This window comes from Emydura macquarii, unplaced genomic scaffold (genome assembly GCF_026122565.2).
Source record: "Emydura macquarii macquarii isolate MOO-44397 ecotype Brisbane River unplaced genomic scaffold, CSIRO-AGI_Emac_v2 contig_18, whole genome shotgun sequence".
NCBI classification, from domain to species: domain Eukaryota; kingdom Metazoa; phylum Chordata; order Testudines; family Chelidae; genus Emydura; species Emydura macquarii.
In genome coordinates, this window is record NW_027130155.1 from 5,465,000 (window position 1) to 5,609,178 (window position 144,179).

Genomic DNA, 144,179 nt, shown 5'->3' on the forward strand with positions numbered 1-144,179 from the left:
GCCTCCATCAACAGGGCTTTCAATTGGATTTTTCGGTCCTTCTGAGTCCTCAGTTTAAAAGCCCAGCAGATATTAAACTTCTCTTCTCTGTGTGCTTCCCCAAGCACTTAAGGCAGCAGTCGTGGGGGTCGCTGAGCAGGAAGGCCTTCCCGCAGGAGGCACACCACTTGAATCCCGGCAACTGGGGCATAGCCCTGCCACTAAAAGTCCCTGCAGGGACTTGCCTTATCTCTAATTACTCTTAACACTGAACTACTACTTAACTAACTAAAACTAACTTAGAGTAACAAACAAGTCCAAACAAGGGGAATAGTACTTGCTGAGAACAAGGCTAGTTCCAGCAACCATCACGGGAAGAAAGAAGGAACTGAGGGGGCATAGGGCGGCATGTGCACAGGGCTCCAGGGGGAGCCAGCCCTACAGGATCTGCCAAGGGGAAAGAAGTTCTGGGTAACTGTGCACGGAGGCGTGCAAACACCTATAGTGGAATGGACATGAGCAAGCACTCGAAGAAGAACTAATTTTTAGAAACAACCACCAATTATTTTGGGAATTGCCTGTCCAACTCTTTGCAGTTTTGCCCTAATTACGTTATCTCAGCATCACTCCTCGAGAGGCCATGGTCACAACCTGTTAACAGCTTTCTTGGTCTTCTGCGTACTGCTTGCTCTGGCTTTATGGCCATGAACTCTAGTGCATATGCCACTATCCCAACCTCAGTCAGGATTCTGAGACTAATGCAAGTACTGGTATCCAGTGGTCACAGACTGTCAGCTAAGGGAGGGAGTGGCTCTTGATAGGAGCAAACAGAAAACAAAGGACGCACTACAGGCAGAAGCAGTCACCTCACAAGAGCTCTAAGGCTACCTTTTGCCTCAGCACAGCACTCAGAGAACCTGGAATTGGCTTATCATCCACTTACATCTAACTGGGACCATCCCCATCCTTATCTAGTCTGAATTCACTTTGCCAGCACTCTCAGAACTCTTAACTGGGTGTATAGTCCTTTGTGCTGCTTGTTTCTGTATGATATCAGGACAACTTCATGTCTTTTTTTTGTTAAACTGCAGTTTCCTGCAATTCAGATCCTGCAATATGCCCAACAACTCTATCAACCGTGACACTGCGTTCTCTCCCCTCTTCCCTACACGCCTCATATGTACAAAATGTCAAGAAACACAGAGCAGTCAGCAATTTTAAAAAATCATAATACTGTACAAACGTCCCAAGGTTAAGTTAATGTATTTGGGTAATAGTCCTGCCTCTTTGAGAATTCACTGAGATGGGATAGTAACAATTAAGTCTTGTGTTGACTTCTAGTAGCTTTTTCTAGATTTGTTTTCAGTTGTAACCAGAAGAATCCAGTACAACTATTCTGCATGGTCATAGTTACACAAATAATAAAAAGTACTCCAATACTTCACACAGTAAATGAAAACTCTTTAATTTAAATTAATTTCCTTAGTTTACATTTAGGACAATATAAAGGCCCAGCTTTATAATTCTATAGACTGATCAAGGCAAAACTTTGAGCTGGCCAATGCAATTTGAAAAGCAGTTGGTCTTTTACTTTTTTCTGAAATCACAAAAGTGGTAATTACTCTGCATATAGCTTTGTTCATATAATTTAGCATAATGCACTGTTCACTCAATATATTTTGAAAAATATACAAACCTGACATAACCAAATTAGAGATGTTTGACAGACAGTTGTCTATTTAAAACAGTTTAGGAATATATCAGGATTCCTATAATTCCATTTTAAACTACAAAAAGAACATAAATTCATATAAAATTACAACAGATTAGACAAACTTTTTCCAAGAAAAGATATCAACTCAATCTTCTATTGTGTGAAACATGAATATAAAACAAAAATTACAGTTAGTAATGCCTGCATTGTTTAGCTATGAACTGGTTGATTTAACTCTTAAAAAACTATACAGTATTATTGCACTCCATGAACGTGCAGTATCTGGAAACATGCCAGCACTGAAAGATGTCTTGCATTAAGGTTTTTCAGGAGGTACAACATGACTGAAAAGAGAGCATCCAGTCTGCACTAACAGCTTGCTGTCTTCAGTACAGGCCTTCATAGGTTTCAGCCACGCTGCCTTTGGGAAAGTGTCACTTAATGGCTGAAAATACAGTGAGACAAAAACATTGGAACAGTGGCAATTAGGTCAAAACAATAAAAGCAATGGCAAGTTTGTTCTATGATGCATTTGTATACACTGCTGCAAGTCTCAATATCTTCACTCCTAACTATGGAGAAAATCTGTATGACAGGGGTGGCTAAACTGTGGCTCATGAACTGCATGTGGCTCTTTTACAGTTAAAGTGCAGCTCACAGAGTCCCCTATGACTCCCTCCCCATTCTCCACTTACCAGACTTGGGTGGGGAGCTCAGAGCTTCTGCCCTGTGGCAGGGTAGTGGGGTTAGAGGTTTCTGGCCAGCAGGGAGGGAAGTTTGGGGTGGGGGAGGAGGGTAGGAGTAGGTCAGTAAGTTTGGCCGCCCCACTATATGACTTCAAAGCCTAAACAACCAAATATTAGAAATACATGTATAATTCAGATAAGTGACAACTAATGGTGTGAGGGGGACATTACACTTATCATGTTTATGGACAAACACTAAAAAGGGAAAGGAACTACATAGGAAGGTACAGGGGATATAACTAGGAATGTCGGGATTAAGCTGAGGAAAGGAAAATTAAGGTTGAAAATCAGGAAAGCCTTCAGAGGAATCTAATGCAGAATCCGCTCCATAAGATAGTTAAGATCGACCATCAATTGGGACATTTAGCTAAAGTCTAATTAAAGAACGAGAAGAAAAAGTGGACAGTCCGAAACAGTATGGCACAGTAAAACCTGCCTCGAGCCTGGTCTACACTACAGAGTTAGGTCAATGTAAGCATGTAAATGTCTACACCAGACTAGCGCACCTGCAGATATAAATTGCCCGCTATATCGACCTAATAACTCCACCTCTGCATGAGGTGTAGTGCTTAGGTCGATGTAGACAGGGCGAGACAGTGTCTCCTGTAGACACTGTGTTTGTTAAATAGCCTGTTGGCTCACAGCCCGGAGCCCTGCTGCCGCCTCCCAGTGAGGGAATGATCAAGGGTAGGAGAGCCTGCTGCCCCCCAATAATCCCTCACCAAGAGTCAGTCAGGCTTGGGCTCTCCTCCCCATCCCATCCCCATACCTTACCTGGAGGCAGCAGTAGAGATCCCGGCTCTCAGTCCCAGCAGTGGGGCTCACAATGGGTGTACCCCCCTGCCCTGGGACTGATAGCTTGAGCTGTCAGCCCTGTGGGAATCAATTTCACAACAGGGAGACTACCAGCAGTGAAACTGACATACTTGTCAGTTTCAGGGCTGCTATTATTTCACATTTGGTCTTGGGCTCTGGCTGTCAGCCGGGGAGCTCCAGCTGTGAGCCCCAGCTATGAGCCCCTCACAGACTGACAGCAGGAGCCAGAGAGGAAGTGTGAAATAATAGCAGCTGTGACTGACAAGAATGTCATTTTCACTGCTGGTAGGCTCCCTGCTGTGAAATTGAGCCCTGAACTTGGCTCTTAGATGGGGCTGTCATCGTGGGAGTGGTGGGCTCCAACTGTGAGTCCTGCATGGCTGTCAATGCCCCACAATGCCCCACTTCAGTCAGTGTAAGTGCTCCTGGTGAGGACACACACCACTGGCAGGAGGGTAGTATGGATACCAACAGCCGATTTAATTACTGCGGTGGCTATAGGTCAACATAACTTAAGTGGACTGAATGCTGTACTGTAGACAAGCCATTAGAGGCCACCTGTCTCAACAGACTACTTGCAGAAGCAATGAAACACCAAACCACTCTCTGGTGTGCAAGCCTTTGAAGAGAGAGCACCTCTTGCAAGCAACCACTTTTGCTAACTCCGATGAGTGGCTGCTCTTGGCAGCTTTTACTGTATTAACAGATTTAGTATCCCGTTATGTTAAATCCACTCAAAGAAAAAAAATCTATCCTATTCCATAACTAAAGTTTATGATCTACATTACCAGCAATAAGAGAGTAAACATTTTCCAGGATTCTGCAGCACATATCCAATACACAAAACATTATAAGGGGATTAAGATGGGCCTCTGAACAATGTGGAAGGTATCTGGTTTTAAGATTATGATTATTGTGTTGCTTGCCAAAGGATAAGTCGGAATTAAAGTCAGGTGGTTTTGCAGAACCCAAGTCAATATCTTCAGATAAAGAATACACGTGTCAATTCCTTTGAACTTTTATCTCCACCACGGTCTGATCAATAGGCTGGCTGGTAACCCCTGGGGGGATATTCAAGTGGGGAAAATGAAACAGAAAACTTGGAAGGGGTCAAAAATCTCATCCCTGAAACTGTGAGAGGGCGAAGATGAAGTGTCTATAGAGGAGACTGACCTGATTTCCCAGAAAATGGGGTGCCTGAGATGACTGGGGCCTGCTTAAACTTTGAGGGAAATGCTAAGCATTAGGTAAAACAATTGTGTGTAGGCTGTTTGAGAAACAAAGTGAGTGAGGTAATATCTTTTATTAGACCAACTTCTGTTGGTGAAAGAGACAAGTGTTCAAGCTACACAGAGCTCTTCTTCAGGTCTGGGAAACTAACTTAGGCTGTATGTCTATGCTATCACTCATGTCAGTATAACTTATGTCACTCAGGTATGTGAATAAGCCACCTTCCTGAGCAACGTAAGTTACACTGACCTAAGTGCTGGTGTGGACTGCATTGTCGGTGGGAGAGCTTCTCCTGCCAACATAGCTACCGCCACTTGTTGGGGGTAAGAGAGCTAAGGGAGTCAAAAGAAGCTTAAAGCACATAGGTGTCAGAATTGGGTACAAGATCACCTGATAGAGATTAGCAAATTAAGATAGGTCTGCTTATTAGTGGAAACAAAGCACTACTAGTCACTCCCTCAAATACAGGATGAAGCACAATGAGAATAGCAAGAAAGGAGACTTTTCTAGGTGGGGTGGAGGGAGGCAGGGAGAAGTGAAATCAAGACACCAGCACCCAGAATAAATGGAGGATAGACAGCCGGGAAGACAGGTTTTGAAGGAGATGTCTTCTATTGGCATCTGTGGCCTCTTTTTAAAAAAAAAAAAAAAAAAATTGAAGATGAAGTGTGACCTGCCAGTACAAGTAATCCTATTTGGAAGTAAAGTCCTCCTTCCTGTTGTGCATGTCATGTTTCACAGTTTTTGCAGTTTTAGTTATATATTCTGAATTAGTTTCTACTGTTCTATTTGAAATCTCTTATAGGTTAACTGATGAACAAGTCCACTCATTCAGGCCCCTATTAGGTTTCTCCACACAAAATGGTGCAGAGTGGGATTGAGTGGCAAACTCTTTGGAGAGCCTACATGGCACATTGCCTTGGTCTCCTTAAACCTTTACTTATTACAAAGGGCCCTTGAGAGCAGGGGTCACTCAGTGCAGTGGCAAGAAAAGATGGAGTTGGCCTGGGTCAACCAACAAACAGAATGAGTGCTAGGTACTCTCTTAGTAATAGACTGCTGTGAAAATCACTGTCCATTTAAAGGGAAAAAGGTTTTCCTAAGTCTGTATAATATGATTTACTAATTCTTCGTTTTATAGACTTTTTTTGCACAGGGGAATCAACTAAGGGTTTTTTGTTTCAAGCACAGAAAAATCTGTTCATGTTACAAAAATAAGGGAATTGCCCTATTAATGTCATAAGGTAAATTTTCAGCTTGAATCATGAAGTGTTATGTAAATGTTTAAAACATTAAAAGGCTAAGTTAAAACTCACCTGAATAGTTTTTGGATCAGAAACTCCTGAACAGTGGCCTCACTATTCTGCTCTATAAGATCTGTGCCTTGAACAGCCCATTCATCATGCAATCCTCCGCACTGCTAATTAATCAGGTAGCTAGTGATCGTGGCAAAAAAACCCAACACCATCACCCCCTACACACAGACACACACACAAACTTACAAGAAGTTTTCAGTGCTGCTAGATGGGGCTATGATCGATGATGGTGCATTGACTCCATGTGCACATTGAGTTTCATTTCATTATCGAGAATTTGGACAAGCTGCTGCATGGAAGGAAGGTGACCAGACTCCAGCTTAGACCACACTGGAACATCTAACACAAAAAGGAATGAAGCACACAAACACAATCAATTAAGAGTAGCAGGAATACCTGTAGTCATCTAATTAGAGCCAGGAAGTTTGGCCTTACGTTCAGGAAGTTATCTGGAACACGAATTGCTGCAAATCTTTGGATGTATTAAAATGAACTAGAGCACTCTGCATCCCAAATGATTAAGGGGAAGCCTTAGGCTTCTTCCTTAAAAAGATACCATAAGGATTTAGAGTCCCAAAATATCCACACCCCTGCTGCCCTCAGCTGCTAATAGATTCTCCTCCTCCCCACTCCCAAGGACATGGGTGCAGTTTAGATTTTTGGGTCTTTCAACCAGAGGCAAGGCTTAAATCTTGTGGGTCTGATCAGCTTCTGTACACCTGTAATCTGTTTAAAACTGAATGAAAAAGCATACTTGCCAAAACCAGGCTTGGAATGCAGTTTATCCTGTTACACTTGGTACATTTCCTGAATACAGCTGTTTTAGGACACACAATCTTCAGCTCTGATATTGGTGAGTTTTTATTCATTTAATCACTCAACTGTTTCTATGGCACTCATCATATTAGCACCTGGCCACCTTACAGTTAAAAATACAATCTATCTACTATATATGACACCATTAAAGATCACTCCCACATCTGATAATAAGTCAAAAGCCTGACAGAACAAAGATGAAGATCTTTTCCCATGGAGGCTCTTCCACCAGTTCCGATTCAAGAACAGACAGCAACAGTAGTCAATTTTAGCCACTATGATGCATCACTACATACAAGAAGTCAAGTAGAAAGGTTATAGTGCATTCAAAACTTAAACCATCACTTTGAACTGCATTCTGATGCAGTTACGAAGCGGTATAAAAATAACACATAGACTTGGGGCTGTCTACACTTAAAATTTAAATCCATTTATGTTAGGTTGACTTACAGCCACTGCAATAATTACTGTGGTGGTTCATGCCCTTCTTCTGTTGGTGGTGCGTGTCCTCACCAGGAACACTTCCACCAATATAAGAGGGGCAGTATGGGAGGCTGATAGCCCAGGTTCTCAGCTCTGCACGCTGCTCCCCACTGCTCACCAGGAGCCTGACTGTCCCCCACCCCGGGCTCTTAGCCCCTTTAGCCCCTGCTCCCCATCGGGAGCACAGCAGCCACCCAGTGGGGAACCGAGGGCTTCGGGGCAGCACCTGGGTTCCAAGTGCAGGGAGCCGGGCAGGCGCAGCCTGGCTTTGAGCTGGGAGCCTCGGGGCAGCCCCTAGGCAGCAGCCTAGTGCAGGATGCCTGGAAGGGCGGAGAGAGGGCAGCCCAGCCAAGAGTGAGATGCCCGGCTGGCTGGGGGGGCCGGCCCAGCCTGAAGCAGGGAGCCCCAGGGGGGCAGCTGGGCACTAACTGGAGTTCCCATCCACCCAGTTTTCTTGTCAATTTCATGGCTCTAACCTGAAGCTGTGAAAGTGACAAGAATGACAGCCAACAGCTGCTGTAAGTAAACCACTGTGTCTACACAGACACTGCATTGCCCTAACTACACCGACATAAGCTCTATGTCTCTTGCAGAGATGGAGTTATGATGCCAGGGTAGGAGAACGTTTACATCGGTAGGAGCAAGGCTACAGTATGTACACTGACACGACTGGATCCATATTGACCTAAAGCTTTAATGTATACCATGCCTTGGAGTTCCGTGCTTATTACAGTGGCCAGACCCAAAAAGAAACAAGCCACTGAATTGTGCACTGCATTAACCATGTGATGGGTCTGCAACGGTAGCATTAGAATGTCACCTCTTAGTTGGATTAATGCAATAGAAAGGGAGAGAATTGTTTGGATGTCGAAATTAGACAAACTACAGGACTACTGCAGATGAAAATGGGCACTACTAATCCAGTAGTAGTTGCTGAGAATCCAGAAGCAGAAATAGCTCCAGTAGGACCTCAGGTCTGAGACTTATTAGCAAAGAGAAGGGACATGAATCCACAGAAGAGAAAGCAGAAAACTCCCTCCCCATTTCTTTCCTGGCTGAACAGTATCACCTTTGTCTCACTGTACAGTTCTTGCGCAAGGAAGAGCACTCACCACTATCAAAGAGGATTTCAGAAAAATGAGGGCACCGCTAAAGGAAAGCTTAAGTTTTTACTATTGTGTTTTTAAATGTGAAGTTTAAGTCTACACGTATGTGTTAGAAATCTAGTACTTTTGTTCTTTGCATGTAGTTATAAGCAACATTCAGTTCATTTCTGAGTAGTAAGGGAGTTTCCCCTACGTAAGCTTCAAGATGAAAGGTAAGAAAGAACCACCTTATACAACCTACAGACAGTAGTTATCCAATATGTTAAATATTTAAGCTCCACAAATTACACAGATAAACTGCATTATCTGATTTACTCCCTCTTTACTTCACTTAGGAGAGATAGGGGAGGCCTCTGAGAATTCCTGTCTTATATAGCACATTGCATAGTGTACACAAAGCAATTCCTTCAAATAACAAACACTCAGAACTCACCATTCAAAGTTATTTCAAATGCACCTGTTGACATACACTGGTTTTCTATCATATTGCTCAGGAAGAAAACCATCATACAAGCATAGACCTAGAAACAATTAAGAATCAATGTGAATTTCAGAGACACTGAGGTCTTATGAACCATACTACATCTTTTCAAACTAAAAAAAAATGTGAACAGGTACCTTTTCAATTCTTCATTTGCACTTGCTCAAACAAGATTACAGTCATATAGTTTATTGTTTTCCTTGCTTCCTAATCCAAATAATAGTTAGTAAAACATTTTCTAGCTACTCTGGAAGCTCAATATTGAAGTAACATTGAACCAATTGATTCTTAAAGTTTCATTTTCAAGTGTACTATAAAGTAAGATGTAACCATTTCAAGAAAACCATTCACATGTCAACAATACCATTCTGCAGAGCCAGAAGGTAGGAGATGTACAATTTTAACAGTGTTTACTTGAAAAACCAGGGAAAGGATTTACAGAAGTGGTCTCTACGATAATCCGAGTAACCAGAAACAAATATTCCATGCCTAAATATATATCTTTAATAGGTAAAACAGTAGTGATATAAGTTAGTGATTGTACTTTTTTTTTTTTTTTTGGGGGGGGGGGGGGGGGGAAGGGGGCGGCAACCCCAACATGCATTGATCTTTCCACACCATTCTTTTAAACTCTCTTTTGGCATTATACACCAAGGATCAAATGATGCAATCTTCAGCAACATAGCATTAGGAGATTTCATAGCTAGTACATTTATTTATAGTTTTAACTTTTCATTTAAGTATTGAACATTAATATGTTCAGACTGGTAACCAGGAAGGAACCACTGGATTTAGTACATAAGAAATATTCAGAGCACTGAAACACCAAGTAACTTCTTGGTGAAGACATTACCAACGTCAGGCTATCATGCAGGGCAGCTGAATCCACTACTGAATTGCTTGTTTTGTCAACCAAGTACTCTAGTATTTCCACATAATTAAACTGACTTATTTCATACCTACTTCATAGATAGTTCAGTTTTAGTTTTGCTGCACCCATAATAAACTGAATATTTAACGATATGTCAAATTACAACAGCCTTGAAGTAAAACATCTTTTATTGGAGGGACTCTAAAGAGCTGGAGTCAATCAATCAATCACTTCCACGAACAGCCAGAGTTTAAGAAAGAAGTATTATGAAAATAACATTGTCATTTTAGAATTGATTTAGAGGGATATTCATCTCATCAGTAATGAGAGAGTTTCCCTTAACGTATTCGGGGCATCTTCTACAATATAAGAAAGAATATGGTGAAGTTCAAATGCAGACATTTTTAAACTGTGATTCTACTCTGAGTGACTACATAAAAATTACTCCTTACTGACTGGTGAAGACTCCCTTCTTTATCTTTAGGCATTGCTCTATCATATTATCAGTCTGGGAAGCAAAAGCCCAGCAATCAAATCTAGATCTATGACAACAAAACCAAGCACTACTATTAAGAGAAATTAGACTATCCTTCAATTTGTCAAGTAAATTTAGAAACAAATATCTAAAATTTTTATTAGAAAGTATCTTAGAAAAACATCTGCAATGTTCAAATAAGTTGAATATAGATATGGCATCAGTTTCCAAGCACTTCCTTACAAATACTATAAAGTCACATTAAAGTCAGCCCCTACCAATAAAAAGTTACTTTTAAAGAAAAGTAAATTGTGTACCTTATTTTCTTGGCCCCATTGCCAGATACTTGGAGCTTGCATGCCAAAAAAAGCGAAGGGATCCTTGCCGACAATTATTAAGCCAATTAATACTAGTTTGAAGACCGACAGGAAGGATGCTATGTGTCTATCAAAAGAAAAGACATAATAGTCACTAAAGAGATTTTTAGTTAATACTTCACCACTTTATATCTAAAATCACCCCAATTAGAATTACTGTCATAGTGTATAACCAGAAATTTTATAGAAAGTAATGCCACACCCACTTGTAAAATATATGGCTTTTAATATCATCCAGAATTGCAAAATTAAGATGTTTTGCACTTAAAACATACAGACATAGCACACACTCCAGGTGGCATTTTAAATATGTATTATATTTAATAAAGTACAAGGATAAATACAAACTGATATTTGTATTTGACGTTTTGCATAACATCATATATTGGCAAATGTATTTGGTCTTTTACAATAGCTGTTCCATATTTCAGAAGAATGTCTTCAATGACCCATGCTCAAATACTTCCATTTGAACTGTGTTCTCTCAATGAGTACATAAATCCCTATAATTCACCATGAGGGGGTTAAACGCACATCCAGAGAACATAACTTTAAAATTCTGTGTGTAAAGTCACTTAAGTTTTTAAAGTCTTCTGCAATGTTTATTTTGCATCATTACAGCTAGCAACCTTTCTGCAAGAGGAAATTAGACATGTAAGTGGTTCAGTAACCTCTTCAATACCTTTATGTCAACATTCATTTTCTAGCCTGTAAACAACTGAATACAAAAATAAAAATTATTCCCTTTTCATTTGTTTCCTCACCCCTCAACTCCAGGTTTTAAATTATGTTTAAGGAAATTCTCCTGTTTATGATGAAGTCACAAAAAAACCTCATTTTAAAATCAACTTCTCCTTTCCCAGTGTAGCTTTATATGTATATTATACAATGTTATGTAAATATGTACAAACAGATGAGCTATAAAAGTGATACATGATGTGAACTCATGTCCAGAGACATCACCATTATGCAAAGCTGCATTTTTGGCTACAATTAATTTAATCTGTCCTCAAATATCATGGTAGACACAGATATAACTTTTTGGTTTTGTCAAATATTTGTATAAGGCTCATCTGCCAAGGGAAAATATATATCAGTTTCTTTTCTTTAAATCAGATTTAGAGATGAGAGGGGAAACACTTTCCATGGAAACCGAAGGATTTTACAAGAGACTTCTTTTTTTGGGGGGGTATTAAACTAAAGAGAGAGACTATATACAAATTGTACAAACAGCCATTTTAGGTTCATTCTGTTAGTTTATAAGCAGACTAGTAATATACTTACCTATATATAGGTTGTGGAAGGTAGTTTTCCCCTTCAATGCGGATGTCTGGGTACCGCTGGCTAATAACCCGCATGTATTCCTCAAACACCCGCCTGTAGCCTCAGGAAACACTAAGAGGGAAAAAGAGCAATTTATAATTAACAGTGTAACTTTTGGACAAGTGTTTATACTGACAGATTTTGGGACAAATTTGACGTCTCTCTTTTTTTGTTAATATATTTATACAAACCCTCCACAAGTCCCCGTAATAATTTAGAGTGAAATACTATAACAAACAACACACTTATTAGATTGTGCGTGCCTCAGCAAAAAAGGCATTTACACCTTATAAGTGAACTCAGAAATGAGTGTTTTTAAAAGTTCACCTAGAAGCCTTATACTGGATCACCTTCTTCAGACAGTCATACCAATCAAGGTAACTATCATTCAGCTGAGGCTACAGCAAAAATGCTAAGTTGATACTTTGTCCTGCCCTCATTAGTCAATGTAAGTAGGAAAATGGTAAAAAGGTGGTTAAGGAAGACAAAGATTGTTACAGATGTAATAATAAATAGCTAGACAGCTTTTTATTGAAATTTTCATTCAAGATTTTTGGCTGAAGTCTGAAAGTAGAAAACAATCATGAGGTATATACTACCAGCATAAAGAAGAGAGTATCCTTTGCTGAGGTATAAAGAGCAACTTTTTTTGACTGATAGTATTTGGAAAGTCTCAAGAAAGTCTTTTTTTTAGTAAGAAGTGGTCTACAATCATTGTTGTTAAATTTCAAACATTGTTGGTAAATTCACTACACAGCAGACTCTGGTAATACACTCCCAAATAATTTATGAATTTATTGCGTTAGAAACAAACGAACATCCACTTTACCAAGAGAAAATAAAGTGGTTTGTGATTAAACCAAATTGATTATTTTTCAAACTCAGCCACTGATTTTACATGGCATACCTATTTTCAACGTACTGGGATATTATTCTCAAGACAGGCCAAAAGAGTTAAATATTAAGAGATTTCAGGGATTATTAACAACTCTACATTTTTACAACAGCATCACTGAATTCTGATTTCCTTCCAGCCTCCAACATATCATGTAAGCTTCCTACACACAAGAAGTCTGTGAATCAGAGACTGGTTAAATACCTTTAAAGCTGTGTGATACACATTCAAAAGTGCCACACTGGAAAGCAATTTGAAAACTGGCTGAAGCGCATTATGGTGTAATGAAGAGAATGTTTCCAACAACGATGGGAGGACAGAATTTGTAGCAGCATGACCATATGTGGTATGTCCAGCACTTTGAGACAAAATACTAAAACAATAAATCAGTAGTACTTTGCCATTAATTTATATGTTGAATTGCCATACCTTATCCTTAGCTTCTATTTTACATCTTAGAGGCATGCGAAGAATTCAACAGAAAGGACATGTTTTTGTTATTCTCTTGGGCAGTCCAGCCTATATAAACAGCTGAACATTTGAAAAACGGAATTATCTATGCTCAGAAACAGCAGTGAAAATGAAGATAACAGACAGTACAGTGGGAGCTCTGGGGGAAAAAAAATACATTTTTAGCAGTGAACTGCTAAGAAAATACAAAAATTAGATCAACTTCAGTAACATGCAATGAATGCCCCACCACCAAACAGTAAGGGGATTATTTAGCACAAATTATAACATCCTTCCCACACATACACACACCCCAGAGTCTTTTGTTAGTTTTTGTTCACTGAAACACTCCAGAGCATTACGTCTGAGACATCATGGGTGCGAAGAAAGCCCCTTGCTGGAGCATGGAGTCAATCCATGAGGAGTCAGAAATTCCTTTTTAAAATATGCAGTATTATATGTTTACACTAAGTCTTCCCATTTTATACCATTTGGAATAAATAAATGTTACAACATTCTGCAATATATTAAAGAAGATCTTTTCTAATTCTAGCACCAAGGTGGGAGTTGGGGAAGCTTCAATGGTATCTGTGACAGACATTCTGACCTGTCACAGCACAGTTGGAGTAACTGTTAAAATAAAAAAAATTAAAAAAAGTCACAGGACCCAAGTAGGAAAAAAGCATCTATTTATACTTGTGTGTATGAGATGTCCCACTGACTGGCTAGCAAGAGCATTCAATGCATATTATTGAAATAACAATAGTTTTAAATATTTTGAACTGCAATTTGGGCCTTGAGAAATATATACGCTACATCTAATGGTTTTTGCTTCATAAAACTACAGTATAAGTAACTCTTGAAAATAATTTAAAAAGGCAATTAAACTATTTGTTTGACAAACCAAATCTGTCATGATAGGACAATTGTATATGCATGCATATTAGTTTACTCTGAGTTTTTACTTTGAAACAAAATAACTTTCCTATAAAACTGTGATACGCTGTTGCATTTCCAGTAAGCCCAACTGAGCACATTATTTCACAGATGGTCAAAGATAGGTAATTTTAGATATTTCATTCTAAAAGTAATTAGACTGATGTCAGAACAGCTATCCACTAAAAAATATTATGGAAATAAGAATTTAGATAATGAATACAAGTCAAACATGCTAATTTAATCTAAAAGCAATAAACTATGAAGATGCACACCTACATCACAATGTAAAAACTGTTTCAGGCAAAATTTGATTGCACTCCTCATCAATTTAAAAAATATATATGAGAAACAGTAAATAAGAAAATGAAGAATAAGTATATTATTTTGACTAAAGTTTGGTATTCTGTAAAACACCACAAATAGCAATGTGAAATGACTCAGAATTCATTTTTAAGAGACTGGGGTGCACATTCTTGCTCCAATGTGGATTTTTTTCTTCCTGTTGAAATGGCATTGCTTGCTGTCTCATTAGGGAATGCTAATGACATCTGATGTCTACTGCTAAGAATGCTGTTCACAAAGACTGGCAGCCCCTAAGGAAAAATATACCAGAGACACCAGACAAAATAACTAACTCTGCTACATCTAGCTAGGTGTCATGGGTTTTATCTTCTCCTATAAGAGATGATCAATACCACATGAAGGTGAGCTATAGCCTTTCCTAGATATTTTTTGCTGTGATGTAGGATAGCTCTATTTATGAGCCCTAGAATAGCTTTTGTTTGGGTTTGAAGTACTATGGGACAAATCAGTCTGGAATACCATATTTAATATATGTATCTAGTATTTAAATGATACATGAAGTACTATTTCTGTTACTGGACCTTTGCTGACTTGTGGGAAGCCATTTTGTGTACTGATAAAATGTGTATTTCACAATATTGTTCACTACACCAAAATTAGATATTTCAAATCTGGTTTAAAACCAAGTACTTCAAAACTACTACTTCACTTACGTCCTATCAAGACAGTTTCCTTTTCAGCCGTTAGCACTTTCACAAGTACTTAGATATCACAATTTCATTTTAAAATTAAGTCTTGTGATGTGACTTTTTAAAAGAAGTTTGGCTAGAAAACCCAGCTGCTCATCAAACACAACATTTAACTGATGAAGTGTCCCCACTATATACAAAAAAGCCAGAGGATAAAAGTTAGTTTCAAGGGTACAAATCTCATTTTTCAGAAATAGTCAAATTCCTTTTTAAAATCATGGTCTATAAACGTTAGTATTAAATATATGCTATATACTACCATCAATTCACAGCAGAGCTCTTAACATCAGTTGATGGTTTTCATAAAGCCCAAAGGTAGAATATGTCCTTTATGTAGTAACTAAACTTTTATTTATTGAATAATCTGTTCTCAACATCACTCAGATGAAAACTATGCTCACCTTCAGGACCACCACTTATTATGTCCTTTCTCTACCTTCTCCATCCTCACATTTCTCCCCATTCCTTACTTTTGTTTACTCCCTCCTTTCTTTGCTCTGCATTTTCTCTCCTGCATCAACTCCCAATTCCCACCTCCCTGCCAGATAAAATGATCAGCATTTAGACAGTTACTAATATGAAGGGTATTCATTAAGTTTTAGAGCCAACTCCCCAATAAGAATAATTAAGTCAGTAAGTGCACTTATCCCAGGGTAATTGTCTACAGACTCAAGACGACACCACATCTGTCTAAACACTGTTCTCTGAACTCTATTTGAAAGGTTATCTCCACAATCCTGAGGGCTAGTAAATTACTTTTAAAAAAAAAAATTAAAAAGCTCAGATCCTGCAGAATCCAGTTATGCCCTAGGTAAAACAAACAGGAAGTTCAGCTGGATTCTGCCCTTGTAGTGATTGTTTTAATCTTACAGTGCTCTATGAACCTGTTCTAGAGAAATGTGTCTTCTATTAAACTAAAAGTTAGATATTACCCAAATTCAAGTGCATGGGTAATTTCCGAGCTATTGTTCAGTTACTATTGAGGTTTATAGTCAGATATTTTCTCTCTTCAATATTTTATAAAGTTCCAATAATAGCCTTACAAATCTGAAAGTGCTTCTATGTTATTTTAAGATTAAGGTGGCAGGAAAGGGTTTCTGTTTGTTTGGTTTTTTGTTTTTAATTATTTGTTGATCTGTGTCTGGGTCCCAGTTGTGATGCGTTGCTATGCTGATGCAACCACAGTACACAAGAGCAGCTTAAAAATAGTCTTGAAAAGCAAAAACATTTTTATTTTTTTAAAATTAACAATTGCTGAGAAAGGGATTACCAGACTGTTAATCTTTACTATTAAAGAAAAACACATTAAAATATACCAGAGATTCATATAACATGGAAGAACCCATATCTTTTAAAGAAGCAGAGATCATAAAGGAAAACAAAAATGTATTCAACACTGATTCAGCTGTCAGAAGAATTCATCATTAAACATCTAATGTTCCAAAGGGATACTGCTAAGATTTTAAAGTCTAGAGTATTCATTACTTCTCTGTAGTTTTCAGATTTCTTCTAGGTATCATTTACCCAAATCCATCATTTAAACCCTGATTAAACAAATGCAAGTCATTCTGGGTCCCAAACTAAACTAGACTGCATACGTAGACAATCTCAGCTTTATTCATATTATGAACTAAACCAAGTTATTATTTGAGTCTCATTACTAGAAAGAGAATGTGAAGGAAGCAACATGAAGCACTGCACTGAAACACATCTTAAAACGTTACACAAGTCAGCAATTCTCTTTCATCTGTAGACCGCCTGGGCAGAAAGAGAAACGCTGAGCTCATAAACCCCCCTCTCTCCAACCTCTGAACACAGCAGACAGTGTCTGGGGCTGTGCAAAAACGAGCAGAGTTCTGTGGCACTTTAAAGACTAACACATTTAATTTCGTGAGACTCCGCTCACTTGGCCAGATGCAGAGGTAGAATGACAGTCTGACAGCACCCGCCCGGCAAAGCGCCCAGCCTCTCAGAAGCAGGCTGGCCACCCAAGGAGCTTGGCAATGCCTGCCCCACTGACAGCGACTGCCCGGGCAGTCTGCAGCAGCCTACAGGCGCGGTGAGCAGGGCTTCCCCGGACATCAGCCCGCTGGAGCTGCGCTAAACGCCGGGACAGGGGCCCACAGGAGCCTGGGAACACTGGGGGAGGCAGGACAGGGCCCAATCGGCGCCCGCGCTCACCCCTGCGTTGCCAGCAGGTCTCGGGGCCGGCGCAGGCACCCTCGCCCCTGCACAGCGCGGGGCCGGTGAGGAAGCGGCTGAAGGTCCCAGTCCCCAGTCCGTACCGCTGAGCCCCGCGGCGGAACTGGCTCCTCCAAGGCCGCTCGCTGCCCCTGGCGGAGACCGGGCGGGGACCGAGCTGGACCCCGACACTCCCGGCAGCACGTTCCAGCGGCGAGGGCAGGGGGCTGAGACTCTCAGGACCGGCTCTGCCGGGGCCGGGCGGGCGGGAGGGAGGAAGGGAGGACGCTGCCGGCTGCAGCCCGAGCAGGAGGCAAGAGCCGGGCCCCGGCCCCGCACTTACCAGATCTGGAACTTGAGCAGCGGCCCCGTGGCGTAGGCCATGCGCAGCTTCTTAGCCGGCAGGGCCCCCTGATCCGCCGCGGCCCGGCTCAGCCCCGCCGCCAGGAGGAGCAGCAGCACCAGCGCCCGCATCGTCCCTCAGCGACAGCGACAGCGCCGGCAATAATGGAACGCGAGCCTCGCGAGCACCGACTGCTAGCAACTACTCGGCGCCTGCGCCCCCACCGCAAGGTCACGGGAGCAGGATGCCCAGCGCGCGTGCGCGGGACAGGTCACGTGACGTGACAGCCTCGCCTCCCCCACCCCTCCAACAGAAGCGCGCGCGCGCACGAGCGAGCGAGACCCTCTGTCCGCCCGCCGCTGCGCGCGGCGCTGGAGGGGGGAGGGGCTGGCTGTGTGGTTTTGCCCCAGGCATTGCGGCTGCTGGAGGGGCGGGGGGGACTGAGCGTGTCTTGTACGTAACCAGTGACCCGGCAGCACGTTCCCTGACCTTCCGTCCCATCCCCTGCCTGCCACAGGCCGGGCGGGGCGACCCGGGGGATGGTGCCGCAGCAGGGCATAGAGCTCCCTGCTGGCGCCTCAGGGCGCGCTTGGTTATTAGCGCGGTAATGGCTGATGGCTCCATCCACACACACACACCAGAAAGATGGTGCTAGGCCAGGGAGCCCAAGAGCGTAGCGTCACTCTAAACCACGAGACAGCAGGCAACTGCAGCAGCCAGGCCGGGGACGGGGAGTCTGCACCACTCAGCCTGCAGAGCCTGGTCATGGCACACCAGCTGTCTGCCCATCCTCAAGTTGTTTTGTAGGCATCGAAAACTGAGCCTGGGGCCGGCGCTGTGCTAATCTCCAAGTTTTGCCCCACTCAGTGGTGCGAGGGGATAAAACTGCATCCGGCTCCTATGTGATCTTACTTTACCTGTGGGTATCTGCATGATGGAAAATTACACTGAAGAATACTAGTCTAGCTAAACCTGCCAAGCCTTTCTAATGTGGACTTATGACTCTAATGTAGTCGTAATTAGACTATGTGACAGCCGGGCAAGCGCTAGTCTTGCTTTGCACGCCTAGGAAGCAGCATAGTATTAGGTCTTGTCTACACTAGAAAGTTTTGTCGACACAAGTTACAGCGATGATCAAAAAGTGCTGTAATTACATCGCATGTGCCAGTCCACACAGCCCTCATTGTGTCACCAAAGTGTGTCCACGATGCTCTGACATCGACATTGAGAGCAGTGCAGTGTGGGCAGCTATCCCACTGCACAACTTGCCAACTTGTGCTACTAGGAGTTGTGGGAAGGTGGAGAGGATCGCAGTGCATCATAGGTGTGGGCTCAACATTCCATGAGCAGTGGTTTCCACGGGTTTCTGACTGTGTATCGCGGCATTTTTCAACGGCCCCCGTCTCCTGAGTGTACACCATCTCTATGTGAAAGGATGGATCCTGCACTGCTCTCCACTGTGGTTGTCAGTGTTCTTAACACATCGCAGCTAGTCATGCAGTGTACCATGAGCTTCCAGTTGGGCCTGGATCCAATGCGCCTATCCTGCTGCGTGCCATGCAAACAATGCTGGATTACTGTTTGCATTCACAGAGCATCTGCACATGGTGCACCACTGCTTTTGGGTGCATGAAACAAGTATTGAGTGGTGGGGTTGTATTATTATGCAGGTCTGGGATGACAAGCAGTGGCTGCAGAACTTTCAAATGTGCAAAGCCACCTTCATGGAACTGTGTGTGGAGCTCACCCTTGCCCTTTGGCGCAACAACATCAGAATGAGAGCTGCCCTGTCAGTTGAGAAGTGCGTGGTGATCACTGTGTGGAAGCTGACAACTCCAGACTGCTACCGATCGGTCACTAATCAGTTTGGAGTCAAGTCCATTCTTGAGGTGCATTATTGCAAGTGTACAGGGCCATTTATTGCATTCTGCTATGAAGGACTGAGAGTTTTAGAAATGTGTGTGAAATAGTGGATGGCTTTGCAGCTATGGGATTCCCTAACTGTCGTGGGGTGATAGAGGGCACACACATCCCAATTTTGGCCCCAGACTATCTTGTGACAGAGTACATCATTAGAAAGGGTTCTTCTCTATGGTACTGCAGGCACTTATGGATCACTATGGGCATTTCACTGATGTCAACACGGGTTGGTCAGGGAAGGTGCATGATAGGAACACTGGCCTCTGCAGAAAGCTGCAAGCAGGGATTTTCTTTCCAGGCCAAAAGATTCCAGTGGGGGATGTTGAAATGCCCATACTGATGCTGGGGGTCCCAGTATACCCCTTCCTGCCATGCTTCATGAAGCCTTATATAGGCAACCTGGATAGCAACAAGGAGTGCTTCAACAACACGTTGAGCAAGTGCCAAATGACCATTGAATGTGCATTTGGCAAATTAAAAGCTCGTGGGTGATGCCTTTATGGCAGGTTAGACCTAAATGAGGAAAATATTAGTAGTGTGCTCTATAACAGATGTTTAGCTAAGGATGAAAAGTTTCCCCCTGGGTGCAGCACAGAAGCAGATCGCCTTGTGGCTGAAAATAAACAACCAATGCCAGGGCTATTAGAGAGGCACAACGGGGAGCCATTCGAATTAGGGAGGCCTTGAGGAACTATTTTGACAATGAGCACCAATAAGGTGTCTTTGTAAACTGCAAAGTGCCATACTATGATTACTATCCAGCTTGCACTATGTATCAATGTGAGGTGCAGCCACCATGTGCAAGAAACAACTAAAAATTGCTTATTCTTCACAGAAGTTGTCTTTATTAAACAACAATTATTCTCAACACACACGAAAAGAAGGGCTGGAAGGGAGAAAGCAGTGAGGTGCAGTGTGAGTTATGACAGATGGGTGTAAGTCCAGCTATTGTTCTAGAAGCTGTCTGAAGGGATGGAGTGAACGAGGTACCAAGATGGGCCAGCAGTTTGGTAGGAATGTGTGGGTGGAATTTGGGGAGGGCGTGGAAAGCACTTCTGTATGGGCTGCAAGGGGGGGGGGGCGAGCACTCGTGAATTCAGTCTGCAGTGTTATGAATTACTTTAGCAGCTCTGTTTGCTCCTCCTTGGCTTTTATCAGGTGCTCGTAACCTGTTATCACACGCTCCTGGTTTTCCCTTTTCTGCCTATCAATTTTCTGATTTTCAGACACTGTCTCTCCATGCCCTTTTTTCTTTTTTTCCTACCACAGAGGATTGGAGGAGTTCTTGGAACATCACCTTTTTGCTTCTCTGTGGTCATTTTCTTATCAACCGCAAACACTCGGCAGATGTGGAGAGGTCCCTTCAAGGGCTCATCTGTAGAAGAACAATAAACAATGAGTGGAAGCATCAATGTGAGTGCAATAATAGTATTGATGCCTTACTGTAAGATACACTTTTCTCATTGTTGCCTGGAAAGGGCACAGCTCAACGATCAACCAGGGCATGGTGAGTTGTGCCCGTGGGGGGGGGGCGGGGGGGGGGGGGGGGGGGGGGGGGGCATTCAAGCTTGGGAAAAGGTTCTGGGTGGTTGTTTGGGGTATTGATGCAGGTAGACAGGGACATAATTTCACCATTTTCCACAGGTGAGGGCCATGGAAGCTGATATCTCACTCCTGAGAGTAAGCAGGGATGCTAGGGTGCATCTCCTCCTCGTGAGCGGCTTCAAACCAGATCCCTATGCTACTCACTTGTGTGCCACTTTGGTTCCTGCACAAGTGATTGCTGATTGGCGTGGTAAAGTTTTCTACAATGGGGGAAGAAACAAAGCAGCTGTGCTGAGGAATCTCTGGCAGAAGATTGGCAAATACCTCTAGGAAAGTTTCCTAGAGATCTCTCTGGAGGATTCCCATGAAATCTCAGTATGCATTAACACACTTTTCTGCTGCACTGCCTAGCTGAACAGGGGAATGGGAAGCACATGCAAATACAGCTATTCTTGTACATTTCTATCCCTTCAATCAGCTGTATCATGCAACCAAGCAAAGGACAGCTGTACCTCATGTAACTGAGCAGCATCAGCACAAAATATCACTTATCTGAGTTCCCTTCTCCTGCATTCTGCGCGCCAGAACTGTAGAGCTGGGGCTGACTCAAACCCTCTGGAGTTAAGGGGTCCTGGCTCCCCATGTCAGCAAATGACCTGGTCCCCTGCTCCGCACTGTCCTCCAACTTGACCTCCTCGTCCATAACTTTGTCGGGGTTGAGTCCGGTGTCCGCTGCCCGTGGCCCCACAGAGGTATTCACGAGTCTGTTGGTGGTGGAGGTGGGGTTGCCGCCGAAGATGGCTTCCAGCTCCTTATAGAAGTGGCAGTTCTTTGGCTCTGCACCAGAGCAATAATTTGACTCACTAGCCTTTTGGTACCCCTGCCACAGCTCCTTGATTTTCGCATGGTACTGCAGCATGTCCTGTTCATAGCCCTTCTCTGCCATTAAATGAGAAATCTGATCGTAGGTATAATAGTTTCTTCAGCTGGAGCAGAGCATGGACTCACAGCCTCCTCTCCCCAAATGTCAATCAGATCCAGAAGTGCTGGTATGCTCCAAGCAGGAGAGCATTTGGTGCATGGAGCCGCCCTGGTCAGCTGGGAAGATGAGATGTGAGCTCTCCATGCCAACCAAGCAGGAAGTGGAATTTCAAAAATTTCTGGGACTTTAAAGGGGAAAGGGCGGATGGCTGCAGGGCAGTGGAGTTCAAACTTATGGCCAGAGCAGTCAAGATGGGCATTCTGGGACACTTCCTGGAGGCCATTTATCGCAACAAAACCAAGTGTCTACATTGACACCTTTTTGTCGCTAAAAATTTGGTGCAAAAAGCTCTATGCCTCTCATTGAGGTGTTTTATTTTGTTGCAAAATCAAGGGAGTTGGGTCTGGGAAGGGGGGGAATGCAGTGTGTACACCACCACCATTTTGGTGCAAAAAGTTGACTTTGGTCAACAAAAGTCTCTAGTGTAGATCCGGCCTTAGAAGCTGCCTGAATCTGTTTGTTGCACAGGAAAATTCTCCAACAAATTCCATCCCTTTCAGTGGCAGATGTACCTGATTAATGGCATTTTTGTGCCTATGAGGGATCTCAGGTGTTTATATACCCTCACTGTCATAGATCTGTGCTTCACATCAGCTTTTAAACAGAACATAAAGAAAAGCCATACTGGGTCAGACTGATGGTCTGTCTAGCTCAGTATCCTGTCTTTTGACAGTGGCCAATGCCAGATGCTTCAGAAGGAACAAAAAGAACAGGGCAATTTATTGAGTCAGCCATCCCGTCATCCAGTTCCAGCTTCTGGCAGTCAGAGCTCTAGGGACACCCAGGACATGAGACTGCATCCCTGGCCATCTTGGCTAAGCCATTGACAAGACATCCTCCATAAACTTACCTAATTCTTTTTTGAATCCAGTTATACCTTTGGCCTCCACAACATCCCCTAGCAATAAGTTCCATAGATTGACTGTGCATTGTGTGAAGAAGTGCCACGGGCTTTTCTTTGCAGTGTAGATATACCCTAAATCTGCAGGCAAATTCACGAACCAGTGCAGTCCACATAAAACCTAAATTCTCAGGTTCAGTTCCATGTCCCTTTTTTCAGGGCAGCTATATTAAATAAACAGATGATGCAAAAGATTCAAAGTAATACAAGACATTTAAAAGCAGAGACCTTTTCTGCTCTCCACAAGCTGACAAGGGAGAAGGAATCTCTTTCCCCTAGGTAGCCCTTCCTTGATACTACAGGTAGACACATTAGGGCTTTTCCAGTATTGCCAATCCCAAATATTCAAAAATCATGAGTCAGGTACCATAAAAGACATGAGATTTAAAAAAAAAACTAACTGGATTCTTTTTATTTGTCTTCTGGGTTTTGACCTTTTAAGGTGCACTTGAGTCAAATTTTTCAATTTTTCTCTGCTATCATGAGGGCTAAAAACTTCTTTTAAAATAAAAACTGAAAGTCTCACATAATCACTTGTTTCTAGGAATTGAGGCTTTAAGTAAAATATCACAAGACTGGCAGTAAAATAATGAGAGTTAGCAGCACTTCTCACTGAACATTGGGTCTCTCATCTCTGCTATTCCAACAAAAGAGACAGGAAGCCTTGAATTTGAGTTCCTGTAGAGTGGGTCGTATGCTTGCTCCTAGTCACGTGTTCTGTGACTATAGCTCTCGGTTTCAAAGGGCTCAAGGACCATAGCAGCCATGCTAGGAAAGGACTGTATCTGTAACTACACATTTTCCTCAGGACAACAGTGTTAAGCAACCTCACAAAGGACCACTAATCTAAAATCAATAGCCAGCCAGTCATAATGATACTTTTCCCACAAAAAGACAATTGATAGTTCAAGATTGTTAGGTGCAATTCAAAGCCAGACATCACTGAAAACCACGAAGCGCTAAAAACAATGGAAATTATGCTGTTACTTAATTCTGGCAGCAGCCTTAAAAGGGTTAAAAATCACATGCCTAAATTGTTTGTTTATTTTAAACATATTACCATTAGGAGTAGCACTTAAGAATACTGTAACTTAAAGAAAAGAAAAACTATTCTATTTTTCAAGTCCGTTTTCTGAATTTGACAGCACTGGGTGCATGGCCAGTTTTTCTTGTTGCTTGTGTGGGTATTTCACACAAAAACAGGGAAGAGAAAACCTTTTTTAAAAACAGGAAAAAGTTTAACAGAACCACAAAAAATTGGCAAAGGAAGTGTAATAACTGACAGTACTTATAACTCCTTTTTTGAAACTGACTAGCTTGCAAATGGACTGTGTAATACCCAATTAATGAATGTACATACCACCTACTGTTATTTTCCTTATGTTTAGTGTTTGTAATATTATCTCTGGTTTTGAATTGCTCTTAGCCCCCTTAACTATAACTTCAAGATTTTCAAGTGGATTAATATTTGTTTTTGTTAGAGTTGTTTTATGCATTTGAGATGAAGGTGAAGCTGGAAGGTTTGACTTAGTAGAAAAGATTGACAGAGCTAAATATGGGCAGCTTGATTCAGAAATAATTAACGGCCTTTGTGATACATAAACCGTCTTTATATTTTGAAAGGGTGTTAACCACAAAGACAGGAACTATGCAGCACAGTACATGGAGATATAATTTTAAAAAGAGAAATTTAAGTAAACAGGAAATACCACCTGACAGACTTAATAGGATGTGGAATTGTCAAAGAACATGGTAGAAGCCTTATCACTTTGAACATTTATAACCAAATTGGTCAAATCAGGAAATGTACTGTAGAAAACAATCAGACATTGGGAAGAAGATGGAGTGGATGGTCTAAATAGCTCTTTTTAATCTCCAAATGCTATGATTCATTTTGTTTTCAAATTGTTATGTTCGGCACCGCCACCAAAGAGTGAAAGTTTCATATTTGTCTAAACAGTAATATGAATCTTCCACTAGAGGGAAACCATTGTATTTCCATTGATTGTTGCTGCACTGAGGAACTATGAAGTCCTCTCAAACAGCCTTTTTTTCATTTGTGGACCCCTAAAAAAATTTTGAATGGAGGTGCAGACCCTTTTGGAAATCTTGGACATAGTCTGCTGACCACCAGGTGTTTGCAGACCACAGATTGAAAACACTGCTCTAAAATGGGTATTAGATTTTTGCACAGGAATTTCTATTGAACCATAATGGCTCATTTTTAAAGTATTTTGAAAAGCCAAGATCATTTGTTTTCAAGCAAATCAAAAAATCAAACAAGCTGAATTCAGTTTAAAATAAAAGGTTTCTTTTCCTTTTTTGGCAACAGTCTCTTATGTTTTTCCTTTAACAACTGTGGTAACATGTACTGACACTAACATTACAAGGCAATTAGATGTCTAATTGTATGTTCATAAAAACTAAAAACAAATACATTTTTAATCAGATTAATTGAGGGAGACACCAGATAAATGCAAAATTAAATTCTTTGATTTATTCTTCTAACATAAAACTTTAAAAGTCTTTAAATCCTTATTTTCTTCAAAACTGTTGCAGTATAAAACTGTCGATTGTTATTTGTTACAAAACCAAAGAGGCAAAACATTTACACGATATAAATTAATGAAAAATGATTGTGAATCAGAAACAAAACGTAATGAAAGATTACTTTTTCAAGAATGGAAAATGTTATACCATCTACACAACAATAATCAACTAGAAGATTTGTGAGTGTTTCTGTGATAATTTAATAGGACACCATCAATTAAAAAAATTATACTTGTATCTGATTAAACAAAAAATCCTACTATTCAAGTAATATCCATGGCCCTGATCTTCTAGTCTCATCCATTTGAGCAATCTTCTACTTCTATGCAGAGTTCCACTGACTTCACTCAGACTCTACATTGGTTTAAGAGTCACCCACTTGAATTGGCTTGCAGAATTGGGGCTAATATTACTATCAACTGAGAGATTAGAGAATTTTCTTTTTCTCAGTTTACTTTGTGCATTTGATAGCACCTATCATAGAATCAGTTTCAGCAGTTTCCCTGTATAATCGGTTTTCCTTTTTGTTTATGTGGGTCACATACAAAAACCCAGCAAAATGGGAAAGACAGAAAAACATTTTCAAAGAGGAAATGAGATTGTAAAACCACAACCAACTGGTATGGGGAAGACAGAGGCAGGTGTAGTACCTGAAAATACTTTTAACTCGTTTTACCAGAAATTTACCAGATTTCAAGTTGATGGTATTGCTGTAACTTGGAAATGGTTGATATATTTTACAAGTTCTGACTTGGTAACACAAAACCAAAAACTCTTTTACTGTTAAATGCTCTTTATTATTGTCTGCAATCCTATTATTGAATAAGGGTCACATGTATCTTAAGTTTAATAAAGCTATCAAATTGGAAGACACCCAAAAAGCCAAAATGAACAAAAAAAAAAAAAAAAAAAATACTTCTTTTGATTTTTAAGCAATATACTTTTGGAATATAAGTGAATGTGTTTCTGGTTTTGAATGAAAGCAGGGATGGCTGATTGAATATACATTATTTGTTTATGATTTTTGCAGAGATTTCAGAAAATAAAAGTTAACAAATGTAGGTGGGCAGCATATATGTAAACCTGTCCATCTTCAGCCATTTGCAGTTGAAGGGTATTCTTTGTTCTGTTCAGGTTAAAACACACCCCGTTTTGCACTGATTTTGTGTAACAATCCAATTCCTTTCCAGTAAATTTTAGAAGCCCAGTTCCAAATCTTCTAGGTCCTTTAGGAGAGCAGCCTCTTTCTGAATTTTCTCCAACTAGAAAAAAACCAACACTAGATCATACATTTTGCTTATTACACAGGAGGTAAAACAGCAATATTTAATGAAGTAAATAATGTACATCATAGTTAATGTGTAACTAATAGCAAAGAACAAGATTGCAGTAATTTAACAACAGCAAGCATTTTAAAGAATCAAAGTATTGAGAAGCTGATGTAGTACCACATTCTGTTTTAATGTTTAAATTATGCATGCAAATTGCTAGTGTATAAAATACTTTTTTTATTATTATTGCTATTTTGATCAGTACATTACATAATACTCTACACACCTTACAATACAATAATAATTCTTTGCACTTATACAGCTCCTTACTAGTGTGAAAGAGGGTCACTGTCAACTTGAAATCTAGTGAATTTCCAAAAATGAGTTAAAGGTAGGTTTAAGTAGTACACTTACTTAAAGTCCTCTGCCAATTTTTGTGCCTTTACAATCAGTCTATCCTTTCCCCCCCCCCCTTTCTCTTTTTCCTCTCCTTAACACTATGTTAAAGACCCATATAAGCAACAGGGAAAATTGACAAACTACACAAGAGAGATTGTACACAGTCAGTTTCACTAAGTGCTATGAAATGCAAACAAACTCAAAAAACAGAAAAATATTTCCCCTCAATCTGTCTGCTATGGTAATCTTAGCAGAATCGGTTGTTACTTGTGACTATACCACGGAAAGGGTTTCAAATATATGTGATTTTTAAGTCGAAGGTTTCCCTTCAATTTAGCCTCACAATGTTCCTGTGAGATATTATCTTCATTTTAAAGATGAGGAAACAAAGACACAGGTTAAGATACTTGTTCAAGATCAGGAAGTTTGTGGCAGAACTAGAGGTAGAACTCAGTTTGTCCTAAGTATCACTCCTGTGCCTTAACCACAAGACCACTTTCCTCAATATTCTTAAAGCCTTTTATGCTCCCTACTAGTCAACCAGGGAAGAAGGGATATAAAGTCTGTTCAAAAGAAAATCGGCTTGGGTGACACTATGGAGGGCAATGCAGGGAGAAATTCTTAGTATACTTCCCCCACCACCAGCAGATCCTTGTGTCTGCTAAAGGGGGAACTGTGTGAAAAAAAGAGCGTCCGGCCGGCCAACGGAGTTGAGAAGTAGCCATCCAAAATTTGTGTAACATACGATAGTAAAAAGAGGAGTAAGTTAGCGTTCTGTCAAGCATTAATCTAACCAAGTGCTGTGTAACCCACGGGAGTGGCGGTAATGGCACAGACGGCTGCAGAGAAAAAATGGCGACAAGACTACTGTGATGGTGAGGGTCATATTACTACCCAATACTGACTGAAGACATTCCAAGTTTCCCTTGATCCTCTGCGTGCTTGTGGTCACGCTCCCTAATAGTTCCTCACCACAAGTGGCCCTGACTCTTTAGTGGTGAATTTGAGAAGAGAAACTTTACCTCTTTTAAGGTAAGTTCTTCCACTTCATTTGATTTTGACAGGGGAGAGAGACAGGGAGCCATACTCTTACAGGCATTTAACCAGAACTATATTTGAAATGTACTATGGATTAACTGAGTGCACTGAAAAGAAGTATGATCCTAAATAAAATCACATGTAAGTTAGTAATACCTGGTTTTTCTCTAGCTGTTTGCCAGTAGCTGCTTGATCTTTCAACTGCTCAATTGCTTTCAGTTTCTGTGAAAAATAGAAGTATGGGTGAGCTAGAGGGGAACATACATTTTCAGTTTTCTGGGTTTACAATTGATCAACTTAATAGAGATGGAGCTATTTTGATGGGGAGACTTAGCAACAGAAATATACCTACTTTTCATTTATATACCTAAACCAGAATTTCACATAATCAGAAACCCAGATAAACTAACAACCTATCTTATTTTCTTCATGAATAGACCTGAGTAGAGAAACATCCATGAAATACCTGAAAAGTTTAGAAGATTATTTTATGCATTTTAAATTTAAACACCATAAACAATTTAGAAGTTGGATTATTTCTTGTACTGGGGAGTTACATCTAAGAGTCAGAAAGGGAACTCCTCCATTGTAAATATCCCCCTTCTCCATACATCTTTCCTCAGCACGGCTAAGGCTTTAATCAAAGAGACAAATATGGAAAGAGGAAGCTAACACATGGTAACAGAGTTGAAGGGGAGAAAACTGTCTATATTACTAACCAAAGAGAAGATAGCCTGCTGTGCAATGCAGAAATAGGAAAACTTCCCTAGCTCTGGCCAAATGCAACTCTATCCTTGATTTAAATCCTTTCAAACAAAGATCTCCTAGGCCTTCCAGTGCTACACAGGCAGTACACTTGGAGTTTGAAGTTTGAGAAAAAAGACAAACTATCTTGTTTGGTCCTCTCGTGACTCCTCCTCCATGCAGAGTTGATAGGCTCTATAGAGATACACGTCCAGCTTTATGCCTTCTTGGCAGCCCTAAAATATAAATAAGGCCCTACCAATTTCACAGCTGTGACAAATGCGCCACAGACCATGAAATTGGCCTTTCCCCATGAAATCTGATCTCCCCCTTGCTGCTGGGAGCTCGCAGCTGAGGTGCTCCCAGCAGCACAGGAAATCAGACTCACCTCCATGCTGCCTTCAGAGTCCATCTCTGAAGGCAGCACAGAAGTGAGGGTGGCAGGATTGCCACCTAAAACAAATTTGCGACCTCCCAACCCCACTTTGGGTCAGGACTCCTATGGTTACAACACTGTAAATTTCAGATGAAAATATTGGAAATCATGAAACTGACCAATTTTCAAATCTTATGGCTGTGAAATTGATTAGAATGGACTGCGAATTTGGTAGGACCCTAGATATAAACACCACCAACCCTCTCTTCCCCCAACCTTGAGTCAGAACAGCCTTCCCAGATCATAAGGGAGACTACAATTTGCAATGCAAGGTTTGATGCTCACTTAGTTGCTTCACGAAAAACAAATATTGTCCAGCTATACCATCTGCCATTTTGAAGAGAGCTTTGTCCAATATCCAACTGTTTTTGAGAATGGAAGAGAAGCTGGAAAAATGACTACCCTTCTGGACAAGTCTCACTTTGCTTTACATGCTTAAACACAGTACTGATAGGCACATTTTCAGTGGTTACTGTTGTGCTATTTTACACTATGAGAAAGCAGAGGAGAGCAGTTGCCTGAGGTATATGCTCTATGTACACCCTACCTCATTGCTATTAGTCATTTCCACGAATCAAACTAGTCCTTCAGCACTTCCTTCAAGAGAAAACTATTCCTCATTAGAAAAATCTCTCACCTTTTTCAAATTCTTTATTTTTTTGTCTACCTCAGGGTCTCCTGATGTCACAGAAGGCAATGTGCTACATGGAACATTTTGTAATTCTGGAGATGGTGTTGATTCCTGGTTCCCATCAGTTTTGGCCTCCTGTAAGTTAATAAAACAACAGTTCACGTGCTGTTCCTGTAAACCATTTACACAACAGCTCTGTTGTCTTAGAACATGGAAACCCAGAAAAGCTGTTGAATATTTCTCTCTTTCATTAGTGCTCTGTTGTTCTCTATTATCTGTGAACACTTTGCAGTTATATGTTATTTGATACACGGCTCCTACCAAACATGTTAGCTATAATATTAGAGTTCTCATATACTGTGGCTTAATTCTTTCCACACAGAGACCAGGAAACATGCTTAGTATAGTAAAATTGATAGGAATGAAACTATAAATATACATCCACAAATATTTCTTATAAATAATAGCTGGTGGTCCATCCTCCCTATTACCAGATAAACCAGAATGAGGTCTGATTTGCTAAACGAAAAGTATTATACACTTTAGAAGGGTGTTTTAGTAATTGTAGAAGCTGTGGAGGGAACACCAAAAACTGAAATCTTCAGTCTAGCCACAGAACAGATACAATACGGGTAGCAGCAAAAGTACAAGTTTATTTGCTCTGCCCTGCTATAATGCCTCAACCCTGACCTATAGGAACCACACACCTAAAGGGTGAAACTGTAGTTCTGTTTTCAAAACAATTCAGTCCTTTGCCTCTGATCTGAGACTGCAAAGAGTTGTGCAGATTGTTAGGGACTGGAAGGATGACCAGAATTGTGAACATGTGAACAGAATATGTGAACAGCACTGACTCTTCCAATTCATTTCACTTCACACAGGCTAATGAACAACGAACTGATGGTAACAACTGTCAGTCATTATCAACCTGGACCAATTTCAAGTGAATTATTTAAAGGTGCATCACGTGCCATCCAGTCCCCTGAAATTTAGCATACATGGCCAGGAATAGGTATATTGCTTTTAGTGTAATCCAAAGCTTGTTATTGCAGGACTAATCAACACATTTGTAAAAACTACTGTAATGTTATCCCCAAGAGGACTGAAACGAGCAGTACCTGTTTAGCAGCTTTCTTTGCTTCGTGCTTCCTTTGATTTTTAAGTGCCATTTTAGATAATGGCTTATCACTATTTCCTGGTTGCAGTTTCATGTTCTGAGGTGGCTCCTCCTCGTGCTAAGGGATACATAAGATTGACACTTCTGAAATGTACATGCCATACTTCAAAATATCCTACAGAAGAACTAAAACTCTAGAAAAGCTTCTCTACATGTTAGATTAAGTACCATAGTTTAAAAGGTGACCTGCAAAGGACAAAAAATAGGTTTGTGCCCTTTCTGCGTCTTTTGATGGTTGAAGGCAGCCTGAAAAAAGTGTCACTTCTATAAAGATTTTCCTTTGTTTTTTAACATTAGCCTTTCAGGACTAGTCTGTCCTGTGTTTCCTGAAGGCCTCTACAGATGGCTGGAAAAGTACTAGAGCAAGTACTAGGAAGATAAAATATGCACAATTGAGTGGGAAGGTGATTTTTAGTCAGACTGTTTAAAACTCTGCTGTTGACACCTATTTAATTCAAACACCTGATGGATAGTTGGAAGCAAAGCACTTTAACAATTTTACAGTCCTACCCCTCTAGTTAAGGGCTAAGAAAGCTCCCCACCATTTCTCTAGTCCTTCAAGGAAAAACAGGACAGATAGACTTGATTTTCTTTGGTTTTCATTTTATATCTTAAAGAAGCAAGACAGGAAGCTTTTTTTCTTGCTGTTCATCTTAAAAAAACCTCAAAACCAAACCACTAATATACTCCAAGTTATTTTCTTAAAAACTAGTTTTAGCAAGTCAGGCACATTAATGCTCAAATAGATGTAAATAGGTTTTCCACCCACAACTCCGATTTTTCCTCCATGCAAGCTGGCAGAATGTAGTTCCCTCAATTCTGTTACATAATGAATCTTTCTTGCTAACTCTGCCTATGTAGCACTTGTGAAATCAGACCCTAGTAATAACTAATTGTTGATAGACTGTGATGTGCCTATCACTCCTTGGAAGATAGAAGCCTCCCATTCAAAGCCTTATAAAATAAATAAAATTAAAATAAAATATCTAGGCTGTAATTGTTAGTTATAGTTAGTATCTTTGCACACAAATCTACTTCTGAAAATTGAAAAAGAAAATAAAGCAAGGCTAAATAAATAAATAGATCCAAATAAGGGAAATGGTTACGCTGCAGTAGACTTGCCAGTGATATTGCTGGACTACAAATGCCCACGGTGTACAAACAACCACTCAACTACTTCAGTGTTCGCTCAAATCTGCCAAAATCTCTGCGCTATATCTGACCCTAGCACACTGGTTTATGAAAACCAGCTGAACATACCACAACTGGAGTGACAGTTTATCCCACCCACCCAGGCCCTCTTGGTTGTTCAGCAGCAGCAAGCAGCAGCAGCAGCAGCATTTGCAACTGTTTGTGCAACTGGTCCAAGAGACTCCCATTTTTATGTAACCAGCAGGCAGTTTTGTGCAGGGAAGAGGATATGCCCCATAAAATTACAGCATTGCTAGAACATATTCCTGCAAACATGGAGCAGAGAGGCAGTCAGTGAAAGAAGCCTGTTAAAAGGCAAATGTTTACTCCTTTTTTAAAATATAAAAAAATAACCCCAAGATTGGTGTCATCATTCCCCAACCACCTTCCCGAATAAAAAGTATTTTGCAACCAAATTCCAAGTACAGATGAAATGATGGGCCAACATAATTTACTATACAACTGAGATGAAGTTTACTTACCAGCTTGGAACTGGTTATAGGCTTGTTTCTCAGAGCTGGTGGTCTATAAGTTTGGGCAACCTTCAGCTCAGCACTTGGCAGTTCACTTGGAATTGCATGGTAAGTTATTGCTTTTGCTGGAAATGTTCCATCCAAAAATGGCTGCCAGGAAACTTGCCATATTTCTGCATTCGGTGGGACTTCACATGTGTGTAGAACAGAGCCAGTATAATGCCAGATCTTGTACCCATTACCAACTCGTAGCCTTGGAGCACATGTAGCAGTTACAAAATGTTCCCCGTCAGGGCACCAAGCAAAATACGTAGAATCTGATGCCAGTGGTTTGGAAATAAGTTTGTAGTTTTTAACATCCCACACTTCCATCTGTCCTCTGAGATTTCCAAATCCTGCTAGTACTAAAATATGTCCAGGAGGGCTGTAATAGGCAGCATTACGAGGCCCAGTTCCAAAATCAAACAAAGGGTCACATTTCAGATTGAAAACAGTTGCCTTAGCAGGCATAAAACCATACACAGCACAAAATTCTGTGGAATTGGGATTCCATATTACATCATAAATGGGACCATTTTTTGCTGAAGAAAAAAATATAACTCAGATTATGAAATCATATAATTTACATTTGCCTGAATAAAACAAAAAACATGATTACAAAGCTTTCCTAAAGTCCAATCATTCACAATTCCAGAAAAAAGTGACTTTTGGTAATGGTATTGTAGAAATTAATATTGCAAACCATTGTTTTATGCTCAGTTTTATTTAGGGATTGTACCACATAACCTCACTAACTCTGAATTACCTCTCCTTCACTGGTCTGCATCACCACTTCTACAGTAAGAATAGTTTTGTGTGTATAAAATCCCCTTTTTGTCTCAATATTCACATATGACATTTCAGGATCTTCCAAAACTAGAAGCAGTGGCCGACTGGAAACCTATAAAGATCCTTCTTCACAGTTGTACAAAGCTCCTGTTTCTACACCTACATAGTTGAGAAATATTGGATTTTAATCTGTCACTGGAATAGGAACAAGTATTGCTCAACGTGAGTCTCTGACCAGTGACATTCTTTTAATGGAGTAAGTAGGTGTGACATCTTGCTCAGTACACACCAAACTGTGAGCCATTATATTACTCTTCTGCCTTAGCAAGAGGACACATACTTTAAAACACAATATCAGTGAGTATCCATAATTCCTCATATAGTGTTAATACATATATTTCACAATTATATTAATCACCAGTGTCTCACCGGCTTTCCTAAAAGACCTTACTCGATACACTTTTATAATATAGTAATACTGTATACAATCAGCTGATTTAATTGCTTGTTCTTTGGGGTTCAGACCTCCTCTTCTCCCCTACAGGTCTGGTCCCTGACAGTCACAGAGGGGAAGAACAGAAAACGATTTTGTGGCATATTAATTAAAAAATGGGGGCTGTTTGAAGCTACTCAGACATTTGGAACAATAGACTAAGTTCTGGGGAGATGTATTAGTGGCTAGAATGCAAGTGAGGTGCTCATTGATGAATAGAAAATGCAATTCATTATAGAGTTATACAAATTATCACATGGATATCACTGCCACGTGACATATATAGACATCTTTACTTATGTCTTGTACAATATCAACTGCATTTCTAGTGCTCAAAGTAGTGACTCTTTTGACCCAGTATATCTGAAGAGCTTCAACCACTGATTTCTAGAGCATTTTTTTGCGCATGTGCACTAGAAATAGTTATTGCATGTGCAGTAACCAATTTTATAAACAAAGCAAGTCATACTTCATTTTTCCCTCCAAAGGGAATATCCACATTAGGGATTATTAAATACAAAGCTTCGTTTTTAAAAAAGCATTTGAAATAATGGGACTCATTAAGACATCTGAAATCTAAATTTTAGTTGGCAAAGAGGGTGGTAAGAGGAATAGGCACAAGCCCTAACTAATTGTTCCCTGAGGGAGAACCTATGTACCAAGATACAGCCCTGGCCATTATTTTTAGCCTTGTTAGCAACACAGGAAAATGGGGATTTATTATGAAAATGCTACCATAAATGTTGCTCTTGCAGCACAAATGGAGATGGCATCATGATCAACACAAGTACAGAAGAATGCCACATCAAACTCTAGAAGACAAGGTGGGTGAGGTAATATCTTTTATTGGACCAATTTCTGTTGGTGAGAAAGACCAATTTTCAAGCTTACACAGAGCTCTTCTTCAGGTCTGAGGAACTCTGGACTGAATAGACACACTGGATTTTTGGCTTATTACAACCATCTGTAACTCACTAACAATTCCGCACAGCTGCTTTCCATCCTCATTTCTTCACTATGACTAGAAGGGCATTAATGGACCACTTCACCTTGAATGGTTCCTGGAAATACATACTAACCACCTATGCTAAACAATCCGTTCAAATCTTGTAAATTAGCAGTGATGCTTTGAGTTAGTTTCCCAGACCTGAAGAAGAGCTTTGTGTAACTCAAAAAATTGTCTCTCTTACCAACAGAAGTTGGTCCAATAAAAGATATTACCTCACCCACCTTATCTCGCTAATATCCTGGGAACAACACAGCTATAACACTGCATACATCAAAGTATGAAAGGAAAAACCAACTAATTACTAATAACATTGTATACTTCCACATCCCCTTTAATCTGACAATTTCAAAGCACATTATTCACTTTAACTAACTGAGCCTCCCAATACTCCTCACACACAACAGTCTTTAACAGTGTAAAACAAGTCTAACCACAGTTAAGAAAAGAAAGGGAAGAACACTATTATAGAGGAAATTTTAGGTAAACAGATTAACAGTTTTGGTATTGAGCCAGGGCACTGGAATTAAACACCCCTATTTTTACAAAAAAGGGTCAGCGTGGGTGTGACACAGTTTAAAGTCTGATGCAATTTAACAGTTTTTCAAGTGTCAAGGAGTGGAAGTGGAATTTTAAGTGTTTTTATTTTGAATTGTCCATCACTATTATTAAACATAAAGGGGAGAGGTCACAGGAACTCTACTATGTGAGGTGGCAAAATTCACTACCTTAATATCAGTTTAGTGCAGAAACATTTTTGAATGACAAACAGTAGTCCATTGTTTTCACTGAAATTGTAAGATTTTTAGCATACATTAAGAACAATTCCCATTAACAAATCACATAACACTATGTAAATGCCCAAAAACCACTTACGTAGTTGTACAACAGCACTTTCTCCATTTGTTGCAATGTAGTGCAGGGTTTGTTCTCCGTAATATGAAGCTCCTGTTTTATCAACTTCTGTACTAGCTATTACTAGCACAGCAGTAGCTATTAGGGTACAAAATATTAGATTTTTTTTTAAACATGCAAACCCCCTCGTAATCCTGAGACTCATTTTAGTCTCCACTAACAGAAACTACCATACACACAAAATTATCTCTCTCAGTTTGGCCAGTTGTGACATCTATAATTAAGATTATATGGACACCTTCTTCATAGACGCTGTTATCACATGCCCAGAATTTTCTATCATCATCTCCTTTTCAATTAAAAATTTCCTCTCTTTATTTTAACCCCAAAATGATCTTTTCATATAAAGGGGATGGAGCAGGTGTGAGCAAAACCCATTCGCTCACTCTGAACTATTCAAAGGGAGTGTTCTTTTAGTGGTGCAAAGAGAATTTTTATATATGCAGAACACTAATGTAACTATATTAAGCTTTCCACTTGACCAAGACTAACTGTAAACTAGCATCTAGAGCAGTTCACCAATAAAACAAAACAATTTTGTATATTAGCTTTTGTATGTAGATCTCTTTCACTTACACACTCACACACAAGTAGCATATAGGTACACATATAAGTTTATAATATAAAAATTATCGTCTGTTCACCTGTATATGTGATAGTTGGTCGTATATAAAAGTTTTACCAACATGAGTTTGAAAAGACTACCATTATTCATGAGTAGGGAAAGCATAAAGTGAACCATGCAGATCATCTCAAATGTGATGTGTTCTTATGTAATTATACATTGCCATTCCACAAATCCAAATGTCCAAACATAGTGCAGTGTATATATTACACACAAAAGCACATACAATACATATTACATATAAAATTAATTTTCCACACTATTAGGAGGTACTTGTCCTCATTGGACTGGAAGAACAAGTATGTATTAATAATGTTTGTTAGTTATATAAATACAAGTCTGTGCTATTTGTCTGTTGTTCTCTAGCTTTCTACATTTTGGACCACACAAATGAGGAAGTACAGAAAGTAGTGTTTTAATGCCTCTTTATAAAATTTATGGACATTAAAAATAAAAACATGTTCCCATGTAACCCCCCAAAGTCACGAAATGCAAGTTCAGATTCCTGTAATAACTTGAATGTGCTCACATTACACATAGAGTATTTCAGATTACTAGTTATGATATTAAATACATATCTGAATATAATTGGCCAGCTTCTACTCTCAGATATTCACAGATGACTCCAACTGACTTCAATGGGAGTTGTGTGGATATAGGTAGGACAAAATTAGGTCAAAGAGTATGTGCAATGGTGATTACCACACATTTTATGTAGCAAATCAAATGTACAGAGCATTTTACAAAAGCAAATAAGACATGTTCCTTGTCTCAAAAGAAATTACAGTCTGAACAAGACAAGACATGACAGCAATTCAGGTACAGGAAGGATGATAAGGCACGATTTCTGGATGAAATGGCTTTTAGAGGAGGATGTGAAAAAGGAGAAAGTATGCTCTGCGTCAACAAGAATTAAGACATGGTGTGGTGGGATTTTCCTTTGGAGGCTGGTGTTTAGGGAACAGATTTTCTAGTCCTACATAGACATACAGGGCAGCATGAAAGAGTACGCAAAGGTGAATATTAGAGAAGAAATTGTAGGGTTCGGTGAAAAGAAAGGTATGCAAGGAGTAGAGAGAGCAAGATAATTAGAGGAAATAAGAACAGAGATATAGATGGGGACAAGACCATGAAGGGCAATGTGTGCAAGTTATGAGAACTTTAGTGTTTAAAATTGTAACATTAATGTTGTCTTAACACAATTTTTTGTCATTGCATTTGACAAATTTGATGAATACAAAAACAGTAAGCAAAATAACCAAACTTTGAGGTAAAGAAATAAAATATACAATATTAAATTAATAACTGTTGTACCTTTGTTATTCCATAGCATTGTCACCTTGTCAGCTTTAAAGAAACTTTTATTGGCCAGTGCAGACTGAGGGCCACCAAAGTTAGGGTACTGATAGAGCCTTACAAACGAGGGTGCACCCTTGCTTCCAGGAACATAAACAGCAACCTAAATCAACACCATTATATTATATTAAAGACACATTGTTCGTAGCACAAAGGCAGAGAAATACAATGATTTCTAAAGGAATTGAAGAAAATCAAAAAATATAAGTTGTGAATAAAAAACATAGGTACCTTGCTTGGCTGTGGTCCTGGTGATAACACAAAATCATTAACTTTTTGCAAATGAAGCTTATTTGCAATAGTATCTGCAAAATCATAATTATAGTCAGGTTAATGTTAACCCACACTACTTAATATCACCATTTTATAAGCCTACCCCACTGACAATACATAAGGAAGAATGTATTTAACCATAAAATGATCTTTACTTGGCAAAAGGGGCATGGTAATTACCTTTAATTATGTATTCTCTCCGACTAAAAGATTTGGCTAGATTTATTTCTATTTATAAGCACAAGTATGACAAGTATAGGGGTGTGAAATGTCTCCATCAAACTTTGAACCCACCTGAATCAACCTTGGGTTTGAAACATTCTACAAATCTTGGGGAGGAAGTTCACACAGCAAGAAAGCCTTCGAACCCCATATGAACATACTTCTTGTTCCACAATCCAAGCAATGGCAGAGCCCCCCACCTTAACTAGGTTGTCTTCAGAGGGAGCGTGGCCAATATCTGCTCCACTCTGTAGAGGCTCCCCTCCTTGGATCTTTGTGGATGGGAAACAGGTGATTGCTTCCCACAGCAAGCTCTCTGAAAGGCCTGCTGTGTATTGATCTCTATTCCCCACACATAAGAGTTTTCTGGGAAAGTGCATCCTGCACTCAATACCGTCTCTCTCTTAATAATGCAGCAGGAAAACAGACCCATTCCAGCAGTTATCAGAGTGAGTTTAGTGGCAGGAGTGACAAATGACCCCACACCTTAGTAGATACACCTCACATTTCCCTACCAAATGACAGGGGAACTCCTGAGCTACCACACTGGAGATTATGAAGCACTTCTGCCCAAGCTAAGTCTGGAAGCCATTGCCCTGTTCCTGCTACTATAGCCTTTGGGAGGGGTGAGGTGGCACCTAACAGCCCTCAGAACACCTTGACTGATTTGTGGGGTCAGTGAATTGCCAACACCATAAAGCCTCTGTGAGGGTGGGGGAGGAGGAGAAAGGAACACCTAGCACCCTTCTTAAGGATTGGCCAGTGGATGGCCAATAGGGAGCACAGCAGGAGAAGTGGCCATGGTACGGTGGGATTCTCTCTTGGCAGCTGGGGTTTAATTAACATAGATTTTCTGGTCCTCTCAAATAAACTTCAAGGTTCAGTTCATGAACCACCCCATTGTTAAGTAAACCCAAAAGGATTTGCACAGTTTAACAATGATAAATGTTAAATAGAAAGCTTAAAGGGTATCTGTTCTCATAGCAGCCTCATCTCTCCTTCTACAACAGATCAGAACTGGGAGATGGAAGAAGGAAAACACAAGCGCTTACTGTAGGAAATCCCCACCTGATGAGAATACAGATTTTTCAAACTATAACCTCTGAACACCTCTCTTCTGATAAGCATTATGGAAGGTTTCTTCCACTTGGGAAGAATGGTGAAAAGCCTCCTTTTACAACAACATTAATATTACTCTGTAAACCAGTCACCAAATCATAAGGTGGACAGTGCCACTTTCACCCTAAACTGTCCTCCTCCAGTAAGCCTGGAGCCAGAGACATCCCATGTCTCTAGATCTCTAAATTCCACTAGCTTCAGAAGAAACTGTCCCCAAACCCTAAAGCCATGTCTCCCATAAGGCAGCGTGTTACACCATTAGCCCCCCAACAACTTTTGTGTCATCTCAGTTTTTTCTTTGTCCTCTGAATTTCTACTTTCACCCTTCTATTCCCTTTCCCCAGAGTTCCTTTGGTTCTCTTCCATTTTCAACATTCTGTATCTCCAAACTCTCCCAGCTTTCCTCATCATCATCTGCTTCCCTGTGCCTCAGTTGTTCTCTATTTCCAAAATACCTTTGGCTAATGCTGAACTACTCTGGAAAATGTCTGGGCTCCATAGTAATGTTGTTGCCATAAGCATCAACCTTCTCGTGGCTCTTCGGAAACCAAAAGAGATAAGCTCAGCACAACCCACAGAAGAAATCATGGGCCAAATTCTATATAGACACAAATCCTTTGAACTCCACTGGGCATAGATCAATGCAGAATTGGGCCTCTGTATCTAAAATGTGGAACCATCTCACATTACAGAGGGGCAGCTGAGAAGTAGAAAACAAAAAATGTCAAGGTGGTGAAAATATACTAGGACTTCAGAAGACCTTATTTATTCTGGGTACCAAAATAAAAGAGGATTTAAGCAATATTTCAGATAAAGCCAATGACATGAAAAATCAGAAAAATGCAGAAATGGTGAAGATAGACAAAAGAAAAACATATCTAGAATGCAATGAAGCCATCTTAAAAAGGTTTGCATACCAAAGTTGTTGTTTTCAAAGAAGTGCACTTCATTATTTACGATCCTAGCACAAATATTTTCCTCGTCCGCCCAGCAAGGGCACCTAAGATTAAATAAAACAATGACAATATAAAAACTGAAGTAGGCACAATTTACTATCTCAATATTTAAAAAATAAAATTTCAAAACTTAAGTTTAGGCCAAATCTCACAAAGAGATCCAACAATATTACAAGTTTATAAGAGGTTAGTGGCATTATTTATAGAATAAAAATACCGTACAACCAGTTACTAATGGTATTGTTTCCCCCCCAGTTGTACAAAATGGTAGTGATTTACTATGTTGCAAACTGACTACATATGTGCACAAAGATATTAGTATAGATACTAGATACATACTTTCAGTTTGTAGCAGGCAATATTTTGAGAACCAACACACTATTAAAATCATACTTTCAAGATCAGGTTTTGAAAACTAGATTTCTCTGCAGATAATTCATACTTGGAAATATTATTTACCAGTTCTGCATCTTTTTCTGGATGAAAGATTTTAAACATTTTCCAGTTTTCACATCATAAAGTTGTAGGTTGGGCACCCCTGCTGTGCCATCTTTAGCAGCTGTAATAAAAAACACAGGTTTGCAGTGGTGGCCCCAGGAATGAGTTTAGGTCCGCTTCACTCACCATCCTATTCCATCGCAACAAGGGGCTCTCATGGTCTTACAAAGGGCAGGACACACTTATGAACGTGCAGCATCTTGCAAGAGGCACTCAGCACCTTGCAGGATCAAGCCTAATTTGGCAAACTCAAACAGTACAAGGCTTTCACCTACTCCATCTTTGGACTAGCTGGGTATTTTATGCAAGCACATATTTACTTCCTCTTTAAATCTAGGAGTTATGCTCCTCCAGTTTACTGGATTTACCTTGCACTAGTGAAACATCCAGCATTCTTCAATACTGTGATATTCTTGATCAGTTCCTTTTAGTTAATGATCCAAATTTATGTTTTGTTATTTGCTAAGATGTTCAAGTGATTGTGTCACTTCCTTTCCATTTATCATCCAGCCACGAGTTAGATTTGTTGAATGAATTCATTTTTTTATTGTATTAGCAGTCTATGACATTAAAAAGTATTTATTGCAGAAATGACTTTCTGATTCTCCCTCCTAACTTCCAGTCTCTAAACAACAGTAGAACCTCGGAGTTACGAACACCGGAGTTATGAACTGAGCAGTCAACCACACATCTCATTTGGAACCAGAAGCGCACAATCAGGAAGCCGCAGAGAGAGAGAGGGAGAAAAAAAGCAAACACAGTACAGTACTGTGTTAAACATAAACTACTAAAAAAAATGAAGGGAAAGCAGCATTTTTCTTCTGCATAGTAGTGTTACAAAGCTGTATTAAGTTAATGTTCAGTTGAAAATTTCTGAAAGACCAACCATAACGTTTTACTCAGAGTTACAAACATTTCAGCGTTATGAACAACCTCCATTCCCGAGGTGTTCGTAACTCTTGAGGTTCTACTGTATTATTCCATGGCTTCATTCTGTGATTCTTTTAGCTTCCTGGGATGCCCTGAGCAACGTTAACAGCCTCCCTCAACATAGCCACTTAAGAAGTAAGATCCTCTAGCAGGTTTCCCCACAGAAGGTAGCTCATCAATTGTAAAAGAATAAAATGATGTTTTTTTAAGTCCAAAATCGTTACCACAGTAGTAAATGATCTGTCCATTAACACTACTTTACACTTGCATAGCACGTTACCTGTTAACAGTGCAGCTCAAACGTTGACCAGGTTAATCTTCACATCTGAGAGGTAGTGACTCACTACTATTAAAATGTGGTTCTACTCTACAAACTGTATAAAAATAGCCTCTACTGACTAGTCAGATCTGCTCTATGTCAGACTCTCATCAGCTGACTTGAGTAACTAAAGTAATTTTCACTCCTGTTAGGCCTGCAGAGCCAATATAGCTGAGAAAAAATGAAGTGGAGTCTATGCCAGTTCATGCATCAACAGAATTGATAAGTAGGGCTATGTCTACACTGACGGCGTCAGATCGACTTCTCTGGATTGACTGAGCAGTCAGTGAAAACCTGCTCAGTCGATCCAGAAATTGACGTATTAAGACCACCTTCTCAAGTGGCATAGCACTGCGTCAACGGGAACACGGTTCCCATCGACACAGTGCAGTGAAGACAGTGCACAGAACAGAGGCAGAGAAGTCGACGGGAGTTACGCAAGTTTTTTGCGTAGCTTGCATCACTCCGGTCGACTGCCGCCGAATCTCTGAAGTAAGTGTAGACAAGCCCTAGGTTCCAATTAGTTATACCTGTGTAACCACAGTGGCAGAATAGGTGCTTAGGTGACACTTAGGGCATAATTTGAAGACTATTTGGATGCATAAGTGCAATTAAGGGACTAACTTGGTCTACACAACCTTTATGCACATGATCATAAAGAAACCAGGACATAAATGTAACTAAGGGACTATTTTGAATTGCACAACCTTAATGCACAGAAAAGAAAGAAGCCGCTTGACACTCAGAGTTGAGATGAGTTTTCCAGACTAGTTTTGGTGGTTAGTTTTTTGGGTTTTTTTTCTAAGAACATCTGATATGGAAATCATTATGGGACAATAAACATGAACCCTCACAATGCCATTTTTAAAGAGTCAATTTTCTGGGTAGAGTCAGGTTTAAGCAACTTCCCTAAGGCAATACAGGAAGTCAGCAGCAAAGCCAAAACTCTGAAGTTCCTGGTTTTTTCTCCCTACACTATGAGACAAGGACACAGAGATAGAACCACTAACCCTAAGGAAGGTTGTTGGAGTTTTTTTTTAAATACATGTTTTACAAATTAAGTCAAGACCTACGAAATATCTACCACATGGGCAAACAATGGAAGGTAAATGTTCCAAATCCTGAAAGTTTTGTTCCCACATGACCACATCCACCACCTTTGCATTCATAGCCATAACTGTAAACTCTCCATACACTCATTGCACCCTTTCACTCATTATGTATAAGGTTAAGATTATGTCACAGTTAATTTTAATAAAAGTCAGGGACAGATCACAGGCAATAAACAAAAATTCACAAAGCCCGTGTCCTGTTCCTGACTTATATTAAAAATGACAGTGACAAAATGGGGCTGACTGGGATAATAAGAGCCCCAGCCCTGCTAGAGGACAGGTAAGAACTTGCAGCAGTTGACAGCTCCAGGACCCTTGCTGCCCACATGGTTCAGAACATCAGGGAGGACTGGAACTCTGGGTCTGTGGGGCCCCTGCCATCCCCAGGACTTGGAGCTCCCTGCGGCAGATCAGAGCACTGGGTCTGTCCCCCGGCCAAACACAGCAGCAGAGAGCTGTGGGGAGCCCCCTCCGGCTAGGAACCATCACCCATAAGGGCTCAGACCTGTGGGGCTGCAGACAGCGATAGGGATCTCTAGGAACTGCAGGGTCCTCCCATGGCAACAGGGAGCTGCAGGGGTCCCCACTGCCAGGGGCAGCTCAGATCTACGGGGTCCCGCGCTGGCTGGGAGCTCCAGGTTCCCCGCCCCCTGCCGGCAGCAGCAGGGAGCTCCGGATCCCCCCACCATCCTTGACAGCTCCAGCCCCACTGCCCCAGAGCTAAAGCAGTAAATGTCACAGAGGTCTCTTGAAGTCAAGGAATCCGTAACTTCTGTGACATAATCATATCTTTAATTATGTGTAATACAGCTATTGACCTGCCTGTTCACAAGTCTTTTAACCCTAGCCTTACTGTTCCCTCCTTGTGACTCTCCACAGTAGGGACCCACTCTTTAACTTGTTCTGCCACCTAGAACCTCACCCAGCCACTCTTTAAACTCCTATGTTGAAGTCTCAGTTTCTCTTTAGCTTATGATGGACTCTTTCTATAAAGTATCTTATTCTTTGTCACTATATGAATATGAGCTGTTTTGAATTGTATTCTACTATGCTCACATATTCTTCATGTTACTATCAATTAGTAATTTTTTTAAAACATAGGATATGTGCAGTAGATGAGACCATTAGTCCAGGAGCACATATCTGATACTTCAGAAGGCACCTTCCCTCAATTGTGCACTTAACCATGCACCTGTACACAGATAAACTATTTTTTCTACTATGAATCCTTTGACAAATTGTTATGCCAATCAAGGCAAGTGAAGTAATGGCATGTCTTCATGCTGAATTCCGCTGGTGCATAGTTATCTTTTTACAGATGGGAAAATACTCACTTGTGTAGGTCTGCCATGTTGCCAGGACATTATTCTTTGGCGAGAATCCAAGGCAAACTGCCTTTGGGAGATCAAAAGAGTGCAGTAATTCAGTGCTGGCAACATTCACAATATTTACTCTGGAACCAAAAGAGGTCATTTCAACAAAGCTTGATTAGAATGGTTAATCAATAGCCAGTGTCATTTCACATATGTCTGGCTGTTCTAGATGTCTTCCCTGTTTGGCTGCTTAACAAAATGCAGAAGGGCTTTTTCCCTTTTGCTAAATGTTGATTAAAACATATTTTAAGAGGAAATACCCAAGCATACCAACCAAAAAGAAAATTAGTAGGTAAAAATCTCAGGTCAAAAACATGTTATACACTTGGCCTGCAAAAATTTACATTCCAACTAAAAAAAAAAAGTCACAAAAAACCTCTTACCTAGGTTTCTGTAACATTAAAATTGGGTTACAGATGGACAAGAGAAAGGAAGAATAGAGTTAAATCTGTAAGATACTACATTTATATTTTTTGTAAGTCCAAAGAACATGTACCTCAGAGTCAAAAAGAGAGCTGAACTATAACAAGGTGAGATAAAAGCCCTGACATTGTATGTTAATGAAAACTAAAAGTTGGTCTTGACCTGCATCATGTGGAATCCAAAGAACAATATAAAAGTAGAACCACATCCTATCCAACCCACTGCTCGACTCCAGTAGGACCCTCCTCCCCACCGGTTACATTAACTGCCTCTCTCCCAGTGACGGGACCTTTCCAGCTAGCTGAAACAAAGTTCATACCGCAGTGCTGAAAAACCTCAACATTTTGAGAAACAAAATTGAGCAGAGATCAGAAGCAAATGCCACATCAAAATTAATTCTCTTTTAAATAAAACAATGTTTAGCAGTAACAAACATTTTTGTGTTCTTCATTAGCCAGGAAATGAGTAAAAAGAGCATTAAGAATCTGAAAACATGTCCTTATCTCCTCTTTCTGAGGGATGATTCTTCACAGTAGGTCCTGAATCCATGTAGTCTATAAATAAGGAGACCTGATCCTGTAAGACGCTTATTTCCACTGATTCCACTGGAAGCTTAGGGAATTCAGTACGTAACAGCATCTGGCTAACGATGCCAGTTTCTTTTTTTAATTACCTTGTATTGTACTGAAAATTCCACATTTGGTAGATAAATGACAATCAAGTAGTTCCAAACATTCTGAGCACTCAGAATATTTTCAAAATAATAAAATCATATACAATAATTTCCTTCTGTTGTTTTTAAATAATTTAGCCTAGAAATAACACTGCAACCATATTATGCTGAAGGAAGTGAGTATTTTTACTGGTAAATGTGAAGAGAAACAACATCACACCCTAATAAAAATGCATCCAGATTCCATGGTGATGGGTGCCCTATATAAGTATGAAATCAACCATAAATAATTCATCTGCTAATTAAAAAACCAAAATCTACCACTGCAACTGGAGCGCAAAAAGTGCCTTTACAATGTTTTCATTTATAGCTTTTATGCACATTATACAATACAATATATATATATATCCAGATCTCTCAACATCAATTTTAAATTAAATAATTAATAATAAAAGATGCACTGACTTTTCTCCATTGCACCATGCAAAGAGGGTACCATCCTTACTGAAAGCAAAAACTTTGCAGTTTTTCCCGAAGTTTCTAAAAAAACAAAACATACCAAATACACATGAATATTCAAGTCTATCACACAACAAAAGATCTTTTTCATAAAACAAGATGAAAAGCAATAATACAACCAGTTTCCATGCTGCTCATAAAAATTACTGGAGAGTAGTTATGTTATAACGGATAACAAAATCTGTCTGTGTAATTATATTTATATGCTCTGGTGTGGCAATAGTCAATTAACAAATATAAATATTATTGGTTTGCATACAAGTATAAAGCCCTCAAAGACACCAATTTTCTAACCTGACACTATCAGACTAGGTCTGAATAGAGACTGGGAGTGGCCAGCCCACTACAAAAAATAATCTTCCATCTTTTGGCATTCACACCCGCTCATCAATTGTTGTGACTAGCCTCATCCACCCTGATTGAATTAACCTCGTTATCACTTGCCCTCCTCACTGTGATGTAACTCACCTATTCCTGCATGTGTATATATATCTACCAAACTGAAGTTTCCACTTCATGCATCTGATGAAGTGGATTTCTGCCCACAAAAGCTTATGCCCAAATAAATTTGTTAGTCTTTAAGGTGCCACAGGACTCTCGTTGTTTTGCTAAAAACAGACTAACACGGATACCCCTCTGGAACCAATTTTCTAAGTTATTCACTTAGATTAAAATCCATCCATTGTTAGATATTGGCACTCACTTTATTACTTTTTTTCCCCCAAATGAAAACTCTAGATGTATATTAAATATTTAGATAAATTGTTTTATTTTCTGCAAAATATGCAATGTTCAGAACAATAGTACCTTTGCAATGTTGTATTCTCAATAAAACTAGGTGGACCATTCACCATGTAGAATCCTTCAGATCCTCGCACTAGAAAAGAAAAAGTTAAATAAACTATTATTCACTTTAAATTGAAAAAAGGTCTGGAGCTAGCTAACTTATCAATTTTGAGGCTGATGTACCTTTGTTTATGGATCTTAGAGAAGCCAAAAATCAGGCTTATATTGGAAACTCAATAGTGATTACTACTCTATGTCAAATGGTTTTCTTTTGATTATGAAGCAAAGCCTGAAAACAAAATCTCTTTGCTTATTAATGAAAAGATCAAGCATGCCCAAAATCTACTACTGTAGAAGAAACAAAACAAAAATGAACTAGAGACTATTCTTATCTATAGGAGAAGGGAAATTTTCTTACATAAGGCCTGATCCTACAAGGGGACTGAACGCCCTCAACTCCTATCAATCTTCCAAGAAGCACTTAACACTGCATTCATGACTCTCAATTAACAAAAGTAGTACAACAACAAACCTGTACAATGGTACTGGAAATGCTGTCTGAATATTCCATAAGAGAGGATTAACAGTCAAAATACGTGAAAGGCATTTGCTGAATAAAGATGGTGTCAGAAAAAAAGTCAGTCTGACGTGAGACAAAATTTGGCCCACTGTGAAATCTGAGTTTGAAAATTAAATTCTAAATGAAAGCAAATAAATAAATAAATATTGGTAGGAAATGGAATGTGAATTCTCCAATGTGTTTTATGCAACGTTGCCTTGTTTCAGCTATTATAGCCTCTCAGTAAATTAGGACAGACATCTAGATTCACTCCCAAACTATCCATTTGGAAGGATTTTCTAGTGAATTAAAAAAATAATAATAAAAATAAAAAAATCAGATTTGCTCTCTCTTTTTTGTAATCCTAGAACATACAGGCAAACTTTAGTTAAGCTTTTAATGTTTCCATTCAATATGTTTTAGCTGATTTACACTTCAGAGCATTTCTGTGATTGTTTTTGGATTCTGCCATATAACTAGAAACCAGAGTAATGAATACAGCACACTGGATAACCACAGATTTCTCAAATATTTAACAGAATGATTTGCTGAGTCAAGTACTGCTTTCACTGAATCTATGCCCCTTTATTGCTAATGTAAATGGATATTTCCTTTAGAAATACCTAACACCAGTCAAAAAATGTAACTTGACAAGTCCATTGCGAGCTGAATTTGGCCTTTCATTATCAGAATTCTGCAGCACACAACTGACTTTGATCTTCCTCTTCACCACAGCTGCTTTCCATTGCTACTGCAATTTAATATATTGGAAAGCAATTATGTTATACATATCTATGCATATTTTACATGAAAGGAATCACCTAGCTGTTAATTAAATAATGTATCTAAATAAAGCAGGTAAGACTCAAATGATATTTTGCCTTATTAACATCACATGAAGTACTAATTACCTGAAGTAGGATTTCAAGGGATGTAATTTAGAATAGCATTTAGAGCTATAAAGTACTATATAAGCTTTAAAAAATATAAAAAGAGTAATTAAAATAACCAGACAACTTCCAGATACATTCCTTGAAAAGTTCTTTTCATCTGTTTAAACATTAATTATTTATCTTCTGCAAATGGCTTGTCCCTTTTAAGTATAGATTATTTCAGGCAATAGACTGTGTAGCCTAGCCCAGATTACTACAAATTACTACAAAATCAAATCATAGCCAGAGCAATAGTTTATAAAAGGCTTATCACAGCCTTCATAAAAGTACCTAGAACTACACTGCACTTCAAGCCCCACATCGATATGAACTTCCAGTTGAAAATAATAAAAAAGAATACCAATTTTTCTCTTGTGGAGATCAAGAGAGCTAGGAGGAATAATACCACAACTCCTTTTAAAAAAATACTGTCTATTATTTCGACTATAATAATTGAATTTATGCTGAGAAGAAAATAAAAATGTTAGTTGCTTAACTTTTTAGCTCTAAAGATTAAAGAATAATTATTCAAAAAGCAAAGATATTACCTTAGTATAGTCACGAGTTGGCTGCAACACAATGAACAAAAATGACAAGTTTTGTGTTGCTTTTTAGTAGGTATCAAAACAAAATTTATTATAGGTTATTTTAAATAAAAGGCCCAATCCTTTAAGCTCTCCATGCACCACACCTCACTGACTTCAATGGGAGATCCACATGCAGATAGTTTACAAATGGGTCTGAAAAAATCTACATGGTAATCTCTTAAAAATTGGGAATAAAAAATTAGAAAAATTTGTCTATGTCAGGTTCTCTCATCAAATTCTAACATAAAAGCTCAAATCTGACCCTGTTCTAAAGGGAAAGCTGATAGCAATGAATATAAATTAGAAACTAGATATTGTAGAAAATTGATAAGGAAAGCAAAAGGATACAAGGAGAACTCTATGACTAGTAAAATTAAGGACAACAAGGAGGTGTTTTTGAAGTATATTAGGAACAAAAGGAACCCTAATACATAATGTTATTAGTCCTTTACTAGATAGATAATGTAGAATTGTCAGTAATAATGAAGACAAGGCAGCAGTGTTCAATAAATATTTCTAAGTATTTGGGAAAAAGCCAGATAATGTATTAAACTCATATGATGATGAAATACTTTCTGTTTCAACACTAACTAAGGAGGATGTTAAAAACCAGCTACTGAACTTAGACATCTTTAAATCAGCAGATCTGGATCACTTGCACCCAAGAGTTTTCAAAGAGTTGGCCAATGAGCTCTTTGAACTGTTAATGTTAATTTTTAATAAGTCTTGGAACACTTGGGAAGTTCCAAAGGATTGGAAGCTAATGTTGTGCCATAGTTTAAAGAAAGTAAACACTATGTCTTGAGTCATTGTAGGCATATCAGTCTGAATGTAATCCTAGGCAAAATAATGGAACAATTTATAAGGAGCTAAGAGGGAAATCAAACTAATGCCAATCAATATGGGTTTATGGAAAATAAATCTTGTCAAACTAACTCAATATTTCTATGCAATTACAAGTTTGGTTGATAAAGATAATAGTGTTGATGAAATATAATTAGATTTTTGTAAGACATGAGACTTGGTACTGCCATTTTGATTAAGAAACTAAAGCTAACAATATCAACATGGCACGTATTAAATGGATTAAAACTAGCTATCTGATAGATCTCAAAATGTAACTGTAAACAGGAACGCCTAATCAAGTGTGTTGTTTCCACTCGGGGCCTACAGAGATTGTTTCTCAGCCCTATGTCATTTAATATTTTTATTAATAACCTGGAAAAAAACATAGTATCATTACTGGTAAAGTTTGCAGATAACACAAAAATTATGGGACTGATTAAAAAAAAGCAAAGAGGACAACTCACTGAAAAAGAGTAGTCTGGATTGCTTGGTAAACTGGTTGCAAGCAAACAAATAAGTTTTGATGTGACTAAATATAAGGTCACACATCTGGGAACAAAAGTAGCCCATACTTACAGGATGAGGGACTCTATCCTGGGAAGCAGTGACTCTGAAAAAACACTTGAAGGACACAGTGAATAATCAGGTGAATGCGAGCTTGCATTGCAATGCTCTGGCTAAAAGGTCTAATGTGATTTTTGGATGTCTAAGTACAGAAATTCTGAAGAGGAATAAGGAAGTTACATTATCTCTGTATTTGGCACTGATACAGTTGCTACTGAAATACCAAGAATTATACTGGAAAAATTGGAGAGGATTCAGAGAGTGGTCATGAACATGATTAAAGTATTGGAAAACTCGCCTTATAATAAGAGACTCAAGGAGCTCACTCTATTTAGCTTTATCAAAGAGACGTTTAAAGTGTGACTTGATCACAGTCTGTAAGTACCACCACGGGGAACCGAAGTTTGATAATAGATGGCTCTTCAACTTTCCAAAGAAAGGTATGACAAGAGACAGTGGCTGAAAGTTGAAGCTAGTCAAATTCAAACTAGAAATAAGGTGTAAAATTTTAAAGAGTGAGGTTAATTAATTATTGGAACAACTTACCAAAGGTTATGGTGGAGTCTCCATCACTGGAAATTTTAAAATTAAGATTGGATTGTTTTCTATAAAATATGCTTTAATTTAAGGGCAGCTATTGAACCTGAAAGCAGGAATTAATACAGGGAAGTCTTATGGATTGTATTATGCCATCATTGGTGATTTTTAAGAACAGGTTAGGCAAACATCTGTCAGGGATGGTCTAAATAATACTTAGTCCTGCCTTGCGCGCAGGGGACTGGATTAGAAGACTTTTCAAGGTCCCTTCCAGTCCTACGATTCTATGAAGGAGGTCAAACTAGAGGATCAGAATGGCCCCTTCTGGCCTTAAAAATCAATATGGCTGACTTGCAGTGAACATCACTCACAAATATAGCTGTTCCTTGATTGTGACTGGAGGAGTTAAAAAAGTTCCACACATTTTCAACTTTATAAATAAATTTCCTTATTCTATTCTTCAAAAATTCTATTGATGGCATGTCCTTATTTCCTCTATCATGAAGCATTTTTTTAAAAGAGAATATTTACTAAGGTGTTTACATCTTATTAATATTTGATAGTCTCCTTTTTCTAATCACTTTCACACACACAAAAAAAAAAATCTTTAAAAGAAACTGAAGAACAACCCTTAGTATGATATAATGGTTGTGTATATCAACTGGACAACCTGGTATCAATATCTTAACATCTAAATCAGTGATATTCAAAAAGTGATTCACAAGTCCCACCCACATTACCATACACATATACACATTCTCAGACAGCAGCCCAATCAGCACACAGTTGAGGCCCACATGACATCCTCAGGGCCATACTATGTGGATGCAGACCATGTAACACATACTGCATATGCAGCTCACAATGGTAAATAGGTTGATCATTGCTATACATCAATGTATATTATCAACTTCTATAATCACTTGCTCGGCCTTGCTCTCAGGCACCTATCATAGGAGTAGTCCCTGGGACACTGGACATTGTAAAAAAGCACAGGCAGTAGTGAATAGTGCAAAAGACAGAGCTGATAAAGGGGCAGAAAAACCTGAACAGCTGAAATCCCCATTATCCCCCAGCCAGGAAGAAGAAGAGACTTCCTCACTTCCAGAGGTGACGAACAGAAGGAAAAAGGCACTCCCTCCTTTCCAGGTAACTGGAGAGGGGGGAAAGGGTAAACAGAAGATATTGTACTCAATGGAGTCTGAGCATACCACAAAATGCATTAAAGATAGGACTTGCATGAGTCCCTTTCATTTAACAATTTCAGAACCCTTTACAAACAATAAATGTAGCTTCTCTGCATCCCAGTGGTTAGGGAAATATTTCCATTTACAGACAGAAAAATTGAGGAACAGGGAAGTTATGTGGCTTGGCTATGGTCACAAAGGGTCAGTATCAGAGATGGGAATAGAAATTAGATCTCCTGACTCCTACACAGTATACTTAACCACTAGATCATGCTACTTTCCTCTTAAACATGCTCTTTATAACACTGATATTTAACATGGACGGTCCCCTGAGAAACATTCCTGAACTAGCATATTCTGCACATGCTAGTGTTTCCAAATAATTTTAAGGAGTAGCCTCAGGTAGAAAATATTACAGTGGTCCTGTTTTGAAGTAACAAATACATGGATCACTGGGCAGGTCTACATTCAAAAGTAAAGGTCAAAATGTTCTGGCTAAGAATTAATTATGAAAAGCTGTCTTGGCCACTGTAGCTATCTGGTCAATAGGGAGCAGCAGTGAGTCCAACAGAACCCCAAAATTGCAAACCTGATAAACAAGCAATGAGCAAGCTCCTGCAAGTGAAGGAGCAGCTCTTCTTATCATCAATTCCTCCAGCTGACTACTCCATCCCACCACTATGATTTCAGTTTTAGCAGAGATGAACCTCAGCTAACTCATCCAAGTCCTGAATTCAACGAAGCACCAAGTACACTGGGTCAACTCTACCCACCAAGTCTAATGAAATACAGATAGAGAGATGGCTGTCATCCACATACTGGAAGACCACTCACTATACTTTCTCCCTATTTCCCCTAGCAACCTCACGTATATATTGAAAATGAGGGGCAACAGATTGGAATGCTTTGGCACTCCATATATGAAGGCCTTGAGACAGATGATGAATCACCCACCATTACTCTGTATTCTGTGGAAAGGAACGTAGCTATTTCAGGCACTCCTACTAATAATTACAGCCATATCCTCAATCTCTCTCATAGTAAAAACTCCAGATCCAACAAAGTAACATGGGCAAACTTGTGCTGTTCACTTTGGAACCATGCCTCACTGTCTCCACGTCTATGTAACAATGCATGCTGATGTATCACAGCCCCTCCAAAACACAGCTCAAACACGTCACCACATGCTAATGGCATGTCGCACGCTGAACCCCACGGTGCTGCCTTGGCACTCGACAGCTTGGTATCTCATTGGCAGGGCGGCCTGAGCTGCTACAGCATCTGCGGGAACAGGCTGCAACGGAGGGTGTGACTGTTCTGCTCCACGGGGCATAGCAAGGCAAAGCCTCAAGGACACCAAAGGCGAACCAGCCCCAGCGCGGGAAACGTGCAGGGACTGCGGTCAACACGAGGGCATGAAACGCGGGGGAGGAGACACTAGCACCCCAGGAAATGAGAGCTGGGGGAGGGGACGAACCGGGAGGCAGGGGCAGAGCGACAAGGAGACGAGCGGGGATGGGACGGCAATGGGGGGAGGACAGGGCGTAGCAGCCCAGGGTGACCGGGAAGTTCCCCGCAAAGGGAGCGGAGCAGGTCCCGCTCGTGGCACGTAGAAGAGCGCAGCGCTGCTCCTCCGGGCGACGCCCACCCCGTGCCGCTGCCCTTAGCAATTGGCACAGAACCCACCTGCCAGAAGCGGCGTGGAAGGGGCCATCTTTGGGCCGGATGCAAAACTTCTCCTTCCGGGTCAGAGGTCACACCCTCAAAGACGCTAAAAAATACACGTCGCCCGAGCCTCCGGCAGCGGGAAGCGCCTCCTCGGCGACGTGGGCTTCTGGGGTCACGTGCTTCGGGGAAGAGCGACTTCCTGCCCCAGTGGGCCCCTCCCTGCTACCGCTAACCCGGAAGTGCTCGGGTGAGGCGAGCGGGTTGGAGGCTCTGTGAGCTGAGGCGTTTTGTCTTCCGGGTGACTGCTCCCGGTCCACCGCCCCACAGCGTTGCGTGTTTCCGCTGGGCGGGGCGTAAGCTCAGTGCTTACGCTGGCACTAGCGGAGGTACTGCTGGCCCCGGAGAAGCGGGTGGCGTGGAGTGTCCGAGACCCCCACCCCCCCCTACACACACACACAGCCCGGCACAGACTCGGCGGTTGAGTGGCGCGGCCGGGACCGTCGTCTCCCTCACGTCCACAGCTGTAGCGGGGGAGAAGCAGCCCGGCGGCGCAGGGGGAAGATGGTGGCGAAGCAGCGGATCCGGATGGCAAACGAGAAGCACAGCAAGAACATCACCCAGCGGGGCAACGTCGCCAAGACCTCGGTACTGGCCCGCCGGCGGGGGCCGGGATGGGGGAGCCTAGCCGTGCGGCGATCCGCCGGCTCTGAGAGCGCCCCCAGAGCGGGGTAGGGGCACCCTGTCGGTGAGCCGCGCTCTCCGCTGGGATGTGGTGGGCAGAGGGCACCGTCTAGGAAGCTGTGGGGGCGGTACGAGCCCCCAGAGCCCGGGGGGTTGGCTTGGCTGGAGGGGAGCTGGCCCTGATGCTGATGCTCTCCCCGCAGAGAAACGCCCCCGAGGAGAAGGCATCCGTGGGGCCCTGGTTGTTGGCGCTGTTCATCTTTGTGGTTTGTGGTTCAGGTAAGCATTGCCCAGGGGTCGCCTCAGGCTGTGCCGCCTCCATATTCAAGAGGGAGGCTAGGCCTTTCCCTGCCTGTGAGCAGCAGGTCCAGAGTCCTCTTGGAACCAGCCCTCTGGCTGAGCCCAATTCCCCACCGGTCACTGGAGAAAACCCAGCAGGTGACTGACCTTCCTTGGGGCAGGACTGGAGCTTGGTACTCATTAGTGTGCAGGTGAGATGAGTGTCCCCTGTGGTGTCACCCCTCACTAACACGAGTTAAAGAGGAAACTAACTTAAATGACTAATATTGAAAGATGCAAAAAGCCATACATACACTGTTTCTGTGTAGTTACTGTTCTTAACTGACAGTGGCTGTCCAGAAAAGACTTGAATATATACATGGGAAAGCTATAAAATACTTAAAACCACCTGGCATAAGCAACTTAAATGTGTATCTGCTAATTGTATTAATTTGAATGAGTATCTGTACACTGTGATTAGGGATATCTTGTTGTTGTTCCCTGTTTTCTGAGCTTATCCTTAATCTTGCTTAAGTTATAGCATTCAGCCATACAACTTCTGTTATATAACAGACTCTAATAGACCCCTGTATCAAGTTACAAATCACTTAAATCAGGGTTTTTACACGTATCTTTTATTGCTTTAGCCCTATACTTACAGGGTAAAGCAGGGTAACCAATCTTTACTGCCTTCTGTAGTTCCTAGTAATATATCTATGATGACTAACTTCTGTTACAGTAATTTCTCTTTTCACATTGTGCATTAGACAACACTTTTTCTTTGATCAGTATCCTTTGCTGAAAAGATGCATATAAGTATCAGTAGGAGAGTAGAAAACCCCTTAACTTTTAAGCCATCAAAAATAGAAAGGATATACCTTTTTAAAGGGTTCTCCACCAATTTTTTCAAAATTGGTCATTTTAAAAAAAAGTGTGCCTTCATGAATATGTGTATTGATATCTGTGTTGATTCTCCAAATATTAGCTATGATTTGTTTGACTTGTTAGTAAGCATCACTTCAATTCATCTTTTCTTTTGCAGCTATCTTCCAGATTATTCAGAGTATCAGGATGGGCATGTGAAGGAGCTGACCTTAAACAAGTTGTTTTCATCTTCCTGTGAATTACAATGAACTGTCATACCTAATGTTTGATTACCCTGGTCTAAAATCTTAATTCATGATACTGTCCTGCTTCAGAACGACTTTCCATGTTGGCCATATGTCATTCCAGGTTCTTTCACAAGTCATTCCAAGTTTTCTAGTCAATACCACAGTGCCTTGAAAAGCACCACATGTATAAAGCAATAAAATTCTATTGTTGATCTACAATCGTGGACCTACTTATTTAGTGAAGTATAAATTCATGTTTTGTGTAGATATGTTCAGCTGTATGTAGTGTGGATACCTAGGAACTACATCTGTGTTAACACCAGATTTGAGATCTGTTAACTTTCTGTATAAATGGAAGTGGTTTTATTTAAAACTGAGAAATGAGGATTCTTTTTGTGGCTGTACTATGAATTTAACGCACACTCAGTTAAGCTGAGTGGGCTGTACTGCATTATATTATCTAAATCAAACGTGTAGCTGTTGCCTAGTCTTACTCTAGCATGTGGCAATGCATTACCCCTCAAATACTTATAATGGTGAAAGACCTTATTCTATGCCCCTTGCAAGATTATCCTCATAAAACAAGTATGTTAGTGTAAAACAAGTGGGTTTTACTTGATTAGGATGACCAAACATGACAAAACAGCAGCAGCTTCTGGAATGCTTTAGTACTACCACATTTCACAAAGGGTATAGCAGCTATGGTAAGTGCTGTGGTTGGGACTGTCAGCGTTAAACTCTTCTTGGCAGCAATTACTTGGACCACTTTCAATTAATGAAATACTCTGTTTTTTTTATGCATGTACTCATAATCATAAAACACATGCCAACACAACACCTCCAAACAGAAGTAGCATTTTTCAGGTGTGTACTCTGAATTATGTCCAGTGCAGCTGCATCTCATCAAGGGAACCAAGCTACTGGGTCCAAACCTGCCTTTGTGTCTGGCACTTAAATAGTTCCCTGTCAAACACCCCATTTGCATTCAAATAACCCAATCTGATTTGACTTCCTTGTGTATATTTAAAATTAAGACAAAGTGTCCTGTTGATATAACGTATCACACCTAGTTTATTGCAGACGCGAAGCTGCAATATTTATTGCAAAAGCGAAGGCTGTCAAACTACCTGTTGTAATAGCTAGGTCTAACTTAAAGGTGGAGTCAGTCTTCCATTGTGCACTCTTTTGGTAAAATAAAGGTCAATTCTTCCAGCATGTTTTTTTGGTAGAAGAAGGGGACATATTCAAATTTGGTTGCATTAAGAATTAACTAAAGAAAATAAGCTATGCTATTTCTATAAGGATGTGTTGTTAACCAGCTAGTGGCAGATCTTCAGCTGCTCCAAGTCCATTTGAAATCAGTGGACTTAGTTTACACCAGCTGAGAATCTGCCTCATAGTCTAGCCAGACAAGTTATGTTTCCTGTCTTTGGAAGTTGGTATAATTTGTAAATGAAAGTTTGTGTACAATTGCAGTACTATTTTAAATAAATTACTTTAAAAATGTGAATTGTCTCACTTTTAAACTTGTAGGTGCTGACCATTCCAAACCAAGTCTTCTGGTTTAATGTGAAAATTAGCTCCTAATTTTTTTCCAGTTGTCTATACTAGGTGCTTTAGTGACTAATGGGTGTACAGATCACTAATGTAGCGCTAATAAACACAAAATAGGAAATACCTTTCTATATTAGTCAGAATAGATTTAAATATCAATTCTCTGCATTTTATGTTGAATAATGGTTTATGCACGCTTGATTAAATTAGATGTTCTATTAAGTTTGGTTCAGCCCACTATGAATAAATTTGTATGTATTTTGAAACTCTGCTGTTTAGTAGCTGAGCTGGCTGCCTCCAGCATGGTTTAACAATCACCATTACAGAGCATAGAGGAAACATGAAGTAATTGCTTATTTTTAGTTAGACATGGTAGATAGTATTTTTGATGTTACTGAGCCTCAAGTGGTTGTAGTGAGAGCCCCGTAGTTTGAGTGAGACACACAAGTGAGTTTCTAGCTAAGAATCACACTTGTCAAATGTACTCAACACACTTTCACTTGGAAAATGGGTAGCATCTAGTTTCCGTAAGACTAAATATTCTAGTTTTCCTTTAATCAAATGGATTGAAACTCTGGTCAGATTCATTCCTTACTAATACCTAGCTTTGGCTGTACAGGTACTAATGTGAAGGTATTATACTAGGTTTATACAGTAACAATTTTATCATTAACCTAAAAAGGCCATTGCTATGTAATTTAGCATTAATAAAAAGCACTGTTAAAGCTAAACAGGGTTAGATTTAATAAAGCACTAGGAATTATACTCTAGGGCCTAATTTTGCCTTGGCAGGGGCATAAACTAACCATCCTAATTCAGGTCCCATCTCACTTCAGTAAGTATTATACCTTATGTTTATATGGGAAGCAGGTCTGATCATTAGAAACTATTTATTAATGGAGCCACTAACATTACATACAAGGCTCGGTCTTCAACTGGTGTGAAGTGGCATAGCTCTGGTGAAATCAGTTGTACTATGCAGATTTATTAGATATGGTCCCTACCATGGAATAGATCTTTATTTGATCAGTAACAAATTGTTTCCCATAATACTGATTCTTCTCTGATTATGGATATGAAATACATATATGTAAGCAACTGGTCTTAATTTCCTCTTTGAATAGTGTCTTTTTATCCAAATATGTAGAAAGTAGGACTAAATTGTCTTCCATGTTATAGAATCTTGATAAATATCACCAAGTATTAACCATTTTTTTAGGGATTGATAATATTTCTTGTCAAACTAAATAATACAGTCAACAGGTAAGTGTCAAAGAGTCAAGCCTGCTTCCACTTAAAACTTGGATTTAGTTTTCTTCACAAACCGACATGATGTAGAGAAGTCTGTCTCATCTAAAAATATAATTATCAAATCATATATGAAGCAATATATTGTTAGTGTGATCTAAGATAGCACCAGTAAGTATGTTAATTGATTTTTAACCAGGTACTCTCCTGTTAATGCAAGTCAACTACCCTGATGCATCTCACAGTAACTGCTTTTGAGGCAAAGAAGAACAAAATCCTCTTTGCTGTATGAGTGGTCTTGAGGATATCAGTGGGATCATTCATGAGTAAGTGAGGCAGGATTGGGCCTTACATTGCATCACCAGCCAATTTCCTGAATTAATTTCAGCCTGACTGCTCTATGAATTAAAATTGAATTGCAGTCAGTACATTACCTGTAACAGTGTCACTAAACTAGGCTATCACCATACCTACTGCACCACTGCCAAGGACACATTTTTGTTCAACGTCTAGTATTACAGTGACAATATTTTCCTCACTATACAGAATCTGCTTCAGTAATAAACTAACCTGTCAGTGAGCTTTTCCATAGTGCACTGGAAACTATGAAACCCCCTAAAGTGATTACATTAATATAATTATTTTAATTATACACTGGGGGGAAAACCTTTGCACAGTTTACAAATTCTGATTTTATGAACAAGTATAACTAACCCTCAATATCCATTGAATCAGCTATTTGCTGAGGGGGACTAGGTTACATATCACACATCCTTTCTGGAAGCAGCTACAGAACAATCAAAGAAGTGATTAACATGTACTGACTGTGCCTTGGCAGAACAATTAATGTAGCTTGGCCAAACTCCTTAAAAGAAACTGGTTATCCCAAGGAGAGAGGTTGGAGCAATAGAAATTTCCCGGAAGAAAACAGGAAGAGGTATTAGAAGCTGCTGTTAAAAGGCATGTGCTCTCTAGGCTCAGGGAGCTATTTCACCAATGGACTGAAACAAGCTAGGAAGAGCTTGTTGCAGGAGCAGAAAGAGAATCTGATGGCTTAGCAGGAAGAGAGGAAGGTTTAGGGGAGTCTAGACTAACCAAAAACCTAAAGAGCTGTGAGTGATGGGGATGCTGGAGGGTGGGTTTTTACATGCAGATTTTGTTTTTGTATGGATCTATAACTCTGCTTTTGCTCAAAATAAAATGTGAATGTCTAAAAAGCTGTTCTGCAAACCCTCTGAGTTCCTTGCTGTAACTGTTGCATGTCCCCAGAAGGCTGAACTGGAATAGCCAAGTGGATGGAGCTCTGAGAAAATACATGCTTAAGGGAGACCTGGGGCATGGTGAATTTCAGCACTGATCTTGGGGCTAAGGGCAGCTGGACTGTGAGGTCCCACTTCCAAGAAGGGTACTGAGCAGGGAATCTGCACCCCAGAAGTGAGCATGATAAGCACTGCCCGCTGCTCAGGCTCAGTGGTCATAGACGCATCCAGGATCCATTAATAATTTGGACTAAAAATAGGGACACCCCCTCTTTACCATATAGATATAGTTGAATGAGATTGGGACAAGCTCCCTCTGTCTTACTGAGGGAATCTTCCCCCTATTTACATGTTGGTATCTATCAACATTTTTGCATTAAAAGCAGGAGATGTATAGCCAAATCCATGGGTTAGTTAATGTGTCCATGAAACCAAAGCATATTAAAATAATGCATTTGCAATTTAAGGGTGAAGGAAAGGCAATTCATGAAGTAGGGCTCATTGCTTTCCAGCTATTGCTTGTCCAGGCTTCTACAATGCTAAGTTTTTAAAGCCATATAAGTGCCATGCTTAACAACTTTTCATCCTGCCTACTGCTTAACAGTGTTTAAATATTACACAAAAGTGAGTTTAATTAGAAAAATAAATCAAAGCTGTTTCATAAGCATGAACCAAATGCATTCACCCAACCCAGTGCACTGCTCTGATGGACAGAAAACTCAACGTGAGTGACATGAATGTGATTACTTGGCTGTTTAAATTCAGTAATAAAAAAAATGCACTTACCATGATTCTTGTATCAAGAGGTATGTACTGTTTTCTATGCTACTTCAGAGATACATAGTACCTTCCTTAAACAAAAGTCATACAAACCTGTTATGTACTTCCATTAAGAAAAGGAAATTGAACCACAGAGCTGTGGTTAAGATAATTTAAAAGCCCTTTCTCTTACAAGAAATGAAATTGGGTCAGGGAGAAAACTGCATCCTGCTCAGGGCTTCTAACACAGAAATGAACATACCTCCTAATTTAAATGGGAGAGTTACGTCATTAAGGATTGCAACATTCATTCCTACGGGAATCTACTTTGACTGGGCACAATCAGGATAACATTTTATCCTTAATACTAAATTTCTTTGCATTAGTCTGTTAAATTCAGATTCTAATGTCATCTGAACATAACCTTCTAGTATTTATCAAGGATCCAAACTGAAGTGTCTCAGCAAGCAACTGATCTTTAAAGCAGTGTTTCTCAATTTTATTTCCCGCCCCTGGAACCTTTGCGCACCCATGCTATGCCCCCGGAAACCTTGCGCGCCCATGCCATACCCTCCGCCGAAAAGTGGAGAAACTCTTCCTCTTTTCGGGGGCGCAGTGCAGGCTTGATTCGGCGGCGCGCTCTCTCAGCCGTTTTCGGCGGCCCCATCAGCTGTTCGGCGGCGCGTGAACAGTTGTTCGGTGGCACCCGATTTTTCTAAATTTCGGCGGTGCAGTTCTGCTTCTTCGCGGAACCCTTCAACACTAGGGTTCCGCGGAACACCATTTGAGAACCACTGCTTTAAAGAGTACAAAAAAGACTTTCCTTTCAATAGGCTTTTATAATTGTACAAACCATACCCACATTCAGTCCTAAGCCTGCAAGGATTTTCTTCTTTCTTTTCTTCGGAAAGCATAGCTAGACAAAGCTACATGGAAAAGTATTACCACAAGAGTACCCCCCTTCGCTAATTGCACTTTACACATCTTCACACTTTGTAATTGGCATTAAAAAGTCACAGCAAAGATTAATTAATAGCGTGTTGTAGCTCTACTGAGTTCATTATAAGAAAAATGAAACAGCAATGGTGAGACCAGAGGCCACACCAAGGATACTTACTCAAGGCAAACTTCAAGGAACAGGGCAGACAATCACCAAAACTGGTGGTTTATTCTATAATTAGATTCACCAAGCCATTAACCAAACAGCTTCTGTAATATCACACTGGTTACCAAGAAGCCAGATACAGTCTCCCGTAAACATCCCAGCCGTTGATTCCCAAGACAGTCAAGTCTAATATAGTGAGCGATTCCTCAAAACTAGATTCACCATATGTTAGGTCCACCAGTCCCAAAGGACCAGACACTGATCCCCAGATCAATATGAGTCTCAGCTCTTACCCAATAACCATGCAGATGCCAATCCTTTAGTAACTAAAAACTAATGGTTTTAATAATAAAAGGAAAAAAGAGGAAGAAAGTTGCAGTGGTTAAAAGATCAATATACATACAGAAAAGTCCTTAGGTCTAGAAATGATGAGGCTGTTGATTTATAAAAGTCTTTCTGGAATCAATTTATATAGTTATAGTCCAATACAGGGCCTGCACAAGGATGGGCAAGCAGGGGAACGGGCCTGGTGGGGTTACAGATCATGCCCCATCCAGCAGCAATCAAATTTGTATTCCCGTGCACACCCCTGGTCCAATAGGCAGTCCAGGTTTGGAGCTTGTTTAAAGTCTTCCATGAGAATTCTAGGGTAAATCCAGAATAAACTTGGAAACCTCAGTCTTGTGATTTAGACCTTCTCTGTCAAAGTTTAAGCAGACTTGAGATAGCAGGCTCAGGCCTGGGGATTTTTTTAAAAAATAGTCTTCTAGCAAGCCGATAAGTCTCTTGACAGCAATTGTCATAGCAGTACCTTCCCAGATGAAGCATAGGCAGTGCATATCGTTGCTTTGAAGCTAAAGTACTATTTCCTATTGTAAAGCACGAAAGGATTCTTTCCCCAAGAATCAAGCCGCACAGACAACACTGAAGAGAGAGATTTAGTCATGATACCGGGAAATCTGCTAAATCAGCTTCAGCTTTCTGATGTTACAGTGATAAATTATATACCCTTTCTTATCAATTACATAATACATTTTAAATTCTTTATCTATTCATTTACAAATACAGACATTGTCCCATCTACAGAGAACAACTATGATAATGGTCGTTAAATACATACAGAGACACTTTTAATCACGTTTAATCACTGAGTGGAAGGTTTTCTGCTGCCCAGCAGAATCTGTTGGATCTGCGTCGAGCAGGATCTCTCTCCCTCCGCAGCCACAGAGTCTCCATGCCATCAGGTGGAGGGAGTCCAGGTCCGGGTGCAGCAGGCGACCCTGGTCCTGTGAGAGCAGGTCGTAACGCCTCGAGAGCGGGATTGGCGTGTCGATGGACAGGTCGAGCAGCATACTGTACCAGTGCTGCTGCGGCCAGGCTGGTGCAATCAGTATCATGTCCGCCCTGTCCCTCTTTATTTTCAAAAGGACCTTGGGCAGGAGCGGAATGGGGGGAAACGCATATAGAAGGGTCCCCTTCCAGTCTATGAGGAACGCGTCGGAGAGGGAGCCCGGCTCGCGACCCTGGAACGAGCAGAACCTTGGGCACTTCCTGTTCCAGGACGATGCGAACAGGTCCAGTTGGGGAACCCCCCACTTCTGGAAGATTGAAGTCACCACCTCCGAGTGTAGTGACCAGTCGTGGCAGGGAAAGAACGACCTGCTGAGGCGGTCTGCCTTGTCATTCCTGACCCCCGGGAGGTGAGAGGCAGATATATGAAAATCGTGCCTCACCGCAAGGTCCCAAAGAAGAGTAGCCTCCTGGCAAAGAGCCAAGGAGCGCACTCCCCCTTGTCTGTTTATATAAAACATGGCTGCCATATTGTCTGTAAGGACCTGGACTATCCTGCCCTTCAGGAATTCGATGAAGACCTTGCAGGCCAAGCGGACTGCCCTGAGTTCTCTGACATTTATATGGAGAGCCCTCTCGTCTGGTGACCATAGCCCTTGGGTGCTCATGTCCTTGCTGATGTGGGCCCCCCAACCCTTGTCTGAGGCGTCCGTTATCAGAGTGACTGAGGGGGCCAAATCTCTGAAGGGAATGCCCCTCAGAACCTCCCCGGGGTCCCTCCACCAGTCCAGGGAGGACAGTACCTGGGCGGGAACTGTGACCACCTTATTCAGCCAGTATCTGCCCGGTGCATAGATTGAGGCCAGCCACTCTTCAAGAGGCCTGAGCTTGAGACCAGCTAGCCTCACCACATAAGTACACCCCACCATGTGTCCCAATAGCTGAAGGCAGTGCCTGGCTGTGGTCGTAGGGGCCTTGTGCAGATCATTGATTATGGTGGTCATTTTCTCGAACCGAGTCTGAGGAAGGAAGGCTCTGGCCTGGGTGGCATCCAATATGGCCCCTATGAACTCTATGCACTGCACTGGGGTAAGAGTAGACTTCTGCTCGTTGATGAGCAGCCCCAGTCTGGTGCATGTGGCGCAGGTAAGAGCCAGGCTGTTCCTCACGTGGGCCCTGGACTTGCCCCGGATCAGCCAGTCGTCCAGGTAAGGGAATATTTGAACCCCTCTGCGGAGCAGGTGGGCCGCTACCACTGCCATGCATTTTGTAAACACCATTGATGCGGACGAAAGGCCAAACGGTAGGGCTGCAAACTGGTAGTGGCATCCAGCTACCATAAACCTTAAGAACTTTCTGTCACCTGGAAGGATAGTGATATGAAAGTACGCGTCCTTCAGGTTGAGGATGGCATACCAGTCCCCTGGATCTAGGGCAGGAATAATGGAGGCTAGGGAAACCATATGAAACCTGGTGCGCCTGACAAACTTGTTCAGATGTCTGAGGTCCAGAATTGGCCTCAGGCCCCCCTTGGCCTTGGGGATTAGGAAGTACCGTGAGTAGAATCCCCTTCCTCGTTCCTGAGGAGGAACCTCTTCTACCACACCAAGCGTGAGGAGGGAGTTGACCTCCTGCATGAGGAGTTGGTTGTGAGAGGGGTCCCTGAAGAGGGACTGGATAGGGGAAGAGTTGGGGGGGAAGGCCGTAAGTTGTAAGGCATAGCCCCTGAGCACAATGCCAAGGACCCATTGGTCCGAGGTAATGGCTTCCCATTCGGCGTAGTAAGGCCGAAGCCTGTGGGTAAATAACTTGGAGCGATCCACTGGGAACGGAGGAGTGCCACCCTCGTGCACCCCATCAAAATTTTTTATTGGCAGTATTGCCCTTGCTTGAGCCTTGCTGAGACCCCGTGGAGGGCCCTTGACGGTCACGGCGACTGGGCGCCTGGTACCATCCCGACCCCTCCTGGGCTGAGCGGGTCTGGGGGGCAGCCTTGGTGGAGGCTGCGGTTGCCTCTGGGCCTGAGGGTGGGCCTGGCGCCTCGAGGCCTGGGGGGTGTATAGCCCTAGGAACCTCAGGGTGTCTTGTGAGTCCTTTAGGGCATGGAGCTTTTCGTCCGTCCTCTCAGAGAAGAGGCCGGTGTAATCAAAGGGGAGGTCCTGTATTGACTGTTGGACCTCCTGGGACAGGCCGGAAGCTTGGAGCCAAGAGCAGCGGCGCATGACGATGGCCGAAGCAATCGCCCTGCTAGCAGCATCCGCTGCGTCACTAGCCGACTGGAGTGCTGCCTTAGCCACCGCCACCCCTTCCTGCGACACCGTGGCGAAGTCTGCGGCCTGGTCCAGGGGCAACCCCGAGGAGAACCTCTGCAGAGACGACCAGAGATTCAAATTGTACTTTCCCAGGAGGGCCTGATGGTTTGCGACCCTCAGCTGTAGGGCCGCAGTGGAATACATCTTGCGCCCGAAAAGGTCCAGCTTCTTGCTGTCCTTGTCCTTTGGGGTGTTGCCCTTGCCACCCTGGCAATCCCGCTGGTTCACTGTATCCACTATGAGCGAACCTGGGGCGGGGTGTGTATAGAGGAATTCAAACCCCTCCTTAGGCACACAGTATTTGTGCTCAGCGCCTTTTGAAGTGGGGGCCACTGAGGAGGGGGTTTGCCAGAGGGTCTTGGCTATCTTCATCACACTCTCATGGACAGGAAGGGCCAGTCGTGATGGGCCTGCTGTCTCAGAAACCCCGAAGAGGGGGTCCTCCTCCTCTGACAATTCTTTAATTTCTAAACCGAGATTGTCCGCCACTCTCCTCAGAAGGTCCTGGTGGGCCCGGAAGTCAAAGAGGGGGGCCTTATGGTCCCTGGCCACCGCCTCATCTGGAGAGGAGGAGGAGGATTGTGGAAGGGCCCTTGTAGAAGGTCCTTCCTCTGGGTCAGACCCCTCCTCCGAGGGGTGGCCCTCCAATGGACAGGTCGGTGGGGGTACTGGTTGGGCCACTGAGGAGTGAACAGAGGCGGTCCCTTGACACATCTGTGTACCCCAGGGCCCCCAATATGGCCATTGCCAGGGGCCTTGGGGCCATGTAGGTGCAGGCGTAGGAACCTGCTGGGTCATTTCCAGGCGCCACCCCTTGGAACCCGAGCCGCTTGACCTGTGCTTGTGGGTCCTGGAAGGGGAGCAGCTCCGGGATGACGATGACCTCCAGTGCTGGTGTCTGCGGTGCCGATGAGAAGAGGAGCTACTGGAGGAGCTGTAGGTGGAACGCCCCCTCCGTCTGGAAGACTTACGGCGACACTTCCCAGATCTAGAGCGGGAGCGGTGACGCCTGTGTCGTCGCGACGCTGACTGGGAGCGTGACATATCACGCGGTGCCGAGGCGCTCGATGCCGAGGCAGGCAGTGCCGGGATGCAAGGTGCCAAGGCAGGCAGCGTTGGGGATTGATGTCGAGCTGGGCTTCGCACCGGAATACCGGAGCCCAAGCTATGGTCCCCGCTCGAGGTGGAACTGTAATGTCTTCGCCTCGAGCGTTTGTCCCTCGACTGCTCTCGGTGCTGCGGTGCCGAGGAGCTCGACGACTCGGAGTCAGAGCTGGGAGGTGAGCCCGCACTCTCGACCCTCCTTGACCGTCTGAGGGGAGACCTCGACTCCTGTCTCCTCCACCCACCGGAGCAACCCAACGTGGGTTTACCCCGAGACACCGGTCCCGGAACCCTCGGCCGAGGGGGGGACAGAGGTGTAGGTAGGCCCATGAGGGTGTGTACCGCAGCGAAAGCCTCCGGTGTCGACCGCCCTTGCAGAGGCACTCCCCCACCCCGAGGAGTCAGGGGAGGCTCTCTGCGAGGAGATGCTGGTGCCGGAGTACTCTCCACAGCACGTGGCTGGGGCATCTCCTGCTGTACCCCCTGCTTTCCCGGCAGCAAGGGGGAGTCCATGTGTGCGGCCTCCGGCCACTTCTTCTTCCTCGGTGCCAACAACGGTGCCGGTGCCAGTACCGGTGCCGGTGGAGCGCTCCACACCAACGAGATGCTCGGTGCCGCTGGAGACCGCAACGGCTCGGAGTCCAGGCGACGCTCAGACTCTATTAGGTTCGCCTTCAGCCTCGCGTTCCTCTCCTTCTGGGTCCATGGCTTGAAGGACCTACAGATCCTACATTTCTCCTTTCTATGTTGCTCCCCGAGGCATTGGAGGCAACAGTCGTAAGGGTCACTCACGGGGAAGGATTTTGCACACGCGGTGCAGGCTTTATAGCTGGTGGAGCCAGGCATGGCTCAGCTCTAGTCCCTAAGAGCACTATCTCTACAACTTAACTACTGTTAATCACTAAGAAAACAATGAACAAGAACTCGAATAACAAAGCTATAACACGAAGGAAGCTACTTGCGGTATGCAAGAGGCGGATGTTCCAGCAACCGTCACAGGCAGAAAGAAGGAACTGAGGGGCCGCAGGGTGGGCGGAGCCCTCTGTACCGCGGCATGGGCGCGGCACTCATGGGGCCGCCAGAGCCGACCCTACGGAGCTAGCTAAGGGAAAAAAGTTCCGGTAATCTGTGCACGGGGCGCGCACACACCTATAATGGAATGGATATGAGCAATCACTTGAAGAGAGAATATTCATTTCAAAATCTTCATGCACATAATGCAGAAAGAAACATGAATTGCATCATCCCTAAATAGAACAATAGTAGTTGCGTTGTGTAGCTTGCGGTTTCTCTTCTCCATTGTAGGGCTATTTTTTTCTCTTCAAGTCTTGTAGGGCTTCCAGAAATGCAGCACAACTGAGTGAGGGTAAATGCTAGCTGCTGCTGCTTTCAAAAGAAGCAGACTTCCATAATTTGATTGTGTGGCTTAGCAACTTTTATTGTTTTGTAACTTACTAGATTTAATATGCTTATCCGTTATTAGGCTGTGCTTTAATCACACAAATAAAAATTCAGAAACCTTTGTATTGCTGGAAGAAACCCACTGACATGCATCAGGCTCCCTGATAATTTACATAAACAGCGCTCTCATCAGAGGAGAACAACCATGAATGTTGTCCTGGATGCTAGATCCAACCTAATCTTTGTTGTTTGGTGCTTGTGGGTATCCTTATTTTATAGTTTGGGAAACTTTGGCTGAGAGAGGTTGTGACTTGCTCAAGACACATAGCAAGCAAAGTAATCAATAAAACCCTGTTTTTCCTGCTCTCAGTCCCCTGACCTAACCTGCAGAGAGTACTGTTATACAGTCACATGGGGGATATGGTTACTGGGATAATACCTGTGGGGTGTGGAGGGAGGAGGAGCAGGACCTCAATTCACAGGAGAAATAGGACTTACACTCATATAGGGTAGAAAAATGTACAGGGTAGGGGCCTTGATAGCTTTGGACAAGGAGGCAGTATAGCAGTTTTCCAAGGTAGAGTACACCTAGGATTCATCCTCTGGCCCCCCATAAGGAGTGACAAGAAGTGGGCAAGAGTAACCTTTTCTAGGTCCTGCAATTCCTGACTCTGGCTTTGTGTATCTGGACTTCCACAATACATTATACTATACCACTTCAGTGGGAAAATAATTTAGATCACTTTGCGTCAACAGCAACACCCAGTGGCCAGATCAGTCAATCACACAGAAGAGATCTTCAAGCAATTTGTGTGGTCATTTCTTTCTATAAGGAAAGTGACACATTAGCCCTTGATTAGCATCTCTACAACTCTAAAAGGACATACTCCCAGCTTTTGATGGCAAAGCAGCATTCTTTAAGAGCATCCAGAGGGAAAACCATATATGATGAGAAGAAAACAAATAGCTTTTTTCTTTTATTACCTTTTCAAGAAAACTAAAAAAGCCAAAATGTAATGAGTAAGGTATTTACATGAATACAACAATTATCATTACCATCAGCAGGGGAATGGAATAGCAACATGAAAGTCTGTTGCCTTAGGTTTTAGCTTTTCTTTTTTTTAAATCAGGTTTCTCAAATCTTTTCCTAATGTGAATCATCACTTTGAGATCTACAGATGAAAAGTGCTTTGTCAGAGCTAGGTATTTTTATTTACTATTAATACATAAATAAATAAATAAAGAATAGAGAAGTTGTCTCATGCACCATCACCCCTTCCATTTCAGATTGTGGATCGCCTGCAAACCCAGTCATGATCTGATAACTTCCCTGTGGCAATTACACCAATTGCTTACGTGGGAAAACAAGATTAGATAAGTGTTCACTGTACTCTTGTAATGCAAAATGGCAGCTAGAAGTTAGAAGGAGAGATCAGCCCCATGTGACTAGCCAGTGCTCTATGGACTGCCAGCAAATGCTCTGTACACCAGTCTGGGAACCTGCTTTATGTAACAGGCCTTCTAAAGGGACGCTGTCAGCTTGTCTTGGCAAACAGTGTAGCCAAGGCACTATTTCCTGGATGCCGCCTTTTATATATTGGAAGAGTCTAGAAGAGCTTTGTTGATTTGTTTTTTTTAAAGATACAGCTTGGGCACACACTGGGATGCTCTGATAGGAAGATACCACTGCAGGAATCTAGGAAGTGACTATTAATCACTCTCTTGCACATGAGAAGGTAAATATAATTTTCACTAAACTTGAGGTCTCTATGTTACGTAGATGTTTGTTGTGAAGTATTTCTAATGCTGTTATGATGGGAGTAGGTTTCATTGGCCTACTGTAAGAACACCTGGGGAATTAGTGGGACAACTTTCCCTGGCAATATTTAAGGGCTCCGTTGGGGTGGGTGGGCAGAATTGCAGGCTCTAGGGGACAAATCGTGGGGACTGAGAGATGTTCTTACCATGTCAACAAGTAGCCAGGGAAGAATGGCTGCCTGAGATGGCCCAGAGTAATATTGATGTGAAGCCCGGTCTCTATGCACAAATACCTCTAAAAATAAAGTGATACTGGAGAAGGGTGAACTCATCGCTGGCATACCTCCTCGTGGCAAGGCATGGCATATCCATCTCTCCTCATCTAGTGCCCCCTGCCAATGGTCACTCCCATCCTACAGAAGTCTGCTTCTTCACATGACTCACCCCTCCTAGGGTAAAGTCCTGGGTCCTCATAAAAGGTCTTCACCCCTCAACCTTAGGCCACATGGCCCATAACCCCTTTCTCAGAGTTTCCAGTTGTCCTTTTCCTGAAGACTTTACTCCACCTTACTAGAGGCTGGTAGGGGAACATAGGCCTACTGACTACACTGTATTACAGCCCACAGCCCCTATGATCAGCAGCCAAGGTCTTTTCCATTAGCCTCCTTGATGCTGTCTCCCTGGACTTACTCCTACCAAACCTGATATCTGGTCACTCCAAGTTCACTCTTCTTTCAGCTCTAGGACTCACAGAACTCTCCTCTGGAATCCACCAACAAATTTCCAAACCAAAATTACAAACTTAAACTATCTTCTGCTCTTCTTGGGCTTGACCGTTCATCCCTCTTACATTTCCCTTGCTTAGTATCTCAGCTGAACACCTTCCAGAGCTCTCTCCCACTGGAAGTCCCAATCCTGTCTTTTTGTCACAGCTCACCACCAGAGCTTGCTCCACCGTGGTAGCAGCTCCATTTCTTTCCTGGGCTCCTAGTAAACCTCTCTACTTTGAAGAGGTTCCCAGGGCCATATCTACCTATCTATGTATTTATCTCTCACACTCTCATTTTGACTCTCTAATGCTAGTAAGTAACTATAGAGTTTCTCCCTACAGCCCCCTCCTGGTCCAGACTTCCTTTCTTTATACCCAGCTCCTCCCCTAGCAGAGACTCATTTTTAATTGGACCGGGCCCACCCTGTGCAACCAGGTGGATTAATTGTCCTCACCAGCTCCAGTTAACTCTTTCAGAGCCAGCATGTGGTATATACCCCATCACAACTGTCTATGGCAAACTGTAGGAATGTCTGAAACAACAAATGCCCAGTCAGAACTGCTGTTTAACAGAACTCTGTTTCAAGCAGGGGGGGCCAAGGGGTGAGTAATTGATGTGGCTGAGAAAACTGTTCAACTGTTTGAAAAATCAGAACATGGAGATGACATCACATGTGGATACCGTTTTAGAATAACTTCTGGCATGGCCCAAGGCCAAGAGCTGTAGCTGTCCATGCAGTAGGTTAGTCAGCGCTGGTCTTGATAGACATCTCAATAAAAGGGGATGAAAGAAAGAAGGCAGGACTGCAGCTTCTGCATTAAGCCAAAGAGTTCTTGGAGGGTAATAAAGAGCTGTGAAGAGCCAATCAGATTCAGAATCTGACTGTCCTTATACATGTGACAATGTTTACTTACGTTGACAAAACATTACGATATAACTATCACAACACAACTTCAGGACATGATAATTGTGTGGCTCTGTAACTGCATTGGCAAAATTACGCCACAGCTGTTAAAAGCTAAGTAACCTTGAGTTAAAGTCATTCTTCTAGGTAATTTTACCGACTCACATTCTACATACTAATGGAATAATCAGGTGCGCAGGGATACTTTATTCTCCCCATAGCTAGTGCTAAATTCTCTCCCCATTCTTATGTCTGTCGCACTCTTTCCAGTCTCACCACAACCAGTTTTTATTTACTCTTAGATTTCCCTATTTCCAGTAAAAAGGCCACCCAACCTGGTCACAGGGGAGAGGAGATTTACTCCTTTCCCCGAGGAAGTACTGGGGACAAGCACCCACATTTGAGTTTTCCACAGGAATCAGCCCTTGAAGAAAAGACTGTGACTACAGGCTGTGATGCTTGCAGAAATATTACCAGTGGCCTAGCTGGTGTGTTTTGAAATCCCTGAAAAGATGAGAGTTCTTAAGCACACTATTGTGCATGTTCATTTAAAAGAGGGGAGAGAGAATTTTGCTGAATTTAAAAAAATTAATCTTAAATTAATTTTTTTAGAAGATAGTGACAAACTTGGGTTGAGAGGGGAGGGGAAAGTGAGCCAAGGAGGAAATGTTCAGCTTTTCTTTTGCACTGTGGGCAAGTATTGGAAATGCTGCAGAGTGCACAATTTGTTAGGGGTGTCCAAACTAGCAACAGCAATAACCAACTTTCCTTGAAGATCCTGGTGGACAAAACAAAGGACTGAAGGGCACTTTCAAAGGTGGATTTAATTAATGAGTTCTTGTGCAGCTAAAACAAGTTACAGTATTTCAGCTACAATCTGAACTAGAGAAAGGAGCACAAAGAAACAGGAAGGATGAACAGAAAGTGACAGAAAGATGTAAATGGGAGGAAGTGGGGATAGTTATAAAGAGGTGGCTATGGTCAAAGCAAGTAGGGAACTGTAAATTCCAAGTTGTGAAACCACATTCTTTCTATTTGTGTAAATGCAGTTTCTTAAACATCCTAGACTAATCTGATGCATTCAGTTTTAAGTTTTCTGCCAGCAGGTGGAGACAAATTACCAGCAAGTCCATTCCTCAGGCTATCAGCAGACGTTTTCCCTAAATAGTGTATTTTTGTGAAAAAGGAAAGGGACTGACTAACCCCAGTTCTAATGTAGACTCCCTCTCATGCCCATTGCTAAGTCACACAAACATTTTTTAAAATCAGGAGTGTCTAAAATTATAGACCTAAATCCAGAAGTTCTGATCATAGACAATTTCTCTGAAAAGCAGGCCATTTTTATCTATATCCATCAAAATGGATTTATTCTTAGTATTGTTTACATTTATTACCATAGCACCTACGAGCCCTGGTCATGGACCAGGACCTCATGATACCCAACTTTATACATCCAACTTTGCATCATTTGTTCTTAACTTTTCAGTTTCCATAGCTGGGCTGTCTGTCCTAGAGGTTCTGTACTGGTGCTCCTCACTGTAGTATCTGAGCATCTCCCAAATCAACAGAACAGCATAGCTAAGTCCCTACAGCTATACACTGGAGATAATAATACTGACCAACCCTGGAAATAGTTAATGCTTTAAAAGTTCTACATAAGTGCTAAAGCTTACCAGAATGCTCACCAAATTTTCTAGTTTTTAGAAAAATGGAGACTATGAAATGAAGACTATGAAATTCAAGCTAAGCTGGGCCTACTTATAAAAATAAGCTACCAAATATTACTAATAAGATGCATATTGCAAAAGTATGGTGATGGCTGAAAATCCTTTTTGAAAAGAAGTGATTGCTTATTATTGCATGACATATGTGCTCTTTTTCTTCTTTAAGCATGTCTGATATTTCATCAGGGTAACTGCAGTTCCTATAATTAATGGCCCCTCTTGATTGGCCAGTCTCCCTAATGAAATTATCTTCTGTAATTTACTCCTCTATATCTCAGTGGTGCCGTATTTTTCAAGGATACCATATGGTCTTATCCTCTGATGGGTGCCACCTCAGGTATTATTCAATTTTCATCTCAGCAAACCCCAACCCCCCTTTTTTAGGAAAGGGTGGAACTGTGTGACAAACAAGTGCTGGATTGTTGACTAAACAAAATCCAGGCGGCTAAAACCTTTTGACCTGAGCAAAAACATGTAGGTCTTTCCCCTGTTATTTTTGTTTGGATTTTCTTTGTTCTCCCATGTAATTACCAAAAATGCTTTGAAAATACTAAGCTTAAGATTATAAAGAGGGAAGCAATCCAACTAGCAAATGCGTTTCAAGACTGAGAAATCATTGCAGACACAGAACTGTCATCTCGCCCAGCTTTCTTCTGAGACTATGGATCCAAGCTCTCAGAGAAGCTGTCAAGAATTGAAATCACTCCCTCTTGTCTGAATTGATGAGGAAAATTGCTTTTGCAGCTAATATACACTGGACTTTGGGGGTTCATTTTATAAGTGTAGTAATTAAAGCCTTTCTGTCATTATCAAATGAGTATCATGTCAATTCCTGAACGCATTAATATCAGATCCCAGTTAGTTAGGTAACACTTACCTGTAACTGGAAATTCTTCATAGATGTGTGGTTCCTAGCTGTGTTCCACATGTGGATATCCATGTGTGCTATGTGGCTGAGTTAGTAAGCAGTGTCTGTTAATCTGCACATGCGTAGTTGTTCTCCTCTTGCTCTGAACTGAAAGTATAAGGGACAGTACAGACCAGCACCTCTCCAGTTCCTTCTACCACTGCAAATCCAGTTATGATCAGCAGCAGAGGGAACAGAGGATGAGTCGTAGAATACAGCTAGAGACCACACATCTTGAAGAACCTCCAGTTACAGGTAAGTAACCTCCATTTCTTCTTTGAGTGATGGTCCCTATGTGTATTCCATATGTGGGAGATTAGCAAGCAGTAGTCAAACAAAAGGTTGGTGTGAGGATGAAGAAGTGATGGCTGTCTGTAATACTGCTGTTCCACAGGTGTATCAGTAGTAGAAGACTGGACCAAAGTGTAATATCTTGTGCAGGTGTATAAGGAGTTCCAGGCAGCTGCCCTACATATCTCTAGTAGAGGTACGTCTCACAGAGATGCAGCAGAAGTTGTTTGCACTCTGGCAGAATGGGCCTTCACTCCCTGTGTGGGAGGGATGTGAGCTATTTGGAAACAAAGGATAATGCATCTAGAGATCCATTTAGATGTCTCTGCTCAGATACAGCTTGATCTCTTGATCTCTCTGCTATGGTAGTAAAAAGTCTAGGTGTCTTTCTAATTGCTTTTGTTCTTTGCAGACAGAAGGCCAAGCTCTTCAAACTTCTGAGAATGAAGGAGACTTCTTCACAAAGGAGAATGCTCCTTGTCAGAAGCATGTGGTTTTGGAAAAAATATTGATAAGTGTGATGGTTTGACTCAGATGAAACTCTGAAATTATTTTAGGGATGAATTTTGGATGGGGAATCTAGTTGTCGTGGGATGAACAAAGATAGTGTGGTCATCGACAGGGGGATGAAAAGCACTGACTGCTGCTAAGTGAACCCATAGGAAACTAAGAGAGAGACCTGATGTCTGATGGAAAGTAGATATTCTAGCATAGCTGGAATCCCACTGAACTCCGAAAGTGTCATGCCCAAGAGGAGAAACTCTTCTCCTTAGCATGTCCTGGTAGAATCCTTCCTACTGTGGTTGAGAGTAATTGAACCACCCTGGAGCATAAACTCTCTACTCCTGATGCCCATCTAAACACCAGGCTTTGAGTTGCAGTGGTCCCAGGCTGGAATGCCTGAAGATGCCATTGTGTTTCATTAGCAGGTCAGGAAATGGTTGGATGCTGATGAGCAGATGGGGTGAAATTCTCAGTAGATCCATGAACCAGAACTGTGTTGGCCAGTTGGGTGCAATAACAACGACTCGAACCCTGTCGTGCTGGATTTTGCTCAGGATATGTGGTATTAATGGCAAGGGAGGAAAGTCATACCTGAAGTTGTTCCCCCATTCTAGAAGGGCATCTTCCTTTGATACCCCACCTAGAAGTGTTCTAGAGCAGTTTAAGGGCAGTTTTTTGTTTGCCTGTGAGGCAAAGAGGTCCCAAGATGACATTCTCCACTGAGTGAAGACTTTGTTCAGGACTAAATCATGGATCTCCCATTCATGGTCTGCAGAAAAATGTCTTCTGAGACTGTCAACCAGGAAGTGCTCACCTAATAAGTATGCTGCTGAGAGGTATGTGAGGGCTGAAACACCAGTTCCAGAGGTTAAATATCTCTACATGCAGAGGGAAGGATTTTGTTCCCCCAGCTTGTCTATATAAAAGACAGTAGTCATATTATCCAACATTATCTGGATAAGTCAGGATCAAATGAATGGGAGGAAAGTGCAGTTACAGGCACCATTTTGGCAGTTGGGGGTTTGTCTGTTTGAGTGATTGATTGGATCCAGGTGGGGCTAATTGCGGGGGCGGGGCTTTGAGGGGTAAGAGCAGGGGGGGGGGCAACTGCCCCAGCCTTATAAAAGGCAGCCAGCTGCGAAGCAGCTGAGCAGCGAACAGAGGGGCGGCTAACAGAAGGAGAAGGAGGGAGTTTGCCTGGGAGTTCGCCTGCGGAGAGAGCCCACTGCAGGTGTTTGCCTTTCAGGCATTGCTGAGGAGGCTCTCAGAGCAGAGATATGGAGATGGAGCGATCTGTTGTTGTCACCTGCACTGGGTGTGCTATGTTTGTCTTCCTCCCCCAGGATAGAGATGACTTCATCTGTACCAAGTGCAGGCTGGTTGCCTTATTGGAAGAGAAGGTTAAAGGACTAGAGGCCCAAATGTCAACCCTGCGGTGCATTACAGAAAACAATGTCTTTCTCCATCAGGCACAGGCAGAGGGTAAGCAAGATTCAGAGAAGGCCGGGCAGGCGAAAATGAAGAACGGGGAAGGAAATTGGCAGCATGTGACCTCCCGAAGAAAGAGAACCCATGTGCCCACCATGCAGATAGAAGTAAGGAATCGTTTTCATCCTCTCTGCACAAGTACTACGGCAGAGAATGATTTGGAGGACCCTTCGGAGGGAATGGATCAGAAGGAGACCCATTTGATCAGAAGGCAAGGGATGAATTCTCCTAGGGATGGGGGTTCCACGACCACCATTCCCAAGAGGAAGAGAAGGGTGATGGTGGTCGGGGACTCCCTCCTAAGGGGGACGGAGTCATCCATCTGCCGTCCGGACCGGGAAACTAGAGAAGTGTGCTGCTTGCCTGGAGCTAGGATTCGGGATGTGACGGAGAGACTGCCAAAACTTATCAAGTCCTCAGACCGCTACCCCTTCCTGCTTCTCCACGTGGGCACCAATGACACTGCCAAGAATGATCTTGAGCGGATCACTGCAGACTATGTGGCTCTGGGAAAAGAGATGAAGGAGTTTGAAGCACAAGTGGTGTTCTCATCCATCCTCCCTGTTCAGGGAAAAGGCCCAGGTAGGGACCGTCGCATTGTGGAAGTAAATGCGTGGTTACGCAGGTGGTGTCGAAGAGAGGGCTTTGGATTCTTCGATCATGGGATGTTGTTTCAGGAAGAAGGACTACTAGGAAGAGACGGGATTCATCTAACGAAGACAGGGAAGAGTATCTTCGCAGACAGGCTGGCTAACCTAGTGAGGAGGGCTTTAAACTAGTTTTGACGGGGGACGGGGACCTAAGCCCGAACGTTAGTGGGGAAGAGGGACACCGCAAGGAAGCAGAAGGAGGAGGGGGCAGCAGGGGAGGCCTCCCGATTCATACTGTGAAAGTAGGCCAGTCGGCTACTTATCTCAAGTGCCTGTACACAAATGCAAGAAGCCTGGGAAACAAGCAAGAGGAACTGGAAGTCCTGGCACAGTCAAGAAACTACGACATGATTGGAATAACTGAGACTTGGTGGAATAACTCTCACGATTGGAGCGCTGTCATGGATGGGTATAAACTGTTCAGGAAGGACAGGCAGGGGCGAAAGGGGGGAGGAGTTGCACTGTATGTAAGAGAGCACTATGACTGCTCTGAGCTCCAGTATGAAACTGGAGATAAGTCAGTTGAGTGTCTCTGGGTTAAGCTTAGAAGCAAGAACAATAAGCGTGATGTCGTGGTGGGTGTCTGTTACAGACCACCAGACCAGGAGGATGAGGTAGATGAGGCTTTCTTTACTCAACTGAGGAAAGTTTCCAGTTCACAGGGCCTGATTCTCATGGGAGACTTCAATCACCCTGACATCTGCTGGAAGAGCAATACAGCAGAGCACAAACAATCCAGGAAGTTTTTGGAGAGTGTCGCTGACAATTTCCTGGTGCAAGTGCTGGAGCAACCAACTAGGGGCCGTGCTTCTCTTGACCTGCTGCTCACAAACAGGGAAGATTTGGTAGGGGAAGTAGAAGTGGGTGGCAACCTAGGCAGCAGTGACCATGAGATGGTCGAGTTCAGGATCCTGATGAAAGGAAGAAAGGGGAACAGCAGGATACGGACCATGGACTTCAGAAAAGCGGACTTTGACTCCCTCAGGGAACTGATGGGCAGGATTCCCTGGGAGGCTAATATGAGAGGGAAAGGAACCCAAGAGAGCTGGCTGTATTTTAAGGAGACCTTATTGAGGGCACAAGAGCAAACCATCCCGATGTGCAGAAAGAATAGCAAATATGGTAGGCGTCCAGCTTGGCTTAACAAAGAAGTCTTTGGCGAACTTAAACGCAAAAAAGAAGCTTACAAGAAGTGGAAGCTTGGTCAGATGACTAGGGAGGATTATATAAACACTGCTCGAACGTGCAGGAATGAAATGAGGAAGGCCAAAGCACAATTGGAGTTGCAGCTAGCAAGGGACGTGAAGGGGAACAAAAAGGGTTTCTACAGGCATGTTGCCAACAAGAGGAAGATTCGGGAAAGTGTAGGCCCCTTAAAGAAAGAGGGAGGCGACCTAGTGACGGAGGATGTGGAGAAAGCTGAGGTACTCAATGACTTTTTTGCCTCTGTCTTCACAGACAAGATCAGCTCCCAGACTGCTGTACTGGCACAGCTGCTGGGTGGCACAAAATGGGAAGGAGGCAAACATCCCGCAGTGCTGAAGGAACAGGTTCAAGACTATTTAGAAGGATTGGACATTCACAAGTCCATGGGGCCAGATGCAATGCACCCGAGGGTGCTGAGGGAGTTGGCTGAGGTGATTTCAGAGCCATTGGCTATTATCTTTGAAAGCTCGTGGCAACAGGGGGAGGTCCCTGAGGACTGGAAAAAAGCAAATATAGTGCCCATCTTCAAAAAAGGGAGGAAAGAGGATCCGGGGAACTACAGACCGGTCAGCCTCACCTCAATCCCTGGAAAGATCATGGAGCAGGTCCTTAAGGAATCCATTTTAAGGCACTTGGAAGAGAGGAAGGTGATCAGGAACAGTCAACACGGATTCACCAAGGGAAAGTCATGCCTGACCAACCTGATTGCTTTCTATGATGAGGTGACTGGCTCTGTGGATGTGGGGAAGGCGGTGGATGTGATATACCTTGACTTTAGCAAAGCTTTTGATACGGTTTCTCACAGTATTCTTATCAGCAAGTTAAAGAAGTATGGGTTGGATGAATGGACTATAAAATGGATAGTGAACTGGCTAGAGCATAGGGCTCAACGAGTAGTGATCAATGGCTCCATGTCTAGCTGGCAACCGGTCACAAGCGGAGTTCCCCAGGGGTCGGTCCTGGGGCCGGTTTTGTTCAACATCTTTATTAATGATCTGGAGGATGGGGTAGATTGCACCCTCAGCAAGTTTGCGGACGACACTAAGCTGGGGGGAGTGGTAGATACCCTGCAAGGTAGGGATAGGATACAGAGTGACCTAAACAAACTGGAGGATTGGGCCAAAAGAAATCGAATGAGGTTCAACAAAGAAAAGTGCAGAGTCCTCCACTTAGGAAGAAAGAATCCCATGCACAGCTATAGACTGGGGACCGACGAGCTGGGCAGCAGCTCTGCAGAAAAGGACCTGGGGGTAACGGTGGATAAAAAGCTGGATATGAGTCAGCAGTGTGCCCTGGTTGGCAAGAAGGCCAATGGCATATTGGGCTGCATTAGGAGGGGCATTGCTAGCAGGTCACGGGAAGTGATTATTCCCCTCTATTCGGCATTGGTGAGGCCGCATTTAGAATATTGTGTCCAGTTTTGGGCCCCCCAATACAAAAAGGATGTGGACAAGTTGGAGAGAGTCCAGCGGAGGGCAACAAAAATGATTAGGGGGCTGGAGCACAGGACTTATGAGGAGAGGCTGAGGGAACTGGGCTTGTTTAGTCTGCAAAAGAGAAGAGTGAGGGGGATTTGATAGCGGCCTTTAACTACCTGAAAGGGGGTTCTAGGGAGGATGGGGCTAGGCTGTTCTCGGTGGTGGCAGATGACAGAACAAGGAGCAACGGTCTCAAGTTGCAGGGAGGGAGGTCTAGGTTGGACATTAGGAAAAAGTTTTTTACTAGGAGGGTGGTGAAGCACTGGAATGGGTTACCTAGGGAGGTGGTGGAATCTCCATCCTTAGAGGTTTTTAAGCTGCGGCTTGACAAAGCCCTGGTTGGGATGATATAGCAGAGGTTAGTCCTGCTTTGAGCAGGGGGTTGGACTAGATGACCTCCTGAGGTCCCTTCCAACTCTAATATTCTATGATTCTAAAGCATTAAAAGCCCGATGGATTGCTCTTGGTTCCAGTGATTGATATACACCCTGGACTCCTGAGGAATCCAGATGCTTTGTGCATTATAATTATCCATCTGAGCTCCCTCGTCTAAGAAGGAGGCATTGGAAATGACATTCACCTCAAACGTAGATGTGAAGAAAGGAGTCCCCATTCAAACTTATCCCCGCTTTGTCCACCAGATGAGAGAGTACAGAACTTTAGTTGGAATTGTTACTTTGGCACTGATACTGACTCTTTTGGTGAGTAGATGGATTGAAGCCAGGTTTGCAGGCAATGGAGATGGAGCTTGGCAAATGGTGTCTCATGTGTGCATGAGGTCATGTGGCTGAGGAGGGAAAGGCAAATTCTGACTGAAGTCTGAGGTCTGAAGATGACCTGCTTTATAAGTTCCAGAGGGGTAGCCATGTTAGTCTGTATACAACAAAAACAACGAGAGTCCTGTGGCACTTTAAAGACTAACAAATTTAGTTTCTGCAGGCATAAGCTTTCGTGGGCTGTAACCCACTTCATCAGATGTAAGGAATAGAAATCAGAGAGGAGGTATATACCCTTGGATGCAGCCCAGAGGAACTCTGCCCAGATATTTGACCTAAGGAAGGAAGGGAAATAGGCCCCACAGTTGCAGAGCACCTCCCCATCCAATGTCCTCCTCTTGGTATGATGAATGGCCCCCTTGGCCAGTGTTAGGAGACTGCTGAAGAGGTCTCGTGACTTTGTGGGGCCAGAGTTGGGGTGTACGAATATCAGGAGGTGCAGATGTACCACAGCAACTGAGCGAGCAGCCCTGGTTTAGCTGCGAGTTTGCCTCACAGAATATATTTAGTCAACATCTATCAGTCTCTATCACAAGTTCTTTTTGGGGCCTAAGGAGTATGGGGAGTAGAATCCTTTCCTTTGATGTTGAGGTGGAACTCTTTCTGTGGTTCCTTAGTGGAGAAGGGAATCCACTTCTCGATGCAGAATTTCCCTGTGAGATTGGTCCCTGAAAAGGAAGTGGGAAGGGGGTTTGGGCATAGGGAAACTCGATCAACTAGGTATAAGGAATAATTTTCAGTACCCATTTGTCTGTTGTTAAAGCCCTTCAGTGGTGCGCAAAGCAACCTTCAAAAACTGAAGGGCAGGATAATGTGGCATCCGTAAACAGACGTGGGTCATGGTGGTCTCTTCAAAATAAATTATTTGGCTGTGTATTTGTGGGAGGTGTGGCAGTGGGTGTTGCATTGTTGTTTGTGTGGTGCATTGGTGGTAAAATGGTTGTGGAGGAGGTCTTCTCCTGTACCATCATTTGTGATGCTTCTTTTTAGGTCTAGGGGTATGGATACCCAAAGAATGAAGTGCTGTTCTTGAGAGAGTGCAGAGATTTATCCATCTTTTCTTTGAACAGGTTAACTGTGTCAAGGGCAGATCTTGAATAGAACTTTGCACCTCACTAGAGAAACCTGAGGGTTGTAACCAGGAATCTCTCATGACAATTGCTATAGTCATCCCTTTGGACGCAGTGTCCACAGCATCTACTGCAGCCTGGAGAGAGGTTTTGGCCACTAATTTGCCTTAATCATTTAAGTGATGGTTCTGAGCCCTGTCTTCCTGAGGGAGCTTGTTCTTAAAAATCCAACAACTTCATGTAATTAGTGAAGTCCCATTTAACTAGAAAGGTCTGATAATTTGAAATTCTAAATTGGAACGAGGTGGAGAAGACATTTCGCCCTAGGAAGTTGAGCTATTTGGCACCCTTGTCTGAGGATGTAGTTTTGGGATATTGAAGCCTGGATCTTTCAGTGGCTTCTGGTACCACCAGAAACTCTGCTCCTTTAGATGGAACAAACTAGCACTTCTTAGCCCTCTTTGGGGTGGGAGCACAAGAAGCAGTAGTGCACCACACTGTTTAGCTGGATCCACAATAGCCTCATTGATCAGGAGGGTCACTCATCTAGGACTCAAAGGTTGCAAGATGTCCAGCAAACTATGTTACGACTCCTGATCCTCTTTCTATCTGGAGCGTGGATGCCACCCTTTGTAGGTGGACATCAGACAGAAATGGTGAAGATTGTGTAACAACCTCTGGGATAAATGATTAAATTGCGCCCAGAAACATTGGAACCATCAGATCTGGTTCAACTTCAAGAAGGATGTTAAAAAATTGGAGATGGTTTAGAGAAGACTCATGAGAATGATCAAAGGATTAGAATACACGGGCTAATAGTGGTAGAATTAAGGAGCTCAAACTATTTATCAAAGAGAAGTTTAAGGGCTGACTTGATCACAGATTATACATACCTCAGTGGGGAACTGAAATTTGATAATACAGGGATTTTCAATATAGCAAGCAAAGATACAAGATCCAGAAGCTGATGTTTGAAAAATTCAGACTAAAAATAAGGGGCAAAATTTTAACTGTGAAGATAATTAATCATTAGAACAATTTACTAAGGGTTTTGGTGGATTCTCCATCACTGGAAAATTTAAAATCAAGATTGGATGTTTTTCTAAAAGTATGCTCTAATTTAATCACATCTAGTAAATTTGAAGCAGGAATTAATACAGGGAAGTTGTATGGCCTGCATTATGCAGGAGATCAAACTAGGTGATCACAACAGTTCCTTCTGGACTTCAAATCTGTGACACATGAAATTTCATGCAAACATTTGTGTTTGCCAGCAGATGTGAACAAATACCTAATGTATCATGATGTGCACATGGCTATTTAGGTGCCTAACTCAGTGTGTGTGCGTGTGCACGTGCGTGTGTGCAAAAACAGATTTTCATACACACATTGGGTGACTTCACAAAATGTAGTTCTGTATGTGCATATATTCACTTGTGCATGTCTAACTTTGATCTGGCTCTGTGTTACCAGTTTCTGATATAGCCTTTCTGTTTCAGTGCCTCTGTTATACATCCTATATCAAAATAACCACCACTGAACATCTTATTTTAAATGGGACCAGATGCCTCTGCTTCTGCATTAACCACAAATATTTGTGTTCTCTGTCTCACACACATGCATTTCCTAGTTGTGAAAAGTTAAGGTGCCACACACATACAAACATGCACATATTTACGAATAGTATGCAAGAAGCGGAGGAACCCTGGGGATAATTAAACAAAAGCACTCAGTGATTAGGATACTCCAGTATCCAGACCCATTAAATCCATGATTTCTCAGCTGACTATGTCAAGATCATTGCCAATTAGCATCAGTTTTCTAATGTTATGGAAATTGGACTAAGTCCACTAAAATAAGTTCATGTTGGTCAATGAAATGCTAACGGCTAGTAACAGCATTTAATCACTCCTGACCTAGGCTGGATGACCCAGTGGTGTAAGGTTCCCTTTCCTAGTAGCATTCCTCTGACCCATCAAGTCTCTCCTGCTTCAAAGACATTACTCAGAACATAACCGTCCAGCTAGTCAATCTGAAACTCACAGGCTAAACTCACTGGTCTGCCAACAGAAATGGCTGGACTGATGGCCAAAAGAAAAATTACAGACCAGAAAAGTCTTCAGTCTTCTTGTAATCCAAACACAGAGTAAAGGATCCCCCCCAATAAGAAAGGAACATAACTAAGAAGCTGACGAAATTAACATTACTTTAAATAACAGTTCTAAAAGGAGAAGCAACTGTGCAAAAATGGTGCCTCCTTATTGAACAGAGCTGCTTCCTGTGTGTGTTTTCAGGGTCAGGTCTGATGGCTTTAGTGACTCACAAGTTTTCACAGCTTTTTATTTCTGTTAGCCCAGCGGAATCAACACAGTTGAGACAGAGAAACAGAGTCTAATCCAGCTCTTGCATCATCAACAGAATTGTTAACAAAGTTCCAATTCTAGGGCCAAATGCTGCCCTCAGTTACACATGTGCAACCCCAATGAATTTGGCATATAGAATCTTTCTTACTGGTGATGATGCCTGAACCAGAAAGTTCTCTGTTTGACTTTCAGATCCCAATTGTGGGGCTGGCAATTAGGGGACAAGACAAGACACCCTATGTTTTTATTAGAAAACTACTGAAGCTACTGAAATACAATAAATATAGGCTTCCATAATGCCATTTTTATGATGACTATTCAGAAAAGAACCACACCCTTAGTTTAGTTTTGTTTAGTACAAATGTAAACCATACAAAATTAGTATAGCTCATCAACTACATTTCCCTATTCTCCTCAGGAAAAACAAAATAAAGAGATGAGCTCTGCACGATGCCCTGAAGGCTGACAAATTTGGGCTTAGTTGGACCAGTGGGAAATGAGTTCTATAGTCCAAAGCCTTCCATTAAAGATGCCCAGACATTCAAATCTTAGGACTATGAGCTAGGGTGCATTGACATAGTACTGACATAGTGTTCAGGTAGTTAGGACCCAAACTCAGAAATCTATATAAATACCTTTCATTGCACCCTGAAACAAATGAAGATTAGTATATTCTACAGAACCCCTGCTGTAATGTGCTCCCTATGACTAAACCTCCTAAGAGTGGCCATCTCTTTCCACAGCAGCTGAATCTTCCCAACTGTCTTCAAGTGCTGAGTGTATTAGAATAATCCAATATGGAGGCCTCAGATACATAAGTAACTGCAGAGAATTCTGGATCTCAGGGAGATGGTCGCTTATTATGCCAAGAACCAATGGAAAAAAGGCACTTTTGGCCACTGGCCCACCTGAATCTCCAAAAGCAATTAGGAATCCCCAAAAAAAATTGCCATGGGGGCTGACTCTTTCAGGGAAGTCAGGGACTAGGCTACCTGTGACATGCTCTTTTAAGGGAGAACAAGCCAACTCAGACCCACTTGGAAGTAAATAAATCCCCTTGTGTCCGGTTAGCTTCTAAATTAGCTAATGAGCCTGATAAAGGATTACCAGGACACAGCTAGGGTGGTTCATAGAGACAGGAAACTCTGAGAAGAGGCCCCAGGAGAGCTCACCAAAGCAAAGGGCCTGGAAGGTGTGCTCTGAGACAGGGAACTCCCAAACTAAGGCAGGAAGCCCCTACAGTGAGACACTTGGTCAGAAGGGCAGGTACACCTGGTGACATCCATGAACTGCCAGCTTCACTGGAAAAGGGTGAGTACACCCTTTCAGTCAGAATAGGCAGCATTATGCCACACCATCTGAATCAGCTGAAAAAAATTCAGGGAGAGGTGATGGGGAAAGCAAAGAACCGTGTGCAGCTCAGAGGCAGATAGGGTGACCAGCTAGCAAGTGTGAAAAAATCAGGACATGGAGTGGGGCAGGGGGGGAGTAGGCACTTATATAAGATAAAGTCCTGAATATTGGGACTGTCCTTATAAAATCAGGACAGCTGGTCACCCTAGAGGCAGACTAGGGAGTTTTGCAACCTGTTCCCATGAAGACTAAGTAAAATTCAAAGGACTGTTTGCTTGTTTTTTATTAGCCTGAAGGATTAGCACAATTTCAGACCATGGAATACTTTGAACATTTTTAGTTGTACCAAAAGTGTTCTTCCAGACACTGACCAGAACAAAAGACAAGGGAAACTATTTGAGGATTTTTTTTCTTATTCACCAATGTCCAAACATTTAGTATGGTACTGAGATTCAATACTCACCCTCAGAATATTTTGCTATTTATTTTCTCACAATTTAAATCCAACACCAAAGCACCTATAGCTGTGTAGCCAAGTTGTTTCTCTTTTCATTATAAATAACCTTTTATTCCTGGAAAAAATGCTAGTGTGAAAGAATTGTATTTGGACTAATCATTGGAAAACTTCAATTGACAGAAAAGGAATTTACTGGAACATAGCCCATTTACAATTCCCATGTTTTCCTAGTCTCATCTCAAAGTTCAGCCTTGCGTTCTCTGCCGTGAGTTGGCCCTTTTCTTGAACAAACACACCTAAAAAGAGTCAAAAATCAATTGGCTCACCTAGCCCCCAGCAAGAAGCAGCTGGCATTGTTATCCTATGCGTATTTACAATGCCAGCGAGCCCTCTGATGTTCTAGGGGTTTTGTTTTCTTTGTTATACACTATAATGCGATGCAAACAGTAGTTGATTGACTTAACTGGTGCTTTCGCATATAAAACAAAGAGGCGGCTTTAGAACAGTAGGGAGCTGGCTGACAATGAATACATGAAGAATAACAGCAGCAGACAACCTGACAGTGACAAGATCAGTTAATGAACCAGTAGTGCTGGCTCTTATTTATTTTTTAAAAAGGCCCCCAACTAAATCTTCTTTAAAATAGTTTGAGGATTTTTCAGGTTTGAGTATCATCCTTGGAGAGTTTCATAGCTATTCCTTATTTTCTGTCTGTCTTTCTTTCATTGTCAGTCTCCTATCCCACTGGACTGGCTTCAGCACCATCAGAGGTCCATATTTGTGACCACATAGAGTAGTGCATCCTCTGGGAGGGTAGCAGAAATTTGTCTTCCTTTGTTTCACTAACTTCTTGGGCTCCTGCCCCACAGAAAGTGCTGCGGTTGGTGAAGAAGTACAACACAGCTTTGGGAGCATTTAAAAAAAAAAAAATCCAGAGGTGGAAAGGAAAGCAGCCCCTGAATTCTGTAGGACCTGACATTCTTCCCTATCACAATTGCTTTCATATGACAAATCAATGTGTAGAAAAAATAAGGACATCCATTAAATGCATTTTAAAAGTCCCAATCCAGTGACAGAATGGAAAGCTTGAATAAATGGACAGGAGATGTAACTGTATTTCAAGAAGTTGAGTGAACTTTGTACAGGAGATTCACAGTGTAGTTTGGATTAGTAAATAAAGTTGTTGCTCTGGGTTAAAAAAATATCAGTGTTTATGTACAAGTCCAATGCCTGCTTGGTGTGGCATTCTGTCCCCAGCAGTGCCGCTAGACCAGATAGAGATAAGCCTGCTACAGGTTTAGTTAAGAAAGGTTTTTTTTGTTTTGTTTTTTTAAAACTCATGCATTAAGCTCTAGAAGGCCCAGGTTTGATCCCAACCAAGGTCTGGCAGCCTTAGAGTAGCACCTATAGGTAGTTAAGGTTGCAAGTAACTTACTCTTACTGAATTTTTTAAAAAATGACCTAAAATCCATGAGTTTACTTGAATTGTGTTGAAAATTGCTCTCTGAAGAGGCTCAAGGCAGGGTAAGTGATCCAAATCTGAGGTCATTTGAGCAGGGGATTCCCACCTTCAACAAAAGAAGTTTCCTACCATTTTATGGTTCCTATTTTATGCACATACATAGGGCTCTACCTATGAAGAGCAGAATCAAACTGATTATCTCCCACTTGGGATAGGTCTCAGCTAGCGGCACCCACTGCAATTTGGAAAAAAATTAGTTATTTGGGGTGAAAGTTGGATCTACAATATAGCACGTCAAAGAGAAAAGAGCAGTTGTGTGGCTCAAAAGCTTATCTCTCACCAACAGAAGTTGGTTCAATGAAAGATAATACCTCACCCACCTTGTCTAGCCAAAGGGAAAGTACTTTGCACATGTGCAGCAGGACTGGGGCTTTCTTGCTAGCCATAACATCTGCAGGCAGCCCAGATGGGTGGCTCAAGATAAGTGGTTATTGAATCTGAATTGTACCCAAGTACTGTGAATTAGGAGTCCAGCCCTGCCCTTGGCAACTGAAGAAATGCATGTTGTGCGCATTAGGTGCTCTCTGCTGGCATTCTCAGGGGCTCCTTCTGGAAGTTTTGTCCTGAAAGATGCTTCTGGTTTAAGAGTTGACATTTCAAAGCCCTCTAAAATTCACCTGCATACTCAGATTTTAGTTTAATGAAGTACTGTTAATGAAAATACATTAACTAGAGAGGATATGAAAGATTCTAAGCAAGCAGCATGCAACATGTTTAATTTTAATCATGTGGCATGCGCCTCACCCTTTTTCCTTAAAATGGGACTGAGCACAATCAAAGTAAGGCCAACAGCAGCCACTCTCAACATCAGCATGACCAAAAAGGTTGCTGAGCATCAGGAAATATATCCATTACAGAGAGCCTTATTCTAAGGGCTGGCATATGGCCCACCTTGAGTAAATATAGTGCCAACATAAATTATTGTATGTTTGTAGTGAAAACAAAAACTTTCAACTTTCTACAATTCATCCAATCTATCCAAACCAAAAAGTCTACACTGATCAGTTTCCCTCTCAGAGTGCTGTAGCTTCTGTGAAAAGGGAGTCCGAATGAAGTGTCTCACACTAGAAAAATATTAGTCAGATGGTCTTTTAAAAGTTGCAAACCTCATATGATATTCCTCCTCCAAACTATTACAGAAGAGAATCAAGCAGTGAACAAATAATTAAAAAAATACTCTAATTTGAGATAATTTTTGCAGACTTTCGTCCCTGTTAAAATGGAAATCCTGGTGAAACCTTAATCGTGGTGGCACTACTACCTCACTGAAATATTGCTGTGCCACATATGGACTAGGTTAGAGTTAGTGACACAAGTTGGGGTTATTTTGGTCAAGGCATTCCTCAGATACAGCCACTGTCACAACCCCCGTCCCCTCAAAAATACATATTCCCATTATCTGAAAGGATAGAGTGCTAGGATGCCAGATGAAGGCCATCACTCAAAGAGGACAGAATTAAGGTTGTTAGGCAGGGCTGATATGTACCGTAACTAAACCTTGGTAAAGAAGGACATAAGTATAGGTTCACTTAACCTTCTAGAAGGATACGAGACACTACCAACTGTAACTGTGTTAGTGAAGTTTTTGGGCAAACATTAAGTTACTATTTTAATTTAAATTTTAAGAATAGCATCTAAGCCTATCACTAGTTATTGCTCATAAAAACAAGGCATAACTTCAATTATGTTAAGAAAAACTGTGCTATGCAATCTAAGATTACATTTTGAACACATCTAGAGCCAAACAGTTCAACAAAACTGCAGTTTAATTTCAGAAAATGTGTTAAAATATATATATTTATACATCAATTTCTGACACACTATGTGTTAGTATACACAAATGATGATCTCTCTTGAAACTATTTATGAAATGTACATTTTTTTTAATTTAAATACTCAGTATACACTGCACTTAATCTGCATGTTGCATTTAAATACATTAAAATCTGCAATGTAACAAAACGTTTTCTGCATACGAAATTCAAAACACCATTTTAAATGAACAAAAGATGGCTCACTTCATTTTTTTTAAACTAGTGCATAGCACACTAGCTCAGCTCCACCAACACCAGCTGTTCGTTCTTTATTTGACATTGTTCACAGACTATTACATATTACAATAAGAGTGCTGGATAAAAACATGAGGTACGAAAGTGGTTCAAAGATTATAGGTCATGCAGATCATGCTAGACAGCAAAGAAAATTGTGAATGAGAAAAACACTAAATAAAAATACAAAGAATGTGCATTATAAAATAAAAAACTCAATTACACAGCTTTGCTTCTTTGGTTACAAAGTAGGCTGAACAATTTCACAGCTTTATATTCCCACCCCAAAAAAAAAATCATACGAAATGTCAAAAAGCAGAGGAATCATGGCAATTTCTCTCTATTAGAAAGTAGAAACAGAAATGAGCAAAGTTTTCTTCATCAAAATAGCCCATCAATTATTTATTATATCACAATAACTGGTGACTACCTGTACAGATGCACTATGGTCTTCGTACTTACACTCTATACAAAATTTACATTCAAGCTGGGTCTTGACTACCGTCAATAAATACCAAAGGTAAATTGCCATTAGTGTTAGAAATATGCCAGGATTCTTTTGTTCAATTATTGCCTAAACATTTCATCTATTAAACACAATCCCGTCTATCAATTTTTACTGATACTTACATTTATTAAAAAAATTAAAAAAAGTTCTGTGACATTGTTCATGTACATTATGAAAATAGCAGCCCTGTAATAAATAAAACAAATAAATGAAACTAATGTAGGCAAATGTTACTTATACTGAAAGAACAATGGCTCTTAAGATGAATTCTTACTTCTTACATGAGATAGCAAGGCTCAAAGTAATCCATGGGTACTGGAAACCTTGGAGAGCCATCAAAGCTCTTAAAGACCCCACTCATGCGCACCAAATAAATGCATACTCTTTGCATTAACTCCTTCTACCATTTCCCTTGTGCACTGATGACATAACTGGACACCAACTGCGCTGTATGACATCTCAAAGTGAGGGAAAGCTCTTGTAGAATGATTGTCTAATACTGAAAAGGCCAAACACACAACTGAAGCATGGCTACTTGCTTTCATATAAAGTGGAAAGAACACCAGTGGCACACAAGGACAGATTGCTTTCAGTTTTTCTTAATGAGGAAAGAAAAGCTTTACGCTGAGGAAACATTCGGCTGCTGTGGAGGTTGCGTTGGCTGAGGAGGCTGTGCTATCACTGTTTGCAGTTGTGAAGTGCTACTAGGATTGGCCTGTTGAGTTGAGAGTTGGGATAACTGATCATTGTTTGAAAGAGATTTTAACAGTGCATTTTCTCGTTCAAGTAAAGAGTTTCTTTCGACTAATTCTTTTATTTGTTCCTTCAGGACTTCCACCTCTTCTCTGACTGCATACATCAAATGGCTTTTCACCAGATCCTGTGAACAGTAAGTCAACAGTTACACAAACTAGAACAGCAGAATTTTCAATACAACTCCCTCCTGCTCTGTCCTAACATGTTAGTATGATTTTACTTATTCCATTAAAGTAGATCTGGTTCCTAGTCACTAGACTAGACACTAGAATAATATTTATCATTAAAAATCACATGTGAACAAGTTAATATTCAAGAGCAAATAATCTAGAGCCCGAGGAAGTTGCTGCAAAATGTCTCCAATCTGAAGGGCCCTATAACTTTGTATATTCAATAGGTTCTATTGCACGGAGTAGGCACAGGCACTTTCATTTGCATTAAAACTGGAAGGTCTTTTCTACTCCACAGGAATTATGAAGGTTTTACAGTAATCAAATGGGGCTTTTTGAATGGCCTTCTACTTACCATCATATGTATTTTAATGCCCAACACACACTTTATAATAGAGACAGCAGGCTGTGTTCTAGGTTTTGGCCTCATAAGAGGCATACATTAACTGCACAGAATACATTTCATTGCAACATCTTGTAGATAGTTTTCAACTTGAAAGTCTGAACACGTGTTTCTTTACTAGTATGAATACTATAAATACATAAGCATTTAGTTTTGCAATACAGCATGTCATGTGGAGCCAAGTAGTGCAGTGATGAGACAACTGGCCTCATTTCTAGACAAATGGGGGGGGGGGGAGAGGAGGAACGGGACACCGATTAGAAGATAACAGAAAAATGGTATTCTGGGAGCTGATAATGGGATCCTGCAGTGCAGCATACAAGAACCAGAAGGAAACTCAGAATGAATAAACAAAAAGCAAAAACCTCTATAGTATAAGTGGGAGAGTTGGATTTTAATTTTCTTTCATTAAACATTAAGTAACCAAATTTTTTAAAACTTCAGTGTCTCTACATTTAATCAAAGTTTTTATGTTAAATCCTTTCAAATTGTCATTTAAAAACTCATCTGTGTACCAATACCACAGGTTAGAAGCTCTTTGGATCAAATATAAAAGTAAGCCTGATTTGTTGCCATTTCATAGTCTAGGAAAATCCACTTTTCATACAATGGAATAGAAAAAAAAAAAATCAACTACTTGAGGGGAAGCAAACAGACATTACATTCATGCCTATAATGCAATTCTGGCTAACAATACTCAATTTTATTCTAGGAATCTGCATCATTCCAAAGAAAGCATGTTTTAATAAACATGAACATGGCTTCAAAGATTTCATCTAATTGTTTACCTGTTTGTCCTATTAGACATCTTTGTTTTCTACTTACCATTGCTTGTTCTATTTTGTTGTCAATGGCTACAACACTTGCACCAGACGCACTGCAAAAAAAAAAAAAAAAAAAAAAAAAAAAAAAAAAAAGCGCTCAATGTATATTAGATTACTCTTACTTGAATAAACATTGAACCCATTTGTACATACAGATCTTGCAATAGATATGTCATAAAAGAGACCTTTAACATATGTGCCTTTGCTGAGAGACTTTAAATCTTAGGAGGCTTTAAGAATTCCATAATACATTACATCCTCTGTGGAAGTTCTCCTTAACTGTCTGGGACAATTAGAGCTCTGAAAATATATATTGCCACTCCCCATTCAAGCTTTTTCAGTTTACCAACTATAAAACATAACCCTCTTTAATCCATGCCTATTGAAACATAAGATTACTAGCCATTATATATCTTAATCTAGTTAAATTACTGTGTAATTTCCCTTTCTTATTATCCACACACTCGCTTAGAGAAACGGGGCTTATGTAGCATATAGATGAATCCCTTTTACATAATTAGCAAACATTCAAACTTGCTACATCATGTGCAAAGAAGAAATGTTTTGACACAAAAACTGTAGCAATATTTATTCTCAGTATTTACTTACTAATTGGCTGCCAGTAAAGGAGCTGTATAATCAGGAGTGTTCTTATGGCTTTGCAGTAAGTAGTACAGTCAGTAATCAAAGGGAGCATAAAAAAGGGTATACTCAAAATTCTGGAATCCCACAAGTGTGCTCATTTGTCCCCAGGAAACTTTGGATGCCCCATCCAGTAAGGTAAGTAGGATCCTATTTTAAGCAATTAAATTAAGTCCCATTTAGGTGCTTCCTGGTATGGGAAATGTTTCTCCAATGCCAAGTCCTAACGCAGAGTGTTAGCAAAGCAGGTTTCAGACTATCAGCACAAGATGGCAAAATGCCTCAATGTATTTTAGGAACAAAGTTTTGCAGACTTTTAAGACGACAATATTTATGCTTTCAGACAGTAATTAAAAAAAACCTAATCCATTTTAACATTAATTTTACAAAAAAACTGTTTGGGTCTTTCTAACTTTCAAGCTTCCCTGAATTACAAATGTACCAGAGATGTCCTTCCTCAAAATCAAAATGGCCACCAAAACTAGCTTCCTTTTTCTTCTAGCATTACAATTTACACACATATATCCCTTTTTAGTAACTAGCTAAGATTGATTTTTGTGGAAGGATAACATAATTGTTAAACATAAAAAATGACAGCCCTTCAAGTGTCGTTGCCAATATCAAACAATCAACTAGTACACAAGCTAACAAAAAGTGAGTTTTTAAGGAGAGGAAAACCATAACCAATAAACTTACAAAAAAGTGGGAGAGAAGAGGAAGAAGCAGGAAGTAAACAGTAGTTTACTCTTTTTTTTTTTTTTTGGGTAATATTCCGCTTTCACAGAGGAAACAATGTGGCATGATTATATGCTTTTGATAATACTGTTTAGAATTAATACTTTTACTTTTAATAGATCCAGAATGAAAATTTTATTCTTAATATTGAAGTTTAAACGATCCTGTAGCATTAATCTGTTTCAGTAAAACAGCTTTAAGTATCATTGTCACCAAAAGTTGAGTATCTTTTCATTTGTCCTGTAAACAATTTTTTTTAAAAAAAATCTTCAAATCCATTAAAGAAAGAAGGCACCAAAGTGAAAATATTCGCTTACTGAATTTAACTTGCAAATGAGCTACTTAAAAAGATGTCCCTACAATACTTAGACCCCAATACTGCAAATGACTCTGCATGGGAAGATGCAAAGCTCTGCCTGGGTGCAGGGTCTTCTTATGCAGTCATCGGCAGAATTAGGACCCTTGAAATTACAATTTAACTTTACCGCAGCCAGGACTAGGACTGACCCAATAACTGGTGGTATGGTGGAGCAGCACCTCTTTGAAGCAACTATCCTAAAATGAAGACCTTTGTTTTCCTTTAAAAAAAATGAGATTAAGTCTCTAGGTGTTATGGCTGAAAAGAAACTCTCCAAATGTGATGAGGATGACTACAGCACCATCCTTTTCCATCTTCATGTTGACTTCTGCTATCAGAAAATTATGGAAAACAAACTTTAGATAAGAATTCAGAACTGAATGTAGTGGTTCAAGCACAGCGATATTTCTTTTGTCCATTAAAAAAAAGTTATAAAGTGTTTTATAAGCTAAGAAAATTCTCTTTAAAAATGTATCAAGTCTAAGTTGTAAATAAGAATTTGTTTGCTTGTTTTAAAAAAGACAAGTAGATCCTTTACCATTAAAGACACTTGATCCAACTTTTACTGAATCCAGTAGGAAAAATTCCCACTTGACTTCAACAGAATTAAGATTGGCCTCTAATGGTTTATGGCCACATGACACCCACAACCTCCTTCCCTATATTTCCCCCTCCCTTGTTGAGCGGCCCTTCAAAATGGCAAGGCTGCCAGGTTGGGTCAGTTAGTTGGGACTCCATAGTTCCCTCTAAAAAGCCACAGCAAGACAGGCACTTCGGGGTCCACAAGCTGATTTCAGGAGGTCAGTTAGCTTATGGGCAGAGTTTGGGGGAGCCGTGGCTTCCCCAAACTGCAGTGCCATAACCAGAGCAGGGCAATCCCAGGGCAGCTCCACACCCTCCCCAGACCCATCTCTTGGCCAGGCTGGAGGCCAGGCAATATGGGGCCGCTGTTGCTCCTCAGCTCCCAGCCCCGTTTGACTGCTCACGCAACCGGTAAGGGCAGCCCAGGTGGTCTAGTTATTGGAGGGAAGGTTTTGAGTAAGTTCTTTGGAAACTGTAGTCACTGGATGCGCAAAGATGGATTCACTGATCACGGCCAAATGAACCCATAAAGAGCTAATGGAAAGACCAGATGATTTCAAGGTGAGAAGATGGTCCAAAATACTGGGCATGATTGTCTCCTCTGGGGACATTTGGTGACGCAGAGACAAATAGATGCAAACAGAGAATCTTTCCCACTTAGCTAAGTGACGCCTCCTAGTGAATTCTTTCCTGATATTCCTACCGATCGTTTTAATGGCTGCCGAATATTTCTGCTCTAAAGTGTAGTATCCGTCCAAATACACACACTAAGATGAACTGGCTCTAGATTCAGGTGCCTGATCTTACCCTTGTCCTGGCTCAGGTGGTCTGGTAAAGACTGGATGCTGATCAGTGCAGGGGAAAACAGCCAGAGAAGAATGGGGAACCAAAATAGTCTTGGTCATCAGGGAATGATTATGATCACCATCTTGTCCTGTTGGCTCTTCCTGAGCACCTGAGGCAAGAGCAGGATGGAGTAAATGGCATCTCCTTTGGCAATCTGACCATGGGACCCCCTGGAACAGTGCCTTTCACCACAAGACAAAAAAAATGCACAAATGGATCCAAAGACAGGGATCCACATAGTTGGAATGTGTGTCTCACCACTGGGTTGTCTATCTCCCATTTGAGAAGTGTCGCCTGTGAGACTGTCCACAAGGATATTGTGTATTGCCAGGAGGTGTACTGCTGCTAGGGTATATGAGGACATATACACCAGCTCTTCAGGTGGACCACCTCTGTGCAGAAGGGGTACCATCTTGCTTCCCTTTGCTTGTTGATGTAGAACACAGTTGTCATGTTGGCCGACATCAACTGAATAGGTTGGAGGTGGATAAGTGGTAAGAAAAGTGCTGGCTTCTTGGACTGTTTGTTCTCATTTCCAGATGTATGTGTATCCTGGACTTGCAAAGAGTCCATGTTCCCTCAAATGTATGTGTGTTCATTCAGATGAGTGCCCCACCCTATAAGGGAAACATTCATAAGAAGCGTCTTTTGAAACAGTTGTAGAGTGAAAGGATATCCTATGCACACCTGTTCTCTGTCCTGCTGCCAACCTAGAGAGCTTCAGACCTGAGAGCGTAGCCAACTTGTCTACACTGTGCTTGCCTGGCACATGCCATTCAAAGCCAACCTTGTAGAAAGTGAAGTTGGAGCCTTGTGAACAATGTAACACAGGTGATAGATACCATACGATTCAGGAGGGTAAGCAATGTCTGAACCAACATTTGTAGACTCTCAGCTGATTGAACATTCTGATCATCGATTAAACCGGTCCATGGGGATGTAAGAGCCGGCTCTGATTCAGTTTAGAGTTTCTCCACTGAATTCTATGGTTTATGTTGGAGCTAATGTGGATTTTTCTACTTTTAGGCAGATTTGACTGAGCAAAGATAAGCTGGATTTTTATTACTTCCTGATGAGACTTCCCAGTCAGAAGCCAAATGTCTAGATATGGAAAGATTATTAAACCATGGCATTGGAAGTGTGCTGCCACTACTGTAAATACTTCTGGTACTGTTGCCAATCTAAAGGGAAGCACCCCATATTAATAGTGGTTCACTCTTACACAAACCTCAAGAACCCTCCTGTGGAAGGGGAGGATGTCTATGTGAAAACAGGCATCCTTCATTCAACAGCCATGAACCATTTATTTGTTTAGGGACAAGATCGATGCCAGGGTGACCATCCTGAATCTTAGCTTTTGGATATAGACACTGAGGTGCTGGAGGTCTGAGAGGGGTCTCCATCCTCCTTTTTTCTTGGGGATCAAGAAGTATTGGAATAAAATCACTTTCCCCAGTGCTGAAATAGTATCAGCTCCATGGGTCCCCACTGAAGTAGGCAATGCACTTCTTGCAAGAATATCCTCTCATGCGAGTGGTCCCTGAAAAAGGAATGAGAAAGGGAGTGTTGGAGGAGGAAGGGAGAGGAACTCTGAGAACCCATTTCTCTTATCATCTGGCATATGTGGGGGGAAGGGGAGGGGAGTTTGAAAGCTGCACCAAATTGAATTTTGGGGGTGGGAGAATATGGCATCTGGGTTGATTTGCAGCTCTTGGAGGTTCTATCAGAAGAATTTCTTGCCAGGTTAGCTGTGGACAGAAAGAGGGGAAGGAGGAGTATACAGTCTGCATGTTTCGTGGCAGTTTGTACCCTCTCTGATGGGCTGTGATCGTGTTTATTACACTTCCTGTTGGGATCCAGGGTGTAGAGGGTTGCCCTTGAGTCTTTTAATGAAGGCAGTGACTCAGTCTTTTGGCTGAACAAAGCGTCCCCTTCCAAGGTCAAATCCTCCACCATGGACTGTCTCTCCCTGGGGAACCTTAAGAAATGAAGCCAAGACTATCATATCACAATGGTGCTATCGATCTAGAGGCTGTATCTCAGCCATGTCTCTTGCAGCTTGAAGAGACAACCTGGCCACCAGCCTACCATCCCTCAGTAAGGGTCTGAAATTGTGCTCAGTCCTCCTAAGGGAACATGTCTATAAATTCAGAAAACTTGTAATATAGCTGACAAAAAAAAAAAAAAAAAAACATGCTTTGCCAGTAATACCGATAATTGGCTATTCAGAATTGTAAGCTGGATGATATGAATACTTTTGTGCCTAAAAGGCTGGGGCATTTTGTTTCCCTTTCCGAAGAGGTAGATTTCCTGTGCTGATGTCTACTACTTTCCATGATGTCCTGAACTAGGGAGTTTGAATCAACAAAAACTCTGCTCCTTTGGACAAAATACCTCCTCTCTGCCCTTTTAGAAGTAGGTACACATACTGTTGGGACGTGCTACACCAACTTATTTGGCTCTAGGATAGCCTTGTTAACTCAGGAGCACCAACCAACTAGGCCTGTATTCTGTAGAATGTTCAGCAGTTTTCAGGATGACTCTGGAATGTATATAGCTCCTAGAGCTGAGAGAGATTATCTGGAGGCAACTGGCTTGTCAGGAGAGGAAGACATTACCATTAGACCCAGCTCTTCCTCCTCCACAGGCTCTGGGTTGAGCTCAGGCTGGTCGTTGAGAGAAAAGGGATGATTAGATCCTCAATGGGATTGCACCAATTCTGGATAATGCATGGACTGGTCCTACAGTCCACAAAAACAGCTAGTGAGAAGGATCCTTCATAGGTTGAGGTAGTCCTCAAGTCATGAGTACCAACAGTCCCAACAGGGGAATATCACCCTATGAGGTTGCGGAGGAACCTGGGAGATTCTGGATCCTCTATCCGGACTACCCTCTCTCACTACAGGCAACAATGATCCCTCCTCAATGTCAGACCCTCCTAAGAACGTAGGATTCAGTTCTAAAGATAGTGCCTGTCGATGTTATAGCACCTCTAAAGGTGGATGGTACTGGCTCCTCTCTTCATAGTATTCCTGCATCGATGATGTGAGAATCTCCCTAGAAAGGGCATGGTCTGAGCGGATGCAGGAGTGTGGATCTGTGAGGATAGAGATATCCTCAGTGGTAGTATACCTCTCCCCAGGCAGGGGATGAAAAATTTTGTCTCCTTGTACCAGCGGAGTAAGTCCCTTAGAAGTCAGAGTTTTCCTTTGAGTGTGATGGCACCGCTAGTTCACATAACTCCCAGTGCGTCGTCTTTCCTTGATTTTCAAGGACACAGGAGTGTTCCATCTCAGAATGCCAGTGACACACAGATGGCATGAGTCTGATACTATCAAGGACAGCCAAAAGCCTGATAAAATCCTTTCCGAAACTGATGCCCATTCTAAAAGTACAATTTTCATCAAATTTCCAGAAAGTGTCCATTATTCAATGTTATGCTCCAACAAATCACGATACCCAAATGGGGTGGGGGAACCTTCTATGAGCAGCTACAGAACATAACTGAGAAGGTCCTGAAAAAGACATTCTCCTAGGAACTGGAGATATGAATGCTAAAGTAGGGAGCAAGAAAAATAGCAAGCAAGTAGTTTTGGGGAAACAAAGCCTTGGTGAAATTAGTGAAAACAGTGAAAAGTTTGCTCATTTTGTGGAATGAACAACCTAGTCACTGAAGGAACTATTTTCCCTCACTGTACTATTCATAAGATAACTTCGAGGTCAGATCACAGAACAAGGAACCAAATCTGATCACATTACAATTTCATGCAAATGACAATTTGACATAAATGGAAAATAACTTTAGAATATGCATGTATCAGGGCAGATGTGGGAAGGGATGATACAATGGTGGTAGCTAAATTGAGAAAAAAATAAGAACAGAGATTGCTCACTTATAACATCACCAAGCTAAAATTGATGAGAGTTTAGAATTGCTCTAAGTAAATAGATACAAGATACTTGAAGATGAACAAACAGTAGAAGGCAAAAGGAAAAACTTTCATTAAAATGTGTGAAGTGCTGGGTTTCAGGAAGAAAACATCACAAAGAATGGTTATCTGAGAACAATGGCAGAAAATAAAGATGCAAAATGAAACTAGATCAAGAACAAGAAAACAAACACACTGACCCCAAGAAGAATATGCTGTAAAAAACAAAAGAGTCAAAAAGAGTGCTAGGAAAGGCAAACAAGACTTTAAGAGAAGCAATTATGAGGTCAGAGAAAAGCAGGCTTAAAGAGAATGGACATTTAATATGGGTAAATAGACCATAACTAAGTTTTGGAAAAGATGTAAACCCTCATACTTCAGGGTATAATCCCATTTCTGACTGATGAGAATCCAGATGAAAATTCCCTTAGCATAGGCAGATTACTCCATAACTAACTTCAGCAGGATTCCTTGCACCTTCCTCTGAGAAAAATGGTAGTGGCAAGGCAGAGACAGGATACTATGTTAGATGGACCTGTTGTCCGATCCTGTAGGCAATTGCCTATGCTACATGCTTATTGATCAGTATTAGAGGATTGAGAGTTTTGGATTTTTTTGGTATGCATCAATTTGTCCCTTCTAGGGGAAGGGCTGGCAATTTTTTTGCTGAGCTGCATCCATGGGTTTGTGAGAACCAGTAAACTTAGCATCTAGGGATAGTTAACGGATTTCATCTAGAAAAGGCAGATAGTGGACTGGGTTGCAGGAAGCTGCCATAAGGATTAGAAGAATCTGTATTAGTGCCCCTGACTGAAACAGAGCAGCCATCACAGGCAACAGGTAATTACGGTCAGTGTGTATTAGATCCTTGACATTGCCTGGATTTCCAGGCAACAGCTGTGGCCAACCTATTTTTTTTAATCCAACATACACTTGGTGTGAGGAATGCAGCCTTTTCTGTCCAATGCAGTTATCTATGTTTTTGTTGCCTCAATATCAGAGTACTGGAACTTGCTCTACATTGGGCTAAAACATCAAGACCATATGCAAGCTGAATCTAGTATAGAAGACACAAGTCAAATCCAATATAAATGAAAAAGCTGTCAGCAGGGCATCCTCTGAAGTTTCTTAACTTTGTAAATCTTCCTCTACTTTCACTTTGGGCCACCAGAGCCCAGATTTGTTAGACTTCCAGGTACACTACACAACCCATCTCTACCCCCCATAAAAAAGCCCGAGGTGGCGTATAAGGGGAGAGGGGAATTGGTGTATATTTATGTATAGGCAATCCTTAAGTTTTGCTCTGTATTTTAAATATATCGGAAAGGCACTCATAGCCTAAGATGGACACTAATTTTTTGCTAAATAAAATACCTAAGAGTAAATAAAATTTTTATATGAATATAATTTTCTGGGGACTCCAGGATACAGTCAGATATGAGGTTTCCAAGCTCTTAAATAGACATAAGATTGTGTGCGCACATACAAACACTGCACAAGCTGTAGTTACACCTCTGCCCAAACTATTAATCTAAATACTATTTAGATTTTTTCCCCTGAGAGTTCAAATTTTAATGCCATAGTAATCCCAAAACCCCATCCACGTTACAATGCATCACTGATATGTTTAGAAAAATCCTAGTTTTAATTGCTGCTATTATCTGTTTTCTGTGTTTTAAGAAGTACGGGGTTAGATGGAAGTATGACAGGAACAACATGAAATATTTTTGTACTACACAAGTGTGTCATCAACAAGCTTCTACAACATTGTCACAAAGTACCCTCTAGTGGACAAAGGGGTACTACATCTAATGTACGCTATGCTTTTCTTTAGAAAGCGAAGAGTCACAAGAACTAGCATCTATGACTGAGCATAACAACGACCAGCAAGTGCTATCTGTACTACAGTTCTTTAGTGCATGTTTGTGGTTACATCTTACTAGAGGTTATACACACAGTTGAAAGATATTGTTCAATAGAATAGGAAGTTGAAGTAAAGAAGATGAGCAAGTAAGGAAGTGTCCAAAAAAGCAGGTGTTGAGAGAATGGAATTGAAGAGGAAAGTGGAAAGAGAAAAGTGTTACTAATTTTATTTCTTAACTTGTATTATGAAATCTGAGTAATATATTATATTGAAACTTCTTGGATGGTTAAAGGCACTCTACCTTCAGCATTATCCTGAAAGATGTTTAGGTATCTATTAGAATCTCAGAGTGCCCCTGCTTATTTAAATCTAAATCATCACCATCTATGGTTAATGGGTACTTTCATTATGAACCGTTTGATATTTCTCGAAATGTTCCAAACTTTTTACCCTCTGGAATGAAGCTTTTTGTACTTGTTCTCAGTAAAAGAGTGATGTTCTGGGAAAATTTATTGGCAATCATTATTTTGAAGTTTGGACACAGAAATGGTTCATGGTTTAAGAAATTCAGTTTTATGTTCATAAAGCAGTGTTTAGTTTTAAAAAGTTATATAGTACTCAATAAGGTATACATACTATGCCAAGTTTGAAAGTTATGAATTGCTTCACTTTCAGGAATTTAAAATCTCTGCCATACTGTTATGTAACAATTTTATTTCACATTTAAATATAAGGCAGCACATCTCCGTGATCTGATGAAGTAAACCAACTTCAGGCTTCATTTTTTAAAGTAAGTTACAGAAGACATGCCCTACACACAAACCAGAGGTATTGATTAGCTGTAAGATCTATGTTTTCTCAGGAACTACACGACTACTGCAAATCATCCAAGAGGCCAAGAAAAAACACAAATGGATTTAAGCATTTTCTTACCCTTTGCCTGATATTTCTTGTGAAACTTAGCATTTGTGAAAGTGAAAGCAACAACATGCCTTTGAGCTTGTTAACCCTCACACCACTACGACAGCTTTGCTTGTTCCTAGAAGACTAGGAAGATTTCCATGTGGAAGAGATCAGAAAAGCTGCTCTGAGGTTAGCAGGGAATGTCGGATTTGCTGTAATGGATGGTTTACTTAAAACCAGTATCAAGCTGCCAGTAATGGCAGGTATCTCTCCAGAAGAAGGTAGACGACGACCTGTCACCAAAGCAGAGTGGTGAAACAACCCTCTAACCTCACCCAAACATGCAATGTATTTAGGCAATTGTGCAAAGCTGGGTGACAGAGGGATCCTAACAACGATATTTTTTAAAAAAAATTATCCAGCCCTGTTGAAGTCAAATCACGGTTTGGATTACAGTTCATAGAGCTAGGTCTAGCATTTTACTTGTTACTCCTGTAAAGTTACTACTTTCATTTGGAATCCACAATGGATTCTAGATCCAATCCTGACTTTAAGGACTTCTATACACAGGAAAATTGAGCAGCATAGCCACAGTGGAATAACTATTCCACTAAACTTATGGTGATCAGTTTCCCCATGTAGACAAGTCCTTATTCACTAAGGACACTCTTGTGGTGCCATTTAATCATAGAAATCAATATATTTCTATTGGGGTAACACACTAAACAACAGTAGACCTAATACCAAAAGTTATAGTTTTGGAGGAGCAGCATACTTCATTATCTTAATAGATGAACTAACAAGATGTACTGTTAGCCCACTAGGAAATAGTAAGTTTTAGTTAGAGCTATTGAAAACCAACTATGTTAATATTTTGGGAAACTTCTGGTAAACGCCACAAGAGAAAGGATGGTCCAGTAGTTAGGGTGTTAGCCTGAGACTCGAGACAAAAAGTTCAACAACAGACTTCCAGCGTGACCTACAGCAAGTCATTTAGGGCCAGATTTTGTGACTAATTCAGCACCCAGTAATTCCATTGAGAACAATAAGTGAATGCAAATCTGGCCATTCATCTCTTAGGGATAGATTCCCAGAGAAACAGGCATGGTGATGCTCAGCATCGCAATGCCTAACTTTTAGGCGCCTAGAAAATTATTCACAATTCTTCACAAAGCCTGAGTTAGGTACCCAAGCTCCCTATATCATAAGTGGGGAGAGGCAGGCACCTCAGAATCCAATTCACTAAAGCCAGCATGTGTGGCCAGCCCTTGCCTAAACTAGCCAATGGACGATGCCAAACTGATGTATGTGTGCTAAGCTCTCTCTCCCCCTCTTTTTCAGAAAAAGGCACTTAGGTCTGGGCTGCAGGGGGAGGCACCTTCCTCTGTCAGGGATTCTCAGCTGCAAACGTCTCCCAGCACAGGTACCTATGCTGTTTTAGCAAGAAGCAGGTGGGAAGCGAAAATGGATGAGCTCCCTCATAACTTTTAGTCTAGTGGTTATGGTGCTTACCTAGAATGTGGCAGATTTAAGGGATAAATGCCATCTCTTATGTAAGTGTTCTTATCCCTGCGGGGTATCTGATGGGAGATTCCCTCAGTCTGTCTAGAGGAAGCTGTTCCCTACCTCCTCAATCCCGGAGCCCAGGCTCCAGTCCAAGCCTGAACCCCACACTACACTTGTATAGCCCTTCAGCCTGAGCCTCACAAGCCTGAGTCAGCCAACAGAGACAAGACAAATGGTTCACTGCAGTGTGGACATACCTCCTCTGACCCAATATCGAATCTGTTCCACTGTGGATAAAGTAGGAAAGATTTACTGGGCAAAGAAAGAAAGCAATGATGAGAATGACTGTTGTCTTGGGTTAGAGCACTCACCTGAGCAGATCCCAGTTCAAATTCCTTTGAACACTCAAGTGGAAGGGACACTTGTGTGAGGGGGCAGAGGTCTTCCACTGGGCTAAAAGTTAAGATGGAGTTTTCCCCCACCCATCAGTGTTTTGTGTAAGTGTCTCTATAAAGGGCTGATCTGGTCAGTGAAGTCTGAGCACTCTTACCAAATCGGGCCCTGCCAGCAAGTTAATTGGAGGAACACCTCTCTTTCCCCAGTTCGTGCATGGCTCTGGGGCTTAGGTGTCCAGATACCTGATCTGTGGCCGCATCATGCATGCACAGGAGCAAAAACATACACGTTTACGGAACCTTTACTGCCAAAATATAGGTGCTGAGCAAGTTTAGGTGCCGACAGGGTTTGGAAGCAGCTAAGCAGGGACTTTATAGCTCTGAGTGGAGTTTGAATCTGGGATTTAGGCACCTAAAGTGGCAGTTAACCTACGAAGTTATGTGAATGTAGCTCTTTGTGCCTCAGGTCCCCATTTGTGAAATGGGTATAACAGTATCAGAGTTGTGAGGATAAATACCTTAAAGCTCTGGAGGCATGAAGGTATTAGAAGCTATATAAGTATCTGAGACAGATTAAACAAAAAAATCCCTAGGGTAAGATCATTTACATTAGGCTCACTTTCCCCTATAGGTGACTGCTGTTTAGGATGCAGATGCTCTCCTTTTTATTACATCGGAGGAGAGGCCTTTGACAGTAAGGGGGGGAAAGGCTGCTTAATAGGAAGATATAGGAGTCTTTTCTTCAGTTTCCCCACCTATTTGACAGTCACCGCTAGTTCACATAAAGCACTTGAAAATCCGCATTTACAAAAGCACTATACTAACAATTCTCACACCAGTCATGGGAGAGATTTCTCCTCATTTTACAGACTGGGAAGCTGAAAAATAGGTTGAGACTTGGCCCTCAAAAGGGAGGCCACACCCCAAATCAACACCAGAGCTCAGATTTAAAACCAAGTGCTGACTCCCAGTGTAATGCTCAAATTGCCAGACCAGTATACTGTTTCTAAGAATAAGACTTAGTTAGAATCATAACATGAATTTGGAGCAGCAAATACCCATTTTGTCCAATCACTAAATTAAGGACATCAAGTCAAAGTATGGAATATTTGCATCCGATTATTTTCTATCTTTATTACAATATTGCCTAGGAGCCAGTGGTACTAGATGCTGTATAACTGTGAACAAAGACTGTCCCTCCCCCTAAAGAGCTTACAATCGAAGTGTAAGACAAAATAACTCGGAGATACAGGCAAAAATGGAGAGCACAAGAAGAGTGACATAATATTGAGTAGCATGATACTCAGTGATCTCAGCTCATCAGCTGCCTACCTGTTGCCAAGTTTTTTTTTAAATAGATATCATGGCAAAAGAGAATTTAAGAAGGATCTGAAGGAGTACAATGAAATACTGAGTAATAGTCTACACATTCTTTTAAGGCTTATAAACTATTTTAGAAGACCTCCAAAATCTGGTTTTATGTTGTGCTATGGTTGTATGCAAACAGGAAAGTGTGAGTTATCTGTGGCCTACAATCTATTTTAGGCTTACTGAATTTTTATTTTTTGCACTCTCTAGGAGAGAAACAGGCCTCTATGGACATACACCCAGCTCTCTCTCAATTTTAGTGAAGCATTTAATTTGAAGTAACATCATACACCACTGCTATGCACTACGTGTAGGGAGCAAGAATGTTATCGTGCGTACTTTACATGAGAGGAGAAACCACATCTCAGGGTTTACTCAATTCAGCAGTGACCAGGCTGCTTTGCTAGAAGAACAAGAAGTTATTCCTCGGTAGATTTCATGGCATTGCTCCAGAATCCTCACATACAGTGATTTCAATTCCAAGACAGTTAAACCCCACTTTGAAAAGAAGCCCCCAGTTATTGATAATAGGCATGCGAGGATACGATACTTTTTTCTGGTTTCCCCCCTTCCATTCGTCTTATTCTCCCAGTCCCATAAAAGAAGTTTGCCCCTTTTCCTGGATCTTATCTGGTGATCAAAGTCTCATGGTGGGATATATAGTTGGTTTAGATTAATTTCCCCCAAGAGGCATGCATCAGTCCACTACTAGATTTACACAGAAAGGGGAGAAGAGAGACTTTCACAGGGGTCACATGGGATGAAGTTTGGGGTTTGTTGTCTGAACTTGTTGGTATAAACAAATCCTAACCTGAATTTGTTTTATTTGTACTATGATTCGACACATCCTGTGAAAATTTGATAAAAAAGTTTGTGATGGAAACACTGCATCTTGTTGCCAAGAATAACTGTTTTAGAGCAATAAATCCAACTAGGTTCTTATGACACTATCACCGTTAGTACTTAAAGAAAAGCCACCCTCTAAGATTTATGTAAAAGATATCGGAGGCATTTGTTCCCCTTCTCTTAGTCTCTTTTAAAGAAACTTGTGCAATTCAAGAGGAAAAACTCACGGGGCCAGCAGTGCACCTAGCAACACCTGTCTGAATAATAAGCAGGAAAAACAACATTTGCAGACTTCCCCAGGGAAGCCTCAATAATGACTCATCTCTTTCAAGCAACCAAGTACAAAAAAGAGTCACTGATAGCCTTATGCCATGCAAGGTAAGTTGGTGATAAAAGTCTAAGTTTCTTCTAATCTTTTATTTTAGTTTCTTTGCATTTGCGTATCACCTTACTAAATTTTGTTAATTCTTGCAGCAATTTATGTTCAGCTTTGTTGACTCAAAATATTCCCAAAAGATGGTTAGCCACAGGAGAATAAGCTCTACTAATGGAGATGAGGGGAATCGGAGTTGTAAGGCAAGATTAAACTTAATGTTTTAGACTACATTGAGGAAGTTCTCACATTACAAATAGAGTTAAGAAAGCCACAGGTGGTTCGCTATCATGATAAAAATGAAATGTAGCAGGCAATTTGTTTGCTTTTACTAGATAACAGCAAGAGAAATCAAATCAATGAAGACATCATTGCAAAATTGTTTGCACTGCTGTGTCTTCATGGCTGAAAACAGGAATTTATAAAGGAAACATTTACATTCTCTCAGCATTAAAGTAGTAGTAACAGTAAAGTTTTATCTTATCTTGGTATAGGTTTCCAAGATGCATATTTTGGACATCCATGGTATGACTCTGCACATCGACATTTGCAATACCTATACTACTTAGCTTAACCACTAAATATAACTTTCTAGCCTTTTAGTTTTGGATTTCATAATCTTCCAGTATTTTTAACTATTAGAAGTAAGATTATATAGAATAATAAAATAACTGAAAGCTAGAAAAAATATTTCAACTGGACTAGTTATCTGCATACAATAGGTATGTGAGAAGATAATGTTTTCAGGCCCCATAACCTTTTTAAAATATGTTTAAATAAAGGAACTGTTTTGGACCTAAACATTGCCACTTTCTCACAAAAAAAAGGGACTGTATCTGAAGTGTCAGATCAAATAAAAATACAAAGTTACAGTATAAATATTGAAGTCTGAAATATTACTATTAACGTTATTTGAAGGCATTTTGGAACATGCGATTCTAGCCCTAGAAACTACACACATTGATTGTAGCATACACTAGTCAGTCCTGACTTCAAAGCCCTTATCAATGTGACACATGAGTTAGTATGAGTTAAGTGCCATTTTGTATTTACTAGGTGATATCACAGTAGTATGTTTTCTGTTCTTTTTAAACCTACAGTAGTATCTGCACTATATTTCACACAGAGAAATACAGCAATGAGTACATTAGTGTTATTCAGCACTATGTTCTACAGTGTACAAATACGTTGCTAAGCAAACTTTAAAGAATCCAATGAAGCTTTGTGCAAGTTTTGAAGAGATTGTTTCAATAAGTCAAGTGCAAACAGGACAGAATGATGAACTGCTCATCAACATTCAACAAGAGAACACAATTCATACTCCATAGACCTTGTGAAGCAGAGATCCTGGGATAGGCCAAAGCACCACAAGCCTTAAATTATGTATAATTAATATCTATCAATCTATTTCACCAAGACTTTAATCTAATGTCTACAAAACCTTGAAGTCATTAATAGTGTGAGAAAGCAAATCTGTTTGCAGCTGTTGATGAAGCAGTAATGGATCTTTGACAAGCTATATCCATAAAACAAATCTGAATTTATTGCAGTTTCTCACCATGAGTTCAACTGTGATTTGATAAGTTGCATTTGGTCCTCTTTTCTATCTCTTCATTTATGGGAATGAAGTTTGTTTACCCATCAGGGTGCCCTAACATAAATTTAATAAATGAAACAGTTATTTGGCTTGATTCCTTTGTTTTTAACTGCCCATAAATAAAATACTTACACTGAGGGAAAATGTAAGTGCATGTGTTTAAACAGAACATTTTATCAACCTACCAAAAAAATGTGGGCCTTTAAAATGTCATTGCCAAAATTTCATCCTTTAAAAAGAAATTTTAGGTATTTCCATTAGATTTAGATATCCATATTGTTCTTTTAATAAAGAGGAGTACTAGCAATTAATCTGCATTTAAATTCTTTCAATTTAAATAGCTTGTTTCAGATTTGCAGAACAGGAAGGAACAGGAAAAAAATCTTATTATTTTCTGAATACTATAGTCTAAAATGATTAACATCTGAGTAACTGAACTGCTTTTGGATGTCTAAGATGTACTAGTCTATCCAGTAAGTAGCTTGAGTTCAAAGGCAGTAAATGTTGAAGAAAATGAACACATTTAAATAATGAGACACCTGCATGGTGCAAAGCTGTTCATGCATGTATGCATTCCACACCTAAGTTCAATTCACATTCCATTTGAACAAGTTATGCTTGGTAGAAAGCAGTTGAAGGATTCCTGAGATCTAAGAATCAAAGGATAGAGAATGGACACATGGCAACTAAGACAAATACGAAGATTTTTCAGCTTCTGATCCACTTGCATCTTATTTTCTTGTTCCAGATACTTAACAGAGCATACATTTAAAACACATCCCTCTGGACATAGCTTATTAAGTGTCTAAGGTATGAATTTTGAATTGCATTTGCTAAACTTCACAATCAGAGTGTTTCTCAACTATTGAACCATCTCGTCCCGATGTTCTAGTGCTATGTGCCTCCATGAAAGATGTAGATTCAGAAGTAATCTTCATTTCTAAAGATATTTCTCTAGATAGACTATTCTGAGTTGCTGCTGCCAGAGCATATATGGTGCAACAAAAATCCATTAATAAAACATGTCCCGTGTTATGCTGTTAATATACAAAAACACCATATTGGTGTGCTATGTAAAATTTTGAATATTATAATGCATGTATCTAAAGATATGCATATTTAGCTTTTATAAAGCACCTATGTAAAGTACACTAAAACAGTATTCAATATCCCTACCTCCAATAGAAGAGCTACTTCACCTTAAACCATAGGTGCTGATTAGTAGATTTGGTGATGTGGACACTTGTTCCACCAGGGACAGGACTGAAACCTCTAATTCATTTCATGTGGGCCACAAAACGGGCACCAGTAGATAAACATTTCTGATCACGTCCCACCGGCACTGAATCCAGACCTGCCGCCTCCGTTCCCAGGCCCTACAGGTTTGGCTTGTTGGCTGGCAGAACTGCCTTAAACCCAAGGGTTTAACATGGACCTCTGAGCTATCGGGTAAAGCGTGCTGCAATATTGAACCTGAAAAGGATAAATTGAAGACCAAAAGCTTCACATCTGGTTCCCTATGTTTTATGAATCAGTAAATCTAACAACAATTCTCTCATGTTCCATCTTTATTTTAAAAAATACAGTATCTCCACATCTTTGCATGCCACACCATTCTAATTACAACCTTCAGGGTGACTGAAGGAATTAGATTCCAAGTTTAATAGTTAGAAAGGGAAAATTGCTTCAGTTAGCAAGGGATATATCAGTGTATATCAGTATATAACCCTAAAATTAGTATCAGATACCAAAGAACTATGTTAAGAATGTTAAAGTCACATAACAAGCTCTCAAAAATTCAGGCTGCCTATGCAACCTTAATTTAGCCCCCTTGTGAATATATACAACATAGTCTTTAATTCATCATATATTCCTTCTTCCCCTCACAAGACTCCTGACTCAGTGCACAGAATGGATAACTATTTAATATTTCTTTTAATCCCCAATGACTCCAAACCTCACCTCTCATGCTCATCACTACAGTACCCTAGTACTTCATAAACTGGAATCAACTTATCTTTACCTGACAGAGGCTTTGTAAAGTTTTGGGGGATTTGTTTTTAAACAGATGGGAAGAGTGAGGCACAAATATTAAGGCCAAAGTTGTGAGTGTCTTCTAATTCTGAATGTTCAGTTTAAAATGCGTAGGGTCTGATTTTTCAGAATACTTTGAACTCTGTATGTTCAGCGCACAGCTCCCATTGATTTAAGCTGCATTTCTGAGTGCTCAGCTCTACTGCAAATTGGACTCCCAAGATTTTCAACTGAGCACCCAGAATATGAAGAATCAACAGTTAGTGGCCATCTGGATAAGTTGGTTTAAGTGATTTCGCCAGCATCATATAGAACAGGGGTGATCAAACTTACTGACTCCTCCAAGATCCCCATCCACACTGGGTAGAAGCCTATAGCCCCACCACACTGCTGCATGCAGGACAGAAGCTCTGAGCTCTCCTCCCCAGTCTGGTAGGCAGAGAATGGGGAGGGGGGCATTGCAGACTGAGCCACACTTTAACTGTAAAAGAGCCACACGCGGCTCATGAACCAGTTTGGCCACCCCCAATATAGAAGCACTGTGGAGAGGCAGGGCTAGAATCCAATGCTCCAGAGTGGAATTCAACTGTCTTAACCATGAGAACCACCTTTCTCCTCCTACTATCCCCTGCCTCATTCACAACGCACTTTCCATCTTCTGCAACAAGTGAAGAAAGAGTCCTACAGACAACAGCCTCATTCAGGACACACCCGGATTCATTCCCTGAACACCACCTGTCCTGTGTGCTGAATGAGGCAGAAGGCCTGTGGAAAAAATAGGATGTGATCATGTAACTGAAAACTATCATAATTCATATGCAAAATAAGGGGAAGGAGTACAGGCAACCTTAAGTCTGGCATTTCCTAACTTGAGTGCTTGATTTGGCAGCCTTAATTTAATGTAGATTTTTTAATGCAATTTCCTAAGCTTTTAAAAAAAGCAAACTGAAAAACCAAGAAGTTCCATCACATGGAAGTATCTGGACACCCCAGGAAAACCTTAAGACCAAGTGCACAGAGCTCTACTAGTTAACAGTAATAGTAAGGTGTTATCCTGTGCAGACCAACTTCTAGAGGGAAAGAAGACATCCCTTGCCAGTGGGTTTCAGAGTTATTTGCTAACAGCAGAGTAATGTTGAGACTCTGGAATCCTGGATTCTATTCCAAATTCTGGAAAAACGTGATGTAGCAATAAGACCCTGACACCTCATCTTCCTTAGCCTGCCCCTTCCGCTAGCATGTCCCCACCAGCTATCCCCTCTACCAACTCCAGAGACTGTCCCTGTTCCTATCCACCCCCGCTACCTGCCCTAGTCCTTCTATACATTTAAGCAAGTCATGTCTCTTCCTCCTCCATGCTGCCTGGGCACTAACTGCAGAAACACTGAGAGCACTCCTGCCCTCAAGTTCTGGTGCCCAGAATTACAATGGCTCCTCGCAGCCAGCTGGTCTCTCTTCTGAGGCACAGGCAGAAAATAGAGACTCAGCCTCTCAGATATCCTCCATTCTTCCAAATGAAGCTTTTCTAAGCTAAATGGAACAGATGAAAACAGAAGAATCTACTTTAAAAAACTTGTAACATTACAGTTCCTAGTCATTACTGATGAGTAGGTATCATTTTCAAGTGCTTATTACCCCTAGGAGTTTGGAATTTGGCCTGAAACCTGCTAGATCAGAAGTTGTTTCATCCAATGAAGTATCAGGTTCTCATATTAGACCATATGTATCCTAAGAAGTTAATAAGACTTGTGTGTTTTAATGACAAAAACCTAAACTGGGAAGATAGATAAAAAAGGTATATAGTGGCTTAATGTAACAGATGCTTCAAAGATACAAACAATACCATTTCTAAAGTCCTCATTTTATACCATTTGTATACTATGAGCTGTTCTAGCTTAAGTTTTGAGACAGTCTTGAAGCTCTTTTCCTTATCCCCGATACAAAAACAGTGCACTAGAAAGGTGCTAAAAACTCTCTTCCTCAGGAAGTGCTTTTAAACAGAAAGTCATCTGCTTCCAATCTTGAATGCATATATTTGCAGCATATCAAAACCTGCTATTATTAAATATGAAAAACTTATGGCTTATAACCACAACACATGTATTTCACAGTCTTCATCTATTTTTAAACTGATAACCTATAAAAGAACACGGGGTTTTTTAAGGCATTTTAGATAAGTTGCAAATACACTAGAAAGCACTTTCCCATCTTCTTCTGCTATATTCTAGTAGGTTAGGTTTGGTCTATTCAAAAGAAAAGAACTAACTTGACAGGAAGAGCTACCCCACAGGAAAAACTAACCCACAAACTGACATAACAAAATGTACGCTTGAACAGGTCTGAATTATTATTACTGAGTAAGTGTATTAGACTGTTGAGCCATGCAATATAAATAAGAATGGGGAGGTAGCATCAGGGGAAAGAGGAAGCCATCTGACTCGGGGAATACCAAGTCCCACTTCTAAAAATCCACCTTTCCTCTCTTAGAGGTTAGGTACAGTACTGAGATAGTGGTTTTCACCAAGCCAAAGGACTTGTTTTCCTTTTTCAATCTTATTAGTGCAACCATCAGTCCAATATACACAGGATTTAATTGCAAGTGTTTATCTAGTAGTCAGTATTCCACTTCATTTGTCTGAACTGGATTCTAGCTGGACTCTAAATGGGGGAAATAAGATTATGAACTCATAAGATCTTGTTTTCATGCAAGCGTTCTTAGCAATAAATTGAGGAAGAAACTCAGCACTAATCCCAGAGAGTATGACATAAGCAGAAAGTTTTGAGCAGTTTGAGTCAGCAAGATTTTACAAGCAAGGCATAGTATCAAAATTTGAGAGTTAATATTTAAACAGCCACAAATCCTGCACATGCACTATATTTTGTTTCAAAATCAAGGTTTATGTGCACCAATTTAAAGTGATTTTAAGAACAGTCATGCTACAGAACTTCAGCCTAGATACAAATATACAATAATCCTTATTTTAATTTAACTAACTTTTAAATTACTAAATATTTCAAACTTATGTCCCTTTTTTAAAATCCAAATGTCAGATTTATTCCGAAAGATTTCCACCACTAAAACTAGTGGCTCAAAAACTCAGCTAAAGGCTCTATCAGACTCTTGTTTTTTTCTGAAAGCCATGCCAAAGAAAGTGGCATGCTTTTTTAAATATACAAATGATCAAAAAGTTAATTTTCATAATAAAGGTTGGCTGACATGAGAAAATCAGACTATATGTGTACAAGATGTCAACTGAAGATATGCTGATTTTGTTTCCTCTAAAGAATTTTATATATCCTTTACAAAACCCTCAAAGAAAATGAACAGTTTCCACAGGTTTTTCACGTTATATTTACAGAAAACTGAGGTGTAGATATACAAACACAGGGAGAAGTACAGAATTACTGAAGGCTGATGAACCAGGTGCTCAGAGTTTGCTGCACAGATTTCTTTTCTCCAGCAAGAATTCATTTCTGAAGAAAAGAATAGCATAACTGACTATTACTAAACTATATGATTGATCAAAGAAGGTCAAAAGACAATAAGCTTTAAGAGCCAAATTCTGCCTGTTTCCACTGACTTCTATAGGAGCTGCATAGGAGTTTGAACACAGAATTCGGCCCTCAAGATAACAGCCACGCCGTTTCATTTGAATTCAAAAACAGATTAAGACTCCAACATATAACATTTATTTTCAACGAAGTGTATCCTCTTAGGAAACAGACACTTACTTTAATTTTCAAAATTTAGCTAGCTTCTTAGACAATAGAAATAAAACTGCTAAAAGACTCAGACATTCCATAAATACTTATGTTCGAGTCTTAAGCTTGTTGTTTTACAGTCTGTGCTTGAAAGGTCAACAGCCAGTGGGGACGTCAATTTAAATATATAAAATTTTAAGGAAAATCTAAAGAAAGGGCTTTAAGTGATACAAAGAAAAACATGTCTATTTACGTAATTAAATGCTCTGCAGTCGAGCATCTACACAGTTACCTAGCTGAGAGTTGCCCAAACTGTGAAACAAGAGTTACATTGACAGGTTCTTATAAGCCTTGAGGACTGCACTTTATTTGCAGACACATTTATGAGAGAATACAAAATGCATAAAAGCATTGTTTGTTTGCTTTTTGGCACTTGTACATCGTTTATGTAGTGACTAGCACACTTTGGGCACTTCTCACTGAAAGGGAGTTTATATCCCAAAAACCACAGCCCAAGTGGAAACATAAAAAACTGAGCAAATATAAAGTCACAAAAACTTTTGGTCCTGATATTTCAAGCACAAATACTGTGTCCCCAGATTACCCTACTCTGGTAGGTATGCATCCTGATCTTATTTAAAATAGCTGCAGCTGATTTGGGAAGCACTTGTTGAGGCTGAAATGAGGAAGGAAATGAGTTTGGAAGACTGAAATAGAGAAAGGTACAAGACTAGAGTCTTGGAATATGTCTACATAGAATAAAAAACTGTGGCACTGAGTTTCAGAGCTCGGGTCAGCTGGAAGAGCTCTGTGTAGCTCAAAAACATGTCTCTCTCACCAGCAGAAGATGGTTCAATAAAAGATATTACCTCGCCCAACTTGTCATTCTTTTAATAAGAGAGTTATTTAAACAATAAGCTGAGCTCACCAGCAAAAACAGCTCACACTCATTCAGGTGAGTAGCCATGGGCTACCACTTTGGTTACACAGGGCTTTCGGTGGCACAATGGGCATCCCTGGCCTAACTCCTATACCAACTATGTTATACAAACACTTGGTCATGGGTCAGCTGAGATTACAATGAAATTTGGGATGACAGAAGTAAGTTTACTAGCCTAATACCTGAGCTCTCTCTCCATTCCTCTTTTTCAAACAAATATTTCATTATTTGTGGGGGGTTTTGTTCACTGACTGCAATGTGAAAACTACTTTCGTTTTAGAAAGTTCCACTTTTCAGACAAGAGAACAGACTGCAAAGATGGTAAATGGGATGGGTTGGAGGGAGAAAGCTGAATAAGACTGAAGACGCAAATGCAAATTTAATACAAGTTCCAAAACACAAAAACCAGGTATTTCCACTTTTCATTAGGAGCAGTCAGTTAGATATCCTATTGGACAAGCCTTTAAACCCATCTGCTCAGAATACTTGCTTTAGAACACCCAACGTGAGTTCAGTCTTGCAGACTTCATATTCTTAGATCAGTGTTCCATTGGTCAAACTAGGCCATGATCAGCAGCAGTTTTGCAACTGAGTTTAATGGAAGCAGAACAGAGCCCTTAAAGTTCTCCATATAAGAGGAACATACTGTTTCTGTAGAAGTTTCAACTGGGAAAAAAATTATTGTTTTGCTTCATAAGTCTTTAGTGACAAAAACTCAGATATTTTTATGGCCTGATCGGTATCAGATCTAAGCCCAAAATAATTTGATAAAGTTTGATATTTAAATAGAGACAAACTTACACTTTGTGCCTAGAAAAATTGGAGGGTTCCTAGGAGGGATATCTCCCACTCACACTGCCATTAGATGGGGTAGTGCCAGCAGCACTAGCACCTGGGACATTAATGGCTGCCTGCACACACCTCTCAACTGCCTTAGAAAGAGGTGAAAGGGAAGCACCTTGACTGGATTAAAAGGGGCTTCACCCAGAGAACTGGAAAAGGATTCCCATTCTGAAATAGGCAAGGGGCAGGATGAACTCTAATGCTAAGAGCTCTATGGGTTTAAGTTAGTAAGAAGCTGATTCTGTTCCCCACAATCAGAATTGAGCTACCTGGACAATTCTAATCACCTCCTAGCAGCACTTAATCCTGTTTTTGGTGTACCTTGTCTAGCCCTACTGGCAGCCTGTACCTTTCTCCTGGCTCTCAAAACAAGGTGCTGGAGAAGAAAAAAAAGTTTCCATCCTGAGAAGGGATCACATAGCACTAAGAGGGGATTAAAAATCAAACAAAAAAATCTGGCTCACGTGTGTTGCATGAGGAAGTTCAGTGAAAGCCAGCTTCACAGTCTTCCAGATTGATCCACTCAGATGCTGGCATCAGCTCTTCCATTTCCCTTATCTATTTTGGGGGTGAGTCACTTATTTTAACTCCCGATATCTATCAACTCCCAATGGGAAAAATGGAGAAAGCGGGTAGAGAAGAAGCAGCCTCTAGAAATTGGGAAGGGACCCCTGAGACACCAAGAGAGGCTAAATCACCATTAAAAATAACGTCAGTCTTTGACTATTACTCCTTGGATATGCTTTTCCAGATGGTGGAGGGCATTCAAGGGTATAATTACAGAAGAATAAGCTAGGAAAATTTATCTGTCTCACATTAAGTTAAAAATCACTTGTGGCAAGTACTGCAGCAGAGCTGTGTTTACCAGCATCTAAGACGCTCTGCCTCAGGAGGGAAACTTTCTCCTATTTATGCGTATTACATGCCAAGGGAGCCATCTATCCCTTTTGCTTCCACCTCCACCTCCCCAAAAATTCTGCACACAATACTGATTAGAAGGACAAATATTTTAGCTTGCAGGTAAACTAACTGTATCTATACCTTGAGCTTTGGTTAGAGAATGGACACAAGAAGTCAACAAGACCAGATAAACTGCCCCAGAATTTAGCTCTGCTAATTCCTACCATCACCAGATTGATAGAGTATCAACTGAAACAGTATCTATTAAGAGCAAAGCTAAAGTTCATTGCCTTTTATTCCTCTGGCTACAATGTATAGATATAGGCCTCAGACAATCAACTGGGTTTTTTTAAAACCAGGCAAATTTGTTTTATTAATTGAACTCCATTACATGTCTGAAAACCCTGAACAAGCAGTCTTGTCACTTCATAAGTGAGGAAATTTCAGTCAATCCTTGTAATCCTTTGTAATTTGAAAATTGATTACTGAAACAAATCAAATATTCTAAATTGCAGTAATGTGGGATTTAGGATTTCAAACCTACTGACCTATACTAAAAGGATACTAGGCCATTATGTCTCCTGCAGCCAAAACCTCAAATCAATAGAGGGTATGAAGAGCTGGCATTGAAGGTATATATAAGTACATTGTGCAAGTTATGGAAAGCAATTTTAATACGCAGCCTACTGAAAAGGAATCTTTTTGGTTACAGGAGTGAGGGAAATTTATTGGACAATCTAAATAGTCAATAAATCCAGATTTGGCCTTATTCTTTTTAATTCTCACTGAAATGTTAGTTTTTTGCTGAACTTCATCTTAAGGCAACAGAAAAATAGAGATTTCATTTGTTAACTCTTTCCTCTATTAATTTAGTCCTCAGTTAACATTAAAAGTGGGAAGAACAAAAAAAAAATCAGGGCTGCTGGAGTCAATATAGCTTCCATTTTGTTTACTATCTTGCTTGTACAGAAGCATGCAACAACTCATAGTAGCTGATAAATGCTGTAAAAACTGCTTTTGTATAAAGAGATGTGCTAAACATAATTTATTTGAATAAATATTAGAAAACTGTTGCACACGAATAAAAATGTAAGCTTTACAGGGGGGAGGTTTTTTGCGCAAAAGGTCTAGCAAATGAGTTTACCTGCAGAGATGTTCATAGGATTAATATTAGAGACTATTCAGAAAAAACCAAATCTGAGTTTAATATTAGGATAGGTAGTATAACAAGAACAGCACTGTGTTCCACCTGCTGTGAGTTGTCCACAACTCTTAAGAGGTAATGAACAACCAGAGCTTAAGTCCAAGCAGCTTAAGCAGATAAAGATCAGATTGTAGACTACTGCTTTTCCATTCCACTCCCCTTACTTCTTCCTGAGACTGGGGAGACAGCATGTGTGTTTCTCTGCTAGACTGAATCTGTGCTTCAATTCACAACCATTACTGTGAAGCATGCGAGCTTCTCTCTGATAGTCAGCTGCCACATATGCAATAAGAGTGATCAATGATAGAGCCCCGTTGGTTACAACTGCAATATGAAAATGTCCACACAACAAGGCACAACGACAGTATCTATGCAATTAGTTTACAGTAACTTCAGAGACTTGAGTGATGATTAATTCCCTTTCAACCTCTAAGGGAAAATATGGAATTCCTTTGACAATTAGAACCTTGGTGGTTGCTCTCAACACCATCTTTTATACAGTGATAGAAAGATGAGCAAACAGACTTATTGGCCTAGTGTTAGGTTGGCATAGTTGATCTACACAGCAAAGCGTACCATTCCTTCAATAAACTATCCTGTTTTTGAGCTCGTGAAGCATACCGATTTGATGGAAGGTTTCTAAGTTATGCCCAAGAACTTTTATAGAACAGGGAGTGAAAATGCAGCCTTACACTGCATCTTGACAGTTATCACCCTAAACTTAGGAGAACCATTTCTGGGTATAAGAACAGTTCACTCTTAATAACTGAAAGCATTTACCTCTACTCATAACTATTAGATAGTATGCCAACTGCAATAGTTTAGGTCATCTAGATTTATCCAACACAGCTGCAGAACGGTCCCACTTTTACAGTGTTTGCACTATGCCTGTTGCAGTTTCACTCAGAGACAGTGTATTTTTAAAAAAAGAAGAACTGCTTTCTACTTATTTGGAAGAGACCCATAAAATTTCTTACTGAATACTTAATGATTGCTGACATATACAATAAGCACAGACAATTCTGATATGCTGACAAATGGCAAAAACTAGTTATTCAGTTCCATGAATATCAACATTGGAAATAGTTATTTTAAGCACCAACTGAAAGTTTACCTATATTCAGATTATAAATGAGGGATTAAAAAAACCCCAACACATTTAGCAGGGAACATCGAACTGTTTCTCTTCACTACAATGGCACCTGTGGTCACAAGAGTCTACAGTACTTTCATAAAAATGTTACTCAGCGTCTGGGCTAAATTCCAATTCTGGTAGTTGGATTCTGCCTGCCTACATTCTCCAGTCAGTCATTTTTAAAATTATATATCTTCACTTCCCATCTTAAAAACACGTTAGCATTACTTCTGCAAAACAGATTCTGTGAAACAGTTGCCACATTATAAAGAAATAAGGAATAAAATTGCTACAGTAGCTATCTATGTAGTACTTTAGATCCCAAAAGAGGCTTGATAAACCTACAGTATTTGATCAGAAGTATCTAGAAGGGAAAGCCTGAAAGAAATAAAAAGAGCATCCTTTAGGAACACAATCAAGAACAAGTTTTAATTTTTCCACCTATTTAGCTAAAACACGTCAGTGAAAAAAGTCTAAAATAGGATTTAACTGTTTATTTGTCCATTTGAAAGCACTTTGTCCACTTTCCCCATGACTCAATAGACCCTCATAAAACAAGGGAGCAAAGACTCATTTACAAAGTGTATGTGAATTTTAAAGAGTTCCAGGTCATAGTTTATTCATTGCAGCTGACCTCATACAATTTAAATAAGCTGAGTTAGCATTTGTGTGTCATTTGGTACTGTGGATTTTAGTGTTCACTGAGTTTTAGTTCTATTTTAACTGTTTTTTCAAAATATGTTTTCATCATGGAGACAGGAGAAGGAACACTGATCTACTTGAAGACACTCATGGTTTGAAATAGGACTTGCCCATATTTGGTTTTTGTGTACACCTATAGATATTCCTTCAGCTCTACTTAGGTGAGATCCTCTGATTTGAGAAACTGAAAACATTAAGATCTACAGCTGTCATGGAGTTAGAGAAGTCCTAGTATACTTAAGAACAAAGTGAAAAGAGGGACACAGTATTCAATAACAGCACAATTCAAGCTCTGCCTACTAATATCTATCTGCATAATTCTTTTTCTTTTTTCTGGAATAGAGCACATAATATGCACCCTGAATAATACATAAAGAGACCCTTATCAACGTTATGATAATGCCCATACAAGGTTTTGTTCTTATATTATGAATGAAGCCTCAAGAACTCAGTTTTACTAATTATAATACTTTATCAGCAACGATTAGCACACTATACAAATAAGCCATTTAACTAAATGAAGAGATATACCCCATGAAGAGGTTCTTACAATCAGGTTTTCAACAGTCTAGCTGCTGTAGCTGATAGTTCACAATTACAGTCATTCATTAGAGTTCCTGGAATATAGCCTGCGCAGTTCACATTGGTCAGCTATCTTTGGAAAATGATCTGTACTCTGCTCCTTTTCCAACATGCGTGGTAATATTTTGCCCTAGAAGTTTGCCAAACATGTAGGAGGTTTGAATAAGCTCTCTCAATAATATATACTTTTAAGAGTGGCAACATATTTTTTCAAGTGCCAAAATACAGTACTAAGCTAGTTGGTATGTTTGAACACACAAGACAGTTTCACTAGGGGAGCATCCACCTTTCTGCACTTCTGAAATATACTGTCTTGTTTTTGTAGAAGTCTAGTGAAATACTCCCTTTAATTGGATTTTATAAAGATCTGTAACTTCATTTCACAGAGAACTTTAATTTGTACTATTTTTAAAATTAAGCATGTGAGTTAAGACCAGCTAAACATTTTTTTTCAGTTTGACACTTATATTGGGGAAATGAAAAACCATGTAGTAACTCCAACACTTGGATCTATCCTACTGCCAAAATGTATTTTCTCAAATATTGTTGCATTTTATTCAGTCCCTGGGCTCAGTTTGGAGAAGAGAACCAAAATGATTTCTTATGAAAGTTATGAGAGGTATCTGCAGTCTAAAGCATTTTCCCCCTCTCTTTCTAAAAGCATCTTCCAATTTATGTAATGTAACTGCTAAAATAACCTTTTTAAAATTTTTGCATAACATTTCTTTATCCATCGCTCTTGACATTAGAGATTTAATGACAAATCAGTTTCTCATTATTCATTAGATTAACAGTACAACTAGCTACAAGAGTTTTGGGGTTTTTTTTTGTTTTTGTTTTTTTTTAAACACAAAAGAATTTAACAAGATCTTGTAAAAGAACTTGCTAGATTGTAAGGACAATAAATTAAGTAGGGGTTAACAAAAATCAGATCCAAACTACAGACTGCTTGCTACCTTGCAAGAAACATTTTAGATACGGTTATTGATAGACTATATACATAGTACACATCTTTAAAACAAAGTTTCATACTGTCTGCACAGATAATATCTAACTCCACATACAGACTGTGCAAATTAAAGTCTGTATAAATCCTATCCTTTCCCATTTTAACTTTAAAAAATAGTTAGTTACCACCTTTAAATGGTTAACAGCTTGCACAATAAACAGAAGTCCAGTATATGTAGAGCTACATATGAATCGCTGAAGAACCAACATTTGAGATTCTTTTAAAAAGTTACCTACATAATGAGTTCATTCTTTTATCAAACAACAAGCACTGTAATTCAATCAGAGGTATCAATCACCTGACTCATGGATTGGATCCCGTTTATTTGATGTATTTACATAAACCACATAATGTTCAGATTAAAAATGAAAGTTTAAATTTCCATATAAACATCTCAAGCCCTCAGATATGTGCCAAGTGTAAAATAACAATATTAGTTTCCTGAGTCTGCAGGCAGCCTGAAACAATTACTCAAAGTGTAAACTCTAAGACCTCTATTAATTTCAATCACACTGTCAACTCAAAGCTCAAATGATGACATTTGAAGATCAACCAACTATTTCATTGTTGACCATTTTAGCAGTAAAATCGGTGCAAGTGAAACCCACATGCAGGAGCGGAGGGGGTTGCTAAGCTCCTGAAAAGGAAAAATAGAACCAAGAACACAGAGGAAGATAGTAAAAAGGGAAAGAAACAGAAAGGAAGGGAAAAAAAAAAAAAAAAAAAGACAGAAATAGTAGTGGTCCTGAAAGTTTACATGTTTTCCCACCAAGTGATAATGAATGTGACAGCAAGATACTGAACAAATAGCTAAGTGTTTACTACAGAAGGGCCATATTTTCCTCTAGACTTTTTCATAAGCATCCACTAACATCTGTGAAAGTTCTACTAAGTTTAAGGGAAGTAGGTGGTCCTAAATTTATATTCTAGTCCATAGACCATGATTTAAATGGAAATTTGGCCCTCTCCACTGAATGACTGACACCCATGTTAGACTACATGCCACTCCAAACCTAGATCTCTTTGCTCTGCAGTCTCCACTGTAGTCCATAGGGCTATACTGGAGTAAGTGAAGGCAGATTTGGCCCTCCAAGATTTAAAAACTTTATATTTCAAGGGAATTTGAGTTGCTACAAAAAGACTGCTAGGAAACAGTGGTCCATCTGGATCTAACTTGCTGACTGTTCCAGGTGACCTGTAAATAGGGTTAAGATTCACAAGGAATGCTCCAATGGCACGGATAAAGGCATTCAAGATATAGTTTACCTCTTTTAGGTCCCCTGAATTCAGTCTTCTCCTGTTAATATTTTCCCAACATACACAATGCTTGTGAATGTACATTCATGGAAGCCCACTGAAGCATGGAACTGGCCTACTTGGGACAAGAGTGAACTGTATTCAGTTAAAGGCACACTGTCAACTTCAAATCTTGTCAATTACAAAAAATGGAAGTAATTTCAGGTATTATACCGGACTTCCACCCCACCCCCACCCATATCCCAGGAACTTCTTCCTTCCCTCTTCCCCTTAACTTTTGTTGGGTTTTTTTGTTTTGTTTTTTTAAAGAAAAAAGTTTCTCTCTTCTGCTGTGCTGCATGAAAAACCCACACAAACAGGGAAAGCATTTGCACAGGAGAAACAGTATCATTATCTATATAAAGAGTGCTGTATAAACAGAGTAAACAAGTCATTTTCAGTTATGGCAGTCTTATGTTATTTGTACACAAAGAAATGTGATCTAAGTTGACTGTGTACCTTTAAGTGCTTTCTATAGTGAGCTGTACAGGATTTTGCAAGTTATGTAATTTCTTATGCCTCATTCCTGCAAAACTTTCCCATATGGCCTGACTCCTGCACAGAGGCCCACTGAAATCTCCACCTGTGCATAACAGCTCACAGGCATGGGGCCTTTGTTTGCAGGGTACAAAAAAGGCTGAGTGCTTTAAATACCCAAACAATGCATTAAATGAAGTATATCCAGTACCTAACCCTCACATAAAGCTAGCCTCATATTCTATAGGTTTTCTTAGTTAGTGCAATGTCATGGACACTGAATATATTTTCATGTCACACCATGCAAAAATAGATGATTGAGAAGCATAGGTACCTTAGGAGAAGCACAAATTGGGGTACTCAGCACAAACTTACAACAGATAAAAAGATGTTCAGTAGTTGTCAGTTTCTAATTCTTATTTGCAGATTGCTTTTAAATGGGAATAACTAAGAAGTTTCTGAAAACAGAAAATATTTCTCCCTTAAAAACAAAACCCTTCAAAAAAAAAGTACAGATAACAAGCTGGTACTAATGTAATTAAGTTGAAGACCCTCAAGTATTCCTACTGACATTCCCAAAGAAGTTATGGCATGAAGGCAAGGAGGTTGATGAAGCAGAAAAGGCATCTTGTACAGGATTACATCATAATCAGAGTGCTAATGAAATATCCACAACAAATGTGAGGTTTTCTGCAAGATATTTTGAGCTTGACAATAGTCACTGTAGTGACCTATAATAAAAGGTAATTGATTAAGGTAACAGACTTTCAAGGATATTATAAATTTTAGTGTTTATAAAAAATTATAACCAGCAATTATAGTTCTGATAGTGGCTACAAGCATTTGTTCTATTTTTTCACACCAAAACTGTTACTGTGATTTACACAGCATATCAGAATGTGCATGTGAAAAGGAGTGTTCACATTTAACAACTATTTTGTATCAGAATATTTCACAGTAGTTAATAACCTGATGTTGAATCCTCTCCCCTTTTAAAAAAATTGGGATTCAGTGTTCTGGATTAAGCTATTCAGGGCTTTAAAGTTACACCTTGTAAGAGAACTACTGAAATTATGCTCTACCTTCCCCTACATAACAAGTTTACTAATAGTACTCTGCATTTACATTTCAAAGCTTGGTACTGCTTCCTAGATGCAGGAACTGTTACATGACATTTCTCTGAATGACAGAATATTTTTTATTTTGAAAAGGTTATTCTGGTTCCCTTAAAGAACAATAGGCACACTTCATTATATGCATTTCTGCCTTCTTCTTCATAGTAATCTGAACTGTAATAATGCATCTAGCTCTCTTTACAACACAAGGTGTCCCAAGATCATTTTCAATCTTTAACACACTGCTTTCCCTGAAAGCCTCCTTCAAATTCAGGCACGTTTGGTTAACTTAGGCCACAGAACTTTACCCACCCACCAACTCTACAGGATAAGGTTGATTGCTCGTTTTTTTTTTTTTGTTTTGTTTTGTTTTTTTTTTTTACACAAACATATATAATATACATATATACACACTTAAAGGATCTTAAAAGTTCATCTGCATCAGAGGCAAAATTAGGGGAAAAAACCTCTGCAACTCTCACAAACCAATTGATAGCATTTTCTCACTGTACCTTTTACTAAAGCTAATCAAATCTGACCGTTCCAGTCAATATTGCCTAATAAAATGATTCTCTATTATTACTGAAGTTACAGATATACTGAGGGGGATAAGAGATTCCCTAAAAATAGCTATGCTAAAAGTAAAGGGAGAGAGGGAGACTGGGAGGGTCATTTTTTTCCAGCTCACAGGACCACTATACAAAATGAATTTGGAAAGTTTCAATTATGCTAATACATACAAGTATTTTCCTCTAATTTATACTACTATTAAGCTTGATTTTTATTATCTTTGCAATCAAGGAAGTTGGTTAATGTTAATTATCTTCAAATTAATCAAACACACATTTGTTGGTCTTAGGGGCACTGTGGTTTTTGTTTTTTAAAAACTATTATGTAAACAAAATTATATTGCTATCTAGTAGTTTTGTCATTTAGATAAGCCATTTTTTCCACCTGACTAAGTTGACAGCTTTGAAATACATTCAGAAAGATGGGCGGGGGGGGGAGGAGAAGAGGAGAGGGGGAAGGGAGAAGAGGAACTACTTTCTCACATATACGTATTTGTTACATACCAACTAAATGTAGGAAAGCAAGGAGGTATATGAATTTTTAAAGTTATAATAAAATGGTTCATACCTGTCTTCATCACCATCAACAGGAATAGATATACCAAATACAGAGCTGGCAAGACTGTTCATAGGAGTAGTTGCAGGTAAGTGAAGAGGATTTGTTAGAGTGTCTGGAATGGGAGGCTTCACAGGAGGCTTACTTTCAGCAATGAGAGAAAGTGGTGGCTGAGGTAGGGGTTCTGATTTTCTTCTAGTATCATCAATCTGGCCTACTAAGGGTTGAGTTTGAGCCTGAAACTGTCCAAGGTTGGATTGTGGCAGATTTGTAAGTACATTAGTTGTGCCTTGCATTAGTGAAAGTCCAGCATGTTGCTGGACAACACTGGTACTCCTACTGACAGATGTATGGCTGGTCAGCTGTGACTGAACTAAAGTAACAGGGACATTTGGCATAGTAACAGAAGTGGTAGACAAACTAGGCACACTTGTACCGGGCACAACTGCAGGCACATTCTGAACTCCAGAGACTATAGCATGAGGAGCACTAGACATTCCAGACACTTGACTGCTTCCACCCATTTGATGCTGAGTCATGGATTTCGGTTGCACAACCCCTGTATGTCCAATGCTTTGCTGCACCACACCTCCTGGTTGCGGTATGACAGTCTGAGTAGGTGGGGTCTGGCCACTCTGCATTAATCCTGATCCCTGTACCACTGCTTCACTAGGCTGTGGTGAAACTCCCATCAATGGTGCTCCAACAGGTGAGGGATTCTGGCCAGCCACCTGGCCCACAGGAAGGCTGGAAGCCCCAGTACTTGGAACAGAGCAGGTAGTAACTTGCTGAATAGTTCCTTGACTCTGCATAACTGTCATGTGTTGCATGTATTCTGTCTGGCCAGAAGGCTGTGTTGGCAGTAGATGCACTGGTGGAATTTGAGACTGAGGATAAGCAAATTGCTGAGGTTGAGTCGCTGGTACATTTGCTTGCTGTACCTGCTGCTGTGGCATGGGCATGCTCGGTTGGGCTACTGTTACATTCTGAGGTGGCACACCCTTCCCGTTAGGTCCCCCCTGTACAACACTTTGTGCATTTACCTGTGGCTGGGTTTGCTGTTGCGGCACCATCATCTGCTGACTCGCTACCGAAGCCCCAGAATACATCGGCTGAGCAGTACTTTGAGGAATGGCCCCGCCTATGGGCTGCTGCGGCTGCCCAATGACAAAATTAGGTTGCTGTAGAGAGGGCTGGTTCATCTTCTCCGTCTGGAGCAGCTGTGACACAGCAGTAAGGGAGCTGTCAGCTAGGGACTCCGGGCCGTGTGCCGATGCTGGCAAGGCCGACATTACCATGGAGCCCCCCGTGGCTCCCAAGCCGCTGTCCCTTTCCTGAGCTGCCTGTTCAAAGGTACTGCTATGTCTAATACAATCGCCAGTCCTGGACAGGACGCCACTGTCCGAGTCCCGGTCGTAAAACTCCATACACGTCCATCGGCCCCGCCTATAGGGCTCCCCTGTACCGTGGTCCAGCTTGATCACCCTGAAGCGTGAGCTACATGCGGCCGCAGCCGTCTGAGACATGGTCCCGGGAGCGGAAACCTGCGCACTGCTGCCTCCTGCCGCTGCGGAGGGGATTTGGGCAGCAGCCACTTGGGGCACCGCGGGGCTTTTGGGCATTGCCCCCCCGTTAGGAGCGGCAGGCGAAGGCGCGGCAGCCGCCCCCGTTGCGGCAGCCGCCAGCTGCCCATCCAGGAGGAGGTTAGGGGAGACAGCACCAGGAGTTTCGGCATCACCCACATTGTTGAGGGTCTCCTCGGAAGAGCTCCGTTCGCAGACATCCTCCGGGCCGTAGTCCGTGGCCCGGGACACATCAAAGATCTCAGAGGAAACATCCTCGGTGCGGGACTCGTCCGGGTCGTCTAGGCTCTCGGTGTCCTCGGTGATGCTGCTGGCCACCTGGGCCGTGGTCACGCTGGTGATCTGGAAGCAGCTCTTCTTCTTAGCCGGCATCTTGGACATGGTGCCTCCCTGGGGTGGGGGTCCTACCAGCGCGGGAGAAGCGGTCGGCACCCCGGGGAGAAAGCGGAGTCCAAGCCCGTCAGAGGGAGAGGCGAAGGTTGTCACGATCTGTTGGCCGGGACCCAGGCGCTATTATACATCGTCGGGCTCCCTCAAGCGTCTGGATCAGCCACGGAATCTCAACTCATCGGGCACCACACCGGGCGGGTGGTCGGCTGGGCTCCTCCTCTTCCTTCCCCCTCAGCAGAGCTCCGGGCCCCTCGGCAGGCCTCCTCCCTCTAGCCGGCCCGAGGATTGTAGTTACCGGGCTTCAGGCCGCCTCCTTCTTCCCCCTTGAAGCCAAGCGGCCTCCTCGTCCTCGCCGTGCGGCTGCAGTGGTGGTACCAGGCGAAACTCCTCAGCGAGCTTCCTGCTCGTCGCAGCGCGGCCGGGGTGGCAGCGTCCAGCAGTCCCGGGGCTCCCGGGCGGGCGAGCAGGCCGCTCGTGTGACGGCCAGTCAGTCCCTGCGCGAAGAGGAACCACGGCAGTGGCGGCCGGGTGAGGCCAGGCTCCCTGGCTCCCCCGCCCGCCTCCTGTCTCTTCTAGTCTCTACCTGGAGATCAACACCCGGCGCATCTTGGTGGGAACGAGCCCGCTCGCAGCGGCCCCAGACAGTCCCAGAGGCGACAGCCGAGACACCCTCCCCGCGGTTCCGCAAAGCGGCGGGAGCGGTAAGGCGGCAGCCCCCGGCCCGCAGGCGGGGCGGGGTATCGAGCAACGATGGGCCCGGCCCCCGCTCGGTGCGCTCCGCACTCCAACACCGAGGGAGCTCAAATTCAAACTGCTCACTCCCCTCTCCCAAGATGGGGCTCAAATGGTGCCGCAACGCATTGTGGGAAGAGCGACGACAGTCACTCCCCTCTCCCAACGCAGCACCGTGCTGACGTCACCGCCCCTGACACGCCCCCTGCCCGCGCACGGACCCACAGATTCGTTCCCAGGCAGAGCGCAGGGAGGAGCCGGGAGTAGGCTGGGCGGGGCTATCACGTAGTGGTGAAACTCCTCCTCAGCAGAGCGTCGCTTTAACCGTTTGGAATGTTCCAACGCCTGGCGCCCCCCGCCCGCACGGGTTGGTAGCGCCCTGAGGTGAAAGGGGTGGTGGTGGGTGAGCTGAGCACGCAGCGGCGGCTGCGCTCACGCCTCCATGAGGGTCGTGGGTGCAGTACGGGGGGTTACGTGACGTCCCCGGCGCTGGACCGGGTTTAGTACTGGCGTCGGGAGCATACGTCCCTTTCGGGGCTCTGAGTTCAGCGCGGAGGGATACGCCCCCTGCCCGGCTCTCTGTTCAGTTCGGGGGGATACGTCCCCTGCTCGCCGCCGGGTGCGGTACGGGGAATACGCCTCTCCCCGCCCCCCCTCTGGAGCCCCGGGTTCAATACGGGGGGTCGGGTACAAGTACGGGGCCCTTCCCCACCGGGCCTCGGGTGCCGTAGGGGGGGGTGTGCCTCCCCCCCATGGGGCCCTGGCTACAATTCAGAGATAAGCCCCCAGCCCCTCACGGGGCGCCGAATTCAATAGGGGGAGACGCTCTCCTTCCCACAGAGCCCCACTTCCTTATGGGGTTGCCCTCCTCCTGCCCTTAGCGCCCCGTGTTTAGTATGGGGATATGCTGCCTTCCCCCGCAGGGGCCCATGGTCAGTACGGGGATACCCCCGTTCTCCTGCAAGGTCTCTGTTCAGTATGGAAATGTGTCGTCCCCCCCATAACTCCCTCCTGCCTCCCACACACCATTGTGAACAATCTAGGGACATATCCCCTACCCCTCCCAAGTCCTTGTGTTGAATATTGGCATATTTCCTCTTTCCATCTTATAGACCCCATGTTCAGTATTGGGATATCCCTGTGCCCCCATGGCAACCTCCTGTTCAATAAGCAGATGCGCCTTCCCCAATCTATGCCCTTCATGATCAATACAGAGACATGCCCCCCTCCACAGGGACCATATTTAGTCACTTGAAGATAAGCAGAATTATTTTCTGACGTGCTGAGTACCCACAAATTCTGTAGAAGTCAGTGGGAGCTGCATATTCTCAGCACCTTTAAAAATCAGGTCACTTTTGTTTGGATGCCTAAATATGCATGTAAGGGCCTAAACTTTGGCACCCTAGAGTTCAGATTTCTAAATCTGTTTTTATGCTTTCAGAATTGTTTATACATTTTGACTCTTAGGGGTCTTGCATGTCGTTAATGAATTAAGTAAATTTTTGGGACTGGATTCTTAATAAAGAAATGCAGCCTGCAGAAACAACAAGTCTCAGCATGCAATGCTTCATATTAAATCAAGCAGGTTGGCTGCCTTGCATGCTAGAAATTTGCAGTCTCAGTGAGATGCAATTCTGTATTAAAGTGGTGCTCAGAATGAGACAGAGCATTTCATGTTGTCTGTCATCTTGTTGGGTGGGACCTCTGTATTAAAGACCAGAGCACCTACATACCTATTTCTGTGTTACAAATGAGATGGGTACCTGTTCAGCCTATCCCCGTTGGGCTGATTTTTAAAGGTGCTTTCAATTATTGACTTTGGTAAGATTTGTGGATGTTCGCCATTTCTGAAAATCAAACCACTTGTATTTAGGTTCCTAATTATGGATTTAGGAGCCTAACTTCAGGGACTCAGATTTTGAACATTTTGGGCACTCTTCCCAAGTATTGCACACCTGGAGTGATACACCTTCGTTTTTTCTTAAGGAACTTTTAAAACTATCTTTCTGTGCTGATAATGTATCAGTGAGACATTTCATCCATAATGCTTTTCCTATTCATGATACTTTAAAATCTCTCTCATTCAGACAGTTAAATTTAACAGCTCCTTGAATATCATGGAATGTGTTCCTGGATACCAAAGTACAGTCATATTTGTGCTATTTCAGTACTTTTGCTTCCAGATTAAATTAGGAAGTGCAAAGGAAACCACAGAAAACAAAATATTTAGCTAAACATTTCTGAAAATGTTAGAAGTTCAATTTGAATTTTTTACAGAGATTTAAGTACAGGATAGACTGATTTAAATCAAAGTGATTTACATCACCGATTTTAAATCATGATTTAAAAAAGCAAGCAGGAAATCTTGATTTAAATAATCAATTTTAATCATGATTTACATTTGGCCTTTTTAGTTATTTTCCTAAAGAAAGGTTGATTCTCATTATTTGGTAACCATAAATATCCGGATTTGCAACTCTACACTAAGTCTGGTACTTCTTTTTGCTAACCAGGAGGATACTACAGTTATTTGAGCAATTATATAGTGTAAATTACATTTCTTAATTCTTACATTTTTACATTGTTTATGATGTTAGAAAATGGTGAATAATGTATTTCCTAGATTATTATTAATTTTTTTTACTTGTGGTTTATGTCACTCTATTTTGATGGTAATTGAAATTCAATGCAAAATGTACAAAACAGCATGTTATTATTTTATTAAATAAAACTACCTTAAAAGTGTTGGATAAATAAAATTTTATCAAAAATTTTATCAAAACATGTTCTGCATTTAAAACTAACTGATTTATTAAACAAAGGAGGTAGTATCTGTAGTTAATTAATTAAATTGACTGTTTCTGGTCACCTTGTCTTTCAAGATTTTAGAACTAGTAGATTTCACCCTCTTATGTCTAATTTTTATTCATAGATTGAAAGAGTAAAACAACCTCTCCTGTTTTTTAACTCCCAATTGGATTCTTAGCATTGAATGAACTAGTTATTGAACTGAACTAGTGGAATAAACTGAAATAAAGCGAATATTCTCTCTGCCCCTGCAAAGAGAAGAGAGGTTATTGCCATAAGAAGGTCATTTAGCACTTCAGCATACTCTGATTCTAGGTGCTTAGCCAGTGACTTCTACCAGTGATTTGGTGTGATTTGCCTTTTTTAAAACTTGGTAGCAAATGTACTCCTTAATATTAATTTTTGTTGTATTTAATTTAAAAGATTTAATAGATTATAATATGTTTAGACCTTAACATAGATTGTCAATTTGAAATAGGTTTTAAGTGGGTTTATTTTAAAAATAAAGCTATATTTAATTTTTTTTAAATCTGATTTTTTTTAAATCATTGATTTTTATCCACCCTATTTATCTGAACTGATGTCTTACTCTAACATTGGCTTAATATTGGTCTAGATAATTTATTGAAATGCTCCACTATTGGACACAGCCAGGGCTTTCCTCTTTCTGCAGGCATGACATTGCTTCAGAGTGCCACTGCTTGGAATAGAATTCCAGCTCACAGTAGCTGGTCTCGTCCGGTGGCTGACCACCAGTGTTGTCATTACATTTGTAGAATCAGGAATGAGATGCTGCCAAAAGTGTTCTCCCATGGTGGTACTGGGGCCTTCAGAGTAGAAAAAGTGGTACAGACTTAATTATATATTTATTTATATTTTGGTATTAAAAACTACCATATGGCTCCTGTCCAAGGCTCTGGGTGCCCTTGATATATGTATAAAACATAATATATAATATAATATATATAATAGGATTTTACAATATATAAACAGATTAAAGCATCAGCACTTCTGCTTCCTCCCCACCCCATAGCCACATTTTAACTAATCACTGCTCAGCAGACCGAAATGACTTAAACCATCATGTGTGCCACATTTTCTGATCGGACACAATTTAAGATGTCTCAGCCCTTCAAATACATAGGCTTTGCAGCATGCCCATCAACAAAGTTGAGCTATTTCAGTCTGGGAGGGAAAAGTAATCCAAAGAAAGGGGACCATCAACCCAAAAAAATCACCATTTTCATGAGGGAGAAACAGCTTGAACACACTGCTAATATCAATTGTGATACTATGGCATGTGGAGAAAGGCAATTTCCCAGGCAGGTTCCAGGTCATTTGGGGTTTCATAAGTCAAAACCAAGATGGGGTGATATTCTTCTTTTCTCTATTATCATTCAGAAAGTGAACAGAATAGTTTAGGTGATGCTCGCAAGGGTTGAACTGGTAGAATCAAAATGTTCCATGGCATTTGGGAATGAGAGTTTGGGCTTCTCCAGCAGTCCTAATTTATGAGAATAACTGCTTTCGGGGAATCCTTCTGAAGGTAAAGACTCAATTAGTCCAAACTTTGCAACCTAAATACTAGGCCTGACTACATGTGAATGTTATTCTGGTTGGGCAGGATGTGAATTTAAAGCGGAATAGCTATTCCTGAATAACTCCATGTGTAGAATAGCCATAGGAATGGGATGTACTGCTTTTCATAGCTGTTAAGTAAGCTTACATAGATGGAATACAGGGAATGTGGTACAAGGTTTTATTGGCATAGGTTTGGAATTGTGTAACGAGGAGGCATGGCCTCCCTCAGAGGTGGACACTGAGGGACTGACACATGCCATCTGGTTGGCAGAATCAGGTGCATCTGACCAGCCCACCAGAAGCCTAAGCGTGGGACAGGAAGGGGAAGTATAAAAGCCAGGCCCTGCAGCTTAGTGAGGGGAGAGGTGCTGGAGAAAGAGAACATCTTTTGCCTGCTGTGAGAGTGGGACACTGGAGTGGACTCCTACTGCACCACAGTCTGGCCAGGCAGCCAGAGGTGCCTGACCATGCAAATGCCGAGGAGCTGCTGCTTGCAGTGTACCCAGTGGAGATGGAGGACAACCCCATGCTACAGGTATACTACAAAGAGGGTACAGGAAGTAGCCTAGGGATAGCCAACTATAGTCTGGCTGTGTTCCTGCCTGAACACTGGTTGGCATGTTTTGGCTGCAGCCCTGCTGACCCAGCGCCAGAACATTCCACCACTGTGAGGGCCCTGTACTGGGACCCCCTGCCACCTCATCCCTGGTGTGGCCAACTCTCCCCACACCCCACTAGGCTGGGAGACCAGTGTGGGTGCTCACCCCTGCCTGAGCCCTAGACTGTGTGGGTGCTCACCCCTGTCAGAATCCTTTAGACTCCTTTAGGGCTGTCTGGTCACAGGCCTGCACCCTGTTGGCTGCCCTGCCCTGCCCTGCCAGAAGGGCTGAGCACAAAAATTGCTGCTAACCCCCGGCTTTTGTCTCTGGAGCCTTCCCTTGCCACACAGACTACAAGGAGGCCTTGGAGGCCGACACAGAGAGACGACCACGCCTCGTTACAAATTGGCTTTAGAAATAAAGTGATAAGTAAATTAGGCTGAATACATTCCAATAAAAACCTTTATACTGCAGCACTCCATCGTGGATTCTATATATGCCAAATTAGGCATAAAAAGTATTTCAGAGTGTTTAAAAAAATTAATTGGTGCTACTTTTCATATTGTTTTACCTGGAAAGCCAGATAATTGTGGGTCCAAATGTAAAAATCTCTGCTAGAGAAGAAATTATGTTTAATATATATAGTCCAGAATCTTCTAAAATGACCAATATCTTCTCGATATATCATTTGCAGTACTAAAGCCTGTTATTTCATCTTCTATGCGGTACAGAAACAAAAGCCTTTTAGCACTGGAAAAAATAGATTCTTGACTTTCTAATGCTATAAAGTACCCACTTCAGGCCCTGGTGGGTCAGGAGACACTGGATGTGGAAGCTGTCCCTGATCCAGGACTGACTACTGCTAGTCCTGCAAATCAGCTTAGTGTTGTTTGGGGAGGAGGATGAAATTCCTTATTTGATAGGGAATGTGTGGAAGGAACATTTGTTTGACAAGTTAGGTTTTTTTTAAATGGTAGCTATTTGAAATTACTCAGATGTTTTGAGTATTAGAAATAGCATAACAGTGGTGGATTAGAAAGCTGAGGAAAAGTCAAATAGCTAAATGTGTTTGATAATGTAACTTATCATATGGGTCAATAGTTTATAACATGGATACCAGAAGGGGGTCAGCAGGAATTCTGTTGGTTGGTGTGTGTTTTGGGTTTTTCTTGAGGTTAGCATAAGAGCTCTGCTCAGTGAAAGGCATTAGGGTTTGAAGTTGTTTATAGGCAGTTGGGGTTAATTAGCTGGCTTTACAGTGTGGACTAATTTCTCACGTCTTGATTTAGCAGATCCTAAGGCAAAGTAGAAGCCTTTTAGTCATAGAAGTGAAATAGGCTCACAGAACTGCTTCTGTCACTGTTAGTTGAACTTTGAGTGTGGCTTGTGCCAACTGGTCTGTGGTCCTATCTTTATCTGGCACAGAACATCTATGAACTATGGTGACATTTGAAGGAAGTTTCAGGGAGGGGGTATGTAGTAACCAGTAAGTTAGTAATCAGGATAGGAAGTTGTACACAGCTGAAAGCACTTTGGTATACTTTGGCACATTTAAAAAAAAAATCAGGTTGCAGGCATCTGAGCGTTTTTCTCACATATAACCTTGGCCATGTATGGTAAAACTCTTCTGATTAGCAATAAATCTTATGGGGTAATAGTGCTCCTAAGAACTATGTCCTCATCCCAAGACAGATAAGTATTGCATTTTACAAGTGGATACCAGAACACAAGAATGGACAATATAACAAATACTCTGAAATTAATGGGGCTGCTTGCAGAATAAGGGTCTATATTTATCCTAGGTAAAGAGGGCTTAATCTGATTTTAAATAAATTATTTTAATCTATGAAAAATTGGCATCTTTGAAGTTGTCTGTATTCTAAAACCGTATAAAATTTTCAGTTAATTACATTTGTTCATTATCATTTACATAATGTATCTGTACCTGTTACATCACAGATAATATGCTAAACAAAGTCCCTGCCCCCAAAAGCTAACAATCTAAAGGCACAAATGGATACAGTACAGCTAGTAAAGTGTGGTGTGGAAGTTATTTGCAGATGAGTCTAATGGAATAGGCTTTCAGAAATGATTGGAAGGAGAGGCATTAATTAATTAGTTGGAGTTCATTGTTACCATATGAGACAGAATTGTTCAACACTAACTATTGAACCGTAGACTTCCAAACCGTGAGAACAGATTTTTATTTATTTTTTTTGCCAACACAGTATTTTGGAATATAAAATTTTGTTTTCTTGTAATTTTGATGTCATTATTATAACATTAATATAACACACAGTTCAACATATGCCAATATTTGTTTGCAGAGTAGAGCTGGCTTTTGGTTTATGTAGGCCTGAAATGTAAAGTATCAAAGATATCTTCCTGCCTTTGTGTGTACCCAATAATACTTCCACACCAAAACATCCAACTCATTTCTCACTGGCACTGTGTAAAATATATTGGCATTTAGTGTTAGGAAATCCTGGATTGAAAGAGTTAATCACTAGTCACTCCATTCATGAACACTGTTTACACAGGGATTTTGGTGTAACTTGAAATGACCATGTAATGAGCCACTTTCAAGCAAGCTATAGTTAATAAGTGTTCATCAACATGGGTTATATGACTGAAATTTTGTGTGGCAAGGGGGAGGGGAGCTTGATAAGGGATGGAAAAATGGAGAAAGGATGAGGAATCAGAATGAACAAGACACACTGATTCCTTAACAAAACAGAAAGGTTTCTAAAAAGTCAAGTATAAAAGTTGCTTCAGCCCCAGGGTAAGTTGGCTGAAACTTACACAAATAACCCATACAATGGCCTTGGCAGCGTGACAGGGATAATATTTTTGCAAGGTTGAACTATTACTGAACAATGTTCTAGTATATTGGTCACAAGCATACTGGTACTTTTATCAATGTCAAGCATATATGTATTCCTTTTTTGTTTTGAACAAAAATATCTATCAGGGTCAGTGAAAAGAACATCCCACATAACTCATGTTTGAGTTCCTATGTGTACCAGCATATCGATGTAGTACAGAACCGTCTGCCTATGCAGCATATGCCCAGGTATGTTTTTTTTGTGTGGAATCTCTCTAGAAGGCTTTAGTATCAATTATTAGTGGCTTCCCGCACCAGTACTACTTTCTCTTGAATACTGAAAGTGGTTTTCTGTATTTTAACCTATGAAGGTCTCATTCATAGCTTTCATGCCATAGACAAGAATATCTAACAGCTAGGGAGGCCAAGACAGCAAAAATGCTACCATCAGCATAGCAAGACTACAATTAAGCAGTTGACCAGTAATATATTATCAAAACAACCTGCCTCCTTCCCTTGAGGACTAGTAAAAATTGTTTCAAGTTTATACAATGCTAAAGTATTTTGTTTACTAATATGATCGTCTATGGTCAAAAGCAGGGACTTCCCTTGGTCTGTATTTGAAATCTATACTTCATCCAGATTGCAATGCACAGCTGGGTATTTTTTTTAATGTTCATGTTGATAATAACAATAAAATGTAAAATATTTGCATAAGTAATATATATATAATTAAGATGCCTAATAGTAATATTTATGACTAGCTAGTGGTTTTCAAGACCGTTTTACAAAATATCAAAGGGAATCAGGCTGTCACATTATTTTCCCAAAACACAATGGACTGGTACATAGGACTCCAGGGTTCATTTTTGTGGCTTTAGGATGATGATGATTGAGGAAGATCAATAGTTAGTGTGGGAGGGCAGCATAGTCTGTAGGGCACTGGACTGAGTCAGTGGGACCAGGATTTCACCTCTGGTTTCTATGCCTAGCTCTGCTATTGATTGGCAGTGTGAACTTGGACAAGTCACTTCCCTCTCTGTCTTTGTTACTCTTCCCACCATTTGTCTGGTCTCTCCTGAGGGTAACTCTTCAGGGCAGGGATTATCTTCTACTACTTGTTTGAACAGTGGCTAGAACAATGGACATCCAATTTCAGTTGGTCAAAATAACAAAAAATTTATAAGCAACTTAGTTTTATCAAATTTGATCAGACTATTGGGAGTTACTAAGTCAGCTTCCCTATATATGAATTTAGCTATATCACTGTGATATTTTGAAGGTGTCCTTTCTTGAAGATGAGTTCTGTATCAAGATCTTAAGCAAAAGGCTGAAAATTAAAACCAAATAGCTGTAGCAGAATGTCTGTCCCTTTCAATAGAAAAATGTACATTCTCCAATTTATTAAACTAAGGGTGCTAGAAATGTGAGAGATCTTGCAAATACCAGTTGTTTTAGCAGTTTGGTTGTTAGAGTCTGTAATTTAGAGTTTGATTAAAAGCTCACACAAGGATGAGGTGCTATGGTGATGTAAATATCATATTGAGTACAAGTCAGCTTGAATTTCAAACAGCAAAATGATGGACTGGAATATGTAGGAAAAGAAAATGAATTACAGGCTACAGATTGCTTAGAGGTGGGGGCAGAAAACAAAGGACAAAATAATTTAAAAAAATGGAATTAGATACTTGAATGGCTATTTTGGATTTTTGCATTTGTAAAGACCACACTAGTATAAAGAGAGCCAGCCATTAGCAGCCACTGTGTTTAGCTTCAGGCTTTGCTTAAAGTCTCATGTGACTTAAGCATGACACTTTCCCTTTTTGTGACCCTGACAAAATTATTCTAATTGTCTTTGTAGAAAGTAGTTGGCATTAAATAAAGAAACTCTCAAACAATGTAATAAGGAATATGCTCAACAACTAAAAACAACAGATGGAAACATTCATACATATGGAAACATATACTTAAAGTGCAAGTGAGAAAGAGTAAATGTTATGAAATCTCATCAGACTTTACTGTTCTGATACTGACTCCGCTAAAGTCAGTAGCAAAACTCATTACATTTCAGTGGGAGCAGTATTTTACTTAAACAAGACATGTCAACTTCTATCACAGAACATTTGTACAGATCAGTGAACAAGTATTTAGTATAATATGCTCTTCTGTGTGCTTGTGTTTTTTATACTTATCCCATATTATTTTGTGCTGCTTCTGTTCCTACTGTTTGACTGTAAGCTCTCTGGGGCAGGATTGTTTCCTCTGTTCAGCACGCTCTTTTGAAAAACATTGCATGCATTTAAGGCACTATATAAATGATTAAGACAAATAGTGGCATGATGTATACCGATTCCATAAATACTGATGATTCAGCAGCATGGTTTGTAATAGGCTAGTAATTTTTAATTATTTCTGTGCTGTATGAGCCCCTGTCTGTTTTTCATCTGTTTGGTTTGGCTGCTCTCATTTACATAATTCTCTCATTAGGGCATACACTTAAAAGTATGCCACAGTTCAAACAACGTAATAAATGTTTAGCTGTCCACTTCATCTTGGGTCTGTGCAGTTTTAGAGGCAGAAGAAACTACATTGGACTTCTCTTCTGTACTAATCTGAGCAATAAATCCAGTATGGATTTGCATTATGTTTTTGATGCTGGCTAGATTTTTACTTATGAGGCGATTATAAGGCAGTTACTATATTTAGAGACACAAAATGAACCATTGTTCCAGGAGCAACAAGTTTTAGGAATACATCATCTAACAATTGCCATAATACTGTACCCTTGCTCCAGCTGAAGTCAGTGGCAAAACTCCAGTTGACTTCAGCAGGAGCAGAACAAGGTCCTTTGTTAATTAGCTACCTGTATATACTATATCAGGTGGTCAGGAGATTTGCTGTTTCAGCACATCTCTGGGAAGGCGCTACCACAAGCGTAAAGTGCGGAAGTGAAATGGAACTGTTCTCCCCTAACAGATCCTCAGCGAAGGGGAAAAGTGGTACTATACCTATCCCACCCCTGAGGTGAAAGGCTCCATTTGCACAGCCATTTTAGCACATCATTCTGTGGATGAAGGGGTTGTAAATTTCAAAATTTGTCTTGAAATTTGGGAACTTGTTCTGATTAACCAAATTAAGTTCTATCAACATAGGAACTCTTGCTCACATCATATCAAAATCTCACATTTCTGCTACTGCTTGTACTGATGCCCACAATGGAGTTCCTACCTGAGTCTTCACATTTTTTATTTTGAATGTTATTCATGGATCAGAGTTAGTTTCAGTCTAAAGCAGTGTTTCTCAATTGGTGTTCCACGGAACCCGCAACCCTGTTAGGGTTCCGCAAGAAAGTGACATCGCGCCGCCGAGAGCAGCTGTTCTCTGCGCCGCCGAGAGCAGCTGTTCTCCACGCTGCCAAAAAAGGGAAGATGTCCCGGATTTTTCGGCGGAGGGTATCAAGTCTGAGTGTAATTTCCCCACGGAGCCTAAAGGGTTCCGCGGGGAAATTTAATTGAGAAATGCTGACCTAGTTGTTTGTATATAATTTGCTTATTTCGACATTTTTTTTGGCCCCATATGTAGAAATACTGTTAAGAGTTTGGGGGGTTCCGCAATTATTTATAGAGTTCAAAAGGGTTCCGTGGCCAAATTTAATTGAGAAACACTGGTCTAAAGTGTTTAAAATATCCACAAATAAACCAGTGTTGTCTGTCTTTTCTGGTGGTTCAGTTTGTCAGAACATGCAGCAGCTTTTAAGATCAGAATAGTTGTTCAAAAAGTTGGAAAGCAGTGAAATTTAAGGACACAGGTAAAGATTAATGAATTTTAAGGCTTTTTCATTTTGATGAATAAATATCTTTTTGCTTACAGTATATTAAGCATTCCAATCTTGTAATCAAATGGAATTCTGATCAAATTTAATTGAACTGGTGTTGAAGGAACACTATGAACCCTTTCAGATATTTTTCAGAGAGATCAGCGGCATATTCATTTTCACATGTAAATATATTCCAAGTTAGTATTGATTTAAAGTATATTGAAGTTATACTGGCGAGCTGAGAATCAGTTATTTCTGGTGGATTTGTAAGAGCTATAAAGTCTCTCAGTTTGGGAGATATATATTATGATGGAAGATCTCACCGATTCACTGCAGGATTTTCTGATGTCTCTTACTCCCTGACATTAAATGGTCTTTTCACTTCTTTGCACCACAAGTACTAACTTTATTCTGTACTATGAATTATTACAATTATTCATATTTTCCACAAGTTAATTTGATTACCTTAATTCCTCAGAGTTTGTAAGTAAAAATAATGGGCAGGGTTGTTTGTTTTTCAATAAATATAGGATGTCAACAGAGCAAAAAAGGAAACTTTCACTTGGCTCTGTTAACTAGTCAGATAATTTAAATAACCTAAGGCCTATCTTGAAAACCTTTACATACCTGAATAAATCATTTGAAGTCAATGGTTTGCACAACTGAGTTCCTAGATTGTAGGTCCTCATATAACTTTTGTAGCATAATAATAAGATTAGGTGGCAGTGTGGAAGTGAAGTGTTGTCTGCTTTATATGTGAGAGATCATCTTAAAATCGAAGGGAATTGTGGCATAATTTTTTTAAAGAAACTTTTTAGAAATCTGCTTTAATTGTCCTCCTGAAGGAACTGACCTAACCATTTAGTGGTGACGTGTTTGCTATACAACTGTGGATTGCAGCAAATCCACTTGATCACAGATATAAAACATCCAGGTTCAAAGGTAGGCCTCTATGACTGTTTCCCTCATATTTCACTTGCCCACAATACATTTTCTTCCCCTTTTTACTTGATAAGCATATATTTAGAAACAAAGAATTGCAGCTAGATAAATAGAGGTGTGTGGGAACTGCTATACATTTAGGTACTTGATATTTTTCTGGCAATTCTACTGCTATTATATTGTACAGGATACAGGTTAGTCAGACTGTCCTTGATCTCTTTGTTTTTTTCATGGAAAATATGGCATAATATTTATTCTGCAGTATCTGTTACATTTCTGCAAACACATACTTTGTAGAATAGAGAATTCAGTGTATATTTTGGTTCCAATCTGATGCTGTGACTGTGGAGGGCGGTAAACTCCTCAGCTGCCTTTGTCACCCCTAACCCGCTGGGCTGGGCTGAGGCAGTGCAGGTCAGCAGAGCCAAGAACTGAAAAGGGAGCAGGCAACAGCTGACCACACTGATTGGCCTAAGGCAGAGCCCTGACTAATGAGGCAAAGGGGGAACAGCTGGCTACCTTGCTAGGGAGGGTATATAGGCCTGCTCAGGAAACCAGGAGGGAGAGGTGTGGCCTGAGGACAGTGCCAAGTCAGCCCATTATAAGCAGATTTGGGCCTCTTTGCAACCCCAGGCACTCGTTGGGCCTGTTCCCAGCAGGCTTGCTGTAGCCCCACATCTGGGTCATTTTGCCGAGTGTTGGGCCCAGTCTCTTCTGGAATTTTGGCTTCTGGTGCCATGTGACCAGAAGGGGAAATGCATAATCTGCTGGTTTTTTGGGGGCACCAGAACCAGAGTGCATAATTTGCTATCTTTGTTGTGGTTAAAAAAAAAAAAAATGGTTGTGGTTGGTTGCATTTTTGCCAGACATGCTTCACTCTCTTAGGGTGGGGCATGGCAACTTGGGGAGGACTGCAAGTAAGGCTGCCTGCTGGCCAGGAGGGGCAAACAACCCTGAGCCTCTGAGCCCCTAGAGTGCTTGGGGAACTGACTGTGTTCACTGTAAATAAATGAGCACAGGTGACTACAGCACAGATGGCTGTGAGTCCTTTGTACAAGGGGGGGGAACCCCAAGGGCTAGGAGGGCCCGGTCACACGGCATGCTACAGATACCTATAAACATGCTATGAAAGTGTCCAGTACTGGACCCCTTGTGTGTTTTTTGACAGTTAATTTCCATATCTTTTAAAAGACCATTCAGATATTACATAAGTGAGGGAATTTGCTCTTTTGGGGGCTTGTGTGCTAACAGACACTAGATAGAATTGGAAAAATATAAACCTAGATTCCTGATCACATAGGGCCCAATTCTTCCACTCTTACTCAGGTTGCAGTACTTTTATAAGTAGTCCCATTGAAGTAAATAAAATCAAATATGTCTGTGGTATTGGGAGACTATTAAACAAGACTAAGAATGGCAGAATTAGACCCATAATGTTTATGGTACACTGCACATTTAAAAAAAACAAAACGATGGAATAGTTTCCATGATATTTGATTTCTTAAGTCATTTTTTTTTTAAGAATGGGTGAGATTTGCAGGCCTTCAGCACCATTAAGATAGATTTTTAAATGTTTTTTTGTAAGTCCTAATTTCAGTATAGGTATCTTCTAAGCCAATTAAGCTATACATCTGTGGATCCACAGTTCAAGTTTCTGTGCCAGGCTAATAAGGTAAAGCAAACTGTGATTTCAGAAGGCTGTCTGGTCAAAGTTACCTTTATCTAAGCTAGGGTCCAGTAGTTTTGAGGAATTTAACACTTGTAAGATTGCAGAGATAAACAGTGGAAATTTTCATGCTTGTAAGAGCAAGCTGATGGAACTGTTAGAAATTTAGTTCTGGATGAAATTAAGAATACCACAACATTTTAAAGACCATTACTGATATTTCTAGAATAATTCCCTATCTCAAGGCAAGCATACTCATGGGCCTCCAAACTCGGAACAGTGAGCAGAGAAACTGGGTGTTTAGTTTATGGGATTGTCTTGAAGGTCTTAAGTAATGTTGAAGAGCCAGTAGGTATACTTTTACAAAGGTGATGGCATATCAAGCAACATTTTAATCTGTAAGTGAGTACTTTTCTCATTTATAAACATGTGGCATGTCCTTTGATTAAATACTAGCTTCATGAGTTTTGTGGGTTTATAGTATAGAAATGTTATTCTTCAGTCCCCAAGCATTTGAAAATAATTGTGGGTCACAGAGATGGAGCTGTCCTCTAAAAGAGTTGTTGGAACCCCATTAGGTTGAAGGCAATTGTAGAGAGAGGTCCTAACACTCCCTCTCCTACAAAGAGATACCAATTTTATTTCAGACGGAAGTACCTCAATCTTTCTCTTCAGGTGTTGGGTATGAACCTGATGAAATCTGCACCAGACTAGCAGATGGGACACACAATAGCAGTATTGTTATGCACCAAACACCAGCAGGAGTTCTATCGAGAAAGTGGGTATAGTTTAGATGTGAAAATATATATGCAGCTGCAGCAGTAGATACAAAAGCATCATAGTTAGACGCACAGCTTTGTCCTGAAGGAAGATCCTACTTTAATGTCATCATTGGCAAATCTGACCTGTACATTGAATGCACACAGTTACAGGATTGCAGATGGGCATGTCCCATCTCCCTGTGTTACAGTTGGACCAAATGGCAACATAACGTCAGTGAAGACCGCAGACAGCAAAGAACAACTGCATCTGAAGCACAAGTTTGGGTTGGTACCATCTCTGAGAATATGATGCTCTAGCCGGTGGGCATATTGCACTTCTTGCACTTACAGGGCCATATAATTTGCACTTTTTTGGTAGAAATGTCTTTCTCTTCTTTCATAATGGTACCAACCCTGTTGCTGCCACTGCTACTATTCATAACCCTCTTAATGTTGTGAAGAATGCCTTTGATACCACAACAGAATTCTTAAGGAAGTTCTGCACTACAAAATGACTCTTGAGGGGCATGATCCAAAGCCCTCTGAGGTCAATGGGAGTCTTTCTATTCGCTTCAGTGGTCGTTAGATCAAGACTGGCATTGTGGGGTTCCAGACTGTGTGTCTCAATGATTTCAGCTCCCAACTGATCAGTTTACAAGTAAAATAGAGCACTTGTGTATCATCAACAGACACTACCAATCAATTCATACTGAAGTCTTTCAGTCACATTAATTAATTTTACCCTTTTTGTGTATGAATTGTTTGCAAACAGATTTTTATTTTTAAGAATAACTTTTCTTTAAAGTTATTTGAGTAATGGTTAATGCAAACTTCAGCCTATGCCTTGCTTGCAAAATTCTCTGCATTTATTTGTTCATTACTTGGTATTGCTGCTATGCAATTGTGTTTGTCCCCACTTTGATTGGTTACAATAGTAATAAAAAAATAAGGATCCATTTAAATTGCTGGCCATTGAGTTTCTCCTGGAGAAATGAGGAACAATTTGGAGTTAGGAGATGCTAGGAAGGCAGGAGTTTAGGACTTTTTAAACCCTTTCCTTTTCTGAACCACTTAAACCAAGCTTTTCCTGAGATGACATTGCTAGAAAAATTACACTGTTTTAATAATAGGCTGAAGTGAAATTTAAAATTTAATTTTTCTCAGATAATAAAGTATTTGTGGGTTGCATTTACATAATGGGTATAACTACACCCTTA

The 144,179-nt window shown here is 41.0% G+C and overlaps 4 protein-coding genes across 8 annotated transcripts; 1 reads left to right on the top strand and 3 right to left on the bottom strand.

Moving 5' to 3' along the window:
• Window positions 1-1,423: 1,423 nt before the first annotated feature.
• On the bottom strand, window positions 1,424-17,858 carry SELENOT (selenoprotein T). Its single transcript, XM_067552298.1, has 6 exons — window positions 17,594-17,858; window positions 11,695-11,805; window positions 10,351-10,477; window positions 8,640-8,727; window positions 5,988-6,140; window positions 1,424-2,138 (listed from the first exon to the last, which is right to left on the bottom strand). The coding sequence occupies exons 1-5, from the start codon at window positions 17,722-17,724 to the stop codon at window positions 6,016-6,018; spliced, it is 582 nt and encodes a 193-aa protein (XP_067408399.1). The 5' UTR covers window positions 17,725-17,858; the 3' UTR covers window positions 1,424-2,138; window positions 5,988-6,015.
• Window positions 17,859-25,472: 7,614 nt separating this feature from the next.
• Window positions 25,473-54,319, bottom strand: EIF2A (eukaryotic translation initiation factor 2A). 3 transcript variants are annotated; one of them, XM_067552411.1, is made up of 14 exons: window positions 54,236-54,319; window positions 47,359-47,428; window positions 46,498-46,572; window positions 44,898-45,016; window positions 41,164-41,263; window positions 40,666-40,748; window positions 38,366-38,439; window positions 38,093-38,237; window positions 36,115-36,231; window positions 32,921-33,492; window positions 31,189-31,305; window positions 30,077-30,205; window positions 28,416-28,481; window positions 25,473-26,813 (listed from the first exon to the last, which is right to left on the bottom strand). In XM_067552411.1, exons 1-14 carry the CDS (start codon window positions 54,261-54,263, stop codon window positions 26,748-26,750), a joined length of 1,761 nt encoding a protein of 586 aa, XP_067408512.1. In that variant the 5' UTR covers window positions 54,264-54,319; the 3' UTR covers window positions 25,473-26,747. The 3 variants fall into 3 exon arrangements, with proteins under 3 accessions (XP_067408512.1, XP_067408581.1, XP_067408674.1); XM_067552480.1 differs by lacking the exon at window positions 54,236-54,319 and adding an exon at window positions 54,027-54,110; XM_067552573.1 differs by lacking the exon at window positions 54,236-54,319 and adding an exon at window positions 47,521-47,546.
• Window positions 54,320-54,521: 202 nt separating this feature from the next.
• On the top strand, window positions 54,522-57,799 carry SERP1 (stress associated endoplasmic reticulum protein 1). Its single transcript, XM_067552699.1, has 3 exons — window positions 54,522-54,862; window positions 55,102-55,177; window positions 56,220-57,799. Exons 1-3 carry the CDS (start codon window positions 54,779-54,781, stop codon window positions 56,258-56,260), a joined length of 201 nt encoding a protein of 66 aa, XP_067408800.1. The 5' UTR covers window positions 54,522-54,778; the 3' UTR covers window positions 56,261-57,799.
• A 31,875-nt stretch (window positions 57,800-89,674) lies between these two features.
• TSC22D2 (TSC22 domain family member 2) lies at window positions 89,675-128,366 on the bottom strand. Of its 3 annotated transcripts, XM_067552830.1 has the most exons (3): window positions 125,272-128,366; window positions 92,253-92,304; window positions 89,675-90,978 (listed from the first exon to the last, which is right to left on the bottom strand). In XM_067552830.1, the coding sequence occupies exons 1-3, from the start codon at window positions 127,221-127,223 to the stop codon at window positions 90,718-90,720; spliced, it is 2,265 nt and encodes a 754-aa protein (XP_067408931.1). In that variant the 5' UTR covers window positions 127,224-128,366; the 3' UTR covers window positions 89,675-90,717. The 3 variants fall into 3 exon arrangements, with proteins under 3 accessions (XP_067408931.1, XP_067409016.1, XP_067409064.1); XM_067552915.1 differs by lacking the exons at window positions 89,675-90,978; window positions 92,253-92,304 and adding an exon at window positions 119,132-119,331; XM_067552963.1 differs by lacking the exons at window positions 89,675-90,978; window positions 92,253-92,304 and adding an exon at window positions 123,346-123,750.
• Between the last annotated feature and the right edge of the window lie 15,813 nt (window positions 128,367-144,179).

Bases quoted from the DNA above. Each gene is read 5' to 3' on its own strand.
- EIF2A (XM_067552411.1), bottom strand. From the start codon at position 54,263: ATGGCCCCTTCCACGCCGCTTCTGGCAG. The intron at 47,429-54,235 runs GTGGGTTCTGTG...TTTCTTTTCTAG, and splicing joins TTCCACGCCGCTTCTGGCAG to TGCGAGGATCTGAAGGATTC. The intron at 28,482-30,076 runs GTGAGAGATTTT...TATTTTTCACAG, and splicing joins AAATAAAGAATTTGAAAAAG to AAACTGAAAGCAATTGAGCA.
- SERP1 (XM_067552699.1), top strand. From the start codon at position 54,779: ATGGTGGCGAAGCAGCGGATCCGGATGGCAAACGAGAAGCACAGCAAG. The intron at 54,863-55,101 runs GTACTGGCCCGC...CTCTCCCCGCAG, and splicing joins GCAACGTCGCCAAGACCTCG to AGAAACGCCCCCGAGGAGAA. The intron at 55,178-56,219 runs GTAAGCATTGCC...TTTCTTTTGCAG, and splicing joins CTTTGTGGTTTGTGGTTCAG to CTATCTTCCAGATTATTCAG.
- TSC22D2 (XM_067552830.1), bottom strand. From the start codon at position 127,223: ATGTCCAAGATGCCGGCTAAGAAGAAGAGCTGCTTCCAGATCACCAGC. The intron at 92,305-125,271 runs GTATGAACCATT...TTTTTTTTGCAG, and splicing joins GTTGATGGTGATGAAGACAG to TGCGTCTGGTGCAAGTGTTG. The intron at 90,979-92,252 runs GTAAGTAGAAAA...TACTGTTCACAG, and splicing joins ACAAAATAGAACAAGCAATG to GATCTGGTGAAAAGCCATTT.